This window comes from Microchirus variegatus (assembly GCF_963457635.1).
Source record: "Microchirus variegatus genome assembly, chromosome: 1".
NCBI classification, from domain to species: Eukaryota; Metazoa; Chordata; class Actinopteri; order Pleuronectiformes; family Soleidae; genus Microchirus; species Microchirus variegatus.
This window is the reverse complement of record NC_139802.1, coordinates 1,210,002-1,354,180: the sequence shown is the minus strand read 5'-3', so window position 1 is coordinate 1,354,180 and position 144,179 is coordinate 1,210,002. Positions and strand designations below refer to the sequence as shown.

Sequence of the window (144,179 nt, the reverse complement as noted above, 5' to 3'; positions counted from 1 at the left end):
TCTTCATCCTGCGGATGTTACTCTAATGGAATCCCCGTGGCAAAAGATAAAGTGAAAATGTTCCATTCCTGAAAGCTAAAATGTCTACCACGCTTTTGTGTTTTCGACTGAAGCTCAGACAAAACAAGGACAGTTTGAATTACATTTCTGATGCAGATCGGTTGATTGAGAAAGTAGAGAATTTAAAGGTGCATTATGTAATAAATCATAAAATCCTCCTAATATGTCACAGAGACTCAGGAATAATGTTCATATAACAAACTGAACTCACCAACAACAACAGTACAGACAAAATATTTGCATTAAAAAATATATTTTGCAGACTGCAAATCATGTTTATGTTTTGAAATCATGTTTTGGCATGTGGCGCCACCTACCGCCGTCTACCAATCATTGCAGTCAGTAGAGTCTCAGCTGCCGAGCGACCAGGGGTTGCCAGTTATGTCAGGAAAGGAAACCTAAAAGACCTCTGTGTTTTGAATTTGAATGTAGTAACTGTTTTTGGCCACATTCTTACATATGGCACCTTTAAATGTGAAAATAAACCGTATAAATAACTATTTATATTGTATGGTTTTCCCTGCAGCGAACATGCAATGTGGTATTATAAACGGATAAAAACACTAGATTTATAGTTTATTGTGTGTGTATAACTCAACTCAACTTTATTTATAGAGCGCTTTAGGCAGCCATAGCTGGGACAAAGTGCTGAACAATACAATAAATAAATAAAACATGGCACATAAAACATAGGAGACAAAATAAAAATAAAAATATATATATATTAAAGGTGCCATGTGTAAGAATGTGGCGATAAACGGTTACTACATTCAAATTCAAAATACCGAGGTCTATAAGGTTTCCTTTTCTGACGTGACTGGCAACCCGTGGAGACTCTACTGACTGCAATGATTGGTAGACGGCGGTAGGTGGCGCCACATGCCAAAGCATGATTTCAAAACATAAACATGATTTGCAGTCTGCAAAATATTTTTTTTAATGCAAATATTTTGTCTGTACTGTTGTTGTTGGTGAGTTCAGTTTGTTATATGAACATTATTCCTGAGTCTCTGTGACATATTAGGAGGATTTTATCATTTATTACATAATGCACCTTTAAAACAATAAAACTATAAAAATATTTAAACAATAAAAAACTATAAAACTATAAAACAATAGAACTGTTTAAACAATGAAAACAATAAAACACTCAAACGAGCAGCGTCTCATGCCGAGTTGAACGCAGAAGAATAAAAATGGGTTTTAAGATGAGTTTTAAAAATGGACAGTGAGGGGGGGCTGTCTAATATGGAGGGGGGGGGGGGGGGGCGTTCCAAAGTTTGGGACCGGCAATGGAGAAAGCTCTTTACCCTCTGAGCTTCCGCTGGTCAGCTGACCTGAGGCACCGAGCAGGAGCGTAGGGATGGAGAAGCTCAGAGAGATAAGGCGGGGCGAGACCATTTAAAGGTGAAGTAAGTAGTTTATAGTGCCATCTGGAGCGGAGGCTGAAATTTACAACAAAGAACTGCTCCTCTGCTCACCCCCTCCCTTCCCTGAGCGCTACGGTGTCCTCAGCAGGTCAAATGTCGTCCTCGTCGTCTTTCTCCGTGTCAGCAGATGAGGTTCGTGAGGCGAGGGAGAGGGCGGAGCTACCGCGGCCGTAGCAGACGAAGCGGAGAGAGAGGAGGCGGGACTTCAGCTACAAGTAAAGAGACGCTTGATTTGTTCTCTCGCGTTTGTCCTTACAGGCTCCGGTAGAAACATGGCGTCTCTCTGCTAACAGTGGCTATGCAACCGCGGCCCGCGACCATGTTATTTTACATGACTTTTTGAAACACTACGAAAATGAAACAAAAACTATTATACAGCGACTAGACAATGCAGGAGCACATAATATGTATAAAAAAGTGGATTTTGGGTTATATAAACCCATAAATACTACACAGTGTCCCTTTAAAGATTTAAAAACAAATAAAAGAATCTTAAAATGGACTCTAAAATGCACAGATGGCCAGTGAAGGGAGGCCAGAATGTGAGTAATATGCTCCCTCTTACATTAAGAGGCGAGCAGCAGCGTTCTGGACCAACTGGAGACGTGTGAGGGAGGACATTTCCACTTAAAATGGCAGATAAACTACTACTAAAATGGGTTTGAATTGCAGGAATTGTGAGTTTTCAGAGAATGCGTCAGTGCGTGTCATCCCGTACCTCGGACTATGAGCGAGATGCTCCTGATCTCCTTGGGCTTCTCTGGATTCTTCACCGTGTACACGCCCTCGTCTTCCTCGCCCACGGCGTCTATGATGAGGTGACTGCGGTGGATGTTGAGCTTGGTGCGACTGTGGACCACGGCGCCGCCCCGCATCAGGACCACCTCGGCCGCCCGCGGAGTGGACCTGTTCTTAAACGTGACCTCGGCCCTGAGGGACGGCAGCATGATGTGAAAGTCCTCGCCGTGGAACAAGGTCATGAAATCCTCACTGACTGGACGACACGGCGAACACACAGAAGGACAAACACATGAGACACAAGACTAGAAAAGAGAATTAGCACAATGTTTGAGTGAAGACACTTCTTACCATTCACAGGAGCAGAAAGAACTGTGGACAAAGATAAAAGAATCAATTAAACTCAAATTCTAATTTCTTCTCCTACAAAATTAAATGTGTTGATATTTATTTTTGACCCGGTCTGACTGGATTAGAAATAAATGGTCAAAGACAGAGACAAATATATAGAGTCAGTGTTCCAGCACCATTAAACTAACCTTAAAGGTCTAGTGAGTGAGAATTACTGACATCTAATGGTGAGACTGCAGATTGCAGCACCCTTGGTTTTTCTTCCTCATCATGTAAATAAGCTTCCACTAAATGTGCGTTAGAGTTGATGCATAAGATGTCAGCCTTCGTAAAGCAAGACAATCGCCTTGTACTTTTATTATTATTATAAGATTATAAGATTATTTTAAGGCTCAAAAACCAGATGATCGTTAATTGAAAGGGATCTTACAATATACTTATGGGTAAGTATAATAATAATAATAATATAATTAAAAAAAAAACTAGATACAAGTGTTGTATTTCTGCTCCTGGTCTCTGTCTTCTGTCTATAGATCAGTGTTTCCCAACCCTGATCCTCAGGGATCACTGCCCTGCCATGTTTTACATGTTACCCTGCTGCAAAAACACCTGATTCAAATAAAAGGTCATCGAGCTCTGCAGAAGACTGATAACAAACATTCGTCTATTTCTTTTCTAATAATTGAATGTTTAAACTTTTGTTAAAAAAAAAAAAAAAAATCCATGTTTCAACTTTTGTTTAAACAAAAAAATAAAAAATGTAATGTTTCAACTATTGTCAATTAAAAAAAATGTTATTTCAACTTTTCTCAAATTATTAAAAAAAAAATTATGTTTCAACTCTTGTTAAAACATTAAAAGATGTAATGTTTCAACTTTTGTCAAAAAAAATAAAAACACATTATGTTTCAACTTTTGTCATTTTTTTCTAATAATTTCATGTTTCATTGTTTCAAATCAAAAAATGTAATGTTTACACTTTTGTGGAAAAAATAATCAAAAATGTAATGTTTCAACTTCTGTCAATTAAAAAAAAAATTTTATTTCAACTTTTGTCAAATTATTTTGATAAAATGTAATGTTTCAACTCTTGTTAAAACATTTTTTAATGTAATGTTTCAACTTCTGTTAGTTTTTATTCATTTATTTATTTAATTTTAAGTTTCAACTTTTGTCCATATTTTTTTTTTCTTTCCAAAAATGTAATGTTTCATCTTCGATCAGGTGTGTTGGTGCAGGGGGCAACATCTAAAACATGGCAGGGCAAGGTGTTCCCTGAGGACCAGGGTTGGGAAACAATGCCCCATTTTTCCTTTCACCCCAACCGGTCGAGGCAGATGGCCGCACATCTGTGAGTGTGGTTCTGTCAGAGATTTCTTCCTGTTAAAAACCGATGCCTTGTGCGTGAATTGTTGCGTTTCCCTGCTCTCTATATTAATATTATAGACCCAACAAATCTTTACATTATTATTGTAATATTATTGTAAAGGTTTCCTGCCTCACTGTGCACAGAGCCTTGAGATAATGCATGATTTGCCGCTATACAAATACAATTGAATTAATGCCCATAAACTCTCCTAAATGTACCACGCTGGACCTTTAAACTATAGTTAATAATAATAAAAAGAAGATTTGAATGAATAAATAATACAGGTGTAACATGACCAGATGATACAAGACGCAATTTCAATAATTCCAGATCAATACTCGATGATTTTTCTCTGCATACCTGCAGTGACCAGGAGGCTGAATGTGATCACACTGACAGTCACCATCCTGGCAGATTCTTTTCAGTCTAGAAAGAAAAAAAACGTGTGTTAGAGATTAGCAGAAAATAAAAAATAAAAATAAAATAAATGTTGCTTTTATATTTGTACACATTGAAAAAAAAGGATGCAACCGTTAAAACCATTACTATTATTCCCCCAAAACTACATCAACTGTTCCAGATGTCAAAAACCTGAGAGTATAGTATGCCCCACTGCATGTGCACATAGATATGATCTTATCAGAGGTCAAATATATATATATATATATAATGACTTCCACTGGCCAGAAAAATCACTGATGCTTCTGGAAACTTCCAGAATGAGAAAAGGAACCGGACGAACAAACGTCATCAACAACATTTCCAGTTTTCTGAGAAGGATGTTGATGAATTGCAGCTCTGGGTAAACATTGATGATGTGAACAGCTTTTCTTCTTTGCTGAGACATCAGAGGAGGAGGAAGCAAAGGAAACTTTACTTTCCTGTGGAGTTCGTTTTAAAAAGCCCAGGAGGGGACGATCACCTGCAGCGCTCGTTGTCAGGTGGAGTCGCGTCCAAGTAGCTCACGGTCGAGGTTATACAGCAAAATCACACGGATGCTAAAAATCAAAGTATGCATGTCAAGTTTGTGAGACTTAGAGACTTTGTGAGAGTGTGTTCACTACCTGTGTGGATTATATGTCATGTTTGCCACTGTGGTCTGTCTCTCAAAGCAATAACAAAAACACTTAGACCGGACCTAGACCGGAAGTTCCAATTAACGCTGTTTTTCAGTGTGTATCTGCGTCATTACCTTGTTTACGAAGCCCTGAAGGTTCTAAACAAACAGTTCAGTCACTGCTGAGAACACTGTGTTTTATTGTAATCTCAGGCTCAGAGAGATCTCTGAAAAAACCTGGTCCGGTTACGTAAACAGCATTTCTCCTGAACAGCAGATCCTCCTGCTCCGGGCACTAGTCCGGGCACATCCGGTTGCGTACATTGAACCGCAGAAGAAGAATAACGTCCGTTGTGGAGGTGTTTCACGAGCGACAGTGTCTTCTGACTCTGGGTCTGACTCTGGGTCAAAGGTCGTCAAAGGGACTGAGGCGGGGAGTCGTGAAGAAGCTATTTTTAAACACTGTTAAAACAATGTTTTGATAATGAGTAGCAGTGCATCCACCGTTCCAGAGGGGGGAGCTGTGCTTCTGAGAGCAGGTGTGCTGAATATGTCACTTCCGGGTATTGGCCAATCACAAGACAGTTGGGAAGGCTCTACGCTGGCTGGCCAATCACAACACACTCTGTCTTCTGGGTGTGAGATTTATGTCTGAAATATCGCGGCTGAGGAGAGCGTCAGTAAGGAGAGATTTCTATCGGCTCGTTTACAGCAACTAGGAGGTTTTTGACCATAAAAACAAGTTAATGTATGTAAGTAGACCTCCATAACTAACATATATGTGCAACAGGACCACTCTATGTGAGCTTTAAGTGACTGATCCTCTCAGTCTTCTTGCATCCAAGCTTTTTTACATTGATCACAATGATGACAACCGGCCGACTGCTGCTCGCCCCCTCACTCGCTCTCTGTTTGCCCCTGAAAAGCATGATTCACCTCACTACAGCTGTAGAATCAGCAGTCAATTGGCGTGTTTCCACTGGGCCGGTTAAGTTGCGTTTCCACTAGCATAGTACCTGGTACCAGGTACTTTTTTAGTACCTGCTCTGGTGAGGTTCCAAGCACGCTGAGTAGGTACTATGCACAGAGGTGCAGTTTGTGAAGAAGCAAGGCAGGCAACTGCTTGGGGCCCCGAGCTGATAGGGGGCCCCCCCGACACTCTGAGCCTGAGGGCTGTTTTTACTGAAATGTGCAGTGAGCAGCCGCCTCCCCGTCCCCCTTAAACAACAATGACATCTCAGTAGTAAACCTCCCTAAAGGGGCCCCACCTCACTTTAACCTGTGTGAAGTTATCGTTCTGCAAGTTGGAAAATGAAGAGGATTTTTTAACAGTGTAATGCATATCTTTATTACTCAGTTTATATATGTTTTTTTCAGTTATTTACAGTATTTTATTGTTCTATAATGTGGGTTCTTTACAGTGTAATGCATTTTTATTTTACTAAGTTTATATAGTTTTTTTAAAAGCTATTTACAGTATTTTATTGTTCTTTACATTTATATTTTCACATACTTTTTAATTACAAGGTGGTTCCATGTTATTTCATTCATTTCGAAAAAGAAAAAAAATATTTTGAACTCATACATTTTTCGTTGGTGTCAGATTATTTATAACATAATGGTGATGAACACTGGTTGGAGGGAAGGGCCCCCTGGGAATTTTTGCTTAGGGCCCCTACAGACTCTAGAATCGCCTCTGACTATGCGTGACGTCACCAGACTGCCGGCCACAGGAAGAGACGACAGTTACCAGGGAAATGTCTAAAATCTCAGTATTTAACAGGAGAGTCTGGTGTATTTCGCGACATCACTGCTGATCGCGAGCAGCATCACTAACCCTGACAGTCCAGTGTTTCAGTCCAGTGTCTGCGTCAGACAGTCTGTGCTCCGGTCGTGGAGGAAGTACTGGACAAAGAGTTTTAATTAACTGATCCTAATGATTCAGTTACACTGAAAACAAGTGTTTTACAAGTCATTCGTCACACATTCGTGTGTCGCTCGTTAAACGAAGTCACGGCAGTTTCAAGCAGCCGAGCAGTGAAGACTAAACCGCGCTTTGCCGTGGGGAGGTGAGCTGGGACCATAGTGGAAAAGGGCCAAATGACATTTTCTGTCAAACAAAATACAGTACATACTGTACCCTTTTCAATGGAAAAGCACTTTTGTCCTCATTTCCAATCAGGGTGGGGGGGGGGGGGGGGGAGTTTATTGTGAAATATTTGCAAGAGCAGCAGATGTGTGGCTTCATACTGAAGAGTCCCTGCATTTTATCGAGTACAGATGAGAATTTAAACGTTTATTTATAAGTCGAAGTAAAACAGCAGCAGCAGCAGCAGCAGCAGCTCCAAAAGCACATGACGTCACTAAGAGGCGACTGAGTCCGATTCCTTCAGTATAAATAAGGATTAGTATGGATTTAAAGAGTACACTGTCTATCACCCTATGTCAGCTGAGATAGGCACAGCATCCATGTGATGGATGGATGTATTTAAAGGGAGTTGGAAACATTTTGGAGCATGCAAGCACCATAAAACTAAAAAACACTACATTAATCTTGTCATTTTTAAATAGTGTAATGCAGAAATGTTGCCCATCTGAGCTCACTTTACAATCAGACCAGAGTTACAGATCATTCTTAAGCCCAATTTATACTCCTGCGTAAAGTGCTCTGCGTAGGTTACGCAGAGTCCTCTGCGTCGACGCAGAACCTGTCGTAGAGTCTCTGCGTCGTCTCCGGCTGCACGGCATATTTTTTAAGTGTCCGTCACTCCGTCAAGGGACAACGGAGACGGCAAGATCTGCGATTGGTCCTCAGGACAGGCCGAGCGAAGCTGCTCTGTGCCGGCTCACAGTGAGCACCGAGCGTCCACAGACGCGGAGCTGATCCCCCGCCGACTTCGTCGCTGTCGAACTATAAATACGTCATATCTTAACACACACAGCACATGTTTAGACTCTAAATGGACAATTTCTCGCCTCAAATTATCTTAAAACTGCGTTCCGTGACACAGAAAAGTGACAAACGGCCACTGTTTCAACAAAAACAGTCTTTCTCTCTCGGACGCCATTGCTCACTGTAGCCAAAAGCACAACAACCTTGCGCAGCGACCCCTACTGATCGGGCGGGAAATTGCAGCGCGTATCCGTCACCACGACACAGAAGTATAAAGGCTCGAGTGGTCTACGTGGTGACGCAGACGGATAACGCATTACGCAGTCGGAGAAGTATAATGTGGCCTTAAGTCCCAAATATCAGTACTAAAAGATCAAAAAGTTGATTTTTCACAAAAGGGGACCTTTAAAGGGCGTTGGAAACATTTTGGAGCATGCAAGCACCATAAAACTAAAAAACACTACATTAATCTTGTCATTTTCAAATAGTGTAATGCAGAAATGTTGCCCATCTGAGCTCACTTTACAATCAGACCAGAGTTACAGATCAATCTTAGTGTTTAAAATGTCATTCCCGTCTTTGTCAGGTCCTTCCCCTTTAACTGTGTGTGCGTGTGCTTGTTTTCCAGGGCCACCAGCATCTGAATGAGGACCGGGGATATAGGATTGTCTATTGATTATATGCCCGGGTTTAAAAACACAGAATAATTCATGTCTCACGACCCAACGTAAATAGCGGTGATGTGAGCAATGACCTGGCCGAGCATCATCCACTAAACGTCCTGCAGCGAGTGCATCTTTAACTGCTTTTTGTGAGAGGCCTCACATGATTAATGTTAACTCTGAGGGGGACGGACGACGTTCTGATCATCTGAATGGTTTCTGCAACACCGAGGTTACACACATATAGAGTTTGTGCAAAAAAGAGCCTCGCTGCAGTTTTCATTTACAGAACCAAGGAGGGGGACGGGGGGGACGGGGGAGGGAACACCTGCAGTGTCTCGCAGTCGCACACTTTGCAGCAAACTAATAAAGACACAGTGGAGATTAAAGCGTCTTATTGTAACAACAGCAGTTAGTTCACGTTCCTGCTGGAGATGATGCAGCATTGAGGCTTTTCTGTGAGTCTGTGTTACACAATTTCACATCATCACTTCATAGTTATCATCATCATCATCATCCGTCGTCTGCCACATCTGGGCAGGAAGCCTAAAAGCCCACTGATTTTATTTCATCTGAAACTAAATATGGAACAAAACTGCATCACACGGAACAGCATCGCTTGGCAGTGAACGCGCTTTCAGTGACCTTTGCAGCAGTCGTCTGTATAACTCGCGTTACACTGTAATTTTATTATTCTGCTTTGTTTCGGGAATTCTGTTAAAGGCCACTGCATCCACACACACACACACACACACAAAAGAGTGATGACCCATGTAAGTGTCATTTAATTAACAGCAGTCCAAGATGAAGGACTGGGTTCCATCCGTTTGTTCCATGCAGCACATGCACCTCACTCTACAGTTTCTGTACACGACGACACGACACAGAAAAACTACTTTCTTCTCTTGTACTATCTTGTGTGTAATTGATGCCGAGGCGAACACCGTAACAGCAGCTCCACCGAGCACAAACGAGCAAACGCACGCGATAAGCGATATTCTGAGCATATTCAGACACTGTGCTTTGGGCCGTAAACAATGTGCCCAGACATAAACGCCATCTGTTCTCCTGCTCTCTCAGTCCTCACATGACTCTCATGCGCTCCGTCACTGCTGCCTTTCATTCGTTTACTCCCGATTTCTCACTTCTGTCACAGTTTTCACATCAAGTGTTACTTTCTGCCACTATCACAAGTCACTCCGTCTTCCTCTGCTTCCTCCTTACTTAAAACACACACACACACACACACACACACAAGCTGGTTTTTGTGTGGACACTCAGACATAATATATTCCCTAGCCCACATGTGTCAAACTCAAGGCCCGGGGGGCCAGATGTGGGCCGCCACATCATTTTATGTGGCCCGCGAGGTCTATGCTGCTTTAAAGCTCACATAGAGTGGTCCTGTTGCACATATATGTTAGTTATGGAGGTCTACTTACATACATTAACTTGTTTTTATGGTCAAAAACCTCCTAGTTGCTGTAAACGAGCCGATAGAAATCTCTCCTTACTGACGCTCTCCTCAGCAGCGATATTTCAGATATAAATCTCACACCCAGAAAACATACTGTGTTGTGATTGGCCAGCCAGCGCAGAGCCTTCCCAGCTGTCTTGTGATTGGCCAATACCCGGAAGTGACATAATCAGCACACCAGCTCTCAGAAGCGCAGCTCCCCCCTCTGGAACGGTGGATGCACTGCTCCTCATTATCAAAACATTGTTTTAACAGTGTTTAAAAATAGCTTCTTCACGACTCCCCGCCTCAGTCCCTTTGACGACCTTTGACCCAGAGTCAGACCCAGAGTCAGAAGACACTGTCGCTCGTGAAACACCTCCACAACGGACGTTATTCTTCTTCTGTGGTTCAATGTACGCAACCGGATGTGCCCGGACTAGTGCCCGGAGCAGGAGGATCTGCTGTTCAGGAGAACCGGTGTTTACGTAACCGGACCTGGTTTTTTCAGAAATCTCGCTGAGCCCGAGATTACAATAAAACACAGTGTTCTCAGCAGTGGCTGAACTGTTTGTTTCGAAACTTCTGGGCTTCGTAATGACGCAGATACACACTAAAAAACAGCGTTAATTGGAACTTCCTGTCTAGGTTCGCTTTAAGGCGTGTGTTGACCATAAACTACATTTCCCACAATACATGGCGATTGTGGTACCCGTGAAGTGACGGCATCCCGGCACTAGATTGCAGTGTATCGTTGTATATGCGTCACGCGACGAATGAAATTGAGATTGAAATATCCACAAATGATCCCAAAATATCCAGGAAGAGAAAGATTGATGCAGATGGAAGGCAGTTTCAAGAAAGGCAGGGAAGGCGAATACGTGTTTGTGCTTAAAGGAGAAAAACCGGTGCGTCTTTTGTGTTATGAGGCGGTGTCGGTCGTCAAAGAGTACGATCTACGTCGGCGTTTTGACACCAAACAAGGAGCCGAGTATGGCAAAGTTAGCCTTTATTGTGGCGGAAGAAATGACCAGTGCTTCAAAAGTCTTTCACTGAGGATGCGTTTACATTTAGTTACATTTATTCTGTCTTACAGTTACATCTGGCCCTTTGAGGGCAACTATTATGTTGATGTGGCCCTCAGTGAAAATGAGTTTGATACCCCTGGTCTAGCCAAATCCTCACCTAAACCTAACTCTAAAGCCCAATTTATACTCCTGCGTAAAGTGCTCTGCGTAGGCTACGCAGAGTCCTCTGCGTCGACGCAGAACCTGTCGTAGAGCCTCTGCGTCGTCTCCGACTGCACGGAATATTTTTTAAGTGTCCGTCACTCCGTCAAGGGACAACGGAGATGGCAAGAGCTGCGATTGGTCCTCAGGACAGGCCGAGCTAAGCTGCTCTGTGCCGGCTCACAGTGAGCACCGAGCGTCCACAGAGGCGGAGCTGATCACCGCCGACTTCGTCGCTGCCGAACTATAAATACGTCATATCTTAACACACACAGCACATGTTTAGACTCTAAATGGCCAATTTCTCGCCTCAAATTATCTTAAAACTGCGTTCCGTCACACAGAAAAGTGAGAAACGGCCACTGTTTCAACAACAACAGTCTTTCTCTCTCTCGGACGCCATTGCTCACTGTAGCCAAAAGCACAACAATCTTGCGCAGCGACCCCTACTGATCGGGCGGGAAATTGCAGCGCCTATCCGTCACCACGACGCAGAAGTATGAAGGCTCGAGTGGTCTACGTGGTGACGCAGACGGATAACACATTACACAGTCGGAGAAGTATAATGTGGCCTTAACCCTAAAACCAGTACTTTATCCTCAAAAAGCCCATTAAAGCCAAATGTCCTCACAAGGTCAACATGTCCTGACTAAGATCGGTGCTTATTTAATAAACACAAACACACACTCTTCTCCTCTCAACCCTGAACCTGCTCCATATCTCGGGGCATCTCTCTCTCTCTCTGCCATTTCCCCCTTTTCTTAGCATTTCTCTTTGGATTGACTCCGTCTCTCTCTCTCTCTTCTTTTTTTTCTTTCATCCTCTCCTCCTCCTCCTCGTCTTATATAATCCAAGCCTGTGCATCCCACTCTGAAATCAAAGCCCGTGCCTGTGTCAGTTCAAACTCCCAAACTCCGCGCTCATTGGAGGGACAGACAGGTCTTTGTCGAGTGGATTTAAAGAGGCGGAAATGCCTTCAATGACTGCAGATGTGGTGACCTGACAAAGATACCTCTGTGTCGCTCGCCATCATCATTTATTTCTCTTTCATCTTCACTGTGCACATGCAGCGAGGAGAAATAACACGACATGAGGTTAAAGTCAACACTGGATGATGAGGAGGATATAAAAGTCAGCTCAGACACACATTTATACACACACACACACACACACACACTCACAGCAGTTGACATCGATAAATCATGAGGCTTAAAATAGGGACAAGGGGAATCTCATGTGAAAAGCAGCCGAATGTTTACTTCACCATTTTTAAAAAATACAATATTTTTCCCTTTGATAATATTTTGGCGCATTTAAAGGTGCCATATGTAAGAATGTGGCCAAAAACAGTTACTACATTCAAATTCAAAATACCGAGGTCTTTTTGGTTTCGTTTTTTTGACGTAACTGGCAACCCGTGGTTGCGCGGCAGCTGAGACTCTACGGACCGCAATGATTGGTAGACGGCGGTAGGTGGCGCCACATGCCAAAACATGATTTCAAAACATAAACATGATTTGCAGTCTGCAAAATGTTTTTTTAAATGCAAATATTTTGTCTGTACTGTTGTTGTTGGTGAGTTCAGTTTGTTATATGAACATTATTCCTGAGTCTCTGTGACATATTAGGAGGATTTTATGATTTATTACATAATGCACCTTCAAAATTCAAAAAGGTCACATTTTCCTCTCCGACGATCCCAAGATCCCTAGAAATATAATCTACACATAAAAAAAATCAAAGTTTATCAGCCAGAAATATCCTGCAGCAGCAGGTTTTTCCTCAGTTCTCTTCATAGAATACACGTGTTACGACACAGACCGTATACAGTTAGGCCCATAAATATTTGGACATTGGCACAGTTCTCTTTATTTTGGCTCTATGCACCACTACAATGGATTTGAAGTTAAACGAACAAGATGTGCTTTAACTGCACCCATTCAGCTTTAATTTGAGGGGATTTACATCCAAATCAAGTGAACGGTGTAGGAATTACAACACTTTCTTTATGTGAATTGACTGCAAAGGATTTGTAACCAAGTATTAAACAATCAAAGTTTGATTTATGATCGTTTAGTTTGTCCAATTACTTTTGGTCCCCTAAAAAGTGGGAGGCACATATAGAAAGTGTTGTAATTCCTACACCGTTCACTTGATTTGGATGTAAATGCCCTCAAATTAAAGCTGAAAGTGTGCAGTTAAAGCACATCTTGTTCGTTTCATTTCAAATCCGTTGTAGTGGTGCATAGAGCCAAAATAAAGAGAACTGTGCCGATGTCCAAATATTTATGGGCCTAACTGTAGATGTACAATGTGAAGCATGAGCAAAGCAACACAGAACAGTTCATTAGGTGCAGTATTGCACTGAACTAACTGCTGACCACATTTTACAGTATCACATGAATATAAGGAGTTATTGTGTTATAGAAATATATGTTATGTTATCAATTATCTGTTTTTAGAAAACACTGACTGCTGCCTGTCAGATTCATTCAAATTAAAAAAAGCCCCATGAGGGGAAAAGAGTGGAGGAGAAAATAATGGAGCTAAAAACATGGCTTAGGTTAATAATGTACAGATGATTGATTTTTACTGTTTGGGGCCAGGACACACTGCAGGTAGAGGTGACACAGGCAGGAAGCCTTAAGGCTGAACAACACTCTCACATAATGGATGCTATTAAGGCTTTTAAGTCAAGACCACATACAGTCTGTCTATCAGGCAATGTCAGTTTCCTTAAAGCAGCCTATATATGGAAGATGAGATCAGACAAATACAGTGTACTGTCTGATGAAAACGCATAAATCGTAAAAGATTTCTTTCATGCACATTAGTAATAAAACATGCTTGATATTTTCTCACCACCAGAATAAGTGAAATCATAAAAATATCAAATGAAGGTGATTCATCTCCAGCAGCAAAACGTTATAAAATCACGTTTTATCCTCCGTGACAGTGGAATGACGTGTAGCAGGTGATGAATGAATGAATGAATGAATGAATGAATGAATGAATAGATAAATAAAAGCTCGCAGCTTTAATGAAGTGCCATCATCAGTCACCTCCGGGCCGGGACAGCCACAGAAGCGTATCCACCAAAAAACTGCAGAATTTAACCCGTCACGCACTGGTCCGCACTGGGTTTAACAAGCGCACATTGATGCAGCACATACATGTTTATGACGCTCAGCAGGTTTCTCTTACCTCTCAGTGCACACGCTGCTGCTGCTGCAGCTGCTGCTGCTGCTGCTGCTGCTGCGGAGATTCCTTCACTGCAGGTGCAGATGTGCGTGGATGCTGCGCGTTTTCTGCCTCGCCGTCTCCCTCCTCTCCAACCTCTCTCCCACCTGCCTGAAGAGCTGCACTTCACGACTCGGGCTCAACATTTGGAGGACGATCAAAAATATGTCGGGCTCTGCTGCTGCTCGCGCTTCGGAGGCACTCGACTACTGTCGGGAAACACCGGCCAACCCTCCGAAAGTCAACTCAGACAGTGAGGGAGTGAGGGAGGGAGGGAGGGAGTGAGGGAGTGGGTCCACGGAGGAGAAGAAGGATGCTGCAACACACACACACATTCTTGTACTTGCTGCATACTGAGGACCAGCATTTCCACTTTATAAATCACCACAATTACAAATATCTACTTCATGAATGACATCTACAAAGAACTACTGGTTGCAGTACCATAAAATGTCTGCAGGTGGAGCCCCAGAGCAAAAAGGGCTGGAAAACTTTTTTGGTTTTTGATATTTTTTTTAATTTTGGGTCCAAAATTTTACAAAAACGTCATACTGTCTTCCAAAATTCGAAAAAATAAATTGACCCAAAAATGTTCGTACAAAATTTTACAAAAACGTCATACTACACTATGTCGTCCAAAATAAAAAAATAAAACATTTGACCCAAAATTTTTGGTCCAAAATTACCAAAAAATTGAGTATAGCATGTTATAGCAACCTAGGGGAAGTGATTTGAATGAATACAAAGTGAGGACCGGCCAAAATGTCCTCACTCCGTAAAAATGACCTCACTTTGTTGGTTAAAAAATCCTCACTGGTCCTCAGTATGGCGCAAGTACAAGAACACACACACACACACACACACACACACACACACATTCTTGTACTTACTGCATACTGAGGACCAGGCAAAAGTGCTGACGAAGTAAGGACCAGCATTTCCATTTTATAAATCAACACAATTACAAATATCTACTTCATGAATGACATCGATAAAGAACTACTGGGTGCAGTACCATACAATGTCTGCAGGTGGAGCCCAAAAGCAAAAAAGTGTGTGAAACACCGGGACTGGAATAACGTTTTTTTGTACCAAATTGAGGACCTTTGTTAAAATAAGAGTATAGCATGTTTACAACTTCAGGAAGTGATTTCAATGAAAACAAAGTGAGGACCGGCCTAAATGTCCTCACTTTGTAAAAATGACCCCATTTTATAGGTTAAAAACCCTCACTGGTCCTCAGTATGCCATAAATACAAGAACACACACACACTCACACACACCTGAATCAAAGCTCAGACATTAGATCATGTTGTGCTATAAACATTTCCTCTTAACTAAATCTGTATTATTGGTAGTTTAGCTTGAGGTAAATATATTGGGTTTTGTCAATAAGGTAAAAAAAATACCCTCCAATCCCACTTAACAATCTTTGTGTTTCTTGAATGACACTTTTCTGAACAATATGAATAGTTATTTTTCATTTTATACCACAATACAAGTTGTAGCTGTAAATCACACCATCACACACACCCCAAAACATCATTTGATAATATAAACAACGACAACCAGAGTCAAATTTCAGCCATGTCTCATATAAGGTTACACAGATATTATGTATAATAAGGATAAACAAGAAGCACGGTGACATAAATGTGGATTACTAGACTTTATATGATTAATCTGTTTGAATGGAACACAGATGTGACACTAGATCTAACTCTCCCTCTCTCTCTGGCAGCTTTTAAGAGTTTATTGTCCTTGATCCAGTGCAATAAAATGGTCTGTTTAAAAGTCCGTCTACAGTCTTCAGACTGGACCTTAAACATGGACCTAAAAGCTGGGTTGCAAAAAAGAAAGAGAGCAAAACAACGCAGGAGGAATGGCTTAAAGTAAAACCCAAACAAAGTGGACTGAAACACACAAACCTGCAAAGACACCAGTGAGGCAGGAATCATCAGACGCAGGTGAAAGGTGTTAGAGCGGTGGCAGGCAATCACAAGAGAAGACCAGGACAGGAAGTACAACTTTGACGAGAAAAAAAATACAAAATAAAACAGGACATCAGAGAAAACCAGACACAAATTAAAAACTAAAAATGTAACAGAAAGAACAACAAAGAGTCCAAACAGAAGAGACCAATGAAAATCACCAGGAGAATCACACTGTATTGTTGCAATGTACATGGATGGGTACTTTAAATTATTTAGTTTACTGTGTTTATTTAAATCCTTTCATGAATGATCTTGTTACATAGTAATGTTTGGTGACATTCAGCCGACTCATTAGCATGTGCCCTGGATTTATTTTGCCTGCAGTGTAATATAAATATATAAAATAATATAAAGCATATTGCTGTTCTTTAACAAAGCAACTAAAGTGACAGAAAACTTTTATCAGGACACATTAGTGTGCTTTAAGGTTATGGGACACATTATTAAAGGTGCATTATGTAATAAATCATAAAATCCTCCTAATATGTCACAGAGACTCAGGAATAATGTTCATATAACAAACTGAACTCACCAACAACAACAGTACAGACAAAATATTTGCATTAAAAACAATATTTTGCAGACTGCAAATCATGTTTATGTTTTGAAATCATGTTTTGGCATGTGGCGCCACCTACCGCCGTCTACCAATCATTGCAGTCGGTAGAGTCTCAGCTGCAGAGCAACCACGGGTTGCCAGTTACAGTACGTCTAAGCTACAATGGCGGAAGAAAACGAAGCCTAACGGACCTCGGTATTTTGAATTTGAGTGTAGTAACCGTTTTTGGCCACATTCTTACATATGGTGCCTTTAATGTTTTCACAAATAACACAGAGATTTCAGATTGTGGTGCAAATACAAATGTAAGATATTAGCTTATATACATTACAAGCTAATAAATGTTTTAAATTTGAACACCAATCATACAGCCATCTTGAATTTTTTTGTAGTTTCATTTTCTTATTCGATGTTATATGGCTCGATGAAGTCAAAAATTAGCAGTTTGGTCCCAATATTAGAACCTGGTGGCCGATCAGTGTGTGTTGAAGACAATGAGCTAAGGAGTAAAGAGACAGCAGATAAATGCATGGCGAAAGCAAACATCATAAGATATTGATGTAGAAGCAGCATCAGCATTCAGGTATGTATATTGTGTCTCATCCCTGGAGGAAATATGATTGAATGAAGCCTTAATGGAGTAGGTGGTGATGGTTAATGGAGACACAGGAACAGCAGATGTACTAGTAGGTCCATGAGTTCCATCCACGGTATAAAAAGGCACTCACTTCTCCTTATCAGGAAACATGCATCTTACTTTTTCAGTCTACTGGCTTACCCCGAGCCGATGGATCTCTGAACACATCACAATGCCAAGTCTCCAGCATCCAAACATGATTTACACACAACTGTCTTCAACATGGCTGGTCACCTGCCAGAGAGGCTGAGTGACTTTAAGCACTTAGCACATGGCAGCAGCAATTTAGCAGCGACCATTCTTGTTTTTGTTACTGTAAACAGGAAGAGCGAGGGGTGACGAATACAGAGGATTAGGAGAGTGACGAAGTCATGTCATGTTGACATGTTTAACATAAAAAGCACAGGTGATACTGACCACATTAACAACAGCTGTGTTTAGTTCATGTGATTAATAATGACAGTGAACGATCACGCACGCCGAAACTGCGGAGGAAGGTAAACAGAACTCATTCGTTTGACGGTTTATCCCTGTGATTTCCCTACTGTGACCTGTCAACATGGCTGCCATGCACACGGCCCATTAGAGACATCTTTCCCTTTGGTTTTCTTAATGTTCTTTCATTTGTTCTCTGACAAAACAGAAAACACGTACAAATAATGCAAGTATAATGACACGTGTTCGCAGTACTGACAATGTATGTACAAAAAACTGCCGACTCACTAGTGCTTCTATCGGCCTCTGGTTTGAAAAGGTATCTACAAATACACACTGGCACAGAGCTGGCTGCTCCAGTTTGTAGGTGAATGTCTACTTGTGTCTTCTACGTCTTCTTCCTGCCTCTCCCTCTCCCTCTGCCTCCTGTCGGTTGTACGGGAGCTAAGGAGAGAGTGTGAGACTCAAAGTCAACTCTCTGCTGAAGGATTCCTGTGAGGATGAACTCAGCAGTGACGACTGGAAGAGAAGCAGCGACAGCCGGGCAGCACAGCGCCCAGTCCTCCTCGCAGGAGACCACGACCGTGTGAGGCTACAAGAGAAAGATTTAGATTCAGACGCTGCGAACACTGTTTAATATCGACTGAAAGGGATGGTTCAGAATTTTGGACATAAGACCCCTTTTTTCCAACTCAGCCGGTGTGATGGAGACGTCTGGAGATGGTGGTTTTCAAGAAATTTCGTCGATAGTATGTAAGGCAGACTATCGACGTACATATCTGTGTTGGTAGAATGTTTGAAATAAAACCAACCTTGCAATTTGAAGGATTTATGCCTCAGCAGCAGCAGCGTGTCATACTTCCGGCAGTGGCGGACTGATTCCGCTGCTGCTGAGAAAGTAGTCCCTCAAAAATTCATGCGATGCGACGTTAGTTTTGTTTCAAATATTATTCTATCAGCACAGATATGTACATCGATAGTCTGCCGTTACAATCGATTTGCCTCGGGTGCACTGTGGAGTCGGTATGAGTGTTTCTAATGCCGTGCTAACTTGTACCATTGACTTGCGCTAGCCACAGCACCAGCGAACTCTGCAACTAGAAGAACTGAATGAAATTTCTTGAAAACGTCTCCAGACGTCTCCATCACACCGGCTGAGTTGGAAAATAGGTCTTATGTCCAAAATTCCGAACTATCCCTTTAATTAATGTGACACACCAGAAGGCCTGGTACCTTATGAGAAGAAGGCATCTTGGGTAGAAAGGTAGCTCCACTGCAGGAGATGATGTCTTTCATGTGAACTGGCTCCGGCTTCACTGATTTTGTAACGTGGATCTCGTATCCCTGAGAGATGAATTACACACAGTCATTAAACAAATATAGTTTTTATTTAATCTTTACAGGAAAGCCTTGGGAAATCAATACAAGAACCCTGTCTCTGGATTTTGGTTTTTACATGCGTTTACCGTTCCCTAATAAATACTATCAGCATAGGCTGTATCTAACTATCTCTTACTGGCTTTGTTGAAAGTGCAGTGAAAGAAGTCTGTCAGAGAAACGGAAATATTACCGTCTGCTTCATTATGCGAAGTGCCCATAAAACATAACCTGTATTTAAAAGTAAATGACAAATTACTTCCTACAAGCTCACAATATTAGAGTCTTACTTATATTTAGAGTGTGATTTGTTTACCATGTTGTATTTTATTTTTTACCCTATTTTTACTCTTATATTTACGTTGTCTTTCTTCTTAATTATTATGCCCTTGCACATTTCTGCACCTCTTGTTGCCTTAATTGAGCTGTTGTAAATGTGTGTTTCCCCCCCGGGGGAGGAATAAAGTCATTCAATTCAATTCAATTCAAAAAAAATATAATGGGAAACCCTTGACACTTGACTGCTCCACTCTGACCGACTCTCACAATAACACTTCTGGGTTCCCATCATGGCTCACTATTGCTCAGTATTATCCGTCTTCTCTATTGCAGAGGGAAGTACATCACAGTACTACACCGACACACTGTCAACACACACTCACGATCAAAACACAGAAATAATGAGGATGATTGAGTGAGAGAACCTGTAAGAGAGGCCGATTCCTCGCCGTCCTCAGAGACTCGTGCAGGCAGAAGCTGAACTTCTTCTCCTGCTCCGCGTCCTTCACGAGGAAAGCATCGGTCGACAGGAAGCTGCCGGCTTTACCACTCTGAAACAACAGGGCAGGAGAACAGAGCGTCTGTTTACGGCTTGACTTTGCATGAGTGTGTCAACATTTATCCATCGAACTCTGTTGTTATTATAATAGTCATTGAAAACAAGGGTCTTCAGATCAAAATCTGTATCCAGGTGAGCGCTGTAGCTCCATTTCAGTAATATGAATCAACACAATATTCACAAAAATGTCTATCACCATCCAGGTACACAGGGCGTCTTTGTGTACATGTTTGTGTGTCAGAGAACAAATGAAACAACATTAAGAACAACAACATTAAGAAAACCAAAGGGAAAGGTGTTTCTAAATTGTGTGTATATTATCTGCACTACTTTTACATACATATACACTTATTTATATATTTTTCTTGAAGTAATTGTTTACAGTACCTCACTACCTCACATTTTAATGTGTTTGTTGTCTTTCTGGTTGCCAAGCAACGGCATTTCATTCTAGTTGCACTTTAATATTTCAATGTTTGTTTTGTAAATGCTGCATTTCCTGCTTCTTATTTAACTTTTGATGTGTGCTGCTGCCTTTCTTGGCCAGGTCACCCTTTGCGAATGAGATCTTGATCTCAATAAGGTCTTTTATCTGGTTAAATAAAGGTTAAATAAAAATTAAATAAACTGCCAGTTTTCACTGTTGTGTTTTCTGTGCAATGACAATAAAAGGATGTCTAAGTCTAAGTCCATGTCTAAGAATTTGCAGAATTTACAACATATATGAAGTAAGGAAGTAAGAACAAGAATTTATTTTATTAAAACAATAGTTAGGTGAAGTGTTTTAATGTCACTTTTGTTTCAAAGCTAAATCATGCAGAATGAATGCAGGTAAATTCATCATAATTAAAATAAGTTTTTGCCAGTCTATAGCCTGCCCCCCCCCCACCGATCGTGTACAATAGGTGTGGGGAAAAATATCGATTCACATATGAATCGCGATTCATATCATCACAAATTTATTTTAGAATTTTTTTTTTTTTTTTTAAAGTTTCTATTTTGAAAGAAACACACCATTTTGTGTTATTTGTGTACAGTTTATTTTTTTTAACTTCTGGGAGAAAAAGGCAGCTAGCCTAAGCTTTTATTTATGAAGTTATTTTTTGTACAGTAAGTAAGTTTTTATTTGTTTTGAATGAATAAATGTTAACTTTTTATCTTAAGCCTTTGTGTGATCACATTATCACATTATCTTATACAAGCTGTATTGTTTTGATGCCATAATTTGCCTTAAAACACTATGCATTGTATACATTTTTGAATGTGTTGTGTTGTGACTCTAAAAATCAAATCGAATCCACAGATTCACATCCCTAATGTACAATCACTGCAGTTCAAACCAGCCTAAAATTGGAAGGCACCCACTATTGTCAGAAGGGCCATATCAGGACCAAAATCTGGACAATTCTCCTCTGGTGTAGGACAGACTTCTACGACAATGCAGCCCTGGAGTTTTCAAACGAAAACAGAGCCTGCAGCATTCATTGGAGATAAATTACTGAGTAGTGTAGACGACAGGCAAATCCAGGGCAGAATTTACGCGTTTTTAAAATAAAAGCGGAGGAGTCTGGATGTAAGTTGAACGTGTGAATGTACACAATGCTGAATCCTGAAAGTATCTTCAGATCATTCAGATGTGGTTTGAGGACACATTCTTTAGCATAATAGTAAACACAAATCAAATATCACCTTTTAACAGAGAGAGAAAGTATTTTCTCACTTCTCAGTGCACAGACCGTGATTTATGTGCAGCCAACACCACAATAATGAACACTGAAGGGCATTTAACTGCTTTTTTCTAATGTTATCATTTCATGGTTGAGCAGCACGCATAATAGTGCACTGACTCACTTAGCCCATATTGACTTTTCTTTCTCTCTCTTTCCATCAGTCGTGCAGACAACACTCTCTAAAAAGACACGCAAATACACTCATACCAGACTCATTTGTACATTCAGACTGGGTTAAACATCATTTGGTCTCCGTGGACAGAAAGAGCATACATGTGGTGGGAGAGAGATCCACAATCACAAGAAGAGTCACAGTTTTTAGAACATAAATGAACTTAGCACCATCTACTTGTGATCAAATGTTAATACCGGTTCAGAATCCAATATGATAACTAACCTTTTCCAGCCACTGTGTATTGACAATCGGGATTCCTTTGGCCATTGCACAAAGGAACTTGACGGTCCTACGCACTTTATCAGTCACCAGGCAGTTCATGTCCGCCACACCTTTAGCCATGCTGCCTCCAAACCGAGCCAGAACTCTCTCCCCAGATTCATCCACTACACCTGTGAACAGCACCTGAGGGGAAAGACAAGACACGCACTGTGGGAAAACTGAGAGCGGCTTCCAGAAGTCAGCCATTTTGGAAAAAACGAAACTAACTAGTCTTTGCGTTGGAAGGAACTCGTCCTAGCACGTTTGAGCTAGCCCCACCTAACTTAACGCAAGTTAATGTTTAAAGGTGCCATATGTAAGAATGTGGCCAAAAACGGTTACTACATTCAAATTCAAAATACCGAGGTCTTTTAGGTTTTGTTTTCTGACGTAACTGGCAACCCGTGGTTGCTCGGCAGCTGAGACTCTACTGACTGCAATGATTGGTAGACGGCGGTAGGTGGCGCCACATGCTAAAACGTGATTTCAAAACATAAACATGATTTGCAGTCTGCAAAATATTTTGTCTGTACTGTTGTTGTTGGTGAGTTCAGTTTGTTATATGAACATTATTCCTGAGTCTCTGTGACATATTAGGAGGATTTTATGGCCAGTTGCTTTAGATTTATTACATAATGCACCTTTAAAAGTTGTTCAAAACAATGTGTAATGTGTATCTGTTCTCACAGTGCTCGCTCTCCCTTACTCTGCTTTTAGCAGTTGTGAAGGAGATGTTTTTTGTGCTTAGAGACCAGAGCTTTGACGAGAGGGTGCAACTGTTGCCCTAAACCTTTTCCAGACTCTATATAGTGATGGCTTTCCCAACATAACGGAGACTTTAACAAATAACATAAAAAAGTGTGTATATGGACTCAAGCTTTAAACTCTGCAGACATAAATTAAACCACTCTAAACATCTCTGTTGTGAACGTGATACTCTAGCGCCACACTGGGATGACTTTGATCTCAGGCCTTATCCACAGAGGCGCAGCTTGTGAACAGGCAAGGCAGGCAACTGCTTGGGGCCCCGAGCCGATAAGGGCCCCCCCGACACTTGTTTATATTATTTGCATTACATATGTGTAATGCATATCTTTTTTACTCAGTTTATGTTTTTTTTCCGTTATTTACAGTATTTTATTGTTCTATATATTTATATTGTTTTATAATGGGGGTTATTTACAGTGTAATGTATTTTTGTACTAAGTTTATATAGTTTTTTAAAAAGCTATTTACAGTATTTTATTGTTCTTTACATTTATATTTTCACATACTTTACACACTACAAAAAAATATTTTGAACTCATACATTTTTCATTGGTGTCAGATTATTTATAACATCATGGTGATGAACACTGGTGGAAGGAAGGGCCCCCTGGGAATTTTTGCTTAGGGCCCCTACAGACTCTAGGATCGCCTCTGCTTATCCACATGGAAACAGAAATGTTCCTATATGATTAATGTTTTCAGAAAGTTGCATATTGGTTGTGTGAGAAAGCTGATATGATAGAAAACTTGGGGATTCTCCTAAACTTGTGTGTACGCACCCTCAATCTTGAATATCATTTTCAAAATTTCATTCCCCTTGTATTATTTATAATGACAATCAAATGACTACCTTTTGCACAACTTGGATGAGAACGGCTTTTTGTCAGCCATCAAGTTATGCAAAGCATGTCATGCCAAGACGCACAAACACAAATAATCACACTGACTTTGTACGCCTGGCTCGCAGCTTTACTTCGTCCACCAGGGGCAGGGGAAGAAGCAGAGGAGCGAGGAGTCTTTGCCACAGGAGAGGAGCTCGCAGGAGCCTGACGTTTCCGGGACGCACTGCTGGTCGGAGTCCGTGTCTGTGAAATGAGAGAGGGATGTTTGTGAGGAGGAGGAGGAGGAGGTGGCAATAGAGCAAGAAAGAAGACGGACAAGAGCAAATTACAAAACAATCATAAGCGTAGGAAGAGTAAAAGAAAGCAGAGGGCATGAAATACAACAGTGGGAAGTAACTGTGTGACCACTAAGTCCCTTAATTCATTATTGCATTAATGGTGATGTGGAGCAGGTCAGACCACTCTTGTTGCCAAGACAGTGGGGAGAGACTAGACAGTCCCTGTTGTTGATGCAGTACATCTGGAAAGGCTGACTCAGAGAGAAATGCACTGGGGCCTTCAGCCAAGGTAAAAGCCTTGATTCTCAAGGACAGAAGTTCCTGGACACTCATTGTACACAACTCAGCTCCACTTTTCCAATCTTAATTTAATTGTTGAGGTTTTGTGTGGCTGTGGCAAGTGAGTCAAAGCCAATTTTGCACACCTGTGGGAACAGCCACAGTAACATCCCACTGAGAATATTGCTGCCATAGGGACGCAGGTAAAAAAAAAAAAAAAAGGTCCACCTAATACATCTATGCCTGTTCAAGTCTCTGATAGCTGAATAATCTGTTTTTATGTCACTGTTGGGACAACCTTTTCTGACTGGAAAATATACATTTTGAAATCACTCGACCCTTCTGGACCAAACTCTACAAGAAAATCAGTGTTTTTGGCTCACAGGGACACAGGAGGAATTGCATTTGCATGTTCTCCCTGTATGTACACGAGTTTTCTTCGGTTTTCTTCAGTTTCCTCCCACAGTCCAGAAACATGCAGATTTGGGGATTAGGCAAATCGGACACTCTAAATTGTTTGTCTCTATGTGGCCCTGTGAGGCACTGGCGAACTGTCCAGGGTGTACTCCTAATCAAAACAACACCCTCCTAAGACCTTATGGTTTTAAAATGGATTAATCAAGTTACCTCTGATGACTGCCCTTCTGTATCCTGTTCCAGGGAACTTTCACTTTCTTCCTGCTGATTTTTCCTGTTTTTCTGGATGGCAGAAGGCCGACATCTGCCTCTCTTCTCAACAATCTCCTCTATTTTCTCTTCTTTCACCTCCACTTCATGAGGAGATTCTTTAGTATTCTTCTTGGTCTGAGCACTGGATGCTCTACCTCTCCTCTTGGGTTGGACGGGCATCTCATTTTTCACTTCTTCCTCTGTTGCCTCTGGTGTTTGAGCTTTGGAAACTTTGGAGCTAGAGCAGGAATCCTCGTCTGTGTTTGCCTCCAGCTCCCTCTTTCTGCCTTTTCTTTCGTGTTCGGTCTCATCTCCGTCAGAAGCAGCCGCTGGTGTCACCGCAGCTTCACTCCTGACTGATTGTTGGGCTCTGCCCCTGACATTCCTCTTAGGATGATGCGATTCCTCACTGGCATGACCTTCGTCTTGATTGGACTTGTTATCCTCATCTGCAGCATTAGCTACAGAAGGATTCCTGGTGGCTCGACGCTGTCCCCTTGTGGAACGAGCGTCTACCTTCTCCTCGTCTTCCTCTTTGAAAACATTTGCAGATCCCTCTGTTTTCCTGCTATTCCTGCCTCTGGCTGTGGGTTCGGGAAGTGAATTGTCATCCTCTGTCCTCCGTCTTCCACGCCGCTGGCTTCCTCTTCCTCTTCCTCTGTTCAGAGAGCTCACGCTGCAGCTTGAAATGTCCGAGTTGAGGGAAGCGGTGGAGTTGGATCTCGAAATTGGAAAAACATCATCAACGTCCTGCTCTGTTGCTGCTGCTGCAGCCACCGTCCTCCTCCTGTTGCTGCTCCTAACATTCACCGTCTGAGGAACCTCAGTCGTTCTTTTCGCTCCTCTGCCTCGACCTCTCCCTCTGCTCGGCTGGGCGCCGACGCTCGAGGCAGATCTCTCCGAACTGATCGAGTTGGAAGAGTTGGAGCGAGACCTGGTTCTCCTCGCTGGGACATCATCGTCTTGCTCTGTTGTACTTTGATCGACATTCGATCTCTGAGCCGTTCTGCGACCTCTTGCTGGCGCTTTGGCCTTGTTCGGTTCATCCTTGTTTGTTTCTTTTTCTTTAGCCCGTCTTTCTCCTTCTTCCTTTTCTTCCCTCAGCGATCTTACTCTGTCTTCCTCCTTCCTCTCCCGAGCAAGTCTCTCTTCTAGTTCCCTCTTTTCTGTCTCCAACCTTTCTATTTCTTCTCGTTCCTTTTCTATCATTTCTCTCTCCAATTTCTCCCTTTTTTCTCGTTCTGCATTTTCACGCTCTAATCTCTCTTTTTCTTCATTCTGCTGTCTTTCTTTTTCAAACTGTGCCTCTCTTTCTCTCTGTATCCGATCAACTCTTTCTTTTTCTTCTTGCTCCTTTCTCTCTTTCTCTGCCCTTTCCTGTTCAAATCTTATCCTCTCAGCGTTTTCAGCCTGTATCCTTTCTGCTTCCATGTTTTTTTGTTCCCTTTCTATGTTTTCTTGTTCTTCTTTACTGTTCTGCTGGTCTATCTCTCCTTGTCCCTGCTCTTCTTTACCAACCTTCCCCTTTTCGCTCGCATGTCTGAGGTTTGCAGCTTCTCTCTCTTCTCCACATTCTCCTCCTTGTTTTTCCTTTATTAGCCTGCTCTTCTCAGCATCCTCAAGTTGTTCAGTTTCACACTTTTCTTCCTCTTTATTATGTCTCTGCTGTCTCTTGCTTTTCTTCTCTCTAACCGTCATTGCTTGTTCTTCCTCACTCTCATCGCCATCAGGCCTGGATCTTCCCTTTCTTCCTCTGGTCGACGCCAAAGCTTTATTCTGCCCTCTTGTGCGTCTCTTTGGAAGTTCTTCGTCTTCTTCATCCTCTCTTAATCTTCCCCTTGTCACTCTTTTATTTCTAGCACTCACTCCACCGGTTTCAGCTTCAGCTCGTGTCCTCCTTTGTCTCACAGGTTGTACACCACTTTCAATGGCAGAGACCTCAGCGACTGCGAGTGGCTTCTCCTCTTTAGGCCGCAGTGCCTTTGCCTTTCTTTTCCATGGACCAGTGTCCTCATCGTCAGTCTCGTCTTCACCCCTAACTACAGGTTGGGTGTTAACAATAAGACGCTGCGTCTCCTCCTCTTCAAGTTGCAATGCCTTTGCCTTTCTTCTTTGTGGGCGCAAAATTGGAATGGAGTCTTCTTCCTGACTTTCAGTTCCTTCAACAGGATCCGGTGGCTGAGTTTCAAATGCGGAGAGCTCAGAGTTTGCGGCTGTTTCCGTCTCCTCTTCTTCAAGATGGAGCTGTTTTGATTTTCTTTTTCGCGGACCTGGAATTGAGTTGTCGCCATCGCATGCGCGATCGGTCGCAGCAGAGACTTCAGAATCAGAGAGGGATTGTGCAACTTCAATTTGCAGTGCTTTTGCTCTTCTTCCACGTAAAATTGGAATGGAGTCTTCTTCCTGACTTTCAGTTTCTTCAACAGGATACACTGGTCGAGCTTCAAATGCAGTGAGCTCAGAGTTTGGGGGTGTTTCTGTCTCCTCTTCTTCAAGATGTAGTTGTTTCCCTTTCCTTTCCTTGTCTTCGTCACTTTGCTCTCCTTCACTTGCACTAATGGGCTGAGTTCCCGCAACAGGGACTTCAGAATTTGAGAAGGGTTGTGTCTCTGCCTCAAGTAACAGAGCTTTTGCGCTTCTTTTTCTTGGGCCTGGCATTAAGTATTCATCATCATCATCATCATCATCATCATCACTGTCTTCAATTTCACTCCTAGCTATAGGCTGAGTTTCAGCAACAGAGAAATCTGAACTAATGAAAGGCTGCGTCTGCTCCTCTTCAAGTCGTTGTGGCTTTGCTCTTCTTTTCTGTGGAACTGGAAATAAATCTTCATCATCGCAAACACTCATTGGCTGAGTTTCAGCCATAGAAAAAACATCACCAGTTGGTCCCTGCTGAGGTTGAGCCGTCTCCCCTTGTTGCTCACTCTTTTCTGTGTCATTCTGTGTTATGGGCTCGACTTGTTGTGCAGAGGTAAAAGCCTTGTATGTTGCCAAATTCTCCTCTTCCTCAAAGGCAGTTATTAGTTGGGTTTCAGCCATGGCAAGAGTACATGAGGTGAGACAGTCTAGAGGTTGTGTCTCAGCCGTAGGGATTGTATTCTTCCTCTCATCTTCATCCGTTTCATCGTCTGAATCACTGTAGGCTTTTGAAATGTATGCCTGCGTTGCTTCGAAAGCCAAATCTTTCTGACCTGCTTTTTCAGACGTCCCTGAACATCTGGCAGGCTCCTCAGCCTCTTTATGGTCCTGTGTAGCCTCCGGATTTGGACCAATATCTGCAGCGTTTATGTCTGCAGTTAAAGCATATGCTTGGGTATCTTCCAGATTCACATTCTTTTCCACAGATACAAAGGCCTGGGTGCTCTCCATGGCCAGAGCTTGGGCCTGACACTGCAGGTGGCTGCTGTCAGACAATCCCAGCTGAAAAGAGCCTTCCTGAGTGGACTGTTCATCATTTTCATCACTAGACATTTCAAGGTCAAAAGCTTGTGTGGGGTCCATGACGTGGTCCTCTGGAGGGTTGCTTTGGCAGTCTCGGTTCTGTAGAATGAAAGACTGAGTCTCCGCCACGACAAAGTCTTCATCCTCCTGGCTGCCTGAGCAGGTTGACAATCCTTCAGCTCCTATAGCAGGCGCTACCTCTCCTAGAAAACGGAGAAGACATAAACCATTTGAGTGAAATTTTAGAATAAAGTTATCAGCAATCTAAATGCATTCAAAATATTTTACTCACGTCTGAATGGCATTGAAGGACTAAGGAAAGCCTGAGTGTCCATGTTTTCCAGTTCTCCTTCTAAAATGATGAGTGAAAATTTGATTTATTAACAATTTTAAATGTTTTACATCATACATGTCTTCAAATTTCAATATAGATGTCCATTAAGTGCACAGTATGTCATCTGTAGAACAAGGGTTCTCCCAGTCGAGACAACAAAAGACCCTGTGTGTTTCCCCTGTGTATTTGTGTATTTTAGAATGAGATCTTCAGCAGCAGAACATACAGCAAACAGCAATGAGAAGTTGTCGTTCATTTGTGACAAATACACACAATACAGTTGAAAATCAAAAGACAACACACTGACTAATTACTGCGACCAAATATTTTTCTCCTCTGATATTTGTCCCAGGAGTTTCCCTTCAGTTTTTATAGAATTCATTGATCCACTGATTACTTAAGTTATCTCTAAACAGCCATTTTGACCTATTCCTATTTTCAGTACAATGAGAACAATACACATGTTTATTCTAATATACTGTTAAAAGTAGCCAGTATTTGAATCTGACGTAACGTAATTAATAGGTATGTGAGTCTTTGGGTGGCTCACGTTTCGATTCGATTCCGATTCTTAGGGTCACGATTCCATTCAAAATCGATTTTCGATTCACACGATTCTCAATTCAAAAGTTGATACAATGCATAGTGTGTTAAGGCAAATTATGGCATCAAAACAATACAGCTTGTATAAGATAATGTGATAATGTGATCACACAAAGGTTTAACTTAAGACAAAAGTTAACATTTATTCATTCAAAACAAATAAAAACTTACGTACTGTACAAAAAATAACTTGCATAAATAAAAGCTTAGGCCGGCTGCCTTTTTCTCCCACAAATTACAAAAATAAACTGTACACAAATAACACAAACTGGTGTTTTGTGTGGTTTTTCAAAATAGAAACTTTTTTTTTTTTAAAAATCGATTTTTGAAGTTTATGAATCGATTCAGAATCGTGAATGATTAGAATTGCGATTCCTGTGTGAATCGATTTTTTTCCCCCACCCCTAGTAATTAATCAATTCTATTATGTGTAATATGAGAAAATCTATTGGCTAATTACCTGTCAATTGCACAGGAGTAGAGCTCTTCTGAAGATGAGGAACCAGCCACCTGGGTGTACTTTCTCTGCATAAGCTGGGGATGTGCTCGTCTCCTGCCTCTCCCACATCTGCCTCCTTATCTTCCACGTCTGTATCACTATCACTGTCCACTCTGTGGTCAGGTGGGTTGACCCCGTCCTCAGCAGGGGGCTTGCTGGATTCACCCACATCTGTGTCATCTGACCGAAGAGCTTCTGACATCACACCAGCAGACATTGACGAGGCAGCGACGGCCACGGGAGTGACCCGAGGAGAAGAGTCTTCCACATCTGTGTCACTGTCGGACAGAACATCAGGCCCTACGTCTGTAACGGTGCATGACTCCACGTCGACAGCAGGAACCTCAGCAAGGTTTGGAGTTGGCATCTCTTCATCGTCTGTGTCGCTGTCAAGTTGTAGGCTATGAATGGCAGGGGCAGATTCAGCCCCATTTGGCTTGATAATGTCCAATCTAGTGGGGGTTTCATCTACTTTACAGTGGGGTTTGTTTGTTTCACATCCACTCTCTTCTTCCTCATCTGTGTCACTGTCTAAGTGGAAATCCTTCACCTGTGTTGAAGGAGCAGCGTCAGCTGTGGGTTCACTGAGAGACGACACAGGTTTTGCTTTGGTGGCAAAATCGTCCTCCTCCACATCAGTGTCACTGTCCACAGCGATACCCTCAGGCTGAATAACTGCATTTACATGAGGGGGTTTGGTATTGTCATCAGAGGACGCCACCATTTTAGATTTGTCCAAGGTAACGTCATCCTCATCGACGTCTGTATCGCTGTCCATGTGATACTCAGCTGTGTTTGGCAGCTGACAGAGTGGGTTTGTGTTAGAGGTCACAGGAGGTGAAGACACCATCCCTTCCTCCTCTCCCTCCACATCAGTGTCACTGTCCATGCTAAATGCAGAGATCACATCTATGGAGGGTGTTGTTGTTGTTGTACACACAGGCAATTCATCCTCTCCTGAAAGACCGATATTTCTTTCCTCTGTCATCGGCACATGTTGTCCACTTGTCTGAGACTTTGTCCCTTCTAGTGCAGCTCTTTCTTCCTCGCTGCCGTCCTCCTCTTCACTGTCGTCCACAATTGCAAATGCCTTTTTTTCCTCAAGCGGCTGTCCAAACACATCTACTTCTGTCTCCTCTTTGCTGAAGCTGACGTGTCTGTAAGGTCTATTTTTAGATGAGGACGGCGTGATGGGACTTTCATCCTCACTGTAAAACAGAGGAAATCAAGGATTAAGAAATGAGATACAAAAAAATAAAATAAAATAGGTGTCGCTAAAATAGGTGTTGCTAAGATACCTTTCTGGGACGATTTTGTTTGTGGGACTCAAAAATGTAGAACAAGTGGGACTGGATTTATGGGAGTCAGACTCAGACACTGTAAGAGACAACAAGATAATGTCGTAAAACAAAAACTGATACAAAAAAGCACTTAATTCCTGTGTGATTTACATACCAAAAGCCTTAACTCTGCCATTATCTTCATCACAGTCTGAATCAGACTCTGGGACCAGTGTCCCCTGTGGATGAGTCGGAGTTTGCTCAAATGACAAGCAATCCATTCTGACGGGAGTCTTTGTTAAAGAGGCCGTAGCTTTTGTGCCTCCGTTGACACATTTCTTACTGTTTGTGCTTTTGTCCCCACCATTCTCTCCTGAGGCACCAGGCAACCCAGCCTTCACTCCCAAATTCCTTCTCACAGGAGTCTGTGTGTCCTCTTGCGTAGAGACTGTGTCTACAGGGACATACTGACATGGGATGTCTGCCAATACCAAGCTGTCACTATCATTGAGGGCATAGCGCACATCAGGAGTCAGCTTTAAGCGGCCCTTGCGGGTACCATTCATGCTCCCAAGATCCCACACCAAAGCCTCTGTATGCATATCACCACGAGCACCTCTCCTCCGATAGACAGAGATGGAGATGACGGCGTGCTTTTTAGATATTGAGGATGCGGCCAGAGACAGGGAGCAGATGTTGGGGTCACGGCCCAGCACATTGTCTCCCACAAAGAGCGGAAACTCTGGGAGACAAGAGAACATTGATTGTGAGAAATAAACAAACAAACAAATCATGAAACCAAACGTGTCATAAAAGCAGCAGTACGTCACTCACCAGTCTCAGGAATGTGTTCATTTTTTAAGACACGCAGTTTAGCCAATGGTCGACCCCGTCGGTTTTCATTCTCCTCTTCACTTTCTGCTTCATCCGACTCAAAGTTTGAGTCATTGATCATCTGAGTGGAATCCATTTCTCATGCGTGGCGTCTGCTGTGTGCGCACACACAGATTCATTTCAATGCTAAAGTGCAATTTCACTATCGACGATAGTTAACTGACACTCCCAATTTAACACAGTTAACAGCTAACTGATTATCTGTAATGCAGCTGTTTCATTCACATAGAGTCTAAGCACTTATGAGATACTTTCTTGTTGAACTATCGCTAACACAGCGTGCATAAGTTGATATTCACTGGATATTTGCTTTCGAAAGACATTTTCTAATTGCTGACGTGGTCTCAATCTGATTGCTGTAGTAGTTGCCAATGGTGGACAGCTACTTACTACAGGTGAAGTTTTGTTGACATCTGTCATTATTGTGAAACCGTATGAAATTAAATATTTAAAATATTTACCAAAAATCAACAAAAATACATTTTCCCATTCTAATTGCTGTAGTAGTTGCCAATTGTGGACAGCTACTTACTACAGGTAAAGTTTTGTTGATATCTGTCATTATTGTGAAACCGTATGAAATTAAATATTTAAAATATTCACCAAAAATCAACAAAAAGACATTTTCCCATTCGGATTGCTCTAGTAGTTGCCAATGGTAGGTAGCTACTTACTACAGGTAAAGTTTTGTTGATATTTGGCATAATGTTGAAACAGTATCTTCTAAAATACTCAGAATAATTCCCAACCTGTTTCAACGAAAGTCACCATTGACTACATGCCGGCTACGGCAAACAGACGATGGAAATGTAATTTCGTTTAATAGCTGCCTACCATTGGCAACTACTACAGCAATCAGAATGAAAAAATGTCTTCTTGTTGATTTTTGGAGATTTTTTTAAATATTTAATTTCATACTATTTCACAATAATGGCAGATATCAACAAAACTTTACCTGTAGTAAGTAGCTACCTACCATTGGCAAATACTACAGCAATCAGAATGGGAAAACGTCTATTTGTTGATTGAGAAAATATCTTTCGAAACGAATATCCAGCGAGTATCAAACCTCCTGCTAACTTATGCACGCTTGCTAACATCCAGTTTGAAACAATGACATAAACACTAACCATCAACGGTCAATATGAAAACAAATCGACAGAAAAAAAACAACCAAATGTTTATATCATGTAAGTACTCCATACATGATTTTACAAGTTCATTTTTACATATATATACACAGACTTTAAACATTATCCGCCTGCAACTCCTGAAAGTTGCATTCGTATCTAACTACCATGAAGACTATAGAGGAAGTTTACGAGACGATTTGTCCGTAATTCACCTAGCTTCGTTGCAAAGTTGTCAAAATGAACTCATGCGTTCATTTGCAACGTGGATATGTGGACGTGACACGTTATTATTATTATTATTATTGTTCTTGTTCTTGTTATGTTGTTTGAAAAGTTCAAATACCAACCTTCACCGTGCTTGCGTTGCTCAGTGGACATAAACACCAAGCACTTCCTGGAAATAATTTACAACGCCCCCTTGAGGTGATTTAAGAAAACGCAATTGGATGACACAACTGTCATTCAAAGTAGAAACTGTTCCTATTGGACGTTCAGCCCTCACTCGCTGTTTAACTGGTTCTGATTGGCCGAGCAGTGACTTCCCCACCCCTTTATCTTCGCGCTAACATCACGTCTTAAAGTGACCGCACAACGAATGCTGAACGATAGTCCAGTCTGGTTTGAGCTGCTTTAATATAAATATAGTCGTATTTAGGTGTAAGAATAAATAGGAAAAATAAACAAAGTGATGTTAAGGAACATTGAGTTAAGTAACATCGTATCAAGATACCACCGTCGTACCCACCATGTTTCTACAGGAGCCCAAATGGGAAAACTTGTCAGAATGTGCCTTTTGCATTTTTTGCTCAGAAGTTTATTACCCAGATGACGTCATCATCTATGGACTACAAAGGCCACCGTAGTTTCCTGGGACAAATCTTATTTTTGCATTTGGTAAATTTAACATTCATAAAGCACGATTCTTTAAATCCTTCAACTTGTACATAGATACTTTAACCCATATGTCAAACAAAAAAAGCGAACGCACGTTGCTTTATTTTGATGAACTATTTTCCGTAGCCCTAGTTAAGACATTATACCTATTTTAGATTTATTTATGTATTTATTTATTTTTTTGGTGTTGTTAGTTTGTTTCTTTAAATTCTTTCTTTATTTTCATATATTTTATTCAGCATGTATGTGATCTGTTTTTCTGTCATATATATCTGATATGCACATTGTTTTATATGTATTTTGGCTGTATGTATGTCATTTCAAATAAAGTTTGTTCAAAAAAAAAAACAGTTTCCTCCACAGAGTCCTCCATGTGTTATGTTATCTGCAGTCTCACCATTAGATGTCACTAATTCATCATTTTCCTGCTGCTCCAGAGAATATATCTTTGATACAATGGAAGTTTGTCATTCAGGCAAAGTGGAAACTGGTCCCTCTGAACCCCAGGGAAGCCTGAAAGCACTGCAGCAGGGTTGGATTTATCTAACTTATCTACTGTTTTGTTTCTTGAAAATCACTTTTTTTTATTGACGAATTGACGATACGGGATAATTCCTTTTTTTTAATTGCCCAATCAAATAATAAATAATGATAACTTTGTACTGGTGTGTATATGTTTATATATTAATAAATCCATGAATTAATACATTTTTATGGATTTTTTTTTTTTGGTTTTACAATCGATATCGATTAGAATTAACAAAAGTTGCTCTTATGTTTCAGTTCATTAAAAAAATATACATCCTCCTCAGGTCCATTGTCCTTGGGCCCCCCTAAATGCCCCCTAAATCCCCCACAGCTTATGACTAATGCTGTGGCAATTCTGCTGGTGAATAATGAAATAGATACTTCTGCCGGCCGACAGGTTTTTATTTCCTTGCAAAGAAAGCTCTTTCGGCTGGGAAAAGTCTCTCTTTTATTATGTTTGGTGTCGCTCTTTACACACAATAGTGGGATCTATATATGGGAGGTATAAGGGCCCTGGGAGCCTATTGTACCTGTATGTGCAACAGAGGAGCTATTGTGCCACTTATTTACTTACTAGTATAAAGGAGAATCTAATCCGTACTCCTATCTGTACTAGTGAACTACTGTATTTTGTGAAGTTGCGTATATATATCCATGTGTCACATAGGTATATGCCACTGGGTCTCAAAGTGCGGCCCGGGGGCCAATGGCGGCCCGCAGAAACATTTCTGGCGGCCCCACAATGAATTACAGTTGACAGCTTTAATCCAGGAGCGACTAAGCTTGTTAAATGTTTATTGGACATTACTGGATACAGACCAATAAGTGTAAACAAAAATACTGGGTATTTACCTGGTTTCTATATGGTGAATTTTAGTGTATTATTGTGTTATAAGCTGGTAATAAGCAGGTAGCTACAGCCCCCAATTACTAGCTATTTACCCAGTAAATATATGGTAACAGAAATGTGTTACTTGGTATTAACTTGTAATTAGAAGGTAAGAACAATGGCCAAAATACTGGGTAATTACCCAGTAAATTATAAAGCGTTGTTATATTAACGCTTATATTACTTAACGCTAAGCTGTAGAACTGCAATCTGGTCATTAAAATGATTACAAATGGGATTTATTTCTGGTTTTTTTTCCTTTGGCGGCCCTCAGTCCAATGTTGGGTTCCTAAATTGGCCCTCAGGTATCAAAACTTTGAGAACCCCTGGTATATGCAATAAAGACAACGTTTTTAAATACATTACATACAATCCATTACATATTAAGGTGCTTAATGATGATATCATGGGTCAAAATAAGAAAGGTCTTATAATATTTCTTCAACAGAGCATACATTTTAATGCAAAACCAGATGTTTGTGTAAGACCAGTATTGTTGGTCAATGGTATTTTGGTCAAACTACTAATAACCTGCAGAAAAAAAACATTTTTGTCTGACTTGAGCTTAATAACTATAAACTAGTGCAGAATACATGCCTCGCAAAATTGCACCTCACATAATATTCCAGTATGTCGTTAATATTTAATAATGCACATAACATGTATATGCACATACTAACACAAGAGAAACACGTTTTCATTTTAAAACTTTATTTCGCAGGGAATGACAGAGATTTCTAATGCAAACTGAAGCTGAATTCTAGCAATACTCTTAACACTAGATTGGTTCCTTGGTTACTGTTATGGTTGTTCCTTTTTTTAAATTTACATTTTGGCGTTGATGTGTTGACCTCCAGGTCTCTCATCTTCAAGCATCCTCCTCGGCCTCCTCCTCGAACTCACCCTCTTCCTCGGCCGTGGCGTCCTGGTACTGCTGGTACTCCGACACCAGGTCATTCATGTTGCTCTCTGCCTCTGTGAACTCCATTTCATCCATGCCTTCACCCGTGTACCAGTGCAAGAAGGCCTTGCGACGGAACATCGCCGTGAACTGCTCGGAGATGCGCTTGAACAGCTCCTGGATGGCGGTGCTGTTGCCGATGAAGGTGACGGCCATCTTGAGGCCGCGAGGAGGAATGTCACAGACCGCCGTCTTGACGTTGTTGGGGATCCATTCGACGAAGTAGCTGCTGTTCTTGTTCTGCACGTTGAGCATCTGCTCGTCAACCTCCTTCATGGACATGCGGCCGCGGAACACGGCGGCGACGGTCAGGTAGCGGCCGTGGCGCGGGTCGCACGCCGCCATCATGTTCTTGGCGTCGAATACCTGCTGCGTGAGCTCAGGAACCGTGAGGGCGCGGTACTGTTGGCTGCCTCTGCTGGTCAGGGGGGCGAAGCCGGGCATGAAGAAGTGCAAGCGAGGGAAAGGCACCATGTTGACCGCCAGTTTGCGGAGATCGGCGTTGAGCTGGCCGGGGAAGCGCAGGCAAGTGGTGACGCCGCTCATGGTGGCAGAAACCAGGTGGTTAAGGTCTCCGTATGTGGGTGTGGTCAGTTTGAGAGTGCGGAAGCAGATGTCGTATAGAGCCTCGTTATCGATGCAGTACGTTTCGTCTGTGTTCTCTACAAGCTGGTGAACTGATAGTGTGGCATTGTAAGGCTCAACCACTGTGTCTGACACCTGAGGACAGAGGACACACACACACACACACACACACACAGGTGAAGTGTATGAACAAAGACGAACACATCAACACAGCTAATCTTTGGTTCTGAAGTGAGACAACAGGAACTTCCTCGTGAGAGGGTTAAGTCTGCACCCAGACGCATCACCTAAAACCTGGATGCAACAGAATCCTGTCTGTCAGTCCTGAACAATGCATAAGGTCAAAGAAGTACAGATGTTTCCTGTTTGCACCAAATAACACCAATGTCAAAACTAATATAATACGTGTACGTTTGTGAGAGGATCGATTCTGAGACAATCGTGAGAATGTATAGATTTGGCCGACACAACTTGTTTCGCAGGAAAGCCGCCCTCATAAAAGTAGGAGACAGGGGGCGACCGCCGAATGTGGGGTTCAAGATAAGGAAGTTGGGTTTGGGAGATTCGGCATGTACACACTCTCTCTCTGGTGTATCTGCAGCACTCGATCTGACGCTCGACTTCCCTTTGATACGAGTCTTGTGTCAGAGGAGTTTCTTACTACATCATCATCTCATCGCCTGGTGTTCTGAAGAAGAAGGAAGCCCGACTAAAACGACACAGGTTTTCCTCAGTCTCGTGATTTTTAGAGAAGAAACCCAAGACCAGAGATACTTAAAGTAAAAACGGATCACTCATGATCTTTCACAAGGACCGTGTTACCTTGGGGGAAGGCACAACACTGAAAGTGTTCATGATACGGTCGGGGTACTCCTCGCGGATCTTGCTGATGAGCAGGGTTCCCATACCAGACCCGGTTCCACCACCGAGAGAGTGGGTGAGCTGGAAGCCCTGCAGACAGTCACAGCTTTCTGACTCTTTGCGGACCACGTCCAGGACCGAGTCCACCAGCTCAGCTCCTTCTGTGTAGTGACCCTTGGCCCAGTTGTTTCCAGCGCCACTCTGACCTAAAGGGGAACAAGCAAGACATTGGTGAACTAATCTTTTTTCTCCACTTTCTTAAAGCTCATAGAGTGGTCCTGTTGCACATATATGTTAGTTATGGAGGTCTACTTACATACATTAACTTGTTTTTATGGTCAAAAACCTCCTAGTTGCTGTAAACGAGCCGATAGAAATCCTCTTTTTTGACGCTGTTTCCCAGCCGCGATATTTCAGACTCTAGGCCACTCTAACACCCAGAAGACAGACTGTGTTGTGATTGGCCAGCCAGCGTAGAGCCTTCCCAACTGTCTTGTGATTGGCCAATACCCGAAAGTGACACATTCAGCACATCCGCTCTCATAAGCGCAGCTCCCCCCTCTGGAACGGTGGATGCACTGCTACTCATTATCAAAACATTGTTTTAACAGTGATTAAAAATAGCTTCTTCACGACTCCCCGCCTCAGTCCCTTTGACGACCTTTGACCCAGAGTCAGACCCAGAGTCAGAAGACACTGTCGCTCGTGAAACACCTCCACAACGGACGTTATTCTTCTTCTGCGGTTCAATGTACGAAACCGGATGTGCCCGGACTAGTGGCCGGAGCAGGAGGATCTGCTGTTCAGGAGAACCGCTGTTTACGTAACCGGACCGGGTTTTTTCAGAGATCTCGCTGAGCCTGAGATTACAATAAAACACAGTGTTCTCAGCAGTGGCTGAACTGTTTGTTTCGAACCTTCAGGGCTTCGTAAACAAGGTAATGACACAGATACACACTAAAAAACAGCGCTAATTGGAACTTCCGGTCTAGGTCCGCTTTAAAGTCTATAGTCATTCAATAAGTAATGTCTTTGTTCCACCCACCAAAAACAAAGTTGTCTGGTCTGAAGATCTGTCCAAAGGGCCCAGACCTCACAGAGTCCATGGTGCCAGGCTCCAGGTCCACCAGAATGGCTCGAGGCACGTATTTACCTCCTTCACAACAGAGTGAAATAAAGAAGAAGGAGAGAAAGACAGAACAATAAGAGCAGAACACAGAACAGAGAGAACACGCGGCAGCTTAATATGCAGGTAACTGCAGTCTTTGGACGTTACTCTGGATATTTCATGTATGACACAAGAGTTTATCTACAGTTCATCTAAAATGGCAAAGCTGCACAGAACACAGGAATGCATGAATTACTTTATAGGAGCACAACTAACCTGAGGCCTCGTTGTAATAAACGCTGATCCTGTCAAGCTGCAGGTCACTGTCTCCGTGGTAAGTTCCTGTGGGATCGATGCCATGTTCATCGCTGATCACTTCCCAGAACTGCAAACAGAAAAAGGCATCACGTGGCAGTGAGTTGCAAAAAAAAAACATTGGATGCATCTATGATTAGAGATCTGGTTTGTGGGAGTGGGGACGACTTTGAATGAGAAAAACAGCAGAGGGTTTGCATTTTTGGACGCTGATGTAAATGACAGGATTTTTCCCCTTTCCACTAGTTCAGCCATATCTGAACTCATTTCATACATCACAGCTGGTAATATTCCATCGTCAGCGACTGACAACGAAGCAGAATGCAGTTCTTTTTGCAGAGTTTATGTGACAGCACAAAGGGGCCACACATAACTTCACCAGCAAAAACAGAACATCAACTCATTTTGCAGGCAGTTTGCGGTTCACTGAAGACACCGATTGTTATCAGATCTGTATTCGTGTCTTGTTTGCGCCTTAAAGACCACACGCAGGTCTTTAAATATGTGCATGCATTAAATCTTGTAAACTAGTATCACTGTTGCACACACACAGGCATCCATTTCCATGCACATATTTTTACTACATCATCAGGCTCAGACATTTTTACGGTCTGATTTTCTGCTAACAGCAGCAACAGAGGGATTTAGAGTAACGTGGATAAGCAGCTCAGTGCTCAAGACATTGGGAGCCATGGAAAACAGTATGATGACATTTAAATAAGACTATGTACAGAGGTGGAAAGTAACAAAATACATTTACTCAAGTTACTGTATTGAATACTTTTTTTTAGTGTATATTGTATTTTTTAAGTGTAGGATTTTGTATTTTACTTGAGTACGTATTGACTCAAGTATTGTACTTAGTTACTTTATAAATCCTATCCGTTACTGAGTAAAAATAAAAATTCAGCACAATGAAGACCTACAGGGGGAAAATATACACCAGAACCAGACGAATGGTGATGTGATTATCACCAGCACTGACGCGTGAACGTAGAGGGCGCTACGCCAAAAGTGACGTAATATCCTGTGTCCAGAGGTGGAAAAAGTACTAAAATATTGTACTCAAGTAAAAGTACAAATACTTTGATGAAATATTACTCAAGTAGTTGTAAAAGTAGTCATCTGAAAATGTACTCAAGTAGAAGTAAAAAGTAGTTCATTTGAAATGTACTTTAAGTAAAAGTTACTTAGTTACTTTGCGTGGGGTGTGAGGGTAGTAGAAATATGACAAGGGTCAGAAATCCAAAACTATTTTGGAGCTCACACAGGATATTACGTCACTTTTGTCGCACGCCCTCTATGTTCACGCTCCAGTGCTGGTGATAATCACATCATCATTCGTCTGGTTCTGGTGTATATTTTCCCCCTGTAGGTCTTCATTGTGTTGAATTTTTATTTTTACTCAGTAACGTATAGGATTTATAAAGTAACTAAGTACAATATTGAGTCAATACGTACTCAAGTAAAATACAAAATCCTGATTTTAAATTGTACTTAAAAAATACAAAATACACAAAAAAAAGTATTCAATACAGTAACTTGAGTAAATGTATTACGTTACTTTCAACCTCTGCCTGTGTTTTTCTATTTCTACTACCCTCACACCCCACGCAAAGTAACTAAGTAACTTGCTGACTTAAAGTACATTTCAAATGAACTACTTTTACTTCTACTCGAGTAATATTTCATCAAAGTATTGGTGTTTTTACTTGAGTACAATATTTTAGTACTTTTTCCACCTCGGACTATGTAAAACAGAAATGACCTCAATACGACGGAGATCACTGAACCGAACAAAAACATAATAAAGAGGACTCTGAAAAAAAGTGATAAACACTTGTCAGTGATGCCACCAGTCGAGACTAAAAATAAAGAAAGAGAAAGAATGAGGACAATAAGCAGGAGAGCGATGCCACACCCTGACCTAAATCACCACAATGTAGTCCTTCAGCAGTCCTGTCAATCATACCCACTGGACACATGAATCAATGAGTCCTTGGGGAGCGGAAACAAAACGGATCCTCTCTGTCCGACCATGAGTAAAACCACAATATACAAACATAAAAAAAAAACAACAACTGTGCAGCATTTATGTCCAAAGTCCTTTCTCTCAAGTTATTAAGTCAGTTGATAACGCAATGACTTCATCCACTGTGCATCAGCTGTTTCCTTCATTCCTCACCCCCCCCCCCCCACCCTAACCCCTACTTTGGTTGGGAGAGGAAAGACTGTATTGATTACAAAGACAGACCCTGCTTTAAATCACCACCATGACAAAATGTGTAAAACGTGGACCATCGTAAACGTTTGAAAACCAGGGTCAGAGTGGACCTTCTTAAGCACGGGCTGCCTGCAACAAATGATCCGTTGTAAAAACAAAAAAAGAGATAATGAGACAAGGATAATAACAGGCCACAAGTTTGTACTGTAGCAGACTGTAATTATTACTGTGCAACCGGGTGGATGAGGCGTGACAGGGGAACGGATGAACAGGAGAGAGTGGAGGGTTATTGGGTAAAATAAACAGTTAAGATGATGTGGGAAAAGTGTGATTATCTTGACCAGAATAAGAGCAAATCACACTATTAAAGAGAAAGTGTTTTAATATAAATTGGTGGAACCTTCTGCTCATAATCTACCGTCAAAAACACTGACAAAAAAGGTTAAAAAATGTAATTTTAGTAACACGTTAATAAGGATACACACGTTTTAGTGAACATTTTAAAGAGAAAATAAACACAAATTTTGAATGTGATCATTATAAATTAGGTCCTGGAATGAAAACTGCAGACCTGTGACCTAGTTAAATGTCACTCATATGGTAAATTAATGTTTTTCCACATTCATGATTATCAAGTTGATAGAAATTCACCACAATCGACATTATTTTTGAATAATTATTTTCAATATGTGATCATATTATATATTGTCCTACTGTTAAATGCTTTAAATGCTTATATGATGAGTGAATTTAATTCATTTCATCAAAAGCACTGATGATGTTTCCTGTTTTTTGGGGGTTTCTTTTTAAAGGGGGGGGGGAGAATGTCTCTTGTCCATGCCACACCCTTCACACAGCTCCACTGCTGTCTCACCAGCTGAGACAACAGCTGCATCCACAACCAGAACTAGTCGAATCTAATCAATATGTGCTGCTGCTGATCCATTAGCCATGAGGGGAGGGGGTGGTTCTGGTGTGTGTGTGTGTGGGGGGGGGGGGGGGTGTAATAAGTTTACCTCATACTCCAGCACAATAGCAGTCATATCTGCCTGTGCAAGACAAAGAAAGCAGTGGAGTGTGTGTGTGTTTGTGTGTGTGTGTGGACTGCTGTGATTGACAGCCACAGATATAGACATATAGACTGACTTTTCTCGCCTCTTTTTGTCTCTTTTTTCCTACAGACATTGTTTTAAAGGTCGACTCCTCACTCCACAGTGTGGACTGTGCAGACACGCCCGGTGTGGTGAGGAGGACAAAACCCCTCTCACCAGACACCAGAGCCCCCCCGTGAAATAGACGAGCACCGTGGGCTGATCCACACCCACCAAGTGACTGCAGTGCACGAGCATTCACACACACACACACACACACACACACACAGAAACCATTCATTGCTACAATTGGTTTTCACACCATTCAGATTCTACAGCATGCATATGGTACATTTAAATAAATAAATTAATAACATGAAATAAAAGAATATTATATATAAGTTATGCTCTTTCCCTGTTAAGATTAACTAAATCTGTCACAATAAGACTTAAGATACTAAAGTGTAATGAACTTGTCCTGCATTATTATTATTATTCAGGGAGGGGTGTGACTGCAACAAATTAAATATTAGCACAGTTTTGCATTTTCTTACCTTGGCACCAATCTGGTTACCGCACTGGCCGGCCTGGATATGCACGATTTCCCTCATAATGAATGCGAAAGTTTTAAAATGACGAGCAGGAGAAGCGTTACTGGGACAATGAGCAGCGCAGCGCAGACTGGGCTGCAAGTGCGAGACAATGCATTTATAAGGTTGGAGGGGCTCCAGAGCGACGATGGGGCGTGGCCTGGGCGAGTGGGCGTGGCCAGACGCAGCTGCTGTCTGCTGTGATTGGCTGAGAGGAGAAGGGGTTGGTGAAGAGGGGAGGAGGGGGGGGGGGGGGTGAGCAGTGACTGCTGCAGACCAGGGAGTGGAAATGACTCAGAAAGACTGATCAGAATCTGAGCAGCTGGTGTCAGTAACACTCACTCAGAGGTTTCTATGTTTTTAAACTTGTGAGGAGACACTACTACTAATGATTAAAGGTGCATTATGTAATAAATCATAAAATCCTCCTAATATGTCACAGAGACTCAGGAATAATGTTCATATAACAAACTGAACTCACCAACAACAACAGTACAGACAAAATATTTGCATTAAAAAATAAATTTTGCAGACTGCAAATCATGTTTATGTTTTGAAATCATGTTTTGGCATGTGGCGCCACCTACTGCCGTCTACCAATCATTGTAGCCAGTAGAGTCTCGGCTGCCGAGCTAGTAACCGTTTTTGGCCACATTCTTACATATGACACCTTTAGGTTGGGTTATTGCCAGAGGCAAGGCAATTCATAGTGCTTTACAGGCAGGAAATACATTTGAAATTAAAACACAATCATTTAAAAAAATCAATTATAGAAATTAAAACCATTTAAAACATCAAACAATTTAAAATCAAGCAGAAATTAATGCAATTTAAAAGCATTTGAAATGAAAACACAATACATTCAAGAATCAATTATGAAATCAAAACAATTTAAAACATTTAACAATTTAAAGTCCAGGTCCAAAGTACTACAGTCAGATGTCTACTTAAGTATGAGTACTGAAGTACTTGTTTTTAAAAGTATTTGAGTATCATGACTGCATTCCCTAAATATTGCATTTCTACTGCCACAGTTCTTACATTTACGTATAGAAACGTTCTACATGGAATTATGAATAATGTTCATGTTAATACCCTGAAGAATGTAAAAGGAATTGAAAGTAAAATTAAGTCATTTTCATATTATTACCTTTTATGTTGCTTTTTTTTAACATTTCTCACTTGCCCACAAGGCAATAGCACAATGGCAACGCTCTGACAAACCTCTGTTTTAGAGTTTTCATGGATATTGTGCATAATACACCTGACTGTGTTAAACACACAGCATAGTCAAGAACATAAACACAAATGCTCAGCTTACATAAATGTATAATATCAGAAAAGAAAATTCAGCTAACAATTGTATGTATGTGTGACAACTGTGTGTTTTTGGGGGTTTTTTTGTATAGAAGAAGTAACGTGTACTCACGGTTATGGATAGAAATGTAGTACAATATTTGCCTCTCAAATGTTCTTGAGTAAAGTTATGAGTACTCCAAAAATGATACTCGAGTAAAGTACAGATCCCTCAATATTGTACTCAAGTACTGTACTCAAGTAAATGTACTCCACTACTGTCCAGCTCTGGTTATTGCACATTAATCAAAGAGCATTGATTATTATTGACCAGGATATGTCATATGATTCACATATAAAACTAATTTCCAGAACAGCCTTCAAGTTATTCCACCTACAGAACATTATGAAAATGACAAAGATTCCATCCTTAAAGGACGCTGAAGAACTAGTTCATGCTTTTGTTATATCTAGATTAGATTACTGTAACTTGCTACCATCAGGATGTTCCAAAAAGTCTGTTGGAACCAGTTAATTCGAAAAACTACAGCACGAGTTCTGACATGAACGACAAAGAGAGACCATATCACTCCACTGTCAGCTTCTTTACTCTGGCACAGTTTAGAATTACATTTAAAATCCTCCTCCTCCTCACGAACAAAGCACTTAATGATCAGGTCCCTTCAGTTACCAGGCTCCTCTCCTGTGGAACCAGCTCCCAGTGATAGTTTGGGAGGCGGACACTCTCTCTGTATAGACTTGAAAACCTTCCTTTTTGATAAAGCATATAGTCAGAGATGTCTCGGGGAAACCTGAACCATCTCTGACTAATGCTGCTACAGACCTGGTCTGCTGGGGGAATTCCTGTGGTGCACTCACACTATCTCTCACTCTCACTCTGTCCTCCTCTTGCAGGCTGCAGGATCCAGATCCAGTTTCGAGGATATTATTATCATTCATATCGTATTATCACCACTATTATTATGCTCTGATTAAAACTGATATCAGCAATCTCTGCTGCTGCTTGAATAAATTACATTGTAGTTCTAGAAACATGTCATAACTGACCCAGAACAGTCTACCTCCCTCTTGTTCTTTAGTAGTGAGGTGTAGCAACACAAACTTGGAAAAAGGAATCATTCATAAGTTTCAACGGGATCAAAAATGTAAATGTAAGTGGTTCTAAAGGTCTTCTTGTATTGCACGTAACATCTCTTAGGTGATGCTAAGTGCCTTATAAGAGTAACGTATTTTATTGCAAGTAAACATCTCTTAGGTTGTGTTCACGCTCATGTGGCCCAAATCTGATTTGTTTTTTGGTTCATATGTGACTTATCTTGTTTCTTTGTGATTATGACAGTGTGAACAGCACAAGCCATATGGAATATCTTCAATTGTAATTTAGGCCACTTTCGTATGTGGTCAAAAATCAGACTTGAAAAAGGTCACATTCCATGAGACTTTCAGCTATGTTCACATTAACTGTTTTGCATCTGACTTCCATGTGAACACAACAGCACACACGTGCAAACTGATGCCTTTTAACATACTTGCTATTTTAGCTTCTTGGGTGAGATTTAGCGCTAAACTCTCATCCATTGTTGGTTGGTTTTGCCACTTTGCTGGTGCAGATTTATTACAACAATCACACTCATGTATATCTGATCTAAGAGCATAAACTGAAGTGACACAAATCTGATTTGAAAATCTTGTTTCCAAACAGTCCTGAAATAAAATCTATATCACGTCAAACAAAAAATAACTTTTGGCTGATGATCTAAGCATAGCCTTTGTGGTTAACACTGACCACATATGAAAATAATAATAATAAATCACATCTTATTTGCATAACACCAATTCACATCATCTTAGGGCACTGTTATAGAGAGACAGCTCACACAGTGAGTAAGCACTTGGCGTCAGTGGAGAGAAAAATAAATCCTTTTAAAACAGGAAGTAATCTTTGGCAGACGATGTGCAGCATCTGCATCGGCAGATGGGGTGAAAGGGAAAATGGGGGAAAGAGGAGAGGTGGAGGACAGGAAGGGGGAGTGGTGAGCAGAGCAGACTTATAACAGGTGTTTTAAGTTCTGTCAGGATGGTTCAAAATCACTCATGGTATCTTTACAGTTTTATAATAGTGACACATAACAGACAGTGATGACAGTAACACTACTACTGTTAAAGGTGCATTATGTAATAAATCTAAATCAACTGGCCATAAAATCCTCCTAATATGTCACAGAGACTCAGGAATAATGTTCATATAACAAACTGAACTCAGCAATAACAACTGTACAGACAAAATATTTGCATTAAAAAATATATTTTCAGACTGCAAATCATGTTTTGGCATGTGGCGCCACCTACCGCCATCTACCAATCATTGCAGTCAGTAGATTCTCAGCCGCGGGGCAACCACGGGTTATATCTGAGCTACAATAACGGAGAAAACGAAACCTAAAAAGACCTCTGTATTTTGGCCACATTCTTACATATGGCGCCTTTAATAATACTAAGTGGATCGAGATCCTGCAGCCCAGGAGTCACAGGTAGTGAGAGAGAGAGGATGGAAAGGAAATGCACAAAATAGGGGAGAGAAACAACAATGTTTGTGTCCTGTCATAACTTCACATTCAGGGAGTGAGTGCTCAGTGCACCACATGAGTTCAACCAGCAGTCTTGGTCTAATCCTAACCCTATAACTGCATAACTAAGTTATAGGAATAGTTCATGATGATGTTTGGGGCTGAGTATAATGACCTCAGTTTTGTTAATAATTTAAAAGTAGGAACTTACAGGTCATTAAGGACTTAATGTCTCTGAGACATTCCTGGAGTTTAACAACCTAATTTTGTTTAATCTGGCTTGTTGTGTGGGGACTTAACTGTGGCTGCTTCTACAAAAAATGACGAAATAATGACAAATAACGCAACAGATAAACACAGTGAATAACAAGGTGACCCTTGACTTGAGATGATTTTTTCCTTTTATGATCAAACATTTCTAGTTGAATGTCTTTAATCTCACAGATCACATGTGTCAAACTCAAGGCCCGGTATTAAAAATCTGTGTTAAAATAGGTCTATGCTGCTTTAAGGCGTGCGTTGACCATAAACTACATTTCCCACAATGCACGGCGATTGCGTTACCCGCAAAGTGAAGGCACCGTCACTAAATCGCAGTGTATCATTGTATATGCATCATGCGACGAGTGAAATTGAATAAGTAATAAATACAGAAAGTTATTTAGCAGCATGTTACGGAGTAGTTACTTTTATTTTACATTATATTTGGTTACATTTAGTTACATTTATTCTGTATGACAGTTACATCTGACCCTTTGACTGTAACTGGTGCAGTCTTACTGTCACAGCCCCTGCAGAGAGAAGACAGATGGCATGAATGTTAGTTTCAAAATGGACGACAGTCAACTAATGTCATGACCCATGGGCTGTGTTGAATAATGTAAGGTTTAATTAAATAGGGACATATGTTGTGATATCAGTGAGCTCACATCAAAGTTGTAAAGAACAACATTGAGGTGAAATTTTTTTTTTTTTACATTGTTTTTAATTCCATAGTCTTGATTCAGACATTTAGGGGCTGGAGTCTGAAGGACAAAAACGAGGAAATTCAGTCTTTTGAACGACAACAATTGTATCCTTTTTTCCAACAGTTAATGGCTAAAGCCCTTTTTCCTCAGGGCAGCTGTTGTCACCACATTGTCCATTTAGCAGGTTTTCTTGAGTAGGTCTGGAGCAGCTTGAATTGCCCCGGGGCAACTATTTGTCCCAGTGACCCCCATCTCTTCATAGCAGTGTCTTTAATCTTTCATTTAAATCGTGCAAAGTAATAATTTACCAGCTCCGTCATCTCTGATGTACATATTTGTGAAAGCGTAAACTCTAATATCTTCATTTTTCATTGGTGTAATATACTGTATATATTTTTTTCATAATGTAATTTTTTTTAAGTGCAATATATTGTCATTTTTCATACTGTCAAGTTTTTTATACTGTAGTTTGCTCATCAGTGCAATATCCATATCCTTATTTAATATCCTTATTTAATAGCTCAACCTTGTTTCCTTACACTATAAATACCATGTGCATACTGTGTATGTATAACTATTCCTATAACTTAGAGAAAATGGAACTCCAGAGCAGGTTATAGACTGTGAAATAACTGCTGCTAGTGGAGGACGTTTGTCATCAATGACATTGTTTTCTCTGATTTCTTCTTGTTCTTCTTGTTCATTAACGATTAACTTCAACCAACTCTGCATTTGACAGTTAACCTCATCGTATAAACGATGACCTTCAATCGGAAATCATGTATTCATCTATATATTGTTGTTAATGCATTCATATTTAACATTATAAATTAATGTGGCCAGGGCTGGACTGGGACCAAAAAATGGCCCTGGCATCTTTGGCCATGACGGCCCACTATGATTATTTATACGATATGAGGAAGGCACATGACATAAAAGAGGATATATGTGCACATTGTGTTGTTTCGCAAATTAAAATAAAGTGCAGTAGCCTACATGGAAGAGAGTTAATCCATGTTTAAAAAAAAAATGTAAATCAAAGAAACATTGCTAGAGATGTCTTTTTAGTGTTTAATGAAATATACTGTTTAGTTTTAGATTCTGTAAATTATTTTCTCGATTAATGGAATGTTGTTTTTTTGTCCATAAAATATAGTTAAAATGTTGATCAGAGTTTAACAAACCAGGAACCTAGTTTTAATTTTTTTTTTTTGTCAAATAGAGCAAAGAAACCAGTATTCCAATATTCACATTCACAAAAAAAAATAAAAAAATTTGATTAATTCTCAGCCGTACTGGTTACCTAAATGTTTCACGAATATTATATGATAACAAAAAAAAATCATTAAAAACGATTCATAATATATAGTGCTGGGCACTATACAGCGTTAACGCGTTTCCATGGCAACTGACCGGAAAAGGCCGCATGTGACGTCATTTACGTCAACTATCTGTCACTATTACGTCGTTTAATTGCATTGTTTAATGATTTATTTTGAGTATACTTCACATAGTAATCTATAACCTCTGGTATTATGAACAGCTTTGTTCTATTCTAGCCAAAGAGGAAACACATTAGTTCAGACTGTTTACATGGCTGCCATGATTTGTATGCCCCCATATCTTTGGCTAGAAGAGAAGAAAGCTGTTCATAATCCCAGAGGTTATAGAGTAGTATATGAAGTATACATAAAATAAATAATTTGATGATCAGGTTTCAGCTGTCCATTCTGAGGGGAGGGGGGTAAAAATTATGGCAGACAGGTAAACAGTCTGAATAATGTGTTTCCCCCCATATCTTTGGCTAGAATAGACATAGCTGTTCATAATACCTAAGGTTAGAGTACTATGTGAAGTATACTCAAAATAAATCATTAAACAATGTATGTGTTGTTAGTTTTATTATAGCAAGCGCACCACTGTTTCTCCGCCTCCGCGGCCATGACCAGGGGAAACACTTTCTGTCGGGGATACTTACATTGACACGACACCTGTTGTCAGTTGTCATGGAAACTCGGCGTGCGTAACAACGCCAAATAACGTGCCCAGTACTAATAATATACTTTTTAATGGAATTATGACAGCCCCGGAACCGGCCCTCAAGGCCCTCAACAATACCACAGTACATGCAGTTATAGCTATTAACCACTAGAGGATGCTAAATCCCCATCATTGGTAGGGATGGGCGTGGTCAGCCGACACTTCCCCTCACAAACAGACATTTTTCCCATTCCACTCGAAAGCTTTCCGTCACCGTGAAAACAGAAGCCTCTCTGGATTTATTTCTAAAACACACCGTGTATATTCACGAATAACGGTACGTTGCAAGTTTGACTAATGATGCGTTAGAGCTGCGTAAGTGTGCTTGTGTGTAGATAATAGCCGCGTTGTCACGGGACAGGCTTTTTCCTTCCACAGGCGTATGTATGAACGCGATCGACCCAGATTCAACTGCCTTTTTAAAAGCTAAGCGAGCTAGCAAAAAATGTTAGCATGCGCGTTAGCTTAATTTTCGACGGGCATCGTGTGGTTGTAAGGTGTAATAAACGGGTTCTTACGTAGCACCGACGTGTTGCTTTGAACCCCCAAGTATTACTACAACTATTACTACTATCGCTATAACGTGTGCTAGTGTTCGTGCTGTGGTCGCTCCGTCCTTCGCTAGCGTTGAGGCTGCGGCGGACATTCAGCCTTATAGAGAATGTATGCGCTTCCAAAGGCTTTGGCTTAATTGAGTGACACAGACAAACGTCGGGCGGAGGCTACGAGTTAATACACAGACGTTTGGTTGTATCCACAGCCAAACAATCCCAAGATAAAACTACACATTCTTCAGAATATGATAATTAAATGTGGAAATGTAAATGTTACCTGATATAATAATTAAAATTTTTTGTTATATATATATATATATATATATATATATATATATATATATATATATATATATATATATATATGTATATAACCCTATTTTATATTAACATATATATTTTGAAATGTAACTTGCATGGAGGTAAATGATGGGCGTTGTATTGAATGAAATGATGCAACACTTTCCCGTTAACTAGCCATTCCCTTTTCTTTGCTAATTAGGTAAACTGTGCTTATGATAATGATAACTTAAGGTTTGTTTTTGTTCCCCCTTTAAAACCAGTGATCAAGATGTTCTATACATGTGGACCCAATGAAGCCATGGTGGTGTCTGGTAAGATATGTTTTTGTTGACTGAAAGATTTATATTGTTCTTTTAATGTAGATTTATAGACGTCACATTTTCAAGATTTATCCTGTACTTGAATATTTTATCTTTAAATGAAGCCTGGACATGAACACGTTAAATGCTATTTAACCAAAGAAAACGACAAAAAAATAAAATGCATTGCCTAACTATCAACAACCGACGCATATCCCATTTACTCCGACTTAAATTCTTCTGTATTTAGTTTTTCAACTGTCAGTTTGCACTTGCACTTGTCTTATTACATTGTTATTGCTCACAGTGATACAGGATGTTCAGAAACCACAATTTTCCCTATTGTAATAACAACGGTTATGTTGTTACAAACCACACCGCAGTCACTGTTCTGCATTTTGTATCATAACCATGTTGCCAAACATTTGTGTGTGTCTGTGTGTGTGTCATGTGATTGATTTAATCATCACCTTTGATAAAGATGAGCTAGAGCAACACTACTTTCAGCTTGAAGCAAGCCTGGAATTTTCCAGCCTCCTGTCATGTGTGTAGGGTTAAAACAATGTGAATGAATTTAGCATTACTCACATTGTTGTTAAACAGGGTTCCAAGTTGAACTATGCCCGTAACATCACTACTCTACACAGGCTGTGTTTCTGATTGGACATGTAATGTTTATGTTATGTATTCTCTCCTCCTCCCCTCTTCCCTCAGGCTGTGGCCGATCGCCTCCTTTAATGATTGCTGGAGGACGTGTCTTTGTCCTCCCATGTATTCAGCAGATCCAGAGGTGATTTTTTTTTTTTTTTTCACAAAATCAAAGAGCTTGAACTTAAAACAGGATATTTGAACTGCAGCAGTATATCTGACCTCAGATGAATGACCCTAAATAAAGTTGGATGACACATCTACACTTTTTTCCACTTTATCAAACAGTAAGCCTCAAATTCCTGTATGCAGGTGCACCAACACTTTGATCTGTAGTGGCTTGGGGTGGTGAGAGTTAATTCAACTGTCATGACTCATGTATCAAATAATTAAAAGTGAAATATAAACACTTAATCATTCTTTAGAGAGAACCAGGTTCTGGAAAAGCATGTCTTTCAATTTCCCTGGTATACCCTTCTAATAACATGGAGGTGGCTGGGTCTATCTTCAATAATACAGCCACCCACCAGATAGCAGCTGATTTAGCCTCACTTTTTTAGGGATCCATCACGTCATCCATCTTCTTTTTTTTTCAAAGGCAAACATTTTGTTGCTCGATTACTGGCTATTTGAACAAGAGATCAGGGTTCACAGAATATAATTGAATTTGTAATTCTAAAAATGGAAGACAAGCAAAGAAAATAATGCAGCTGCTTTTACTCGTTAGCATTGGCGTCGCCACGTAAGGCACGCAGATTCTTCTGACTTCATGACATTGCAGTGGCTGCAGTGAAAATGTGAGCAGTGTAAACACACCATTGTTTTGATATCTCAGCATTTCCATTCTTTGGCCCCGATTACACCTGGAATTAAAATGCCTGTTCTTATGTACAGGTATAAATACACCCACGGATGGATTGTTATAGACGCTCTGTGACCTAATTGAACAGAAGTGTAAATGCACAAGTCTCAGATGTGTCTCGGCTCCACCCACAACTACGTGAGCAGAAATATGTTGGTGACTCCAAGCACAGCTAACGTGAAAGTGACCATTAGTCTCAGTCTCCTGTGCTTTTGTCAGTTTTCAGCTTGTCGAAGTCTGGTCGAAAAGCTAAGTGTTCATGCGACAGTGGGACTTGTTGATATGGCAGTGCACAGAAGGGGAGGTAACATATGGGGTGATGACTATGATAGGATATCAATCCAATCTTGATGTGACACTGCAGACGTGCTAATACCAGGTGTAAATGCACGTGGGGAAGCAATATCCGATCACAAAAAAACAGTAAAGGGGGCGTTTGTTTACGTCTATGCAATTTCTTCTCAGAATCACACTGAACACCCTGACTCTTAATGTGAAGAGTGACAAGGTCTACACCCGCCATGGTGTCCCCATCTCTGTCACTGGCATTGCTCAGGTATGTCATGAGAGGCTAAAACAAAAGAGGTTGTATTTCCACAAAAAAACAGTTTGTTCAAAACCTTCTTCTGCTGTATACAGGTGAAGATCCAGGGTCAGAACAAGGAGATGTTGGCCACTGCCTGCCAGATGTTTATGGGGAAGTCTGAGGCAGAAATCTCCCAGATTGCACTAGAAACATTGGAGGGACACCAGAGGGCTATAATTGCTCATTTGACTGTGGAGGTTTGTGTGCTGATGTTTGCAAATTCATTTCTAAATGTTTTTTATCTCTAACAAAGTGAAGTTCTTCAATGTACACAACTGCACTGTATGTAATGTCTGTGATGTCTCTCTGTGAGCAGGAGATCTTCCAGGATCGTAAGAAGTTCTCCGAGCATGTCTTCAAGGTGGCCTCCTCTGACTTGGTGAACATGGGAATCGGTGTTGTCAGCTACACGCTCAAAGATGTCCATGATGATCAGGTATTTCATGCCTGTTTGGGTTCATGTGTCTGTTGTGGAGACTAGATTTAGGCAAAACCCACACTGATGTTTCACCTCTGTCAATCTCTACACCCTTGCACTATGGTTGCTGTTTTAACATTTTCAAACAGTCTAAAATATTACAGGCAGAATGAGTCTGTGACAGTTAACTTCTTTTCATTGTCTCAGTAGAGCTGTAGCTTCCTATAATTATTTAACTTCTAAAATAAAGGCAAAGCAGATGTCACAGTGAACAACAGTTAACACCAGCCTCCCCACCTTTCCTCTTCTTTATGCTGCCACAGCTATGGATGTTATGTTATTTATCTCATAACATTTAATAGTGAAAATATGAATTAAAACAGTTTAGCGCATAGTAGGGCGGTCATCTTTTCTAGTAATCGTGCTCAAACTAATTTTATGTGACAGTGAACTTGCTGCAAGGAAGGAGGGGAGTAATGATTGTATTGTTTGTTTATTTGTTTTGTGTGTTTTACAGTACAAATATCACAGAATCAACCAATTGGACATCACTCAAAGACTAATGACAAAAGTCTAATTAATAAAACATCAACCACTAATTACAATAGCAGTAGGAATCTGTAGTGTCACTGTAAACCATATTTTGAATGTATTAGCTTTTAGTCTGCGATGATTTCCTCTGTTACAGTAAAGCACTTAGATGATTAGTATTGACTCGCTGTCTCTGACTCATCTGATCTTCTGTGCATTAGTGATGAATTAGACCTCAGTCTTAAGAGCTTCAGGGTTGCCTCACCATCTCTTTTATGTGTTAAAGCCATCTAACATTCCTCTTATTGGTCAAACTGTGCCATCTTATCGTTGAGTGTCACTGTCTCTCCATCTTTGTCTGTCTCTTACAGGACTACCTCAATTCTCTGGGTAAAGCCAGAACAGCCCAGGTGCAGAAGGATGCCAGGATCGGAGAGGCTCAGTACAAACGGGATGCTGTCATCAGGGTAAAATGCATATTTTTGTTTAATTAATTCTGTTTGCTTACATAGGTCGTCAGTAGGGCTGTAACGATATGCGTATCAAAATCAAAATCGCGAACCTGTCTCGCGATCTGAGAAAACAGAATCGCAAAACGCCTTTTCTAACTCCCAGTTATTTTTCCAGTCAGCCACATGATATGAGCTGTTAGTGCTACCAAACTTATTATTATTAGGGTGTCAAATTATCGCGTTAATTGTGATTCATTAATTACAGTCATCATTAACGCGTTATGTTGTTTAATCGTTAATCTCTTCTTTACTGACGTCCCCGCTACCGGTGGCAGCGTCAGACGCAGCGACAAAAGCGTCATAAAACCATGTCTAACTTTAACAAACACAGACATGCTGCATACACACAGAAAGGTCAGAAATTCAGCTAAAAGCTCATATAAATCATTCTTATGTTCACCAAACACAGTTAAAACACAGATGGATCAAACCCGCAGGAGCTGAAAAAAACGCGCACACATTGAAAAGCGACACCGAAGCGTCAGCGTGATTATGTAAACAGCGTAGAATTCACAGATTCTAACGGTACCATTTTTATCACTCTACGAACAAGATTCACGGATCCAGCCCCAAAATAAGAGCAAAACAACTGACTTTCAAGAAATACAAGCAGAAATGCTGTCTTACTTTTGCTGTTTATCAAAACAAGTTATTTCCATTGGAACAAAACTGCTTCTCATGAAGAACTACACTTCCCAGCATGCTTTGGGGACAAATCCCAGTCTGACTGATCATTTACTTTGTACTTTTCCACAGTATTATTTTGTTACAGAAATCTTTGGTTATTTATTTATTTATGTTCAAATCTGTTCACAGTGTTCCAAAATATTTGTTATTAAATGTTACATTAAGTTGTTATATAAGTAAATATTGTTTAAATAAAATGTTTGTTTTTTTTAATTTAAAATCGTGGAATGTATCGAATCGTGGGTCAAAAATAGTGATACAAATCGAATCGTGAGTTTGTGTATCGTTACAGCCCTAGTCGTCCGAATACTCAAATCTCATCAATCATTTCATTTGTCGATTTATAGGAGGCCCATGCCATGCAGGAGAAGGTGTCTGCTCAGTACATGAATGAAATCGAGATGGCAAAATCCCAGCGCGACTACGAACTCAAGAAGGCAGCATATGATGTTGAGGTCAACACCAAGAAGGCGGAGTCAGAAATGGCCTATCAGCTTCAGGTACAGTCATCCGTTATTGACCTCATCTTTAAGCGTTTGAGTATTTCTTTTGAATCGTTTGCTATGTGTTATTAGCTCTTAGCTCTTGTCAGACTGTGTCAGCTTGTACTTGTGTAGACGACGGCATCACAGGTTTTGTGTTGCGTTTGAAGTAGCGAGGGCCAGATCACAGGCAGTCTCTATTTGATATCTGACTGACAGAGCATGTAATAAAGCCTCCAATCAGGACTCATGTGGAGCCCCAAAACAAATGATGTTAAAGTTAAAGGTCCCCTATTGTGCGACAGGTTCTGCGACAGGTTCTGCGTCGACGCAGAGGACTCTGCGTAGCCTACGCAGAGCACTTTACGCAGGAGTATAAATTGGGCTTTATTGAACTGCTATTGTGCTTCATCCTTATGATATTTTGACTAAAGCATGACACAGACATGTTCATTAGGGCACCAGGACCTAGTTTAACTTGGGTTAATAGGGTATAATATGGGACCTTTAAAATGTTACAAAAAAGTGGAAACGAATGTTTAATTAGAAACTAGAAGAAGCGAACAACTCACAAAAGTACATCTTTCCAGGTGTATGACAACAGAAAGGCAATGCCACTTATAGTCACTTAGCATTATAGTCAGGTGGACAAAGGAACACAACTTAAAAAAAAACGTTCTTCATGCCTGTCAGTTAATATGGGTAATTCATTATAAATAAATACAAATAAAAATACACTTGGTATAATCCACAGGTTTTTTTCCACAAGGCTGCCAATGGATGTTTGTACTAAGAGGACTAGCCCATATGGCAGATAATGTGTGATCATGTTTTTTGTTTTTTTTCCTGCTGTCCTCATCAGGTGGCCAAGACAAAGCAGCGCATTGAGGAGGAGACGATGCAGGTCAAGGTGGTGGAGCGCACGCAGCAGATTACTCTGCAAGACCAGGAGATCATCCGCAAGGAGAAGGAGCTGGAGGCAAGAGTTAAGAAGCCTGCTGAAGCAGAAAAGTACCGTCTGGAGAAGCTGGCTGAGGCCCAGCGGTGAGTAACAGACCAGAACACTGATGATATCTTGGTAATAATCATCCGCTGTCACTGAAGAGTCACTGAGTGTCTCTTCTGTCCTGCAGCTTGCAGCTCATCATGGAGGCTGAGGCCGAGGCAGAGTCCATCAAAGTGAGTCCTGCCATATTTCTATTTGTCTCCTTTCTGTCACATGTGTTTATTATCATAATGAATTGTTTTGTGTGGTCATATTAATCCTCGTTTTTTTTTCTTTGCCAAACATGACCATGGTTAGGACTGGTAGTTTTCTGCTCTTCTTTTGTGAGTTTATCAGTAACGTGTGTGTCTGTGTCTGTGTCTGTGTTCGGTAGATGAAGGGAGACGCAGAGGCTTTCGCCATTGAGGCCAAGGGTCGTGCTGAGGCAGAGCAGATGGCCAAGAAGGCTGAGGCCTTTAAGCAGTACAAGGATGGAGCCATGGTGGACATGCTGCTGGAGAAACTGCCACTGGTCAGTCAAGACGGTCATGAGTGGATGAAGAGATATAGGATGCCAGAGATACATCAAATATACATTTTATTTTAGAAAGTCTGGTAATGCTAATGCTGAAGTTTATGTATTGCAGCCCAGTTGGGCAGATGTAGGGTTTCTGGACTTTGGGCTCTGTTGTGAGTCATATTGTACTACAATCATGGCCACATCTGGGATGCTTCATGACCTCCTGACAGGTCATGAAGTCATTGTTTGTTAGCGCTCTTCTGTCTGGGTGTTGTCTCGCTCGGCCCAAACCCCAGCCCCTTTTCTCTCACCGCCACATGGTTGTGATAATTCTTTGGCATGGTTACCACCATGTCCTCAAACACATTTGTTTTTTTTGTTCTTCAGATCGCAGAGGAGATCAGCAAGCCTCTGTCAGAGGCTAAGAAGATCACCATGGTGTCCAGCGGTGGCTCAGAGGTTGGAGCAGCCAAACTGGCAGGAGAGGTGCTGGACATCATGAGCAAGCTGCCGCTCACCATAGAGAAACTGACTGGAGTCGACATTTCTCTGGTACGCTCTACTATTTGAGTGAGTTACGGAAAGTATGAGCTGGCTCGTCCATTCCATCTGTGGACGATTAAAGCTGAAATTTGCATTGTACACAAACATCCGTTTTATATGTAGGAATGGTAATGCGCTTTAAAGCGGACCTAGAGTGGTCCTGTTGCACATATTTGTTAGTTATGGAGGTCTACTTACATACATTAACTTGTTTTTATGGTAAAAAACCTCTTAGTTGCTGTAAACGAGCCGATTGAAATCCTCTTTTCTGACGCTGTTCCTGAGTCTCGATATTTCAGAGTGAACTCTCACCCCCAGAAGACAGAGTCTTGTGATTGGCCAATACTATTCAGCACATCCGCTCTCAGAAGCTCAGCTCCCCCCTCTGGAACAGTGGATGCACTGCTCCTCATTATCAAAACATTGTTTTAACAGTGTTTAAAAAATAGCTTCTTCACGACTCCCCGCCGCAGTCCCTTTTATGACTTTGACCCCGGAGTCAGAAGACACTGTCGCTCGTGAAACACCTCCACAACGGACGTTATTCTTCTGCGGTTCAATGTACGCAACCGGATGTGCCCGGACTAGTGCCCGGAGCAGGACGATCTGCTGTTCAGGAGAACCGGTGTTTACGTAACCGGACCAGGTTTTTTCAGAGATCTCGCTGAGCCCGAGATTACAATAAATCACAGCGTTCTCAGCAGTGGCTGAACTGTTTGTTTAGAAACTTCAGGGCTTCGTAAACAAGGTAGTGACGCAGATACACACTAAAAAACAGCGTTAATTTAAACTTCCGGTCTAGGTCTGCTTTAAGTAACACACTCTGATATAAATATTACCTTTTTTTCCCTTCCTTTTATTTATTTTAATACATTTTTTGCAAGCCAGGCTCCTGTTTGTAAAAATGCTTAACTTGGTGTTGTACACCTTGAAATGTAGACAACACAATTAAAATACCCGTGTTTTCTCACTGATTCTTTGATTGTTCTTCACAGGCTTCAGGTCAGACGACTCGTGTGCGTTGAGAAGAAGAGGAGAAGTACCGAGGAGCAGTGTCACTAATATTCAGATCAGGAGCTCCAAGCCTCCTTGTGCCGATTCCCACTGGAACGACTCCACCACCACTTTAGTCCTGTCTGATTGTTTGTATACGTGCATGTGTTTCACCTGTGTGTGTTTTCATGTCACTGATCTGAGGTGTTGTTGTGAGTTCTGCTGTTGGTGACGGCAAAAGCAGCTGTGAGGGATTCAGTTATTAATGAAGCTACTTAGTTTGACTGGAGGAGACAAAACGCCTCGACCCTCTTTAGTCAGTGATAGTTCAAAGTGTGAAGTCTTTTTCTTTTCATTCTTACCATTCAGTATGCATGGTTTTACTCTCATCAAAATCAAACTCATCATATTTATCCACAGGAGGGGACAATAAACACTTACTCTTTTTTTTTTAGCTCTTAAATATGGTTTATTTTTTCTTACAATTCACTTGATGCTGTTGAAACTCTTTATCTCAGCAGAACCTCGTACTATTATTGATGTGAATTGTTAGTGTCATTGTTTTATAGTACATACTTAATCTTAAAAAAAAAGATGGTTCTAGATTACTCGGCATGTATAGTTGTAACTACTACATTACTTTGCCCACAATCATATCAGTTGTACTAAAAGTGGAAAAATTGTTTTGCTTTGCTGTATGATGAAGAAATAGGAAGTGGTTGGTGGAAACAAGATCTTGAGGTTTCCCGTGAAAGGCAGCGAAAAGTATGTTACAGTGAGGGGAAAAACGTTTTGACGATCGTCTTTGCTGCAGTGTCTTCAGGAGAGTTGAATGTCACATGACGAGTGAAGAAGGATTGCTAACTAACCAACTAACCAGCATGCTGCTTTGATGTGCACACTGCCTGAAGTTTGAAGCGACAAACGGAAGACTTTGAGATTTACTTGTCGTCATAGTGAATTTCTATTACATTGTTATGCTGTGTTGTAGATTTTGTTTTAAGGGTTTTAGATTTTAAGTCTTCATCTGTGCGGGGGGTTTTGAGTGACAGCTCAGTACCTCTGATTGGGAACTTGGGGGTGATTTTATATTTCCCACTGTTGCCTTTTCTACCTATCCAAATGTTTTCCAGCTGCAAAGCCTTATGCATTTTTCTTTTAACCCTCAAGTGCCTGGTGAAAACTCCTCAACAGCCAAGTCAGGTTGGCTCCTCTACTTTGTCAAGAAATGCCTATTATGCTTCTGTCAGGGATAAACGGTGTGTATCTGTTAAACAATCGTAAGCCATTGGCCATCACTATCGACGGCTGTAGACGAAAGCCAAATAGTTGATACTGCTTTGTAGGTCCTTCTTGTCACTAATCTTTTTTACTTTCCTTAACAATTTGTTGTTGCATGTTCGTCTTTGAAAACTGAAATAAGTTGTATGTTAGTGTCCAATATGAAAAACTTTATATGTAGTGAAATGTCCCAAATAATGTAAACAATAAAGTATCGATTAATCACTAAAATATATTGCTGTTATGTTTCGAAATTATTACTTTATTTCGTATTATTTATGATGTTGACCCTTGTGTTCATGTGTTATAGACTAAATCACAGTTTCTAAAACATTAGTATAATGAAACCCAGAATTGTGCATAATAGTGTTCCTGTTATTTTATTACACCTCATATTATTTTTAAACAATTAATCCCCATATTTCCAAGAGATAAATATTTTTTTTTAAACACAAACAAATAAAACATCATTTACATGTAAATCTGAAAGACGGGAAAACAATTCTGTACAACTATTTGGTGACTAAAACTGTGTGCTTTGTTTGGTTTAGGTTTATTTATTTATTTATTTAACGCATCACCAAGGTTGGTATCTTTTATATTTACAAAACATTCACACAAGTGAGTGTGCAAATGGAAAAATGCAATAATTAAAAGAATATAAAGTGTGCTTTTACTGAATACATAGTAGTAGCTCAATTTAACCTGACGATACAGAATATTAATAACACAGATTTCATGACACATATGAGATTATGCTTATCCATAGTAATATGTATCATCAACACTACACATAATCATGAATACGTGAGATCAGAATGTCAGGGATTTACATAGGTTTCTTTTGAACAACAAAGGTGGGCTCCTCTTTAAGAGAAGCCTGCTAGACAAATATCTAAAGAGCTAACAAATCCTCAAACTTCAACCGGCTCCGCGGGCGTTACTAGTTGTTCGCGCACATACTGTCTTGTCATGGTGTAAAACTTGTGACGACAAAACATTTTAAAACATTTACAACAGCAACCGTAACAATAAGGTCAACAATAACATTTATATCTACAGAAAAAGTAGTGTTTAATATCTTTGTAATTCGACTTATTTGTCATTTTCTTTTCCACTCGTACGAGGGTTATGCAAAACAGGGATAGTATCCTCCAATCAGAAGGGCCCGTACTCAAGGAGACAGCGCCAAGAGGGCGGGGCTTATGTCGTCTCACCCAATCAAACGTGGCGTCAGTTGTGGGTCCGATGCATTCAGTAAGTCATCGACAAAACCACACAAAAACACTGATAAATGTGATAGAATCGTGTAGTTGATACAACTAAAAACTACATGAACAAGTGTTTGACAGTTTATGTTTAAATGAGTACATAACAGAAAGAGTTACATTTTAGTTCTGCAATTAAAAGAAATCTTCAGCCACTTCTCCAAGATTGTTTTAATAACCTACCTGACATACATTGTAAAATCCCTATGAAAGTATTTCTGTAGTTCAATTAACTGTTATTTATTATTTTGAACATTTGCAGTGTGCAGTAAATGAGGTTGTACGCTCTAAAGGTCAAGCAAATCATGTTATAACGGCTGCTATCAGTTATATATTAGATAAATACTTTTATGGGACTAGTGGAGGAAAACAGACTGTCATTGTTTATTAAAAAATACAAACTATGGTGGAGATCCACTGTACTTATTGTATGTATTTTATCTCCCTTCTCCTTATAAGCAGCTAAGCAAAAATAGCCAGATACCAAGTCTAAATTATGAGATAGAAATTGTGAGATAAAAAGTCGAAATCATGAGATAAGAAGTTGAAATTATGAGATAAAAAGTAAAAATTATGAGATACTATCTATGATACTATATATGAGTTTCTATCTCATAATTTCGACTTTTTATCTCATAATTATAACTTTATATCTCATAATTTCGACTTTGGCTATTTATGGCCTGTGTAGCCTCTGTGTGGCCAGAAGGTGGAGATATTGAGTCATTTTCATTAGGATGTGAAAAGCACCAAACGCTGCCACATTGGAACATAAAATATTAGTAAAGTGTTGAAAAAGAAGTTATTACACAGAATAATTACATTTTTGACAGTAAGTTTGTTACTTTTACTCCTTAGTTGCTAAACAGTGTGACCATTTTTTGTTTTGCCTGCAAGGTTCTTCTACAGTGGAAGTATTGGTAAGATATTCCTGAGCCTGTCGGCCATCTTGGTTGAGAAGATCATGCACTGGGATCCTATAGGGGTGTCAAACTCATTGTTCTTCAGGGGCCACATACAGCACAACTTGATCTCAAGTGGGTCGGGCCAGTAAAATGATAGCATATTAATCTATGAACAACAAGAACTTTGAAATTTAATGAAGTATCTTTTTTACAAAACATGAAATATATGGAGAAAAATACGTGCAATTTCAACAATATTATGCATAAATGTACCATTTGCACATCACACTGGATCTATATAGGCACAAACATTTAGTCACAGGTATCTGAAAGTGAAAAATATTGTATTTGACATTGGCCGTTTCTCAATACCCAAGTATGCCAGTATGTACTTGCTTACTTGGAAAGTACATACTTGAGAAGTACGACTGAAGTACGTACTTGCCAAGTACGGGAGTACACGAGCACGATTCTTCAATTGGAACAGCAGTGTACTTCCTTGTTCTACTGTTTGAATGGCGGGTGGCGCAAAGCACTTAAGCCTCATTACCGCCACCTACAGTGTTGATGAATGAACATATAAAATACTTTTAATAAATACATATATTGTTGTTATTTTCACATTTTAAATATTTTATAGACTATAAAATGTGTCCATTATATGTAAATACATATAAAATGACAGTGCGACTTTAATATAAATCTAAAATTCAAAGTTACAATAAATGAAACATCAATATTATACAAACGTTCACACTGTCAGGTCAAAACCTTTGCATTAAAAACAAAACAACATGTCAACAACAATCTATGGATCACACCAAGTATGTAAAGACGGAGCCGTCTGAACCAGCGGATCATTTCATCAGGACAGGCCGAGGTAACTGTGGGCACTGTGAGCACTGTCATACTATAAATACGTCATATCTTATGACACAAACCACATGTTTGGATTCTAAATGACTAATTTCTCGCCTAAAATGATTTCAAAACTTCGTTCCGGGACACAGAAAAATATTTATTTTAAGTTTATATTTGTATTTTATCCTGCTGTGTTCCGCCGAAATGCATTCTGGGATATATGGCTTTCCCAAGTACGCTCAAGTCACCACCCGATGCATACTTGGTAAAATGGGCGGAGCGAGAACACTTCCGGGTATGAGAACCGTACTCGCTGCTCACGTTCTTGAGAAATGGAACAGAACTTGGACTGAGGCTGATGACGTTTTCAGAAGTAGGGGAGTACGCAAGTACACACAAGTACGCACAAGTATGGATATTGAGAAACGGCCATTGTCATTTTAACAAAATCGTCCTGTGGGCCAGATTGGACCCTCTGGCGGGCCAGTTTTGGCCCCCGGGCCGTACGTTTGACACCCCTGCGTCACGCGCGCGTCATCTTCTCTCTACTGCGCCTGTCGGTTGCAGAGAGCAACACAACAACATGTCTTATTGTGCTGTCGGTTGCATTCATCGTTTTAACAAACAAGACAAAAGCCTGAAGTTTTAACCGGAAACAGAGTTGTTGCAGCCCTTTCAAAGCTAACCGGAAACGTCTTTTGTTGTAGCTTAGAAGCTAATGTACTCCAGTTGTTTTGCTAGTTGTGTAGAACTTCTCCAGCAGGTATGGAGCGTGTATATTTTCCTGTTTTTTCATCTGTAACTGATCATTAGAAGCTGTATACTTTATCGGTTTACAACCTATTAAGTTGTGTGTAGAATAAAACTTCTTAAAAACACTCACGTTGTCCGCCGTACGTACTTGTTCTGCTCGCCCTTCGCAGGGTAGTTAGCGGCGGCCACTTCGTCTCGTCACTCACCGGCTGTAGCCCGTTAGCTTAGGTGAGTTTCCAAGCATAACTTTATCACTAGGCGACAAACTGGCGTAGTACGAGGTAAACAACTCCTTTTTTCTTCGCCGTCTGAATTCGTACACGAGAGCCGACTAACTTCACGACAACACTGCTACTTAACCGCTGGGTGGTGCCCTTCTGCACCCGCGCTGCACGCGCATCCGCAATGTTTGTAAACAACCAAGAGCTGTTTGTGTGTTTAGTTAGTTTTACAAATAAACTTATAACAATAATCACCGTTCAAACTACAAAACAGAACAAAAATAGAAACCTTTATTGTAAAATTATGACATGACGATTTTTTAAATTTTTTATTTAAGATTTGGTTTAGTTAGTTTTACAAATAAACGTATAACAATAATCACCGTTCAAACTAGAGAATAGAACAAAAATAGAAACCTTTATTGTAAAATTATGACATGACGATTTTTTATTATTATTTAAGATTTAGTTTAGTTAGTTTTACAAATAAACTTACAGCAATAAGTGAGTAGTAGTAGAGGGAAGAAACCTTGATATCCGACAGAGTTTGATGAGTTAATTGTGTGAAAAATGTGTAAAAAGGTGAAAAAAGTATAAGTGTGTGTGTGTGTGTGTGTGTGTGTGTGTGTGTGTGTGTGTGTGTGTGTGTGTGTGTGTGTGTGTGTGTGTGTGTGTGTGTGTGTGTGTGTGTGTGTGTCTGTGGTGCTTTTTGTATCCGCTCTGGGGCTCCAGGGAGGCGGGTAGGTGGTGGTCGTTGTCCCTGCTGTGGAGCTCCAGGGTGTGGGGCACGGAAATTTGTGAAAATGACGAAAATAGGAAAGTGAAACTAATGTAAAACAGTTTATATTAATCTAAATAGTACATTTGATGTGTAAAAAGTTAAAAACAAAACAAAAAAAAACGTGGATCTCCGTGGGGAGATGATTGTGGTATTTATTAGCACATGAACTTACTTTTATATTCTTCCTTCGTTCTTCTTGTCGTTTTTTAAAAAGATAAAAATCACTTCCGTCAAACCACTTCCGTCGTTTTGTGTGTAAATAAAGTTTTTAGACACCACTTTACCACTTTACACTGAGGGGTTAAAAGTTAGTTAATACGGTTTTTTTTAAACAGATGAAAGTAATCATTAGTTGCTGCCCTTGAACACACCTCGATTTATTTGAAAAGGTTAACTTTATTAAAACATCTACAAAAATAGACGACACAGTCAATTACAATGGCATCAAGGTAGCAAGCGTTCTACAGAGATACAGAAGACCCCAAATGTAACAAAGAGCTTTCTATATATTAGTAAAAGAAAATTAACATTTCTGTCCTCAATATGTACATACTATAAAGTTCAACTTCAAAGAAACAGAAGGATGAATGAAGTTAGACATCAATGAGTGTCTAAGTACAGTATATAAAAACAATGTAGGTTTGGTTGAACAGTGTATGAAAAATGACTTGAACGACGTCAATCGGTCAACATGTCGTTCTTGATAATGTGGATCATGTCAGGAGTAACTCACAGTGCCATACAGTCAGTAAGGTAGGCAATGATTCTCCTGTGGTCAGCTTTAACATACTATAAACATGAGATCATGTTGACATTAAAATCAGTACTGCCCGTATCAGCATTCCCTGTTTCAGCAACTGTCTTTGTAAAATACAGTAATGCGCTTGAATGAGTATCGACAGATAATGAGTAAACATGACTCAACAACACCCTTTAAAGTTTCAATCAAAACAAAAGGTTTCCATACATTTATAAAGAGATGAAGTGATGGTGCCATTCCATGATATTTTAAAAAATAATAATATTTTACATCTAATGGTTTGGCGATGCCTTACTGGAGAGGATTTATAAAGGCAAAGAGATCATGTCCTGTGATGCATTCTGCTCTCCTGTTAAATCCCGGCAGGTAAACTGCACCAGAATCAACACGGACAGGAATCATATCAGTCCCCTCACAGAGAAGAGGTTCACCATGGCTGGGGACGGAGGGGACGGAGGGGGTTAGACATAATATACGAGTTAAAGTGCAGCTGATTGTGGAATTTTTTACAACTATCTTTTGTTTCTGGTTCCAATCCAGATCCAAAGAAAACGAAATCACCAAAACACCTGAAGATGTCCCGTCCACTGCCCCGGCTGGAAACACTGTCCCTCTGTTTGGAAAAAGCTGTTCTAGTTTAGTGTCACATCACAACTGCAGCAGCAGCAGCAGCAGCAGCAGCAGCAGCAGCAGGCTCACCTTTCTGTGCCTTTGTCCTCAGATTTAGTCTGTTTGGCATCATGGTCGTCAAGTCTTTTTTCTGCGACTTTCTCTGACGTTTTTGACTGCACAAACTTGATCATCTGGCAGAACGTGGGGGCAGCTGGTGTCTGGTGGTGTGTGGTCAGTTTACAACCCTGGGTCTACGTGGGATTCCTCCAGGTACCCAAGCTTTTTTTTTTTTTTTACACAGTCAAATGTGTAGATTAGATTAGGGTTAGGGGAATTAGTGACTCTAAATTGACTGGGACTGGCAGCTCCTCCACGACTCTCAGACGACGAGCAGTGTGGATATACTGCCGTGGACAGATGTACAGAAAACATGGCTTTGGGTCTTTAGATATGGTTTCGAGGCTACAACAGAGAATTGGTGCATGGTCAAGTTCACTTATCCATATCATCCATGTTTAGCATCACTTCAGTCTGAATGTTAAAGGTGCATTATGTAATAAATCATAAAATCCTCCTAATATGTCACAGAGACTCAGGAATAATGTTCATATAACAAACTGAACTCACCAACAACAACAGTACAGACAAAATATTTGCATTAAAAAAAATATTTTGCAGACTGAAAATCATGTTTATGTTTTGAAATCATGTTTTGGCATGTGGCGCCACCTACCGCCGTCTACCAATCATTGCAGTCAGTAGAGTCTCAGCTCCCGAGCAACTACGGGTTGCCAGTTACGTCAGAAAACCAAACCTAAAAGACCTCGGTATTTTGAATTTGAATGTAGTAACCGTTTTTGGACACATTCTTACATATGGCACCTTTAACATCTAAGATTTTCACAGACTTTTGTTTAAAAGAATTTAATCTGACTGATAAAACATGTTATGTATGCTGTGTATACTGCCTGTGTGTGCAGTTCCATCTCTGACCCATAGGTGGGCTGTTGTATGTAGAATGTAGTGTATATCCAGTCCTCAGTGTACGTTACTCAGCACCCTGCATCTGAAATGTTTAATAAAGTAAAGTCATGAAGCTTAATACCTGTTTATTTCCTAGCTTGCTATGGTTTTAGTAACGAGTATTTCCTGCAGTTATGCTTCTATCGCCACCTGTATTTTAAACTCTACAGCAATTAATCACCATTCACGCTCACCCTCATTTAAACTGAAAGAATCAGAGAAAAGAGAAAGTTCCTATGCACACTGCACCCGCCACCAAACCCTGACACTTGGACCATTACCTACTGTAAAAAGCTGGGGTTAGTTTTGCCTTTGGAATCTGAGGAGGAAGTTAACCGAACCAGCGGTCTCTCAGCCCCGTTTTTTCCACCCAAAATCATACAAAATATAAAAGCGAGCGACCCACGCTCCCCCTGTCGTCTGCCGCTGCTGTGCAGCACCTCCACCACACCGACTCAGACAGCCTGACGCTGTAGCACGGGACGTCTCCCCTCTGATGTCGCCCAGTCTTCCAGTGTTCCCCCCAAATCACCCTTTTAAACCATATTCATGGCGTCCTCAGTGAGGAAGGAGTGGATGTTGGCAAAGGATGGGCGGAGCTTGCAGTCTCTGTTCCAGCAGCTCAACATGAGCTCGTAGAGACCCTGAGGACAAATGGCCGGTCTGGTCAGATACACCTGCAGGAGAGAGACATGGACAAAGATGTATGAAGAGCTGGACAATGAAACAACAACTGCAATAATCACAATACAGTTTTCTTAACCACTTCTTCCCTGACCCTCTTTTTGGAGTCCCTGCTCTAAAATGACATGCCCAAACTAAATAGAGTAAATCTCTGCAGTTACAAGCTCTATGTGGATTATCTTGGTATCAAAATGAAGATAACACTTGTGAGATTCCACCAGAGGTGTAAGTTTCACTGTAGATGCCACTGTGTCAGAGTAAATGTACATGGAACACAGCATAACTGAAGGATTTTTTTTCTCTCGCCTAAAAAATATTGCATTTTAAAGCAAATATCACCTTTAAAATATGCAGTAGGAGCTTAAAAACACACGGAGGTCATGTAACAACATTACAGAGGTTTTAGTAAAGAGATGTCTAGGCGTTGCACAGCTTGGCATCATCTGTGCCATTTGAGATTTCTTAGGTACCAAATTATTAAAAAAACAATTTAATTTTATTTATATGTCACTACAGATCTAAGAAGAACTTGTTTTGAAAAAAAAAAAAAAAAAGTATGATAACTCGCTGTAAATGGATGCTCCCTGTGCGTAATAATAACTCTGTGACTCTGCAGCGTCTTCAGTTACGCAGCGCCATAGCTCTGGTTTACCTTGGTCAATTGACCGCCTCGTTTTAAACCTCTAAACCGGTAGAATCAGACCCCGGTCTCCAAATGCATATGACGCATTTGTGCGGACATTCGTCCCCTGCTCTAATCAGAACAATCTAATGTCGCTCTGTAATGATCAATCGAATCGTGAAGAAGAGGTTAAATACCAATGAAACCCAGGTTTAATATATATATATATCAGTTTAATGCTTATACATTGACACTTTAATGTATAAAACCCATGAACACTCTTTACAGTGTACAATACAGCATTTTATTGTTTTCAGTCCATATACTGTAGAACTCAATTAACTGTAATCTAATTAGTGCATCAGTTGAAAAAAGCAGCCACTAGAGGGCATAAATCAACAGTGTTGGGAGCTCAGGCTCTGGTTGCAGCTTTCAGATTAGGATCTTGTTAGTCTATGAAAACCACAAAGGACATTATCTGAATGAACAAATGTAAAAGTGATACTGAGCAAATATAGTTCAGTAGAATTTGAAACACAACAAATCAATTAAAAACCTAAGCTTTCAGCCTTGTTGTGCATTTATTTATTTATTTATTTATTTGTGGTGCCTTTGCGTGTGTGTGTTACACAGTGACGTACCTGTCGGCCCTGGTCTCTGAAGAACTCCCCAGCATTGTCGATGACTTGTTCATCTGTGAGGTTGGAGTACGGCTGCTCCTGACAAACACTCAGCATCTCCCACAGAGTGACCCCGAACGCCCACACGTCACTGGCCGTGGTGAACTTACCCTGGAACAGAAAACAACACCCACCAACTCATCATCATATATATCAGCTTCAAAGCTATAGTAAGCACACACATTCTAGATAAGTTACAATGAAAGCAAGTTTGGATTATTATTATTATTTTTTTTTAAATCAGATGTTTGATTTTGGGGCCCTCTGTTACTGCTAATAATAATGATCATTGATCATTCACACACCTACTATACTAAAGCTATTCTACTTATTCTACTCTGTCATGAATACGCTGGTCAAACTAAATGTGTGATCTTTTTGTTTGACACCAGATTTGCAAATTTACAGAAAAATATTTCAATTTGTATTTGGCAAAATCAGCAACTCCCCCTACTGACGACACAGAGAATCAAAACATAAAACCAAACGGTTTATAAATAAAATATTAAGATATCAATGTCTGAAAATCTAAAAATGTGCACAATCTTTGGGGGGGGGGGGGGATTCAAAATACACTCATGTAATACAAAGATTTGACTTTTATATGTAAAAAAAACACAGCATTAAATAAAATAATCAAATAAATATCAAACAAATACTTAAATAATAATGTAAATCAACAGAGGCACCTGGAACAAGGTGATAAAAATGGTTTGTAAATAAAATATAAAGTTAAATAATCACTGTGCAAAAACTGTGAAAAAGCTTTGGTAAAAATGGGGAGAACTATTCTAAATAAACTACAGCAATCCAAACTTTTATACTTTTTTTGAGTTAATTGCTCTTGGGGGCCCTCTAGTGGTCACAGGGTCCTAAGCAGCGGCTTCGTTCGCTTATGCCTTGGGCCGGCCATGGAACTATGGTGGCCTTCGCATACCAGAAAGAGTAACAAGTGTCCACTTTGAAACGTGAAACTCTGTTCAGGCTGCTGTGAAGACAGTGTGGCAAAAAAAAATATCTGTCCCTGTAAAGAAAGGCCCCCGGTCCACAGTATATACCAGAGCTTATGCTAAGGCAACAAAAACCTAAGTATTTAAATTTTACAGTGATTATACACTTATACAACGTACCAATTAGCAGTATATTTAATTTCTGCCAATAAACCCTCCTAAAATGTTACCATCAACCATCCAGACACACAAATACAAACACAAATACTGTCCTGTCCTCTCACCATGAGTATACACTCCCAGGCCATCCAGCGTATCGGCAGCACAGCTCTGCCCTGGATCCTGTAGTAGTCTCCTGCGTACAGATTCCTGCTCATGCCAAAGTCGGCGATCTTGATGTGACGCTCGCCTCCCGGATCTTCCCCGCTCTCACCCCTCTCACCCCCGACCAGACAGTTCCGGGTGGCCAGATCCCGGTGCACAAAGTTGAGCGAGGCGAGGAACTTCATTCCTGACGCAATCTGGCTGGCCATGGAGATGAGAGCAGGGTAACTGTGGGGAAAACAAGACACATTTAGCTTTAATACGTCTGTGTGTGTGCATTAACCACTTCTTTTTGGAGTCCCTGCTCGAAAATGACATGCCCAAACGAAATAGAGTAAATCTCTGCAGTTACACGCTCTATGTGAATTATCTTGGTATCAAACTACAGATAACACTTGTGAGATTCCACCAGAGGTGTAAGTTTCACTGTAGATGCCACTGTGTCAGAGTAAATGTACATGGAACACAGCATAACTGAAGGATTTTTTTTCTCTCGCCTAATTTTTTTTTTTGCATTTTAAAGAAAATATCACCTTTTTAAATATGCAGTAGGAGCTTAAACACATGGAGGTCATGTAACAACATGTGGGCATGAGCTGTGCAAAGTCTGATGCTGCTGAAGTGAAGCAGAGTGAAATTACAGAGGTTTTAGTAAAGAGATGTCTGGGCGTTCTCTCTTTTGGCACAGCTTGGCACCATCTGTGCCATTTGAGATTTCTTAGGTACCAAATTATTAAAATCCCATTTAATTTTATTTATATGTCACTACAGGTCTAAAAAGAACTTGTTTTTTTTTTTTTTTTAAAAAGAAAAAAGTATGTTTAACTCGCTGTAAATCGATGCTCCCTGTGCGGTGCGTAATAAAACTCTGTGACTCTGCAGCGTCTTCAATTACGCAGTGTCATAGCTCTGGTCTACCTTGGTCAATTAGGGTGATTGACAGCTCGCTTTAAACCTCTAAACCGGTAGAATCAGACCTCGGTCTCCAAATGCGTGAGAATCACTTCATTAGCGAGTCAAAAGGACATAAATTCATATGACGCATTTGGGCGGACATTCGCCTTTCTCTAATCAGAACGATCTAATGTCGCTCTGTAATGATCAATCAGACCTAAAGCATGCTGGGAAGTGTAGTTCTTCATTAGAAGCAGTTTTGTTCTAGTGGAAATAACTTGTTTTTTTTCACTCCTGCTGGTTTGATCCGTCGGTGTTTTAACTGTGTTTGGTGAACATAAGAATGGTTTATATGAGCTTTTAGCTGAGTTTCTGACCTTTCTGTGGGTATGCAGCATGTCTGTGTTTGTTAAAGTTAGACATGGTTTTATGACGCTTTTGTCCCGGTCCCCGGGGGGGCAACCGTGAAGAAGAGGTTAATATCTGTGTAAATGTGTGCAAGAGGTGTTTGTTTTAGTGCTACCTGATGGTGGGAGTGTTGTGTGAAGGCCCCGTCTTATCCAGCAGCACTCGGTGGGACAGATACTGGTTCAAGTCTCCACATTCCATGTACTCAGTGACCATACACAGCGGGTCACTGCTCACACACACACCGAGCAGCCGGATGATGTTTGGGTCCTTCAGACGAGAGAGAATCTTCACCTCCTTCAGGAAGTCGTTCCTATCGAGGTGCAGAGGGAAAAGTCATCGGGAAGAAAGAATTAACAGCGTTGTCACACAAAGAATTCACGTCAATGCTTTTTGTACATAAATCTGTGATATTTCTATGATATTTACTTAGTTTGACTGGCTGTATTAAACCATATATTCTCCATTTATCCTGTAGCAGTCTTAATTGTGTATTGATCAATGGGATGTGAGATTTAGACATATCTATTCCCACAGTGCTGATGATATATCTGTTTCTAGGTCCTCACTCCATGCATTTAGTTTGTGATCGCAGTTCTCAATTTCGGATTGTAACATGCTATGTTCCTGTGATACAGCGCCTTTATTTGGGCTGTAATCGTTTTTCAATAAGATTTAAAAAGAAGAATAAAGAGTGAATGGTGCAGAATCTGCACAACGGTAAAAGTGAGGAGGTACCAGACTGCCTTCAGAGTTCAGACCTACTGCTCTGCAGCTCTATGTGCTGATTTGTTTTGCTGGTCAGTATGTTTATGTTACTGCAACTCTCACTAAGCTTTCTTACAAAATCTGTGGACGATTCCTTCTATTACATAAACTCACACAAGCTGATTTTAGCGAGCCGAGCACAGAGTGGCTGAATCAAGTCCCCATAAGGTTAGTAATTAGTAAATATTAAGGCGAAGACAGGGTTTGAGGTTAGGCTGAGCTCAGGGTTGGGTTAGGGTCAAGGTCAGGCTCAGGACTGTACTACTTATGGTTAAAGATTGACTGAGTCTCCAGGAAATGAATATACTGTAAGTCAATGCAATGTTTTCTGAAGTCATGGAAACCAGTGTGTGTGTGTGTGTGTGTGTGTGTGTGTGTGTGTGTCTGGTGAGCAACATTTGATTCACAATTGGCTCTTACAAAATTAGACCTAACAGTATAAACAACATTAAGGTGCAATGGCCACAACAGGCTATTTTTGCAGAAATATAAGTAACATTACCAATAATATTCAGGTACAATTGCTACAGTTGGCTCATAGTGCAAAATATTCTGGTACATACATAGACTTCCTACAATTACAGCTGTATTAGTATTTGCCAAAATGTGTTCAAAAAGTGCCAGAAATAGGCAAAGCTATGGTTTTATTGGCTTTTTTAAATAATATATCCATTATTAATGGGTCACGGGCCGGTCCAAATTGCTTGAAGGGCCGGATTAAGTTGTAGTGTATATGAAGGGGAATTTCTGTTGGTTTTAGAGTTTCCTTCTGCACTAAAGGCCACAAACAGAGATTCAGCAGAAGATAGTGTGTTGAAATATTGATCATTCACACTTTTGGTGTTTGAATAATAGTGCACCATTGGTGAAGCAGAACCCAAGGTGATAATGTGATATTTTTTTAATCAATGATATAGTTTAGCTCCAATAATTGTTAGTATTGTGATCCATGTGATAAATCTGCAGTTCAGTGTTAACACATGAGATGGTGTGACAGCAGAGATGAGTCGTTTAGAATTATAAGCATGTGAACCACGCTGAGTGCAGCCTCAGCTGTGTGTGTGATGTCACAGACCTGGCATTCTTGGAGGCATCTGGTCGTAGTATCTTCACCGCTACCAGAAGAGGGCGACCTTTTCTCACATTGAAGGGAAACTCCAAGTTGGGAAGGTCCTGAGGATTCTCGATTTCACACAGGTGCACCTTAAAGTTGCAAAAATACAGACGTTGTTGAAGCACAATCATCTGCAAATCCTCACACTCACACACACACACACACACACACACACACACACACACACACATTCTTGTACTTGCTGCATACTGAGGACTGGGTTGCTGACAAAGTGAGGACCAGCATTTCCACTTCATAAATCAACACAATTACAAATATCTACTTCATGAATGACATCTACGAAGAACTACTGGTTGCAGTACCATAAAGTGTCTGCAGGTGGAGCCCCAGAGCAAAAAGGGCTGGAAAACTTTTTCGATTTTTTTTTTAAATTTATTTTTGGTCCAAAATTTTACAAAAATGCCATACTATACTATGTCGACCAAAATGTAAAAAAAAAATGTGGCCCAAAATTTTTGATCCAAAAATTGACAAAAACGTTATAATGTGTCATCCAAAATTTGAAAAAAAAATTGACACAAAATTTTGGGTCCAAAATTTTACAGAAAGTCATATTATACTATGTCGTCCACATTAAAAAAAAAATTGACCAAAAATTTTTGGTCCAAAAATTGACAAAAACGTCATATTATACTGTCATCCAATATTTGAAATAAAATTTGACACAACATTTTGGGTCCAAAATTTTACAGAAAGTCATACTATACTATGCCGTCCAAATTTTGAATTTTTTTATTTTTTTCGACAAATTGAGTATAGCATGTTATAGCAACCTAAAGAAGTGATTTCAATGAAAACAAAGTGAGGACCGGCCAAAATGTCCTCACTCCGTAAAAATGACCTCACTTTGTTGGTTAAAAACCCTCACTGGTCCTCAGTATGCCGCAAGTACAAGAACACACACACACACACAGAACATTTATTCAGGTCATTTTCTCACCTCCCCAAACTGTCCCTCGCCCAGTTTCTCCTTAAAGACGAGACACTGGCGCGACAGCTCCGGCAGCGGGGCGGCGTCGGCCCCCGGGCTCGAAGAGGCCAAAGCGGGCACCGCGTAGGTGTTGTTACCACTGACGCCCTGCAGGCTCACGATGTCTGCCTCGGCGTAGTGGGGGACGCTGGGAGGCAGCGGCGGGGACACAGGGGGAGAGAGGGAAGGGTAAGGAGGGGAGCCCGGGTACGGAGGAGGCTCCTCCTGAGTCGGGGGGAAACCCTTCTCCATGTCCAGATCCAAACCACAGGCTGCGAGGAGGAGGAGCGAGAGACAGACAGGGCGGATGAAACGCAGAGATTACTTTGAGGAAAGAAGAACTGTGTGATTGGAAACAGACTGAGAGGATCTGTGAGGGAAAGAATCAGATATATTACATATGCAGATAACGTGCTACGAAGGGATAGTTTGGATTTGGGAAATTTAACTGAATTTCAAGAGAATCTTGAGGCAGGCGATTAATGCCGATGTTTGGAAATCACGGCACTGAAATGTCACTCCAGGCTCCAACTGTGGACAAGATTGAAGAGTGTTGGGACTGATGAGGAAACCACAACATTCCTCCACTTAATAAACGGGAATCGGAAAGAAAACGGACTAAGCATCAACAGCTGCGCTTCATTCACGTCAAAGTTACGTCATCTTATGACTTCTTCTGTATCGGTGAACTACAGGGGGCGCAGTTTGTGAACAGGCAAGGCATGCGACTGCTTGGGGCCCCGAGCCGATAGGGGGCTCCGAGTGACCGTCCACCTCCCCGTCCCCCTTAAACAACATATTTTATTGTTCTATATATTTATATTGTTTTATAATGTGGGTTCTTTACTAAGTTTATATAGTTTTTTACAGTATTTTATTGTTCTTTACATTTATATTTTCACATACTTTATTTAATTACAAGGTTTTTCCATGTTATTTCATTCATTTTTAAAAAAAATACATTTTAAACTCATACATTTTTCGTTGGTGTCAGATAATTTATGAAATAATGGTGATGAACATTTATGCTTAGGGACCCTACAGACTCTAGAATCGCCTCTGATGAACTAACTAACATTGTCTTTACTGTGATAAGATCACACACTGGATTTTCCAAAATCTACTTCAAATTTGCTCTACATTTTAAAAGAAAACAGGTTCCAGGATAAAGAGAAAGAAGACAACAATGTACATGATCACATTCTGAAAATGATCGCTTTCAAAACACAAGATACAGATTATTATATTGAGCTCCTCTGACCTACTACTACTTGGTTTAGTGTAGCATCTCAGGACGTCTAGGTCTTATGACTGTACACACTCTGAAGTTGTTTGAGATTTGACAGAAATATTTATGAATGTCTTCATCAAACAGTCAGACTGTACTCGACAGGATATTCAACCTTGAGCTTATCTTAAATTGATTTCTGGACGTCGACGGCAGGAAGAAGTCGCTCCAATGATGGATGACTACAGCCTTTTAAATAAATCAGATCCTCTGGGCCATTGTTTTTATTTTTTAAAACCATGTTACAGTCTACCATTGTACTGTGTTTGTAGTGTTATTGTAAACACAGTTGCACGACTAACAAACCGCTCTCATGACCTCTGATAAATATGTCACAGACCTGTAACTAAGCTGCTTTATTGATAAAATAATCATAGGATTTTCTTCTATAATTATGATTATTTATTCTTCACAAATTGCACACACAAACCACAGATTTGTGTCATGCTAACAGGACTGTGAGGCTAAAATTAGCTCAATGCTACTGTTAGACCAGGGGTGTCAAACTCATTTTCACTGAGGGCCACATCAGCATCATGGTTACCCTCAAAGGGTCAGATGTAACTGTCATAGAGAATAAATGTAACTAAATGTAACCAAATATAATGTAAAATAAAAGTAACTATCCCATAACATATTGATAAATAACTTTCTGTATTTATTACTTATTTAATTACACTCGTCGCATGATGCATATACAATGATACAGTGCGATCTAGTGGCGGTGCCGTCACTTTGCGGGTAACGCAATCGCCGTGCATTGTGGGAAATGTAGTTTATGGTCAACGCACGCCTTAAAGCAGCATAGACCTATTTTAACACTGATTTTTAAGACGCAGGCCACATAAAATGGCCACATCTGGCCCCCGGGCCTTGAGTTTGACACGTGTGTGTTAGTGTGTTACAATGTTGACAACAACAAGATAAGGTTTCCATGCTTTTGTTCAGCAGGTGAAACAGGAACACGTAACTTACACCTGCGTTACTTTGTTTATCTCCATTGTACACACGTTAACACACTTAACCTGAGCCGCTAACAACTGACGAAGACGAGCTTCTCATTCCATTTTTCATGTATTTGGTCACAAAGTATTCCAAAAAATTAAAATGATGGAAGGTAAAAAGAAACAATTTGATGCTAATCGATGCTGAAATGTTTCACGTTGGCCTGATGGTGGTGCTAGATTTTAAGAAATCGGTAGGATTCCTCCTCTGGGCCCCAACATGTCTGCACAAAATCAGTGTGTTGAGATATTTCAGTCTACAGTAAAGTGGTTTACCGAGCAACACACACTGCAATCAACAGTCCCACAAAAACAAGCATGTCTGACCAGAGGCCAGGGCCGGGCCAAGGCATAAGCAAACTAAGCCGCTGTTAGGGCCCCGTGACCACAAGAGGGCCCCAAAGAGCAATTAACTAAAAAAATTAAAAAAATAAAAGTTTGGAATGCTAGAATTTTTCTCCCCATTTTTACCAAAGCGTTTTCACAGTTTTTACATAGTTGTCAGATGTGATTATTTAACTTTATATTTTACCATTTTTATGATCTTGATGTTGATGATCTGTTGATTTACATTATTATTTAAGTATTTCTTTGATATTTATTTGTTTATTTTATCTAATTCTGTGTTTTTTTACATATAAAAGTCACATCTTTGTATTACAGGAGTGTATTTTGAATCACCCCCCCCCCCCCAAAGATTGTGCACATTTGTAGATTTTCAGACCTTAATATCTTAATATTTTATTTATACACCGTTTGGTTTTATGTATTGATTCTCTGTGTCGCCAGTAGGGGGAGTTGCCGACATTTCCAAATATTATTTCAAAGGTTTTTCTGTAAGTTTGCAAATCTGGTGTCAAACAAAAAGTTCTCACATTTAGTTTTACAAGAGTATTCATGACAGAGTAGAATAAGTAGAATACCTTTAGTATAGTAGGTGTGTGAATGATAATAATCATCATTATTTGCAGTAACAGAGGGCCCCAAAATCTAATTTTGCTTAGGGCCCCATGGAAGCTTGGGCCGGCCCTGCCATAGGTGCCTGTGAGTTGTTAATTCATCTGGTTTTTATGTTTGAAAATTGCCCGAAACACAAAACTATCCCTTCATACAAAGCATGAGTCATTGTAAGCGGTGAGTAAATGAGTGACTAGTTATGTGAGTAACAGAAGGAATGGTGAGGGTCACATGCAAAAAATAGTGGTTTGTTTCTAGAGTTTCTACAGAGACTACAAGGATAATTAAGATGCTCCTGCTCTGGATAGATTAAGTAGGTGGGTGGTGAGGAAGGTTCCCCCCCCCCCCTCTCTCAGATTGAGCTAGTCCTAATCCAAGGTGTCTTACCCTGGGGCACATTGAGGCTCTTTTCCTGAGCCTGAGTGCTGCTGGGGACGACTAGAGGTCTTGGGCCTTTTCTGTGATCTGACAGGAGCAGGTGATAGGCTGGGTTGTTTAACAGCAAGGCTGGGAGGGCACACACACACACACATTAACACACACACACACACACACACATGACAAGGTCGGGGTGCACACGGGTACGGTGATATGGATCGTACGCAATGGCACAAAACATAAGAAACGCAACAACAACAGTGTTAGCATGTCCATTATAAGACAGGGAGAGGGGCTGGGGATGCACGGACACATGGACACAGGCAGAGTTAACGTCACTCAAGCTGCAACCAAAACACAACATGAAATAATGTTTGTGTTACTCGTGTTATTTCAAACTCAAACAGGCGCCCAATAAAGACACATGCAGACCTCCTGCGGTTAGAATACATGTGAAAGAATGTCTTTTCTCTCGTTAACTCCTCCTCCTCCTCCTCCTCCTCTCTTTTTCTTCCCCTCTCTCAGAACAATAGCTCTTTTGTGCCCCCTCTGAGCCGAGCATCCCCTTCTTCGCAGGGTGGTTTCATTTACTTTTGTGTGATGAAGTACCAATGTTTTCCTGATTATGAATGCCACGTCTTTTCTTTTTTCCCCCCCATCCCCGCCGGCTTTCTGTTTCCTCTTTTCAGACGAGATTGCTTATTATTGATAGGATCAACAGACGCCGCAAAAGGCACAGATATGACGCAATCTGCACAAACCGCAAATAAATACATTTGTCAAACTTTGAATTCCTTACATATGGCTTGTGTCATATTTTCATCGACTTCAGCCATTGTGGTGTTTCATTCCGTGTCAGCATGGCGACACGTATTCATATTTAAACATTACATGTGGTTTCTTTGGCCACAAACACTGAACTGCAATAGAACAATGGACTAGGATTGAAAAAATGTGGGTAAAATATCCATTAAAGCTCACATAGAGTGGTCCTGTTGCACATATATGTTAGTTATGGAGGTCTACTTACATACATTCACTTGTTTTTATGGTCAAAAACCTCCTAGTTGCTGTAAACGAGCCGATAGAAATCTCTCTTTTCTGACGCTCTCCTCAGTCGCTATATTTTAGACATAAATCTCACACCCAGAAGACAGACTGTGTTGTGATTGGCCAGCCAGCGTAAAGCCTTCCCAACTGTCTTGTGATTGGCCAATACCCGGAAGTGACATATTCAGCACACCTGCTCTCAGAAGCTCAGCTCCCCCCTCTGGAACGGTGGATGCACTGCTCCTCATTATCAAAACATTGTTTTAACAGTGTTTAAAAATAGCTTCTTCACGACTCCCCGCCTCAGTCCCTTTGACGACCTTTGACCCAGAGTCAGACCCAGAGTCAGAAGACACTGTCGCTCGTGAAACACCTCCACAACGGACGTTATTCTTCTTCTGCGGTTCAATGTACGCAACCGGATGTGCCCGGACTAGTGCCCGGAGCAGGAGGATATGCTGTTCAGGAGAAATGCTGTTTACGTAACCGGACCGGGTTTTTTCAGAGATCTCGCTGAGCCCGAGATTACAATAAAACACAGTGTTCTCAGCAGTGACTGAACTGTTTGTTTAGAAACTTCAGGGCTTCGTAAACAAGGTAATGATGCAGATACACACTAAAAAACAGCGTTAATTGGAACTTCTGGTCTAGGTCCGCTTTAAAACACAATTAAATATTAAATATGTTCTATTCTACCACAATTAATTGGACATTGGACAAAGGGACCCTGTTGGTATCAAACATGTGATGTGCTGTCACCTGTATGTTAATAACGTACCTGTGCTGTCTCTGTGATCCCGTGGCCGCAGCAGTGCGCTGGGTTCCTGGTACTCTCCTTCTCCCTCTCTCTCATGGTCTCGGTCCTCGGGAAAAGTGTGAATCCTCTGGTAGCGACTGGAGTAGCTGTGCGTGTTGTTAATGACCACGTTGTCCGATGGGACCGACAGGTGGACGCGCAGCTCGTCGCTGGACAGACTCCCCTGTGCCTGGGTTGGCAGAGGACTCGTGTCAGTGCAGGGAAAACATAAAGGCAACTTTTAAACCATTTAAACCTCTAAAGCAGATGGTGATCAAACAGGAAAAACAGAGTCTAATCCTCGACGAGGTAGAAGTGAACGTGAAATGATTACTGCTACACACCCAGATGGAGATAGAGTGGAAAGCTGCCAAAAGTCTGGCAGCAATTAGCTCACTATCAATCATTTTAACTGGGTTAAAGGAACAGTTCGACCCTAACCACAGCAGGAAACACTTTCACAATTGAAACGATTTATTCTGTTGAAAGAAGTGAACGAATATTTTTTTTACACTTTGTTTGTCACATGGCGCAATAGTGGTTAGTGCTGTGGCAGCAACGAGACCTGGGTTCACAACCCGGTTGAAAGAAGGGTTGGGTTAATTGCACACTCACAATTACTCGTAGGTTTGAGTGTGAATGATTGTTTGACTCTATGAGTCTCTCTATGGCCAGAGGTGCAGCTTGTGAACAGGCAGGGCAGGCAACAGCTTGGGGCCCCGAGCCGATACGGGGCCCCCTGACACTCGGAGTCTGAAGGCTGTTTTTACTGAAATGTGCAGTGAGCAGCCGCCTCCCCGTCCCCCTTAAACAACAATGACATGTCAGTAGTAAACCTCCCTAAAGGGGCCCCACCTCACTTTAACCTGTGTGAAGTTATCGTTCTGCAAGTTGGAAAATGAAGAGGATTATTTACAGTGTAATGCATATCTTTTTTACTCAGTTTATATATGTTTTTTTTACAGTATTTTATTGTTCTATATATCTATATTGTTTTATAATGTGGGTTCTTTACAGTGTAATGTATTTTTTTACTAAGTTTATATAGTTTTTTTAAAAAGCTATTTACAGTATTTTATTGTTCTTTACATTTATATTTTCACCTACTTTTTAATTACAAGCTTTTTCATGTTATTTCATTCATTTTTCGCTGGTGTCAGATTATTTATAACATAATGGTGATGAACACTGGTTGGAAGGAAGGGCCCCCTGGGAAGTTTTGCTCAGGGCCCCTACAGACCCTAGAACCGCCTCTGTCTATGGCCCTACGACGGACCGCCTTTCACTCCATGTCAGCTGGGATTAGCACCAGAGGCGGATAAAGTGGTAGACGATGGATTCAATCAATTGTATTCCGAATTTGGCTGATAAAATCAATACTTATTACTTATTTAGAGTGAAATGACCTTTTAAGGCCACATCTGCCACTAAGGTCCAGTTTAAGCTTCATTACCAACTAGGCATATGAGAATAATCATCATTTCATAATCATAATGACATCATATTCAGCTTTCCCATTCACGATGATCCTGATCAGGTTCATTCACCACAATCAACTTATTGTGAGCGTCTTTTTGTGCTGCTGCTGCTGCTGCCTGATAAAATCACGTATCCTCCCATTCCTTTCACCAGTCTGCATCTGCACGGCTCACCTTGCCCAGGATCTTTTTCCAGTACTGCCTCCACAGAATGACAGCGATCACAGCCAGCAGCAGCAGGATGATGCCCACCAAGCAGCCGATCAGAATGGCCGTATTACTGCTGTCGTCTTTGGCGACCGGAAGACCCGGCCTGGGAGTCACCGCTGCGAATTCAGACCCTGCAGGAGGGAAAATAGAGGATGAAATGTTTCTATGTGCTCGATTCCAAGAAATCTGCAGGTATTTATCGGTCTGATGTCATGTGCATGAAACATTGTGCAACACCGTCTCTGCATGTGGGTATGAGTTCACCCATTCACCGCAGTCACACAAACACCAGCGTAATTCCATCAGCTTTAATAAACATCTGATGGGGATTGTGTCCGTGTGAGTATTCATCCAGTACGACCGCTCATGTTCTCAGAGGCGACGGCATGAGAACCAAATGTGATCACTGTTTTGCTTCTCAGCACTCGAGTCAACTTTTTTATTATCCAGATCATCTTGCTATGGTTTTTTTTTTTCATGGTTCAAGTTGGACAAACGAGAGATGACAGAGTCAAGACCAAGGGTGAATTCCAATTCCTCGCTTAACCCTCAATCTTAACCCTCGATCTAAAAAATGTTCTCCCTCTAGTGCAAGTGCTGTCCCCATTCTCAGAAAAATTAAGTTGAGGGTCAAGTTTAAGGGCTGTATCGCCCTCAATATTGAGATTTTCCAGGACCACCCTTGGGAGCAAGGGCTACCCAGAATGCATTGCGTGTTTTGACATAACAAAGATGGCGCCGAAAGCAGCGAAACGAGTACGCTACAAATGAAGTATTTTCTTTGTTAATAGAGATATAAAAATGATGAAAACCATTGTATTATCTTAGTTTAGGCCCATATTATGGATTACTGACATCATTGATGCGTAACATTAGAGCTGAAACGATTAATCGATTAATCGATTATTAATCGATTACTAAATTAATCGTCAACTATTTTGATAATCGATAATCGGTTTGAAGCTTTTTTCATGATTAAAACAAGATTTCTGATTGTTTTAGCTTCTTAAGTGTGAATATTTTCTTTGTTTCTTTGCTCCACATCACAAAGACATCATTAAAACTGTATCAACATCGTCATTTCCAGGTTTGACAAACATGGATCAACGTTTTTTAACATTTTCTGAACTAAACGATTCCTCGATTAATCGAGAAAATAATCAACAGATTTACCGTTAACCAAAATAATGGTTAGTTGCAGCTCTACGTAACATTTATTTTTATTTTACCATCTTTTGTCAATAGTCGGCCGGTGCGGACAAGCGAAGTGAATATTTGTACGAGTATCATCTTATAACTAACTGACAACCTAATAACTTGACTGACAAACGGATCGTAATAAATAATCCTGACGTAAATGTGTTCTTCTTCTTCCTCTTTTTTGGAGTTGACAGACTGGACGCAGCTTTCGCGTTATTCTGCCCCCTACAGTCTGAAGACGTATCTGCATTTAAGGGGTGTCCCATTTCTAAGTGACAAAATAACCCTCAACACTTGGTTTTGAGGGCCAGTTAAGATAGGAATTGGAATTGGCCCCAATATAACAGAATAATAAGTGGGAGAAACAAAAACCAGACACAAACATGTATACATGGTGCTCTTATGTCCATGTATACATGTACACACTCACACACTGGAGACAGAAGAACGACCCATCCCCCACCTCTGCTCCTCTGTCAGTTTAACACCATGCTGATGCAGGTAATAAATACACCCAAACAAAGTCGCTCAACCACAGTCAGCACCAAAGGCAAAGCAGCATACGCGCCTACGGACAAAAAAAAACATCTCCAGCTTTTTAAAAAGCCTCTTATCATTCAGCTGTGGAGAAGACAGAGGAAATTTCCCTGGGAAAAAAAAAGACAAACATGCTGTTTGTGAGACCACAGGAAACCAAACTGTTATTGTACATGAACATAATGTGATGTAGCCGTGTTAACATTTTTTTTCCTATAGCAGGACTATATATCTCCACACCCATGGGACAGAGCCCGGTGCCAAAGCCCTGCCCCTGTAATCCCTCCTCCGTTATACTTCATACTCCACTGAGCAGTGGGACAGTTTTAAGATGCTGGAGGAAGGCCAGAGCGGACGCAGCCACTTCCCCTCCCTCAAGTTTATCTCATCCGCTTTGGTTTTGTTTTCCCAACTCTCTCTCTCTCTCTCTCTCTCTCTCTCACCTGACAGCGTCCAGTTACCGGTAGTGTCCGTCGTGAAGGTGGTGATGGTGGGGGGTTCTGGAGGAGCGAGGGATGGACAAAGGAGGAATGCATGAGAAGCGGTAGAAGATTCAGAAGAGAGAGTGAGGTGGAGAGGAAATCAGGGATAGAAGAATCCGGGCTTTGTTCTTTTTTTTTTTGAAAAAGCCAAAATATAATTGAAAAAAAAGTAAGAAGTGTGAAAAATATATTAAAAAAAATATGGAATATGTGCGTATGTAAACATCTGGCATTGGCTTAAGGCCACATTATACTTCTCCGACTGCGTATGCGTTATCCATCTGCGTCACCACGGAGACGCCTCGAGCCTTTATACTTCTGCGTCGTGGTGACGGACACGCGCTGCAATTTCCCGCCCGATCAGTAGGGGTCTCTGTGCAAGGTTGTTCTGCTTCTGACTACAGTGAGCAATGGCGTCCGAGAAAGAAAGAGAGAGAAAGACTGTTGTTGTTGAAACAGTGGCCGTTTCTCACTTTTCTGTGTGACGGAACGCAGTTTTAAGATAATTTGAGGCGACAAATTGGCCATTTAGAGTCTAAACATGTGCTGTGTGTGTTAAGATATGACGTATTTATAGTTTGGCAGCGACGTTGTCGGCGGCGATCAGCTCCGCGTCTGTGGACGCTCGGTGCTCACTGTGAGCCGGCACAGAGCAGCTTCGCTCGGCCTGTCCTGAGGACCAATCGCAGCTCTTGCCGTCTCCGTTGTCCCTTGACGGAGTGACGGACACTTAAAAAATATTCCGTGCAGACGGAGACGATGCAGAGGCTCTTCGACAGGTTCTGCGTCGACGCAGAGTCTCTGCGTAACCTACGCAGAGCACTTTACGCAGGAGTATAAATTGGGCTTGAGATTTAGCACATTTTGGCTTGAAGCCACAGGATTTGAGAGCTTGTGATGACGAGGGAGGCCAGTCAGACATGGGCCTCCTTTGGCACTGCCTGCCTTTGGCTCTGCTTTAGAAACATGGCTTGGACACACTGCCAACATGCTCAAAGTCATCACACACTGGGAAGGGAAGGAGATAGAAGAGCACAGTGACAAGATAGACAGAGTTAGAGAGAGAGAGAGAGAGAGAGAGAGATGAGGGACTTGAGAGGCAGAAGAGACCCATATGGAGGGTTAGATGAAACAGCAACAGCCAGGCGGGCGATGAATGAGAATAACTGAGAAATAACGCTCACTGGATGGATATAGAAATGATAAGAGAAAGACCACGAGCTATGGATGTAGAGCAGCAGGAGGAAAACTCACCAGAAGGGTCAGCAGTGGTGTTTGAGGAGGTGAAGTTCAATGTGGGCGAGAGGGAGGTGTGGTTAACGGGAGGAGGAGAGGAACCCATGGTAGGAATCTTGGGAGGATCAGGAGGAAATGAATCAGGCTCTTTCCCGTCCTCCTCAAACGGCTCTGGATAAGGATAAAGAAGAGAAAGAATGTCAATAAAAATGAACTTTTTTTTACATGCTGTTTCTTTACAGGGCAACGCACATGGCACAACACATCATCTAAGCCGTACCACAGCTGTTGGGAAACACCAATTGTGGTCACAGCTGGTCGCTTCAAAACCCTATTCATTTCAGGAAGCTCCATTACGTTTTTTTTTTTATTTGACAGCTTATAAAGTGGAGTAGCTGTTGCTGCATTTTACTTCTTGCAGACATATCAACAATGTTTTGGTTATTTCAAAAATGAGTTTGTGTCGCTCTGCTCAAAGGACGCTCTGGGAATTTAAACAGTTTGACAAAGAGTTAGAGCTCGGATCGGGCCCCAAAAATCAAGCCCGACCTGACCTGAGCCCGTTGTGTCCGAGCCCGACCCGGCCCGACACATTACAGGTGCCATATGTAAGAATGTGGCCAAAAAAAACTCCATTCAAATTTGTATGTACTTTGTACGTGACAGGGGAACATGGGACCCTTTTTTTGAAAAAGGGTAGGGTTAGGGTTAGAGAAAGGGTCCTATGTTCCCCAGTCACATACAAAGCGGGGAACATAGGACCCGGGGAACATAGATACGGTCCCAATGGAAGAACCAGGTCTACGGGGTCTAGAGGTTGGGCATAAACTGAACATGTTGTAGTTCTTAAATGTCATAAATGAAAGAGACTATTACTATTGTATATAGTTTGTCTGTATAAAAACCTTTATATGTGTTATTATATTCATCTTGTGGGTTTTTTTGCGGCTCCAAATTAATTTTTGGGTGGAGAGACGACAAAAATGGCTCTATTCATCCTAATGGTTGCAGACCCCTGGACTAGACAATGCAGGAGCACATAATATGTATAAAAAAGTGGATTTTGGGTTATATAAACCCATAAATACTACACAGTGTCCCTTTAAAATAAATAAACAAGCAACGCTAAGCCTGGCGGCCCTTATAGTACTCTGGGGGAAACCCTGTATACCCGGCTCGAGGATAATGGCGGGAAATATCGGCCCGACCCGGGCTCGACCTCGGGCAGAGAATCTAAACTCTAACAAAGAGTCACTGTGGCAACATTCATATATGACTAACTGAGTATATTAGTATTAGTATTAAGACCAGGACCACAAGCCTTACAAGTGCACAGACACAATTGTTATCACATGTCTCGGATAACTCCAGTAAATGGACCACAGCTGGGTCAACTCATTGCACTCACCTGACTGTGTGTGATTACTGTGCACTTTGTGGATTGTTATCTCGCCACAACTGACAGTATATTTGAGTCCAGAGGACAGTTTAATTAGACAGCAGTCTCAGCTGGCGAGCAACACAGAGTTTATCTACTCGACTTCCAATCAGATAGACATAATCTTTTGCGGGAGATATCACAACCCAATTACTATTTGCTGCAGTGATGTGTTTCAGCCTTTAAACATGAATCTATACAGTCATCGCAGCAAATGGAGGGAAAAACAAGCATTTTTCCAGGAAACAAAATGTGTCAAAAGACTCTTTTGAAAGTAAAACACCTCCATTACAACTGTTTTGAATCCTGACAGTGATAAAGTTGTGCGGTATAAAAAAAAAAAAAAAACGCTGATAAATCAAATCAATTACAGTCTGGAATGGGTCACATTACATCTGAGGAAAAAGCTAGCTCATAGATTTTTAGAGTTTCACTTCACTTGACTTTAACTTCAAGCATTTAAAGAATGCTGATTTGTCTTAAACCTACGCTATAAAAATCAAAGCATCTGTGCTAGAGAACACTGCCTGCTGGAGCTATGGAAACACATTTTTAACATTATGGTGGATGGGGGTGGGGGGGGGGGGGGGGACATGAATGCAATGTTTCCTACCAGAGAGGAAGGATATCTCACTGATGAGCAGCCAACTGTCAGCAAAGTAGAATTTGCAGCGGAGAATCTGAGCTGGGCGGCCGCCGAGTGGAAGAGTGATGGGTCGTGAGGACGGGTCCTTCAGATCCTCCAGGGGCACAGGCAGCATGAGGGAGGGGGAGGCCCAGGGCTGCAGGAGGCCGGGCTTAAACAGACACTCCACCTTACTGAAGACTCGGACGCCCTGGGTGTGGCGGTTGTTACTGTGCACCTGAAGGAGGAAGATGAAGAGGCCAGATGTGTAATCAATTAGATTAAATAGCTCAACCTGTGCAAACATCGGGAAAACTAGAGGAAAATCATTCATTATTCATGGGAGAAGAAGAAGAAGAGATTCAATGGACGCAAAAAATTCAAAGAAAAACACAGTCCCATTGTCTTCAGACTGTTATTGCTTTGGCACAACCCTGAGCAGAGCGGGAGCACAAATGAACACATTTAGAACACCAGAGGGAAGAGAAAAGAAAGTGTATGACAGAAGACCGATGGAGGTAGTAGAAGATGTATATCTCTCCTGTTTTTTAAAAGCAGGCAAAGGCCAAAGTGAGGGGAATCCATAAAAGCTGATTTAATATACGAGGCATCATTGTTGCTGTAGGGAGGAAGAGGGGCATGAGGAGAGGAGACGGAGGAAGATGGAAGGTGTTCAAAAGAGCGAGTGATGGGTCTAAATTATAGATCGAAGGAATAGTTAATTAAGTAGGAGATGGAGATAGCTTTTTTTTTTTGGTGCGAGGGCTTCTCTGACAGGTTCGCTATTAACCTAATATTCATTATAATCTTATCCACCCCTAGAAAAGCCAGAAAAGGTCCTGAAGAGATAATAAAAAAAATACACACACACTTCCCTCGCCCTTTATTTGCATTATAACTAAATGTACAAAAACGTCATTCTATACTATGTCGTCCAAAATTTGAAAAAAAAAATTTGACCCAAAATTTTTCGTCCAAAATTTTACCAAAACGTCATACTATACTATGTCATCCAAAATTAAAAAAAAAAAATTGACCAAAAATTTTTCATCCAAAATTTGACAAAAACGTCATACAATATCATCCAAAATTTACCCAACATTTTACAAAAACGTCATACTATACTATGTCGTCCAAAATTTGAAAAAATCTTTGACAAAAATTTTTTGGTCCAAAATTTGACAAAAATGTCAAACTATACTATGTCATCCAAAATTTAAAAAAAAAAATTGACCCAAAATTTTTGGTCCAAAATTTGACAAAAACGTCATATTATACTGTCGTCCAAAATTTGAAAAAATCTTTGACAAAAAAAATTTTTGGTCCAAAATTTGACAAAAACGTCATACAATATCATCCAAAATTTAAAAAAAAAAATGTACCCAAAATTTTTTAGTCCAAAATTTTACAAAAACGTCATACTATACTATGTCGTCCAAAATTTGAAAAAATCTTTGACAAAAAATTTTTGGTCCAAAATTTTACATAAACGTCAAACTATACTATGTCATCCAAAATTTTTAAAAAAAATTGACCCAAAATTTTTCGTCCAAAATTTGACAAAAACGTCATATTATACTATGTCGTCCAAATTTTTTTTAAAATCTTTGACAAAACATTTTTGGTCCAAAATTTAACAAAAACGTCATACTATGTCATCCAAAATTTAAAAAAAAAATTTACCCAAAATTTCTGGTCCAAAATTTTACAAAAACGTCTTTCTTTACTATGTCATCCAAAATTTTAAAATATATTTGACAAAAAAAATTTTTGGTCCAACATTTTAATTTTTTGGACAAATTGAGTATAGCATGTTATAGCAACCTAAGGCAGAAATTTCAATGAATACAAAGTGAGGACCGGCCAAAATATCCTCACTCTGTAAAAATGACCTCACTTTGTTGGTTAAAATCCCTCACTGGTCCTCAGTATGCCACACACACACACACACACACACACGAGTCAGCAAGAGCAGCTGCACCTGATGCTGCGTTAGAGTGTAACGGATTCTTTCTGGAAAGGGTGAAAATGGACCGTGTTATTGTTGGTGTTGGGGACTAATAAGACAACAGAAGCAAGGTAATACACTCCTCCTTCAGGGAATACAGCTCCAATGACCTGCACAAAGTTTATCTTGGGAGCACAACACTGCATTCATTATATTTCACTTGCTCCAACATGGATCCAAGCTAAATTTTTTGGATTCCCTCTGATCTTTTCATTTCTTTGCTTCGTCTTAAACACATTTCTGCATAAGCTACAGAAAAAGGGACAGATGTGGATCTTCACATCTGCAGATCACAGTGTGACCCAAGTCTGTACTTTAACCTTTAAAGTGCAGGTTATGGCTGACAAAAGGTCAAAGAGCACATTTCCCTTTGGGGAAAGCCATTAGATGCAGGTTAAGAAACTCCTGGCCTGCAGAGACAAGTCGAGCCAGAACGGGGTTCAGGTTCCCACTCTTTATTTATTTGACCTGTGTGTGTGTGTGTGACATATCCGCTCTGCCGAGCACGGTGCGAGTCAGCTGAGGTTAGTGTGGGGAAAGCCACTGGGGAAAAGGCAGGAAAAACAGGATAAGCCTTGGAAAAACACTTGGAATACCGCAGGGAAAGATGTTTTAAAGGTAAATGAGAAACACCGGAACAATAACGAATAGGTGAAGAAAAATAAACACTCAGAAAGACCATAGAGAAATGTTGGCTGTCAGTCAAAATTAGATTACTTGTCGTTTTGTAACACTAACTGGTGATTGGTGCTGCTAAGTACGCACATGTAAAGAGTCAATCCCACCCAAAAACCGAAATTCCAACCCATGTCAGACGAGACAACACAGTTATAACTCAAACTGGGTTGCTTCATATTATTATCTCCCCCGTCACTACATAAACTAACCCCAAAAGCCACAAAGAGGCACAAACAGACTGATGCAACTCAGAGAGCTGAATACAGACGCATTGTCTCATCATCAACAACAACAATGGCACATTAAGACTAATTAAATGACTGCAAAGCTATTCAAAGTTGGTCTGGTTTTAAACTCGGCTGCGGTTCGAGATTTTCTGAGGGTGCAAAATATGAATGATATTAAAATACTTAAATCAAGTCAAGAGTTCAAAACACCAAGGAATAACAAATAAATAATATCATTAATTTGGCGCAATACCATCAGTGTCAGTATGGAACATCATGATGTTCAAAAAACTGTTCTGTAGTATGAAACAAGAAGACACTTTTTGACTGTTCAGATACAGAACAGGAAAACATGGCGAGGCTCACATTCCTGCACAGCGACACACAAAAGGCCCTGGGGTTGATCATGAGGTCTGATGTGAGATGAAACAAAGTGAATGTGGAGTAAACTCGTACTCTCTGTAGATTTAGCAGAACCTCCTGCCTTAAACCAACATTTTAGAAAAGAGGTTTTCCCTAAAAACACAGAGAGGGAACCAGAGAACGACGATGACATCTTTGATTCACAGGCAGCCAATGCTGACCGAGGCTGCATTAAACACCAGCCCTTCAAAATCCAATCCTAGTTTGTTTGCTCGGAAAGTCCAGTTTGTTTGGAGAGTGCGCAACCGAACTCTGATCTGCACCAAAGAAGCGAACTCTGGTCCGCCTAAAAACGTAGTTCTCGGTTCGCTTCAGGTGAACCAAATGCAGGAAGAGGAGTCCATTGTTGCAGTGTGTGTGTGTGTCGTATGTTCACAAAAAAACGATAGGATTTGATGCAGCTCCATGTTTTGAAACAGAAGTTGTCCTGCATTAACCAACAGACGAGAGAGTTTTCTTGTTCATTGTTGTGTTGTCTTCTCCTTCAGTAATTCTTGATGCAGCGCCGCCTCAGGCGAGTAGGGGAATACGCTATTAAAAGGTTCGGTTCATTTCACTAAAGTGCGAAACTCGGACCGGCTGAGTGTTGCAACCCCCAATTGAACTGAGTCCCCAATCATACCGAGACTAGCGGAGACTATTAAAGGGACACTGTGTAGTATTTATGGGTTTATATAACCCAAAATCCACTTTTTTATACATATTATGTGCTCCTGCATTGTCTAGTCGCTGTATAATAGTTTTTGTTTCATTTTCGTAGTGTTTCAAAAAGTCATGTAAAATAACATGGTCGCGGGCCGCGGTTGCATAGACACTGTTAGCAGAGAGACGCCATGTTTCTACGGGAGCCTGTAAGGACAAACGCGAGAGAACAAATCAAGCGTCTCTTTACTTGTAGCGGAAGTCCCGCCTCCTCTCTCTCCGCTTCGTCTGCTACGGCCGCGGTAGCTCCGCCCTCTCCCTCGTCAGCTTCTGACAGCTCTAACCCGGCCACGAAGAGCTGTCCCTCGTCCTCTCCCTCTGGTTGTCTGAATAAATACTAGAACCTCATCTGCTGACACGGAGAAAGACGACGAGGACGACATTTGACCGGCTGAGGACACCGTAGCGCTCAGGGAAGGGAGGGGGTGAGCAGAGGAGCAGTTCGTTGTTGTAAATTTTAGCCTCTCCTATAGATGTTACTATAAACTTTAAGCCTTGTTCTTATTTGCCCGTAGTGTAGCTCTGAATTTTTGTAACCTTTGCTGGCTGCGGCGAGCGTCAACTCTTCATTTTCAATGGAAGGCTGGTTCGCTTGTACACACATTTGCATGACTCTTCTGTCCCGAGAGCACTCACATGACCTTATATTCATGGAAGGAGATTTTTACCAAGTTACAAAAAGATGATGGTTTTTGCCGTAGGAAGTAAAAAAAAAAAAAAAATCGCTTTGTGAAGGGCAAAATACAGGGGGAAAATCACAAAATCACCTCCTGGTGATTCTGGTGGATTAAGGGATGTTTGTCCCAATATGTGAGATAGATGGACAGTCATTTTGAGACCATTGTAAGCGATATGCGGAAAGTTGTTGTTTACTACTGTTGCTAGGCAGCGGACGTTTATCCAGCAGCACGAGTTGAATATTTTGGTCATACGCCCTCTGTTGATACTGCAAAGAACAACATGGTGAGTGTGAACGCCTCCGTGCGTCTGCGGAGCCCCCCGCGCCGCATCACACACGCGAGTATGAACGCGTGAAAACGACCTGAGATTCTAGTGGGACAACAGTGACCTGCATCGCATTCAGCGCCACCTACCTGCATGGTGTGGAAGACGCGTGGTTTCTCAAAGTGGAACTCGATGTCCACGCTGCCTTGCCCGAGAGCTTCCCTGCTCCAGCCCAGGTAGTCGTAACCGGGCCACACTCTCAGCTCCTTGGTTTGTATGAAGTCATCTCCTCCCAGGACGCCGTCGCACAGCTGACCCAGGCCTCCAAACTGCACCCTGCGCACACACACACACACACACACACACACATGACCACACACATCATGCTGATGTAATGCTGCACGCTAAGGACATTCATTAAGCAGCAGGCAAAGAGGAAAAATAAGCATTACACTTCCTCTTCTTCTCTTTCACACACTAACACAAACCTCCCCGCACACAAAGCAACACAACAGGATTAGCTAATAGGTCCCTTCACTCGTGGCCCTCTGAGTCTCTCTATCACACACACATCTGCTACACACACATCTGGATTACATCTAAAGTCTTAGCTCACCTGCTAGCAAAACATTTCAGCCCCATTAACTGCACAACGCGCCTCGCACCATTCCCCACAGTTCCTAGTTCACTCTCCTTCGCGCGCTGCCAAAACATTACAGGCAGGAAACTCGCCTCAAATCCCAGAGCAACTCAAGAAAACAATGTCATTCCCGTTCGATTAGGCGGACACCAGAAGAAAAAAAAAAAGTGTGATGCAAAGAATTTTTGACCGAAACACATTGTTGCACTGCTTGTTAATCTTAATTATGATCATATTTGCCAAAGCTTTGTTTCAGTGAACAGCACATGGCTGCAGTATCTGTACATTTGCAAGAAAAAACGTGGAGCAGTTTATGCACATTTTGTGGGAAGCGAGATGCATGACAAACATGTATTAAAGTGTTAATCAGGCCCAGAGCGTCTGTATATCTTACCCTTGCTCGGTGCTCCCGTCATAGGTGGAGTCATTTAGGAAAACAGGGATGCCAGGCAGGTGCATGACGTGACCCAGTGGTGCTGTGTAATCCTTCAACCCATCTGAGTGACAGAAACAGTAGGAAACATTCAGCATTAGTCAAGTCACCGTTGACACAAAACACGCTTTTTGTAGTTTTCTGTTTGAGAAAACACACGAACAAGCAGAATCTGAAACACCTTTAATTTGCGATGCTTCTCGTTTTATTTATGAGCAGCTCGGGTCAGACTGAGCCAACATTCAAAAGTGATCACTGCTGCGGGGGGCGGGGGGGGGGGGAAACGGCTACAGCTGCCTTTTAAGCAGTAAAACAAACGTAGACGTCTGTCGATCAGGCCTGAGCAGCCAGAGACACCATTAGGTAGTGAAACTTAAGCCTCTACACTCCAATACACACCTAATCAGCCCAGTCTCTCAGAGCAGAGGTGACGTCAGAAATACAGATTACAGTCCACCATTCTCCTTCCCATAATAAACAATTCGTCACATAGGATTAGCAGTGTGTGCGCGCCGTAAGCTCTCGTTGCACGCGAACGAGTGCCTCTGAATGCGGTCATCCACTCAGATGTGCACCCTCATACAGGTACACGAGAGTCGGGCTGGGCCATATCAAATGCAAAACAATAAACACAGGAAAGACATCGCGCCGCAATAGGATCTAATGCGAGAGGCTGAGACGAGCGCTTACAACTCGACATGCTGTAGATTCCACGTAATCTCTGGCATGTGGATAAACTGAGGTGCACTGCCTTACTTTCCCCCAGAATCCACACGAGAGCATATTTTAGAGACGGTCTTCCCTAAAGACACAAACCACAAACTGGGGCTTTTAGCCTCGGTGACAGCTCTGATTTACAGGCAGCCCGATGCTGTCTGAGGGAGCAGAGGAGGTGAGCAAGTCATAAATACACAGTTAGTCAGAGTTGTGCTCCGGGAAACAGGGAGACCAACCCCATTTATCACCGTGTGGCTTCTTTTATCCAGGCAAACTCCACTGAGACTATAAATTTGATGCAATTCCTCAAACTGATGCAAGGGATGTATGGCAAAAAAAAACGCATCACTGTAATCATTACCATAGAACAAACCTCTCCTTTTCCAGTGTGATATGGGAGTAAATCCGCCGCGATCGCAAACTTCACCGAGTGAAATGTGATCTGATCTATGCAGATCTGGACGGCATGCCTTACTGTATGCAGACTATGAATACCTAAGTAACCACAGAGGAACAGAAGCCTACTTACCATCCCAAACACAACCATAGAGCTCCACTCGAAGGCAAACACTCATAACCCGGTCAGCCAGCGGGTAGAAGCGCACCATGCGGGCCACAATAGGAGGGCCAAGGTCTTTCAGCACAATTTCATAGGTGTTCTCATTGCCTGACACCACCTAGGGCAGAGAAGTAGAAATATTTAATCATACACTCCATCATTGTTCTCCCCTGTTGTTTATTATAACAGAATTTGAAGACTAAGACAAAAATAAGGGTGAATTCCAATTCCTCGCTTAACCCTCAATCTCAAGTGCTGTCCAGATTCTCAGAAAAATTAAGTTGAGGGGCAAGTTTAAGGGCTGTATCGCCCTCAATATTGAGATTTTCCAAGACCACCCTTGGGAGCAAGGGCTACCCAGAATGCATTGCGTGTTTTGACATAACAAAGATGGCGCCGAAAGCAGCGAAACGAGTACGATACAAATTTAGTATTTTTGTTAATAGAGATATAAAAATGATGAAAACCATTGTATTATCTTAGTTTAGGTCCATATTATGGATTACTGACGTCATTGTTGCGTAACATTTATTTTTATTTTACGATCTTTTGCGATGGTTTGCTATGGTTTACTTTTCAATAAGTCGTGGTGTGTGGTAACTGTCAGCTGAATATTTGTATGAGTATCATCTTATAACTAACTGACAACCTAATAACTTGACTGACAAACGGATCAGAATAAATAATCCTGACGTAAATGTGTTCTGCTTCTTTTTTGGAGTTGACAGACTGGACGCAGCTTTCCCGTTATTCTTCCCCCTACAGTCTGAAGACTTACCTGCATTTAAGGGGTGTCCCATTTCTAAGTGACAAAATAACCCTCAACACTTGGTTTTGAGGACCAGTTAAGATTAAGGGTTGAGCTTGAGGGTTAAGATAGGAATTGGAATTGGCCCTAAATCTTAAATCAATTAACTGACTGGACCTTTAAGGACTAAATAAGGACTGAAGATGGAGTGAGAGCAGCCTTTATTCAAATTAAATGTCTGAATATTTACAACGTGCTCAAAAAATAACTCCCTCTCCCTCTCGAGGGATTGAGGGTTCCAATCCCAGGCGACGGTGTAGTGATACAGTGCAGAGCTGAAACACAACAGGAAGAAGTGTCTCTATCTGCACAAGGTTGAGGCTTTTATTACATAAAAAGAAATGCTGCTTAACAATGTTTAACTGGAACAATTCCAAACCTTTCTAAATAAATAATAACAATAACAATAACAACTCATTCAGATGAATAATGTAATCATTTGCAATTAATGTTATGTTTTTTTACCCAAGAGCCACAGTCTCTAAAACTGTTTCCTATCGGTAATAGAGACTGTATTTTTTGTTATGTATAATTATTTAACAATGTTTCGAAGCATCACTTTTTATTTACACAGGGGGAGCAACTTGGCTTAGACTCTGTAGTAAATTATTTAAAAAGAAAAAAAAAAAAACGTACTTCATGGCTCCAGCGGTCCTTCCAGGTGATCCACTTCACTCCATCTCTGGAGTAGCGGAGTCGATAACTGCGAGCAAACTCCTGGCCGTGCCCGTCGGCATGACGACCCTGAGTACCAACCAGAGCCAGGAAGTGGAGTTTGTGCAGATCGACCTACAGGAAACAGATAATACTTCATAAGAACACACACTGTTGACAGTTGCTCTGTCAAAAGGTCTGGATTAAACAAGCTGCAACACATCATTATAAATAAGTGACATATTATATCAATCACAGCAAATATCTGTGGCTGTATGCACATAATTATCAAGCTTTACTAGAGCTGCTGTCAGTAAAATCGGTGTTAAATATCTCTATATTCTGACAGCTACTGTATCTCTGATATGAAGTGTTGGCGCCGTCTCAACAGTCAGCAACTAAATCATGGAAAAACTTTATAATTGCTATATTGGTCAGTGAATAAATGATCCTTTCAAAAAAACCAGAACATGAGCTGATGCAGGGATGAGGAAAGTGATGCCAACTGGAATGAACAGGAAGTTACCGAGTACATCAGAGAACTATGATGGACTTTTGTCTTTGCTCTGGTTGCATATTAAAGGGATAGTTCGGAATTTTGGACATAAGACCTATTTTCCAACTCAGACGGTGTGATGGAGACGTTTTCAAGAAATTTCATTCAGTTCTTCTAGTTGCCGAGTTCGCTGATGCTATGGCTAGCGCAAGTCAATGGTACAAGTTAGCATGGCATTAAAAACACTCATATCGACTCCACAGTGCACCTGAGGCAAATCGATTGTAACGGCAGACTATCGATGTACATATCTGTGTTGATAGAATGTTTGAAATAAAACCAACCTTGCAATTTGAAGGATTTATGTCTCAGCAGCAGCAGCAGCAGCATGTCATACTTCCTGTTAGGATATGGCAGCGGCGGACTGATATCACCTAGCACTTATAAGTTACCGGATCTATAATAGTTTGTTTACCTGCTGTCATTGCTACACACAGAGTAGCCTGCAGTGCGAGCTTCTTCAATCTAACAAAAACTGCCACTTTTGGAGAATTCTTACTTTTGAAGACTCTGATGAGGATTTTTCCCCCACCCAAACCCAACCGTCCCTGTACAAGCCTGAATATACAGAGGAAGAATTGCACGAGAGGGATGTAAAATTCCGCCGCTGCTGAGAAAGTAGTCCCTCAAAAATGGATGATTCATGCGATGCGAGGTTAGTTTTGTTTCAAATATTCTATCAACACAGATGTGTACATCAATAGTCCAGTGTTTTAATTGATTAACCTCGGGTGCACTGTGGAGTCGGTATGAGTGTTTCTAACGCCATGCTAGCGTGTACCATTGACTTGCGCTAGCCATAGCACCAGAGAACTCGGCAACTAGAAGAACTGAATGAAATTTCTTGAAAACGTCTCCAGACGTCTCCATCACACCGGCTAAAGGCCACATTATACTTCTCCGACTGCGTATGCGTTATCCGTCTGCGTCACCACGGAGACACCTCGAGCATTTATACTTCTGCGTCGTGGTGACAGACACTCGCTGCAATTTCCCGCCCGATCAGTAGGGGTCGCTGCGCAAGGTTGTTGTGCTTCTGGCTACAGTGAGCAATGGCGTCCGAGAAAGAAAGAGAAATACTGTTGTTGTTGAAACAGTGGCCGTTTCTCACTTTTCTGTGTGACTGAATGCAGTTTTAAGATAATTTGAGGCGAGAAATTGGCCATTTAGGGTCTAAACATGTGCTGTGTGTGTTAAGATATGATGTATTTATAGTTCGGCAGCGGCGTTATCGGCGGGGATCAGCTCCGCCTCTGTCAGGACGCCCGGAGCGCACTGAGAGCCGGCACAGAGCAGCTTAGCTCGGCCTGTCCTGAGGACCAATCGCAGCTCTTGCCGTCTCCGTTGTCCCTTGACGGAGTGACGGACACTTAAAAAATATTCCGTGCACCCGGAGACGACGCAGAGGCTCTTCGACAGTCTCTGCGTCGACGCAGAGTCTCTACGTAGCCTACGCAGAGCACTTTACGCAGAAGTATAAATTGGGCTTAAGATGGAAAATAGGTCTTATGTCCAAAATTCCAAACTATCCCTTTAAGTTTCTGTGTCAGAGAGTAGCGGTGAGTGGCTAAGAGGCTCATCTGCTGGGCTGCAGTTCAATAATAATAAATCATAACATATGGGAATAAAGTGAACGTCGGACCTGAAGGTATTCTGATCCACTGGGGTAAACGGATCCAGCAGGACACCACGCTCCATCTCCTTCCGCTTTACTCAACCTGGGAGAAACAGAAAGAGAGTAGCTTCAAATGGAACAGTAAAATGAGAAAAATAACATAAAAAAAAAAAGAAATAAGAAATACGACTGAGTTCACTAAATCCTATTTCCATACCTGAATATTCCATCACAAAAATACAAATGCAGCCACAAAAGACTGAGGGCAGGAAACCCCACAGTGCATCATGCAAAGGTAAAAATTAGAAGTCAATACAGACAGTCTGACTCCCCTCTATCATTATGTATATTACATTTCACAGATATTAACATATAAATGGGGCTGAATGAGGAAAAATGCACTTGGCTGCAGTTAAAGACACAGTAGGTAATAGAGAGAGTGATCCTTTCGATGGAAAACACAGAGAACACATTAAGCTTGTGAATAAAGCAAAAAAAAAAAAAGAAAAGAAAGAAGTAGAGAAAAAAATAGCAAGCTCTTCCAAACTAGAGCCGGTGAAGGACGTCAGGATGTGTACGTACTCACAGCTCCACCGGGCGGCCACGACCACACACGTGCACCACTAAAACACGTTCACTCGCCGTGACCTTTTTCAATCCAGCCTGAGAAGAAAAGTACATACTACCACCACACAGTGGCCACATGAAGACCACAGGCTTGGCTGTGTGTGCGTGTGATGTTGGATCGGCCCATTCAAGGAGCTTTGGAAACAGATGCCAGGCCGCAACCATGCCCTGACCACTGCGGGGCTTCTCTGAAAAGCGAAAGCTGCCGCTCTGACCGCCAAAACAAATCACCGCATCAACTCGGAGCCGCCGACAGTGGCCCTGGTATTTCAATAAATTCTGTTCATCGCCCGACGGGTGAGATCACCCTGCCGGAAACTGCCGCAACCACGGGATGATATTATCAACACATCAGCGCTAACTGTGACGGAGGGCGGTGGCAGGGAAAGAAGAAGAAGACGAGGGAGAGAAGAGGAATGTGGCCGACTTCAGTCCAATGTGCACCAGGCAGCAGGATTAACATTACAGCTCTGCTGCTCTGCCAAGCACCTCATTCTCTCCCATTTCTCTGTCTGTGCTTTGCTTCACCACTAAATACCAGCCAACAATTCATTCCTCTGCGCTTGTTCTCAGTTTTCTCGTTCCCTCCATCTTTTACCCCCCACTCCTTCGCACCACCACCACCACCACCACCACCACGCTGCCAACAAGGCTGAGATTTCACTGTCCCGGAGCAGCAGCAACTACAGTGAAAACCAAAACGACCTGCTCTTTATTCAACTCCTGACTTTTACACAGCAGCACCTTCCCTCAAACACCGTGTCCAGAATTATTTTTTCTCCAACTGTCAATGCACTACAGCAGGGATCCACCTCTCAGTTATTTTTTTTTTTTTTTTTTTTTTAATGTCCACTGTTTTCTCTCTTTCCGTCCCAGAGTCTCCCTGATGCATCTTTAAAAGAGCGAGGGGGAAAATAATCACTTCCACATGGACAGAAACTGAGCCAAGAGAGTGACCCAGCCAAACAGACCAGTGGAGGAAAATGAATACACACACACACACACACACACACTGACACACACTCCTGTGATTGTAACCTTGCTGCCAGTCAGAAGCTCACATAGAGTGGTCCTGTTGCACATATATGTTAGTTATGGAGGTCTACTTACAAACATTAACTTGTTTTCAAAAACCCCTTAGTTGCTGTAAATGAGCCGATAGAAATCTCTCCTTACTGACGCTCTCCTCAGCCGCGGTGTTTCAGACATAAATCTCACACCCAGAAGACAGACTGTGTTGTGATTGGCCAGCCAGTGTAGAGCCTTCCCAACTGTCTTGTGATTGGCCAATACCCGGAAGTGACATAATCAGCACACCAGCTCTCAGAAGCACAGCTCCCCCGTCTGGAACGGTGGATGCACTGCTACTCATTATCAAAACATTGTTTTAACAGTGTTTAAAAATAGCTTCTTCACGACTCCCCGCCTCAGTCCCTTTGACGACCTTTGACCCAGAGTCAGACCCAGAGTCAGAAGACACTGTCGCTCGTGAAACACCTCCACAACGGACGTTATTCTTCTTCTGCGGTTCAATGTACGCAACCGGATGTGCCCGGACTAGTGCCCGGAGCAGGACGATCTGCTGTTCAGGAGAAATGCTGTTTACGTAACCTGACCGTTTTTTTTTAGAGATCTCACTGAGCCTGAGATTACAATAAAACACAGCGTTCTCACTGTTCTCACCAAAAACTGTCTGTTTTGAAACTTCAGGGCTTCGTAAACAAGGTAATGACGCAAATACACACTAAAAAACAGCGTTAATTGGAACTTCCGGTCTAGGTCCACTTTAAAAGGATGCCAACATGATTTAAAAAAAAAAAAAAAGGCTGGTTGACAAACGCATCAGTCCACACTGTGACGTATGTGAAACACTTTCTACTGGTCCAGGTGTTGTTTGGCTCTCTTTCATTTCTCTATAAAGAGAAAACCAATTATGTCTGCATTCATTTATGTCAGTCATGTTGTTATTGCACGGTATCATGCGTTTGTGTGTGTGTGTGTGTGTGTGTGTGTGCAGTCTGCACGGCACAATATCTCAACAATCCAATGACTGCCACAATAAAAAAAAGTAAAATAAATATGGGCATCTATTACTTTATGGTCTGGCCAGGTTGGTTTGGACTAATATTTTGAAACTGTGACCTGGATCAACTGTTAGCTGGGTCAGCCTGACCACATCTGTTGGACATATATATATAAATATTTATTTTGCATGCGCTCTTGTACCCTGCCTCTTTGTGCATGTTGATGGTTATTTATATTGCACATCGTCTGGATACGGAGAAACCGAGCAGTAGCCATGGTAACAGTGGCATGTCACGGACAGGGTTACACAAAAAAAAACCCACATTATACATTAAGAACATTAGGGTCCGGGTTCAGACAGAAAAAAAAAGCAGAACGCCGGTTGGATTCAGGTCGGGCTCTGTAAGTAAGTACTCCATGAACCAGGAAATGGCCCTATCAGGTTTCTTATGCAGACGTGCACTTTAGGATGTGTGAGCACACTGTGACATCACAAGTAGCTATGGTTACTGATTGTACAGTGTAACAGTGAATCACTGTTCTCTTTTGTTAAGTTGCACACACACTCGACAAAAATATAAACGCACAAACGAAATGAAATGGTGAACCAAAATAGAACGTAGGCCTGTCGCGATATTCAATAAATCAATTAATCGCACGATAATTAAAATTATTGCGATCATTTTTCTGGCCGCGATAAATGCCATTTGCATGCTTTTTTGTTTTCCCCGTATCTCTCTCTCTCTCTCTCTCTGGTCCTTAAGTGTGTGAAATCTGATGTAGTATGCATGCCAGGTGGCTAGGTGGCGCTGTGAAGCACTGCCATACAACAACACCAGGAGCGCGCGCATGCGCTGAAACTTCCTTCTACTTCTCTCTAGTAACGCTGAGTCGCTAATGATCTCAGAACAACAATATTATCGATTATCGCGATAATTTCTGAGACAATTTATCGTCCAGCAAAATGTGTTATCGTGACAGGCCTAATAGAACGTCATGACATTTGTTCATGGAAGGATTTGTTTTGCTCAAACCCAGTAGTCCAGTGTCACTCGGCCACTCCTATTGACTACAATCTCAGATTGAGTATTTCATCTCAGGAGAGTCATGGAGCATGACAGACGGACGTGAACCACCTGCTGGATGTGAATCTCCGAGCACGTCGACCACACCGGGGTCTCCACCTCACAGGAGACCAGCAGAAATTGATCCTAACGCTCGCAAATTAAAGCCACTTTAGTGATAAAGTTGTACTGTTATTTTTGGATAGTTACTCTGTTTTGTCACATAACAATAACTACTTTGTTTTTCTTTGTGCGTTTATATTTTTGTTGAGTGTACAATACAGTTTTTACACTCCAAGTACAAGTTTGAAGATTGAAATTTACGACGATAATCGATGTCATTTTGTCGTTATCGATATATTCGATAATTCAAGGAAACAAAAGTTGTTTTTGGCTGTGTGTGTAGGTAGACTTTCTACCGGTATGTTAATGTCCCTTTAAGACACTCGGACGTGTACAGTGTGTGTAGTCACGTGACTCCACGCCCTCTGTAACACGGGAAAGAGGCGCTAAATCTGCCGACTTTTCGACTTTTCGACTCCTCCTCGTGACTGTCAAAAGCGACTCGTGACAAATCTCCCGACTCTTTCTGGTGTTATTGGAGACTTTTGAGTGCACATGCTTATATCAGGCAAATTGGTCAGATATGCAAATTAGGCGACGACGTCATTTAGCAACTTCAAACTTATCGTTCATTTATCGCTAACGAGGTGAGCTGTTCAATATATCGTGGTATTGATTTGAGGCCATATTGCCCAGCCCTAGTCAGGGATGTATATATCAACAACAATAATACAATTTACTCATGGAGACTGCCACAAGATTCAATTGGTTGCGATATGCACAAACCGTTAACTGCTCTGATTAGGGTGTATGATAAAGCTCCATCACATTTTTGAATACATGGCACAGTAAATACTGAGCTAAAACCTGGTGAACTCAATCAAATGACTTTTCATACACATGCATGACCAACCTTCCATGTTTGGCCTCAGTGGAGTCTGACCAGGCACTAGAAGCAGTGATGTCAGAGTCTGGGATGGTGCCATCCTCCATCCCCAGGGCGTAACGACACTGAGCTGCAGGGGGAAAAGAGAGAGAGAGACCGGATTCAGACGTGAGCAACTTTCTCATTGATATAAAGTACATGTCAGAATGAAACATCTCCATTATGACGTCAGCAGTCGTCCCTGGCCATGTCATCTTTGTGAAACCTTCCAGACGTCATGCTTCATAACCCGCACAGACACAAAGAGGAGGGAGACAAAAAAAAAAATACTTAACTGTTCATTAAATTCTCCCCTTTTCAACAGAATCTCTCAGGGATCATTTGCACTAAAAGGTTCGTGTTAAACGAAATGGCAGTGTGTTTTGCATCACTTATTCCAGTATATCGTCTTTGTGCCATCAGAGATTACATCAAACGGTCGTTAAAACCCATATGCATCTCAAAGTGCATGCTCACATTTTATATGGAAACCCTGCCAGACGCTACGCTCCGTCTCCTCTGAGGTTACACCTTTCTTTCCAATGAGCTTCCTGCGTCACACGTAAGCAACTTCCTGAGGACTCCGATAATCCTTCATTGCCCCCGTTCTGGTTACCACGGCCCCGGGATTAGCGGGGAGGGGAACAAAAGAGCGAAAGAAATGAAGGGCAAATTCAACATGTTTCAGATGTAATCTGCACTGACTCTGCTCCAGCAGCAGCAGCAGCAGCAGCAGCAGCAGCAGCAGCAGCGCTATCAAGTGATCCAGATAACATGGTCCCAGGCAGGAATTACCCAATGACCCAGGTATCTGCTCTCTCAGGGAGAGCGAGGCGGTGGAGGAAGGGATGGGAGGCGACAGGCTGAGGGAGGGTTTGGGGAGTGATAAAGTGGAAAGGGGTTCTGACAGTGATATGGACGCGAGGGCTGAGGGTGTGAGAAAGAGGCGGGGGGGGGGGGGGGGGTGAGCGGGGGTCTAACTCACTTTCTGTCATTGAGTCAGCACACAGGAATGTGGGGCTGCATGACAAACCCTGAAAACCCAAACGGGTGCAGCAGACAAACACATACGCACAATTCACACATAGATACAGTTAATCCTCGGCCCTGTGGACAGGTGCTCGTTTCATTACATCACTATTATCGTCGTCATCATCACCATCATCACACATCACCAGTCAACACCATGTCATCTGCAATCCTTTTCCCTCCCTCCCTCCCTCCCACTGTCCTCTGCGTTCACCTTCTCCTGCTGTCATTTTTCATAAAACTTTATCCCACACACTAAACCTTTTCCGCACTCGATGTCAAACTTGATTCAGTTCTTTCAAGAAGACAAAAGGTGTGGATCGTAAATCTCCAACTGTGCGACATCGATCTAGTGTAACAGAAAGTCCATAAAGCGGCGGGTCGGTCAACAGACAATTAGTCCACAACATTTTTGAATTGTGCTACAGCCAAACATGATTGATTATCTTTCTTTTTCTGACTGATAAACCACTTGATCACTTTAAATATCTCAAACTGTTTCTCACAATTACAAATTCCTTGTGACCTCTTCAAATCACATTAATCATTCAACGATTTGACGCTTTGGTTTAAACAGGAGTCTGCAGCTGTGCTACTGACGTGATGTAACACAGCAGGAGAAATGCTAACCAGCCTGCTAACAAGCTAACAACAACATTGACCATCCAAACCAGTTGACAAAAACAGTCGACAAAAACAAGACATTTGAGGACATCATTATTTCACACTGATTTTTATGGACCACGTGTTAAAGGTGCCATATGTAAGAATGTGGCCAAAAACGGTTACTACATTCAAATTCAAAATACAGAGGTCTTTTAGGTTTCGTTTTCTGACGTTACAGCTGAGACTCTACTGACTGCAATGATTGGTAGACGGCGGTAGGTGGCGCCACATGCCAAAACATGATTTCAAAACATAAGATTTTTTTTTTTTATGCAAATATTTTGACTGTACTGTTGTTGTTGGTGAGTTCAGTTTGTTATATGAACATTATTCCTGAGTCTCTGTGACATATTAGGAGGATTTTATGGCCAGTTGCTTTAGATTTATTACATAATGCACCTTTAAACAACAGATTAATCGAATATCAAAATAATCGTAAGTTGCAGCTCTAGTTCTAGAACTTGTTACATAAGAATTGATCACTATCTATCCTGACTAACTAAGATTTGACAGCAAGAATAAATTTAGTATCAAACTATTTAATAGTCAACTAATCCATACATTTATCAGCTGTCGATTCACTGGTTCCAGTTTCTCTTTTTTCCGTGCCTTTGCCCTGATCTTCAAAACATAAATTGAATATATTTGACTTTTGTTTTGACCAAAACAAGACATTTTCACTGCCTCTCAAACCTGATTTACAGACCGCACAATCAGCAAATATAATCAAAACAGCAGGCAAACGTTTTCTCTCGTTTACAGTCTCACTGCTGCAGTGAGAAGGCTGATGTCTGCTTACACCTACTCGGCTCACATTCACTGAACCCATGCGCTCCCTTCGCCTGACATTTTGACGGACACTTTCATGAGCTGCCTGTGCATTAGCGGTCTTGACGAGCCAGAGAGGGAGGGACCTCATTCTCCTATTACACATGACTGGCTGGCAGACGGGGGGGACAGGACACAGGATAGCCTGTTGATAGCGGATGGAGAATGAGCCTTACCGATCTGAGAATGCGAGGAGAATGTCGAAGAGTGGAACAGATAGTTGCTGTGCCCACGGACAGGAAGACAAGAGCAGGGGAAAGATGTATAATGCAGCCAAGTTTGAGTAGGTGGGAATAAAAAAAATAACAACCTTGAAATGTGCCAAGCTGTTTCAAAGTTTTTCGGGGGCTAGGAAAACAAACAGTGTTTCCATCACAGTGTAGTTTTTGTTGCATGCTTGTATTTATTTGGAATCCTACCTGGGTTAAAATGCCACTCATGTTCCTCTGAAGATGACACCAGCACGACCAGGACTGTGACCACAGTGACGGGAAAGAGCCGCAGGGAAGGCGAGGCCATGACGGCAGCAACACACCTGGTTACCTGTCCGGAGACACACTGATAGCCACAGGCATACCTGTTTGCAGAAAGAAAGATGTGTGATTTAGGATTATTGTCTGTCTGCTGAAACTGCATAAGAAACTAAACTAATATACTGTAATATGCAATAAACAGTTTGGGCTGAGGTGTTGAGCTCACAAAAAAAAACACAATTTCCATCAGCGCCTCTTCCCATAGCATGTCTTACACTCATTTGTTTTCTCATCCTTTTTTATGCTGAGCTCAGGACTGAGTCAGACTCCAGGGGAACAAGCACAAAGTTGTGTTACAAAGGCCACTTTTACACCCCAATTTGTTTTTCTCTCTGGCAGCAGAACGCTGTGACACAATATTTTACTGCCTCCACAGACGGTACCAGCAGTTTGGTAACTGAAGACAGTGGAATTCATCACAGTGATGTTAACATCATTTCCCCTTATCTGTGCATAACAATGTGTCACATTATATTAGGGATGTGAATCTTTGGGCGGCTCACGATTCGATTCAATTCCGATTCTCGATTCAACCGATTCAATTCATACGATTCTCAATTCAATGGCATATGTAAGAATGTGGCCAACAACGGTTACTACACTCAAATTCAAAACAGAGGTATTTTAGGTTTGGTTTTCTGACGTAACTGGCAACCCGTGGTTGCTCGGCAGCTGAGACTCTACTGACTGCAATGATTGGTAAACGGCGGTAGGTGGCGCCACATGCCAAAAACATGAATTCAAAACATAAACATGATTTGCAGTCTGCAAAATATATTTTTTAATGCAAATATTTTGTCTGTACTGTTGTTGTTGGTGAGTTCAGTTTGTTATATGAACATTATTCCTGAGTCTCTGTGACATATTAGGAGGATTTTATGGCCAGTTGATTTAGAAACAAATAAAAACTTACTTACTGTACAAGAAAATCACTTGCATAAATAAAAGCTTAGGCTAGCCGCCTTTTTCTCCCAGAAGTTACAAAAATAAACTGTACACAAGTAACACAAACTGGTGTTTTTTCAAAATAGAAGCTTAAAATTTTTTTTTTTTTAAATACATTTTTAAAAATCGATTTATGAAGTTTATGAATCAATTCAGAATCGTGGATGAATAAAATTGCGAATTTCTATTGTGAAATTTGTGAATTTCTATGTTCTATTTCTATTCAATTGTTTCTCCAGAATATTGACTTCAAACCATTGATAGGACAGCGTATATTCGGAGCACCCACGTGAAGATGCTAACTTGGAATAAATAAAAAGAGAAAAAAACAGCTGGATTTGGGCAAATGAAACCCAGTGGGTTTAAGAGAATGTTTTGATTTAACGGAGACTCAAACACAATATGCCAGTGCAGCACAAATGCAAATACTTCCTTGTAGAGCCATTAGTGTTCAGTTTTTGTTACCAATCTTTTAATGAAGTGTTGATTAAGCTTAATTATCATTCATGCAAGTTGTAAGTAGAGTCCATCGACTGAAAAGGAACCCAGTCACAAGCAGTGATGAGGCCCGAGGAGGAGGAGGAGGAGAATGATGATGATGGCGCTGACACCACTTTTCTTCATCCCTGAGAAAACAACTCACTTTTAATCAAACTATAGCTGTCAATCTGAGGAAGATTCATGAGCTTGTAGCAGGTCTACATTTATGATAAAGATAAAGGAAATAAGGTTGTATGTCTCTGTCAAACAGTGAAGTTATATACAGGAAATATGGTCACGTTTTCCTTTTCTGTCCATGCTCATTTTCAGATATAACACGTCCACACCTTGTTATTTCATCCTTCAAAACATTTGTTTTAAATGGTGTCACAATGTCATGTGGTTTGCAGAAGAAAGACACGAGAAACTTGATATGTGAGCCAGGTCACGCTGGTCTTGACCTTGAGTCCAGGTGGATTTGTGCACCATATGTACTGAAACTTTCCTCAGATATTGCCAAGTACATTTATAAAAATGGAATTGAGCACAATGACATTTTGTGCCAAATATGAAGAGTTCCTTGATATTGTGTTCATAAGAATAGTTTTGACAGGTGTCTGGACGGACGGAAAATGGAAATATCATAACTCTGGCACAGATGTCATCACCAACACAGCAGCATAAAAATAAGCACATTTTTCACTTCCATCATTTGTGCATGCTTTACTTTGTAACCCGATTGGGGGCAGACTGCCAATGCTGGAGCAAGAGAAAGGAAAGAAACCTCATGAAAAGTGGAAGTCTGAAGTGGGAGTGACAGCTGGGAAAGACAGTGGGGCCAGGCCAGGCTTCCCAGTAGACCCTCTGTGTTTGGGCTTCATCTCTGACTAGACTGGGACAGGCCGACAGCTGACACACAGCTGTAGTGACAGAAGATCGGGGGGGGGGGGGGGGGGGAGAATGTAAGGAAACAAGAGTGAATATTGGAGTTGAGTTAGCTCAGGGACACCAAGGGCGGAGATGGTGGAACAAGAGCGGTGATGACACGGGTACATGTGTGTGTATTTGGGAGGAGGGAGGTGGTGCAGACAGTAAATTATGGCCTCACTGTGTTGGTGTGTGTGTGTGTGTGTGTGTGTGTGTGTGTGTGTGTGTGTGTGTGTGTGTGTGTGTGTGTGTGTGTGTGTGTGTGTGTGTGTGTGAAGTGTGGGCACAGAGGAGGTCTCAGGGATTGCCAGCCAGTGCAGCTGTCTTGAATGAGAGACACAACGCAACCGATCCACGGTGCATGTGTTCCAAGAGGAGGAGAGAAACGGAAAGCAAAAGAGAAGCTGACATCTTTTTTTTTTTTTTTTTTTTGCCAAAAAATACCCAAGTCTTCCAAATGAGTTCCAAGTGCACATGTGCCAGATGACAGAACAGTGAAATATGGAGCCTACTGGACTAAACTGTGTGAGCGTAATAACGGCCGAGAATTAGGTAATTCATAATTGGGCCATAAACACAAGGCGATCGCCATAACAACCACCACAATGTCAAGAAAAAACATCATCCTCAACAGCAATTCATCGCTCGTTTTGTCAATGAGAGGAACAAACTTCTATCTAAGGGTGAATTCCAATTCCTCACTTAATCCTCACCCTTAACCCTCAATCTCAAAAATGCTCTCCCTCTAGTGCAAGTGCTGTCCTGATTCTCAAAAAAATTAAGTAGTGGGACAAGTTTAAGGGCTGTATCGCCCTCAATATTGAGATTTTCCAAGACCACACTTGGGAGCAAGGGCTACCCAGAATGCATTGCGTGTTTTGACATAACAAAGATGGCGTCGAAAGCAGCGAAACGAGTACGCTACAAATGTTTTATTTGTTAATAGAGATATAAAAATGATGAAAACCATTGTATTATCTTAGTTTAGGCCCATATTATGGATTACTGACGTCATTGTTGGGTAACATTTATTTTTATTTTACGATCTTTTGTCAATAGTCGGCCGGTGCGGACAAGCGATCGTTTGCTGTGGTTTACTTTTCAATAAGTCGTGGTGTGTGGTAACTGTCAGCTGAATATTTGTATGAGTATCATCTTATAACTAACTGACAACCTAATAACTTGACTGACAAACGGATCAGAATAAATAATCCTGACGTAAATGTCTTCTTCTTCTTCTTCTTTTTTGGAGTTGACAGACTGGACGCAGCTTTCGCGCTATTCTGCCCCCTACAGTCTGAAGACGTATCTGCATTTAAGGGGTGTCCCATTTCTAAGTGACAAAATAACCCTCAACACTTGGTTTTGAGGGCCAGTTAAGATTAAGGGTTGAGCTCGATGGTTAAGATAGGAATTGGAATTGGCCCCAAGTGCACATGTGCCAGATGACAGAACAGTGAAATATGGGGCCTACAGGACTAAACTGTGTGTGCATAATAACAGCCGAGAATCAAGTAATTCATAATTGGGCCATAAACACAAGGCAATCGCCATAACAACCACCAAAATGTCAAGAACATCCTCAACAGCAATTCATGGCTCATTTTGTCAATGAGAGGAACAAACTTCTATCTAACATTCACAGACATCATAACCACGGGAAGAAACCCAGACAAATGTTTCAGCGAGGGTTAACAAAAGTGGCCACAGACATGCCAGAACATTGTTGCTGGAAAAGTCAAGTGTTGTCAAACAGCTGTGGTTAGAGCTCAGTGGCCTGCTGCACTGTGGAGGAGACCAATCTGCACCCTCCTGTTTTGTCTCGGCTAATCCAAGAACAGGACTAATGAAGGTTTCCGAGGAGCCGCGGCATCAGTCCCGCAGATCGAAAAACACCAGACAAGACGGACGGAGTCGAGAGCACAGGAGAACTTTTTTAGTTAGCAGCCCTTGCATCATTAAAGATAGCTTGCCAGAGTCTCTATAATTAGAGAGCCTGAGTGAAGAAGTAGCAGGACTGCTTTGGCAGTGGTTCACTTCATTCTCCTCTAGGAATCAAAAGCTAGAATTCCTTATTCTTTCCAGTTATTAGAGCTGCAACTAACGATTATTTTGGTACTCGATTAATCTGTTGATTATTTTCTCGATGAATTGTTTAGTTCAGAAAATGTTAAAAAAACGTTGATCAGTGTTTGTCAAACCTGGAAATGACGATGTTCTTGAACGTCTCGTCTTGTCCACAAACCAAAATGATTCAGTTTTAATGATTTCTTTGTTTATGTGGAGCAAAGAAACCAAGAAAATATTCACATTTAAGAAGCTAAAACAATCAGAAATCTTGTTTTAATCATGAAAAAAGCCTTTTATCGATTATCAAAATAGTTGACGATTAATCATCGATTCATCGATTAATCATTTCAGCTCTCGCAGTTATAAAGTCCAAAATGGCAGTAGTGACCTAAAGATCAGGTGTTTCTGCATCAAAAAAAAAAAATTATTGCTTATTAAAGGTGCATTATGTAATAAATCATAAAATCCTCCTAATATGTCACAGAGACTCAGGAATAATGTTCATATAACAAACTGAACTCACCAACAACAACAGTACAGACAAAATATTTACATTAAAAAATATATTTTGCAGACTGCAAATCATGTTTATGTTTTGAAATCATGTTTTGGCATGTGGCGCCACCTACCGCTGTCTACCAATCATTGGATTCAGTAGAGTCTCTGCTGCCGAGCAACCACGGGTTGCCAGTTACGTCAGAAAACGAAACCTAAAAGACCTCGGTATTTTGAATTTGAATGTTGTAACTGTTTTTGGCCACATTCTTACATATGGCACCTTTAAATACAAACTGTGTATGACTACATCGCTGCCATCATTTTCCAAAGCATATACAATGTCATTGTGTCAGCTCAACATAAAATTAGCTTGCAGATGGTGGAAATTTTGAAATCATCAATCATGATTAACATTTTCACAGTCACATTATCATGATTGCACACTCAACGGTGATGTAAAACAGGGACCTAAATGTAATCATACATTTCTCCCAGTAAAGTATTATTCCTTTATGAGTTGTGGTTTTACAAATCATTTAAATGTCACAATTCTCAGTAGCCAAGCTGTTGAATGAGTTGTTAAAGGACTGTTTTCTAAAGTCCAGCCTGGTCCCTTAATTGTGTTCCGTCACTGATATCTTCCATCATGTTCACTGTGACCGATGACTGTTATTACTGCACAATTAATCTAATTGCAATCACAAAGTGAGCCTGTGCAATTATATAACTGCAAAAAGCTGCACTTTAATTCAATTAAAAAAAAAAATGTGGGTGGCGTCCAGCCTTGTGTTGTTTATCTCTCATTAAAAGCTTACTCACCAAACTGGGTCCTCAGAGCTCATTATGCAGATACGACACAGCTCTGTACTTAGAGCTCACCATCACAAACAGACACTGTGTACAAACGCAAACATGTTTCACTCTTCGCTCTTTCATCGTCTGTGTGACAAACATAGATTTGTTTGGTTGAACCATTGTTAAATGAGCTCACACAACGCTGAATGAGCCGATCGGCTCCGCATGACTCTGTGTGTTTCTCAGTACGGCAGTGTGTCGGACAGCTACTAGAGATGGGTATCATTAAGATTTTAACGAGCTACTTTTTTTGATAATGCTTATTAATCCGGGGATTTAATGGTACAGCTAATGGTTCTTTTTAGGGGAAAGAATTCAACAAAAGAAGTTTTTTTATATATATTTTTCATTAGTAACATTAAGGAGAACTGGAACAGTGATATTATAAAGCAGTTAATTTGAAGTTTTTAAAAAATGTTTTAATTTTTTATTCAGAACTTTTTAATATGTTACAAATATGTTGTCTGCTGAAAACGTCTCCACAAGTCATTCCCTGACTGCTCTGCTGGCTGCAAAAAGTGGAATGGATTTCCTGAGCGGAGGCGTGTCTCAGTGAGACGCGAAGTAATGATGCACACCTCAGTACAGGAAATCCATTCCACAGATTACAGCCAGCTAGCAGGCCAGCATTATTGACCAGGAGTTAACCAGGAAAATCAGCTCCGCTGCAGCCGACGTAATCCCAGCCATCACCGTTTGACCGTTTGCTCGAAAATCACACTGCTCCAAACCAGGGTTTAAGTTAGCCGGTGTATGCCAGCTTTTGGCCGTTGTCACATGAATTTGGCTGGAAAAAAAAATTGTCACCAGAAATGCCAAATTATTAAATCCATCGGTATCGACAGATCCAAATTCAGGTATCGGCTCGGATAGGAAGTGAAAAAAAAGTGCATCGGTGCATCCCTAGTAGTCATCCCCGCCTCCTGCACAAACAGGAAGCAGATCATGTAAATAGCGAAAAATCCGCCAAAGACAAACCTAAGTAAAAACACCGTTCCATCCATTATCAACCGCTTTTTCCTCCACCAGAGGGTCGCGGGGGGTGCTGTGCCTATCTCAGCAGACATTGGGCGATAGGCGGGGTCACACCCTGGACAGTTCGCCAGTCCATCACAGGGCCACGTATAGAGACAAACAACCATTCACTCACACACTCACACCTACGGTCAATTTAGAGTCACCAATTCACCTAATCCCCATATTGCATGTTTTTGGACTGTGGGAGGAAGCTGGAGAACCTGGAGAAAACCAACGCACACACGGGGAGAACATGCAAACTCCTTGCAGAAAGACCCTTGTTCCGAAGTTGTTCCAAACGGGGCTTGAACCCAGGAACCCGGGTCTTCTTGCTGCAAAGGCAAGAGTGCTAACTACTACACCAACCGTGGGCCCTAAGAAGAACACAGTTAGCAGTGCTTATTGATATTAAGGTACTTAAAATTTTGCCCCGGGGGCCCATTAAGTACTGGGTTTCAGTACTCATCCCTAACAGCTACATCTCTGTGCTGCACATAGGAAGTGATCTGTATTATGACAAGTCAGATGGAGGCAACAGCAGCATTGAGCTAGTAAAGCTCCACAAACACTTAAAAAAAAGCTATTCAGCAGTGAAAGAATAAACTGTTGTTTACCGTGTGATGCTGCTGTATAGTACACACAATCACTCCATGTTATCATACCAACATAGTTAGCATGGTAACATTTACTAATTCAGACTGAACACAAAGCTTTACATGGTGCTAGTGGTGATGTGACCATTGATAAAGTAAAATATTGGCTTATTTACCAAGAATTGACAACATATTTTGGTAATCCACCATGTAACTGTTGACACGTTTCTCAGCAGAACCACATTTGTTAACATCGTGATGTTGTGAAAGCCAAAGTTTGAAGATGATTAATCATCCGAGGACAATTGTTTTTTTCTTACTTACTGTAAGATTGAACGGCATGTCAGCAAGATCTCAGTGTGGGCCTTGACACGCGCCGTGTGAGTAAACAACAACAACACACACAACAGCGATACACATACAAACACCTTAAATACAAGCACTTCATAAAACCGACAACAACGTCGGAGCCTCGACTCTTTACTTCAGCAGCTTTCTTCTACCCAACTCGGATCACGTGTTAAGTCTCCAATCATGGCGAGATATAGAGTAAGACGCTGTGCACTCAGTTAGACGTGACTAACGGTCACAGGGGAGACACCAGGAGCCAACACTTGTTTTGGATTTCCATCCGAGTGTAAGGAAGGTGAGTAGGTCACGCGCACCACTACCCTCAGTGTCCTGGATGGAAGGGAGTGCCAATTATTCTTCAATCCTCCGAGCACTTTGAATTGTGACGAACAAGGTTCTTTTCATTGATTTTGTACAAACAGACTTGTTTCTGTGTGACTGTGTTTTCAGGTTTTTACTGAAGACACACTCTGTGTTAGTAAGCTGTTGGGCTGAACAAATTAGTTTTTTCTTATTTTGAAATAACTGTAGTCGACTTACTTTGGTTCTTTTAAGATGTTCTTCAGTGTGATTTTTTTCCAACCAAGCCAGGACACAGTGTAACCTCTTCCCCTCAGCTAGTGAGGTTGTAACCTAAGAGATTTAGACCCTGTCCCAATACCTCCCCTAACCCTACATTTTTCCCCTAAAGCCCAATTTATACTTCTCCGACTGCGTATGCGTTATCCGTCTGCGTAACCACGGAGACGCCTCGAGCCTTCATACTTCTGCGTCGTGGTGACGGACACGCACTGCAATTTCCCGCCCGATCAGTAGGGGTCGCTGCGCCAGGTTGTTCTGCTTCAGGCTACAGTGAGCAATGGTGTCCGAGAAAGAAAGAGAGAGAAAGACTGTTGTTGTTGAAACAGTGGCCGTTTCTCACTTTTCTGTGTCACTGAACGCAGTTTTAAGATAATTTGAGGCGAGAAATTGGCCATTTAGAGTCTAAACATGTGCTGTGTGTGTTAAGATATGATGTATTTATAGTTCGGCAGCGGCGTTATCGGCGGGGATCAGCTCCGCCTCTGTAGACGCTCGGTGCGACTGTGAGCCGGCACAGAGCAGCTTAGCTCGGCCTGTCCTGAGGACCAATCGCAGCTCTTGCCGTCTCCGTTGTCCCTTGACGGAGTGACGGACACTTAAAAAATATTTCGTGCAGTCGTAGAGACGACGCAGAGACTCTACGACAGGCTCTGCGTAGGTTACGCAGAGTCTCTGCGTAACCTACGCAGAGCACTTTACGCAGTAGTATAAATTGGGCTTTACTTTACATTTTGTGCGTTCACGTGTAGGGGGGGAGCAAGGGGAAAAGAAAATGTCGCCCTTATAATCAACCCTCAAAATGTAGTGAGCTCCGATTGCGGGCTTAAAAAGAAGTAGAAGATGAAATTACCCATGATGCTTCGCAAATTCAGCGAGCCGGCTGATATTTTTCAACAAAGATGGCGGCCACGTCTGCCGAGGAACATTTTCGTTGTGATATATTTTCGCAAATAAGCACGTTACAATGTCAAATTGTTTTGGAATATGTTGGTTTAAAATACATCCAAAGGACCGTTGAGCTTTGAAGAAAATAGGTGACCATTTATGAAAGCAGCTAGCCAACTAGCTAGCAAGCTGCTACCCGCCGAGCGCCCCGCTGTTTGCCGGGTGCTAGCTAGCTTGCTTTGCTACATCTGGTTAGTTTTGTCAGTGTTTGGATGTGTGTACCGGCGTTCACTTGAACACGAATACCCTGGACTTGTCAGATTTCAATCACATTTGTGATATAGCGTTTACGAGGACGGAGAAAAAACGGCGTTGGAGGAAAACCAAACACAGCCAACGCAACAGGCAACACAACAGCTGGATCCGCTGGTATTTTTCCTTAATGAAAATAGTAGCACGCTCCACTGGTAGAATTGTCAACATGTGACGTAGGTTAGCATGTTCGTTGCGTTCACTATGCTAATTTGCATATAGTGGTGTCCCAATACAACTTCCCTCAACGAGGGGTTGAGAGCACTCAAAAACCAAGGGGAAATTTCAAGGGAGGTATTGGGACGGAGCCTTACTCTTAGAACTAAAAATACAGACACGTCTAATAATTACCCACCGTTAAAGCGGGTAAAGTTTTCTATTGTGCCCTTTGCTTAGTCATGGTGTTGATCATACACTGGTCATCACATTGCATAGTTGTGTGTCACAGTATTTATCCACAAAAGGAAGTGCCAAATCTGTGCTCCGCTTTAACTACAGGTCCAGGAAGCAGGCGGGAAGGACGGATGAGTCAGTTATTAACATGGTAACGACATCGAGGGATGATGAAGATATTGGACGAGTAACAGGAGCAACAGGAAACGGAGAAAGTGCAGCATCAGACGTCAGGACGACTTCAAGAGGCAGTGATTCATAATGAAGAACTAGTGGACTGCAAAAATGACCATGTTTCCAGGAGAACATTGCTCATGCTCAACATCAAATGACTCATTCAAAAACTCACTTAAAAAATAAAAGGTGAAAAGGTGAATAAAACAAAGCTGGATGAATTAAAATGCAGCTACTATAACAGTGCTTTATACATGGAGGCGGATCCACTTGGCCCCTCAGTCCACAGCAAACGCAGCCTTGCCGAGTGTGTCCACATGGCCCACGGAGACAAATGGTGACTGATTACCACAGGTTGATCTGGCAAGTGAAGAATGCTTTCATCAACAACAGCCACATAGGCCTGTTCACAAAGAATGACACCAAGCCACTGTTTTGACTGTGTATTGAAGTGGCAGGACGATGTTTTGAAGAGGTTTATTCTTGGGGTGGAAGTTTCAGTGCGTTTCAGACGATTCACAAACGCAGGAGAAGAAAGGGCTTTCCAGGGGATGAGACATTTGATGGTGTTTGAAGCTGTAGTGCGTAACTTTTAAACATAAACAAATGTCCATTAAAATCAAACCATTTTCAAACGAGTTCACGCAATGCAGATTAAAGCCTCTGAGCTACACACGACTCTCTTTTGTTTTCCTGTCTGTGGTGACATTCCTGCCTCGAACAGTTGCATTTTGTGTCACAACTGACAGAGTGAAGGCAGGAGCAGAAAGCGAATGTCTGGAATATGGACCAGAAAGTTCTGCAGGGCCCACCTGATAAGTGTGGGGAAAGTCAGATGCCACTGCCTGGCGGAAACACCACTAAAGCCCAATTTATACTCCTGCGTAAAGTGCTCTACGTAGGTTACGCAGAGCCCTCTGCGTCGTCTCCGGCTGCACAAAATATTTTTTAAGCGTCTGTCACTCTGCCAAGGGACAACGGAGACGGCAAGAGCTGCGATTGGTCCTCAGGACAGGCCGAGCTCACGCTGCTCTGTGCCGGCAAAAGTGCGCACCGAGCGTCCACAGAGGCGGAGCTGATCACCGCCGACAACGTCGCTGCCAAACTATAAATACGTCATATCTTAATACACAAACCACATGTTTAGACTCTAAATGGCCTAAATTTCTTGCCTCAAATGATCTTAAAACTGCATTTCGTGACACAGAAAAGTGAGAAACGGCCACTGTGGCAAAACGCCATTGCTCACTGTAGCCAAAAGCACAACAACCTTGCGTAGCGACCCCTACTGATCGTATCCGTCACCACAACGGAGAACTACGAAGGCTCGAGGGGTCGCCGTGGTCACGCAGCCGGATAACGCATTAAGTATAATGTGGCCTTAAGCACCCATGCATAGTTTGCTTCCAACTCTTAACTTGACTATGCAACGCAAAGCTGGCAGTGTTATGGCAACAGAAGTTACACACTGGAGCTTTAAACAGAGCAAATCAAGTGTCAAAGGTGGAGCCACAGTTGTGGCTAGTGAAGAACCATAATGAGGAGTAATTTTACAATGAAAATCAAAGTCAAAGTTCAAAGTTCAAAATGCTTTCGATGCTCCATTATGCACAAAAACTAGAGAAGCTCTGCATCAGAACTGCCTCTGATACTGCAGAAAATGCCGCATCGGACATCGGACATTGTGTGAATGTCGGCAACAAATCAATACCACATCATCTAAAGGTCCAGAGCAGGGGTGTGACGGAACCTTCAGGGAGACTAGACAAGACTGGGCTTAAATTCATTCAATTAAGTCATTCACAAACGATGATGATGTCTGTATTAGTAAGACATGAACAATACGGAAGCACTGATGACAACTACAGCAGTGATGGACACATTATTTTCCAGAGGATCATACAATAAAAGGTTTAAAATAATAATAATAATAATTGACCCCATATGTATGTGCATGTATAGCATTTACATTTTAAATATAACAATGCTGGTATTAAATATAATCATTTGAAAGCTGTGAAAGGTTTAGTTGTAACGTCACTGACACAGTAATTCAATTACCTTGGAAGGAAGGAAAGTAATTCTTTTGTGAAGGAGCAAATGTGTCATGTGTCTCAGCCCTCATGCCTTTGAACTGACTCTTCACATTGAAGCTTGGATAAAGCGGTTTGTGGCCTGTATCCAAAATGCTGCCACTAAAATGACTCTTAAGTGTTGGGGAACCTTTGATTGGAACTTAGGGTTCACAACGTCTTCTTCTTCTGTGGGTTGTCAATTTCATCGGCTGCTATAAAAAAAACAGTTTGTAGTGGAGGATCACTAGCCATGATCAATAGATAAGGCAGAAATAATAATTTAAAGACCTGGATGAGTTTTGGAGTGAGTCATTGCATTTTCTTGCAGAAAACTGGTCATAAAAATGAAGAAGAACCACCAACCGTCTTTTCTACATATGTGCAGTCCAACATATTTCCCTGACATGTACGGTAAATTACGGAGGATTGCTCTATTTGCTGTAACATGTCACTAATTCTTACACAGTGGACCTTTAAAGGTGCATTATGTAATAAATCATAAAATCCTCCTAATATGTCACAGAGACTCAGGAATAATGTTCATATAACAAACTGAACTCACCAACAACAACAGTACAGACAAAATATTTGCATTAAAAAAAATATTTTGCAGACTGCAAATCATGTTTTGAAATCATGTTTTGGCATGTGGCGCCACCTACCACCGTCTATCAATCATTGCAGTCAGTAGAGTCTCAGCTGCTGAACAACAACTGGTTGACAGTTATGTCAGAAAACCAAACCTAAAAGACCTCGGTATTTTGAATTTGAATGTAGTAACTGTTTTTGGCCACATTCTTACATATGGCACCTTTAAAGAATAGTATTTCCTTGAGGGTAAGTACCATACAGCCGTTACAAAGAATAACTTAGGTAGTAAGGTAGTAACAAACTACCTCAACCTAGGGTAGTTTGTTTTTGAAATGCAATGGTATTGGATTATGTAGCATAGGGCGATATTATACTGGAACATCACTAACAACAACTAAGGATTTACTAAAACATAACAAAATAAAAAGTTCAGTGAAAGGTGAAATACTGTATATAAAAAACCAGAGGGCACAAACCATGGCAATTGTGATTTACATGAGAAGTTGCTTATTTGCTGCACCACGTGAACTGCAATCCTCTGTCTGTGCACGATGTGGAGGCTGTTTTCATTCGTCTCGGGAAACTGGTTTTTGACTGACAGTAAACGGAGCGCAGTTTCGGCTCTTAGGGCTTGAACCCTCGTACGTGTCGGCACATGTAGTTAGACTGTCCTCAGCTCTTCTTTCCTCTGTACGACTCAACTGCCAGAGAGGAGTGTAATTTCACTGTCTAGTGAAAGTAAGCATTGAAAGACCTTTCTATAAGTGAACCGAGCAGTCGGTTTAAGTGCCGCAGTGTGAGATTAGTTCTGAGTTTGACCTTTTGTTAAAGCATGGGTGTGAAGATCTTAATGAGAATCTTGTAGGTATGTGGTGGTGACATTCGCATGTTAATATGAAAGCCTGGCAGCAGAGTGCACTCTCTGTGGATCTCTGGTTCTAGTTTGACACCAGTGCATTTTTTTTAGGTTTGCAGGGTGATGGCAAACTGTAGCCCAATTCCCTGAAATCAATTTGCACCACCTGTCAGAGACCAGGATGGAGGCGAGAGAAGAGAGAGGATGACGTGAAAGGAGAAAGGAGAGGCATGTGACAGCGTGGTGCGACTCTCACAACGGCCAGAGAGAAGTTGGAGTAGAATTCTCGCCAGTATTTTAACTGAGAGACTATGGGTGAATTCCAATTCCTTGCTTAAAGGGACAATGTGTAGTATTTATGGGTTTATATAACCCAAAATCCACTTTTTTATACATATTATGTGCTCCTGCATTGTCTAGTCGCTGTATAATAGTGTTTCATGTTCGTAGTGTTTCAAAAAGTCATGTAAAATAACATGGTCGCGGGCCGTGGTTGCATAGCCACTGTTAGCAGAGAGACGCCATGTTTCTACGGGAGCATGTAATGACAAACGCGAGAGAACAAATCAAGCGTCGCTTTACTTGTAGCGGAAGTCCCGCCTCCACTTTCTGAGCAGAGGAGCAGTTCGTTGTTGTAAATTTCAGCCTCTCCTCTAGATGTCACTATAAACTACTTACTTCACCTTTAACCCTCAATCTCAAAAATGCGAGCTCCCTCTAGTGCAAGTGCTGTCCAGATTCTCAGAAAAATTAAGTTGAGGGGCAAGTTTAAGGGCTGTATCGCCCTCAATATGGATATTTTCAGAGACCACCCTTGGGAGCAAGGGCTACCCAGAATGCATTGCATGTTTTCTCATAACAAAGTTGGCGTCAAAAGCAGCGAAACGAGTACGCTACAAATTAAGTATTTTCTTTGTTAATAGAGATATAAAAATGATGAAAACCATTGTATTATCTTAGTTTAGGCCCATATTATGGATTACTGACGTCATTGTTGCGTAACATTTATTTTTATTTTACCATCTTTTGTCAATAACCGGCCGGTGCGGACAAGTGATGGTTTGCTATGGTTTACTTTTCAATAAGTCGTGGTGTGTGGTAACTGTCAGCTGAATATTTGTATGAGTATCATCTTATAACTAACTGACAACCTAATAACTTGACTGACAAACGGATCGTAATAAATAATCCTGATGTAAATGTGTTCTTCTTCTTCTTCTTTTTTGGAGTTGACAGACTGGACGCAGCTTTCGCGTTGTTCTGCCCCCTACAGTCTGAAGACGTATCTGCATTTAAGGGGTGTCCCATTTCTAAGTGACAAAATAACCCTCAACACTTGGTTTTGAGGGACAGTTAAGATTAAGGGTTGAGCTTGAGGGTTAAGATAGGAATTGGAATTAGCCCAAAGAAAAGTGAAAGCGGGATGGAAGTAAGGCGTTATAGCCTGCAGAGAAACGGAGCACAGCAGAAAGAAAAAGCGGAGATCAGGTCAAACAGGAATGAGCACAGTGAGACTCAGCATTTTGAGTTTAAGTGAGAAAAAAAAAAGTCAGGCCTAACACAACCCTCGAACAGATGTCTTCGTCTCATTTCTAATGAAAGACAGCTGAGCTGAGCTGAAGTGAAAAAAAAGATGACTCTGACTTGTGCGATGTTCAGCTACTGCAGCAGGCGAACAAAAACACACACACACACACACACACAAAAGCAGGTTATGATCCAAAGTGTGCGACATGATTAACATAAAAAAATCTAGGGTTTTACTAAATCTAAATGTTAAAACCCTGGGGCACAGGCTGACACCTCTATCACGTTTCCACCCGTCCGCCTCCTCCTCCCCCTTCTTCCCTGCAGAGAAAAAGGCTAAATTACACATCACACAACTCCTTCCCGATGCTAATGTGCTCCACTAAAAACAGACAGGTTCAACCCACACAAACGTGGATGCTGTTAAAAGTCAAATTTATCGCGTGAAGAGAGGAGATATCAAATAAAAAAGGTAACCTCTGATGAACACTATTTTCTTCCATGACACAACAAAAGCACTTACTTTGCCAGAGGCCATTAGTAGTTATTGGTGATATACTGAGCCACGAGAGGCACAGTGTGTACTGGGAAGTGGTAACACAAAAAACAAGAGAAAGAGGGAGAGAACAGAGCGCATTATGGCTTTCAAGATTTCATCTTTCATTAGGTTCTCACTTTTCCAGAAACAATAACTTTTGTTTGCAAGTTGTGGGCAGAATGTGGAAAGGAGCATTACACATTTAAGTCTTAAGTACAAGTGCTAAGGAGTGTTGGAGCTAAGGAGAGCTGCACAAAGGCAGAGAAATTGCCTCAAGTGTTGTCATTAGAGGCAATGTTGACTAAAGACAAGTCAAATAAATCTAGAGTTAGTAAGAAGATGACCAGAACTCCTCATATTTGCTTCAAGCAAACAAGCTCTCGGCTGCTTCAACCACTATGTCCTGCACAATCTCAGGCAATTTGCATTGTGGGTAATGCACAAGTGGAAAAACACCACAGATGGCGTCTCTGGGTCCTGCTTAAACTCTCTTAATCAGAGTCTGACAGTGTTCTAAAAACAACGAGTAGCTCTTTTAATGAACATTTAAATATGTCACAGATACTGCAGTTGAGATTAGTGAGATTTTACCTGTCAACTTCTACATGTTGTGATCTTGCAGATAGTTAATTATGTGATACAGTATACACATATGAGCATCTCAAAACCATAGATCGTACATAAAAAATTGACCTAGTCTTTCTCCTGTTTCCTCCTGAAGCCAACCAGGAAGTAAAAAAAATGTTTTTTGTCCATCAGGGGTAACACTGGTTGAAAAAAAGAAGTTAGTCACTTAGTTACTTGTCAACTTTTTCCCGTAGAGTTAATGGTCTCAATCACTCGTTACAGATGTTCTCCAATAGAATATGATGTCAATTTTGTAAGTGATATAAAATAAAGTAAGGCACACATGAGTGGACACCAGTGTGATTGACAGCTGGTATCAGACGACGTGAACTTTCCTCTAAAAACTTGTAAAACTTTTTTTTATCTGACAAATCTGTTCCCAAATCCCCCTTTGTTACAATAAACAGACTGAGGGGGAAACAAGGAAGTGACAGTCAAGAGAGACTCATTCATCATTCATAAACATCAACAATTTAGCAATCTGCGAAGTCTACGTTCGCAGATTGCATGCGGCCCCCCCCCCCCCCCCCACTTAATATCATGTTATAATGAAAACATGGCCCACGACCTCATCGTCTTTTAAACACAGTGTGTAGCTGAGGCACAGCTGCCAGCGCGGTGATAGAATATAATAAATGTTTGCTAGCAATGTTTATTATAACAGTAATAATAAGACATTTGGTCATAATTATCCATTATTAAATGTATCATATACAACATTCAATTACATATATAAATACACTTGTTAGGGCCTGAGCCACGAATGGCAGCGGTTGAAACGGCTCCTCGTACGTTGTCCACACTATTATTTATGTAATTTAAAATAAATGTCTGTTTTTGATATTAATACGTTCATTTTGCATCATAAATAGTATTATTAAGTATACGTGTTATATCATGATGCAATATTGTGAACGGTTGTTTTTTTCCCCACTTTTTTTCTATAGGCCGGCCACATCTTGACCACAATAGACGCGCATTGGCCCCCAGGTCATTTGAGTTTGAGAGCCCTGATCTAAAGTGTGGGACTTAACTTTCAATAAGTAGTCTCTCTCCTCTCTGTCGCCCCATCTCTTTGCCAAACTTGTTCCCTTTAGTGTCAGAGACACAGTACCCTTGATAAGAGACTGTGGCTCTGAACCAACTTCAGCAGTTAAAGTATCACACCAGCGAACCTCCACTCACACAACAATATCGCTATCTGAACCGAGGCGACGGGAAAAGCAAACAGATAAATAAGGACATTCGCGGGGACGATAAAAAAAAAAAAAAAGGGAGGCAGAGGCTGAGATGGACGAGCAGAGGGAGGAGGGAGGAGCGAGGGATGCTGCTTCAAAGGGAAACGGTGAGAGATAGAAGATGAAGAAGAAGGAGAATAATGCGAGTTCCTTGTTGGATATTGAGAGAGACAGATTGCCAGAATGATCCATTAGGGGATCAAAGGTACGCTGGATGTCAGGGTGAGATAGTGGGACAGGACGATGAAGGCAGGCTGGGTGAGTGTGGAGGCTTGATCTGAAAAGATAGTGGGACTTTGGAGATTTTTTTTTTTTTTTTTAGAAAAGAAGTCAAATAGAGATATGGGATCTCACTGACAACTAAAGCCCAATTTATACTTCTGCGTAAAGTGCTCTGCGTAGGCTACGTAGAGACTTTGCCTCGACGCAGAGCCTGTCGAAGAGCCTCTGCGTCGTCTCCGTCTGCACAAAATATTTTTTAAGTGTCCGTCACTCCGTCAAGGGACAACGGAGACGGCAAGAGCTGCGATTGGTCCTCAGGACAGGCCGAGCGAAGCTGCTCTGTGCCGGCTCTCAGTGCGCTCCGGGCGTCCTGACAGAGGCGGAGCTGATCCCCGCCGATAACGCCGCTGCCGAACTATAAATACGTCATATCTATACACACACAGCACATGTTTAGACTCTAAATGGCCAATTTCTCGCCTCAAATTATCTTAAAACTGCGTTCAGTCACACAGAAAAGTGACAAACGGCCACTGTTTCAACAACAACAGTCTTTCTCTCTCTTTCTTTCTCGGACGCCATTGCTCACTGTAGCCAGAAGCACAACAACCTTGCGCAGCAACCCCTACTGATCGGGCGGGAAATTGCACCGCGTGTCCGTCACCACGACGCAGAAGTATAAATGCTCGAGGCGTCTCCGTGGTGACGCAGACGGATAACGCATACGCAGTCGGAGAAGTATAATGTGGCCTTAAAGCTCAACAGCACTCTGGAGCCTGTTCTGAAGTGTCACTGTGGATAACGTGAAGAATTTGTTTGTCTGTCAGTGTTGTCAGGCTCAAGCCGCATATGAATGACCACGCTAGGGCTGTAAGGATATGCGTATCGAAATCGAAAATTGCGATACTCAGAGCCACGAACCCGTCTCGTGGCGTGAGAAAACAGAATTGTGAAACGCCCTTTCTAACTCCCAGTAATTTTTCCAGTCAGCCAGAATTAATTACAGTCATCATTAACGCGTTATGTTGTTTAATCGTTAATCTCTTCTTTACTGACGTCCCCGCTACCGGGGGGCATCGTCAGACGCAGCGACAAAAGCGTCATAAAACCATGTCTGACTTTAACAAACACAGACATGCTGCATACCCACAGAAAGGTCAGAAACTCAGCTAAAAGCTCATATAAACCATTCTTATGTTCACCAAACACAGTTAAAACACAGACGGATCAAACCCGCAGGAGGTGAAAAAAAACGTTACAGCGCACATGTTTAAAAGCGGCACCGGAGCGTCAGCGTGATTATGTAAACAACGGAGAATTCACAGATTCTAACGGTACCATTTTTATCACTCTACGAACAAGATTCACGGATCCAGCCCCAAAATAAGAGCAAAACAACAACTGACTTTCAATAAATACAAGCAGAAATGTTGTCTTACCTTTGCTGTTTATCAATACAAGTTATTTCCACCGGAACAAAACTACTTCTCATGAAGAACTACACTTCCCAGCATGCTTTGGGGACAAATCCCAGTCTGATTGATCATTTACTTTGTATTTCTCAACAGTATTGTTTTGTCACAGAAAAGAGAGAAATCTTTGGTTATTTATTTATTTATGTTCAAATCTGTTCACAGTGTTCCAACATATTTGTTATTAAATGTTACATTAAGTTGTTATATAAGTAAATGTTGTTTAAATAAAATGTTTTTTAAATTTAAAAAAAATCGTGGAATGTATCGCATCGTGCGTCAAAAATCGCAATATAAATCGAATCGTGAGTTTGTGTATGGTCACAGCCCTAGACCTCATATGCAGCAAATCCAGTAGAAAAGTCCGACTGTCTAGACTTGGAGGAGAAATCGGTTCAGGAAAAAAAAGTCTGAACACCAGAGACAGTGGAGTCTTCAAATGGTTTCATTTTCTATTAGAAGAGCGTGAAGCGAGAGGAGGAAAATAGCCGTGTTGTGTCACTGGACTAAATTGAATTCTTCCACGAGGCATAAGGTTTCAGCTTAGTCTGTTGGAAGCCAATTACAATCAAACGCAGAGTTTAGTGGAGTTACTGCCTATTGCACGATTGTTTTTTGCGGGAAGTCTCGTAAAAGACTAATTTTGATTTAAATCACCAGTGTCATCATTGTGCTCTTTCATGTGGCGAACTCACGCACATTAGCCTCATGGCTATAAAGACCAGGCAACTGTGCAAACGCATGCAATCGAGTCATTGTGAAAGCTTTGCCTTTGGATTTCCAAATTCCTTTTCACCTGCTTTAAGTCTTTTCAGAAAAGTCAGCGGTCTGAGGCACACAAACAGTCCACACACTCCCACCACAACAATGAGCCAGAGAGACAACAACAAACTGAGGTCAATCATCAACCAGACTGGACAAACCAAGACTGGGAAAGCGTCCGTGTGTTTCCAGCGAAAAAAACACAAAACTTAAAGAGTTCTCTGAGACTTTAGCTCGTGATCCTTAATTTCACCAAAAGACCAAAAACAAAACCACATCACAGACAAACTCCTCCGCAATTCATATTATGCAATTAAGGTCATTTTCTTCCGCGCATGTGCATGACAGAGGAAACATCAATAAAAAACCAGTTACCCTGGTGTTTGCATTTTACAAAAACATACTCACGTAATTTGTCTTTCCAACAGCTTAATACGTTCTGTCTCCCCTCGGCTGGACTCTACAGCTGATAAAAAGCAGTTACGGACGGGCCAACGGCTCTCAGGAGATGCTGGGAGAATTAGCAGCCAGATGCCCATTAGACGGGGCTCCAGCAGACCAACGCTCGCCGAGGGGGAGCGTATACCAACAATCAGTGCTCCTTCTCACTTTATGCCTTCGTTACACAAGTTGGGAGGGAGGAGGGAAAAAAATGCTCTTTTATTGCCTCTTTATCTTTTGGATAATAGCACATGGAGCCACACCATCCCTCCTCCCAGCTCCTCCTCTCACTGTTCCTCTGCTCCATCCCCCCAGCCAGAAAACTACACAAATTAGCTGTGTTCATTTGATGGGGGAAAGTGACTGCAATGTGCTTTACTCTCTCACTTAAACCCATTGTTGGTTCCACCATCAGGCCGTCTGCAGGCCGGCTGAACAGTCTGGATATGATATGTTATCGATGCATAGTGCGATTTGATTCGAAAACATCACCTTTTTATGTCGGGCTTCAGTTCAATGTTAAGTAGATTTAAAACAAGACGGAGCGTTGCCACATGAGATATTGTCAAAAAAGATTGTATTAACTACTGTGCTTCAGACGTTATATTGATATGAATTATTGTATTTTTTAAAACCAGCATCAAACACAGAACAGTCGAAGGGTGAATTCCAATTCCTCGCTTAACCCTCAATCTCAGAAATGCTCTCCCTCTAGTGCAAGTGCTGTCCTGATTCTAAGAAAAATTAAGTTGAGGGACAAGTTTAAGGGCTGTATCGTCCTCAATATTGCGATATTTTTACGAGCCCACCCTTGGGAGCAAGGGTTACCCAGAATGCATTGCGTGTTTTCACATAACAAAGATGGCGCCAAAAGCAGCGAAACGAGTACGCTACAAATTAAGTATTTTCTTTGTTAATAGAGATATAAAAATGATGAAAACCATTGTATTATCTTAGTTTAGGCCCATATTATGGATTACTGACGTCATTGTTGCGTAACATTTATTTTTATTTTACCATCTTTTGTCAAAAGTCGGCCGGTGTGGTTTACTTTTCAATAAGTCGTGGTGTGTGGTAACTGTCAGCTGAATATTTGTATGAGTATCATCTTATAACTAACTGACAACCTAATAACTTGACTGACAAACGGATCGTAATAAATAATGTGTTCTTCTTCTTCTTCTTTTTTGGAGTTGACAGACTGGACGCAGCTTTTGTGTTATTCTGCCCCCTACAGTCTGAAGACGTATCTGCATTTAAGGGGTGTCCCATTTCTAAGTGACAAAATAACCCTCAACACTTGGTTTTGAGGCCAGTTAAGATTAAGGGTTGAGCTTGAGGGTTAAGATAGGAATTGGAATGGGCCCGGAAAAATAGAACCATTCATTTTCAACCTGATTTGCTGATTTGCGTTATTTCACGATGCAGGGTTAAATTTGAAAACAGTTAACTGTTCAGCCCTCATCACTCCATGTTGCAGGTGCACACACACAAACACACAGGAAGAAGCTGGCAACACAAACACATGCAGTCACGCCCAAACGTTCACCGCTCTGTTCACCCGTCTCCTTCTGCCTTACACACAATGAAATAGGTACTTTGAGCACATCTTTCCCTTGATTTCTGCACCAGCTCAGAAAAGTTCATTTATCATTTATTATCTCTCTTTCTTTTGGCTCATGAAAAAACACAAAAACGCGTATATCCTGTTCAAAGTCCAAACCTCGTAGCAGCTTTTCCACAGAGTCTGAACTGTTCTCTCCTCCGGTGCCAAGGCTGCCTTTTATCGTTTTTTAAGGAATGGCTCTAGTGATTGATTCCCTCCCTGAAGAACCATCCCCTAGTGTAAGGTCATAAGTGAATGAAACAGTCTTACTGGAAGTCACCTGTGGTTTCTGTGAGGTCGCGGGGTTAATGGTCGACGTGATGGCCGCCACCTGGATGTGTGGAGGTCATCCTAAACATTAGACTTTTTTTTTTACTGGGCCATACATCAAGGTTTTACAGCTCGCCACGCCACAAAGAATGACTTTTGTTTAGCTTGTGAGGCTTTTGTGAATGAGGTGCACAATGAGTGTAACAGGCTGTGAAGGAGAGGAGAACTGTGACTGTCTTCACCTCAGACATGTGACACGGACAGGTTTAATCTGGGTGAATATCAGGTACGTAGGTATGAAGGAAGGCCCAGAAGCTAAGTAATGGCAATATTCCTAGATTTTCCTCGATCGATTGCCGATGATTGAAACCCATCTAGTATGACGGATGTGTTTCTGTTTTGGGAGTTACCGTCGAGCGGGATTAAAATTGTGAAATTGTACGCACTATAAATAAAGCTGCATTCCAAAAAAAACAAGATTTAAAACGAGATGCAGCATTTTAACACATGAGATAACATCAAAATATGAACTACTAGATCTTAATCATCGAAATTCAAAAAGCTGTAACAACTGAAACAAACAGTTCCACATGGTGGAATCTGGGCTTTTGAGTCGTATTTGTTTTGTTGATCTGTTTTGGATATCTCATTGAAAGTGAGGCATAAAAAAGCCTATTGCACATAGAGACTATTGTAGTATCTACACCAGGACTATTCAACTAAAATTTCCAGAGAGCCAGCTTTTTTCCGGTCAACCCCTGTACTACTATTATTTTGTGTTGCAAAATAGTACAGTAGTTTGTGTTGTAACAAAACCGCCAACATTCAGGTACAATACAATTTGCTTACAGTGCAAAAAGGTCACAGTTACAGTAAAACCAACATTTGGGTATAACAGTCACAATTGGCTCTTACAAAATTAGAAGTAACAATATAAACAATATTAAGGTGCAATGGCCACAATAGGCTATTTTTGCAGTAACAATAATAACCAATAATATTCAGGTACAATTGCTACAGTTGGCTCATAGTGCAAAATATTCTGGTACATACACAGACTGCCTACAATTACAGCTGTACTAGTATTTGCCAAAAAGGGACGCAATGTGTCGCAAAGTGCCAGAAACAGGCGAAGATACGGTTTTATTGGCTTTTTTAATAATACATTCATTATTTGTGGCATTGGTTCTCAAAGTGCGGCCCGCAGAAACATTTCTGGCGGCCCCACAATGAATTACAGTTGATCATTTTAATCCAGGAGCTACTAAGCTTGTTAAATGTTTATTGGACATTACTGGATACAGAGCAATAAGTGTCAACTGTACAACTGCAATCTGGTCATTCAAATTATTAGTTTTTTTTCCTTTGGGGGCCCTCAGTCCAATGTTGGGTTCCTAAATTGGTCCTCAGGTATCAAAAGTTTGAGAACCCCTGGTTTATGGGATAATGGGCCGCAGGGCCGGTCCAAATTGCTTGAAGGACCGGTTCTGGCCCCCCCCCCCCCCCCCCCCCCCCCTGGGGGCCTTAAGTTGAATATCCTCGATCTACACTATGTGTTTTTCTGTCACTTGCAAATCACACAAATTGATAATATGCTGTGGTCTTTATGATGCGTCGCCCAAAAATATATTCATCTCACCATCATCATTAGTCATTGCGCAAACCAGGGGCTCGGAATAATGTTTACTCTGGTGCCAGGGTTTCAGGTTCGGGAGACGCTGGTGTGAGACGATGATGTTCACTGTCAGAACATTTCAGTTACGCGGGTGGAAGGGTCTCCTCGTGTCACACACACACTTATCTGCCCCGCTAACGTGTGCGCCAGGGACGCGGCGCGACGCGGCGCACGGCGGCGCAACGCGGCACCTCGTGCGCGCTCCACCACAGCCCGTGGCCGCGGTCCAGAACCGCCGCGTCCGTGTGTGACACCGCGAGACTGACAGACGCCAAACCACAAAGTGAGAGACAGACAGACGGAAATAGTCTGTATCCGCTGCTCTATTATTAAAGCCACTTATTTATGAGTAAAGTGCGCGGAGAGAGAGGAAGAGATTAGAAGCGCGGAGGATTTGAAGGAGTAGATTGTGTACTCACCTAAAAAGACACGGAGAAGTGCGCGTTGACAACAGTCCACAGTGTAGCGCGGAGTCTGAGTGGAAACAGTTCAAAGTGTCTCTTCTCGTCCCCGAACAAGCCGCGTCCTTTGAATCATCCAACCTGAGACAGTCGCGTCTCTATCCGTGAGCGACTTGTGTGTCAAACTCACACAACTACTACACAAAATAGTCCGTAGTTTACACACACGCACGCGCGCTTTAACGTGACAGTGTTGTTGTTGTGTGTGGGGGTTAAATAGTTTGTTTATCTCGATAACAAGACAACAAGACGGCGGCTCTCTGTGAGCCTGTGTCCCCGCTGGTGTTGCTCTCCTGCCTGGGTACAGTCAGCCTGAGCAGACCCCGGGCAGCCAGCAGGCGCCACCAGGTGCTCATTTACATAACTGCACTGGTGTTGACCAATCACAGCGCGGAGTAAGGTGTCTGATTGAATATCCCAGCAGGAGAACCGGCCAATCAGAGGCAGGTGTGGGCGGGACCTGGGAGAGAGAGCGAGAGAGAGAGCTGGGCTGAGATTTGGGGGATTATGACATAATGATCAGAGGTGGAAAAAGTACAAAAATATCGTGCTCAAGTAAAGGTACAAATACTTTGATGAAATATTACTCAAGTAGAAGTAAAAGTAGTTCATTTGAAATGTACTTTAAAGGCACCATATGTAAGAATGTGGCCAAAAACGGTTACTACATTCAAATTCAAAATACAGAGGTCTTTTAGGTTTCGTTTTTTTTTTAAGTAACTGGCAACCCGTGGTTGCTCGGCAGCTGAGACTCTACTGACTGCAGTGATTGGTAGACAGTGGTAGGTGGCGCCACATGACGCCAAAACTTGATTTCAAAACATAAACATGATTTGCAGTCTGCAAAATATTTTTTTTAATGCAAATATTTTGTCTGTACTGTTGTTGTTGGTGAGTTCAGTTTGTTATATGAACATTATTCCTGAGTCTCTGTGACATATTAGGAGGATTTTATGGCCAGTTCATTTAGATTTAATACATAATGCACCTTTAAGTAAAAGTTACTTAGTTACTTTGGGTGTGAGGGTAGTAGAAATATAGGATATTACGTCACTTTTGGCACCAGTGCTGGTGATAATCACATCATCATTCGTCTGGTTCTGGTGTATATTTTCCCCCTGTAGGTTTTCATTGTGCAATTTTTATTTTTACTCAGTAACGGATAGGATTTATAAAGTAACTAAGTACAATACTTGAGTCAATACGTACTCAAGTAAAATACAAAATCCTGATTTTAAATTGTACTTAAAAAATACACAAAAAATACATACATTCAATACAGTAACTTGAGTAAATGTATTTCATTACTTTCCACCTCTGCATATGATACAGCAGCGTGCTAGTTTCACCTTGTTGACCTCATGCATGTAAGAAAGCCTCGCCATGACGGATTGTTTTAATAAAATAAACTTGTAAAGTCGATGAATTATCCGTCCGACCTCTCAGCACCTGAGCTGCAGACCCGCAGCTCTCTGCCTGGGTATTTACCTCTAAAAGAAACTTTTATTACAGAGCAGTTGTGCTGTAACTGTATACCATTACTGGCCTTAAGGCTGTAATGACTCAGATTGCAGGGTTTGCAGTAAAACACAGCAACGGAGCTGGAACCAGGAGAGGCCGTTGATATGAGACCCTGAGGCGAGGCAGGAGCACGAGAGGAATTCATGTTTTCAAAGGGCCTCGTGTGCGTGTGTTTGAATCCAGAGGCGCTTCAAGGGAGTATGGGGACAAAGGGTAACGCTATCCAGTAACCCCAGAAAAATACAGCAAGTAAGCTAGTGTCCTGAGAGTTTGAATTCTAGCTACCATTAAAAAAAATGCGTCCTTCAGCATTTAAAGCGTGCACTGTGATCCAAATTCAAGATTTTTTTATTGACATTGCAGTGAACCAATGTATTCAGCTGTTCTTGGAGGTCTGTCGCCCCCCCCCCCCTCTCAGCTCGGGGGCCCCAGGCAATTGTCTGCTTTTCCTGCCCTGTTTGAATCCAATGTGGAACAAGTCAGGAAAAGAGTTGTAGTTACTGTGTGTGTGGGGGTGTCTGTGTGTGTGTGTGTGTGTGTGTGTGTGTGTGTGTGTGTGTGTGTGTGTGTGTGTGTGTGTGTGTGTGTGTGTGTGTGTGTGTGTGTGTGTGTGTGTGTGTCTGACATGAGAGGAGGGAAACTATAGCTGGTGTTCATTCAGCAGTGAGGTACAATGAAGGTCATATAACACACACTCTGACCACACCTTGGATAAACAGCCAACACCGACACGCTCTCTGCTGCTGAAAGTTCACTGTGTGTCTGCGAGTGTGAGTGTGAGTGTTTTCAAACACAAACAACAGACGCGGACAAACGCTTCCATTTATTCTTACATCCTAATCAAAGCCTTGTCCCTAAGCTTAACTAATAACCAGGTTAACGGTAACTTTGACCTAACAACAATTTTTTATCCGTAAAAGTGTCTCCTCAGAAATGCAGTTCTGCCTGAGGACACTGAGAAATACTGGTCCTGACAAGGTCAGTGTTAATGCCAGAACAGGTCCTAAAGAGGCAACACACACACTTTCTTGTACTTGCTGAATATTGAGGACCGGGTAAAAGTGCTGACAAAGTGAGGACCAGCATTTCCACTTTATAAATCAACACAATTACAAATATCTACTTCATGAAAGACATCAACAAAGAGCCAAACACGGTTACTACATTCAAATTCAAAATACCGAGGTCTTTTAGGTTTCGTTTTCTGACGTAACTGGCAACCCGTGGTTGCTCGGCAGCTGAGACTCTACTGACTGCAATGATTGGTAGACTGTGGTAGGTGGCGCCACATGACGCCAAAACATGATTTCAAAACATAAACATGATTTGCAGAGGACCGGGTAAAAGAGCTGACAAAGTGAGGACCAGCATTTCCACTTTATAAATCAACACAATTACAAATATCTACTTCATGAATGACATCAACAAATTACTACTACTGGGTGCAGTACCATAAAATGTCTGCAGGTGGAGCCCCAGAGCAGAAAGTGTGTGAAATACCGGGACTGGAAAAACGGGTTTTCGTACCAAATTGAGGACCTCTGTTATAGTTTAGTTAGAGTATAATATGTTTACAACCTAAGGAAGTGATTTCAATGAAAACAAAGTGAGGACCGGCCAAAATGTCCTCACTCTGTTGGTTAAAAACCCTCAGTCCTGGTCCTCAGTATGCTGCAAGTACAAGCAGCATTTACGCTTTATAAATCAACACAATTACAAATATCTCCTTCATGAATGACATCAACAAAGAACTACTGGGTGCAGTACCATACAATGTCTGCAGGAGGAGCCCCAGAGCAAAAAGTGTGTGAAACACCGTGACTGGAAAAACGGGTTTTCGTACCAAATTGAGGACCTCTGTTATAGTTTAGTTAGAGTATAGTATGTTTACAACCTAAGGAAGTGATTTCAATGAAAACAAAGTGAGGACCGGCCAAAATGTCCTCGCTTTGTAAAAATGACCTCACTGGTTAAAAACACTCAGTCCTGGTACTCAGCATGCTGCAAGTACAAGAACACACACACACACACACACACACACACACACACACACACACACACACACACTCTCTCTCTCTTCATGTTCATAAAGACTGTTTCTGGACTTTCATCTGGCTCGGCCTCGTTTGCGCTGCATATCATTAACATTCTCTCACCACTTTTCAATTCAGAGCTGAACCACACAAACAACACCCCCCCCTCTCCATCCCTCCCCCCCCATCCATCTCTGTTTAATGGATAAACTTCCCTCTGTCAGTTCTTTACATAAAACATAACCTTGCGTTGTGAGTTTTTCTCTCTCTGCGCAGCTACAATCTCTGCGGCTCTGGTGTCAAACATTGTTTTTCTTTTTTCCTCACAAAACTTTAACTTTCCACGCAGCCTCTTTAAAGTGACGAAGGTTAAGTTCAAGGTTAAAGGCTAGTGAAGAAATCACTGTGTTATCTTCTATGACATTAAACCAACACTGTTTTCCCAGAAGTGATCCCGAGCACCAGAGATTCTGAGTCGGTGTTCTCTCACACTGAGCCTTTCCCTTCTCTTTTCACTCCAGCTGGCTCTGCTTTGTTTGTCGTCTGGGTTACAGCAAATCCCTTGGCAAAAATCAGGACCCTTGTTCAGCATTATTTCCTTTCCTTCCCCCAAACCTTCTCTATTGTGTCTCACTTTCACTTCACTATTATTATTGTTTTTCAAAGATTTTTTCTCCCCCCCCATTTTTCTCTGAATATCATCTGTTCCTTCACAGTTTCGGTTTGTTGTCACTAATCACCCCCCCTCCCACCCCCCCACACCCTCTTCTTCCTCCTCCCTTTCCACCCATTCTCGCTTTGAGTGAAAAGCAGCGAAGCATAGAAAGCAGGTCTGATCCTGTGAGGAATTTTGTGTGTGAGAGAGAGACAGAAAACGGTGCAGAAAGAGAAAGCTGTATCACGTATGAGTCATCGAGGACAGGAAAGCACTTGGTGTGATATTTAAGGACGCGTATAGACGGGGAAGAAGAAGAAGAATGACTTTTCCTGACACATGACAAAGAGAGGGGGCTTTTTAAGCAAGGAAATAATGTGTTTAAAGTCGAAAGAAAAAAAAAGTTTTCAAAACGGTTATTGCATTCAGCAGAAAATTACCATTTCTGTTCAATGCGTCCATTCAGCAGGGATGACGGACGATCGATTGCCTGTCACTCCGAGAATACGGCATGAATTTATCACCTTTCTGACAACACTGTGGTCAAAAACACAAACATCTGAATTGGAAATCAAAAGCGTTTTTTAGGAACAACACACACACACGCACACACACACACACACACACACACACACACACACACGCACACATTCTTGTACTTGCGGCATACTGAGGACCAGGTTGCTGACAAAGTGAGGACCAGCATTTCAACTTTATAAATCAACACAATTACAAATATCTACTTCATGAATGACATCTACAAAGAACTACTGGTTGCAGTACCATAACATGTCTGCAGGAGGAGCCCCAGAGCAAAAAGGGCTGGAAAACTTTTTTTTTATTAGTATTATTATTATTTTTGGTCCAAAATTTGACAAAAACGTCATACTATACTATGTCGTCCAAAATTTGAAAACAAATTTGCCAAAAAAAATTTGGTCCAAAATTTGACAAAAAAAATGTTGGTCCAAAATTTGCCAAAAAAAATTTGGTCCAAAATTTGACCAAAAAAAATTTGGTCCAAAATTTGACAAAAAAAATTTGGTCCAAAATTTGACAAAAAAATTTGGTCCAAAATTTGGTCCAAAATTTGGTCCAAAATTTGAAAACAAATTTGACAAAAAAAATGTTGGTCCAAAATTTGACAAAAAAAATGTTGGTCCAAAATTTGACAAAAAAAATGTTGGTCCAAAATTTGACAAAAAAGATGTTGGTCCAAAATTTGACAAAAAAATTTGGTCCAACATTTGAAAACAAATTTAACAAAAAAAATGTTGGTCCAAAATTTGACAAAAAATAATTTGGTCCAAAATTTAACAAAAAAAATTTGGTCCAACATTTGACAAAAAAAATTGGTCCAAAATTTGACAAAAAAAATTTGGTCTAATATTTGACAAAAGAAAATTGGTCCAAAATTTGACAAAAAAAATTTGGTCCAACATTTGACAAAAAAGTCATACTATACTATGTCGTCCAAAATTTGATACAAAAAATGCACCCACAATTTTTGGTCCAAAATTTGACAAAAACGTCATACTATACTATGTCGTCCAAAATTTGAAAACAAATTTGACAAAAAAAATTTGGTCCCAAAATTTGACAAAAAAAATTTGGTCCAAAATTTGACAAAAAAAATTTGGTCCAAAATTTGACAAAAAAAATTTGGTCCAAAATTTGACAAAAAAAATTTGGTGCAACATTTGACAAAAAAAATTTGGTCCAACATTTGACAAAAAAAATTTGGTCCAATATTTGACAAAAAAGTCATACTATACTATGTCGTCCAAAATTTGATACAAAAAATGCACCCACAATTTTTGGTCCAAAATTTGACAAAAACGTCATACTATACTATGTCGTCCAAAATTTGATACAAAAAATGCACCCACAATTTTTGGTCCAAAATTTGACAAAAAAGTCATACTATACTATGTCGTCCAAAATTTGATACAAAAAATGCACCCACAATTTTTGGTCCAAAATTTGACAAAAACGTCATACTATACTATGTCGTCCAAAATTTGAAAACAAATTTGACAAAAAAAATGTTGGTCCAAAATTTGACAAAAAAAATTTGCTCCAAAATTTGACAAAAGAAAATTGGTCCAAAATTTGACAAAAAAAATTTGGTCAAAAATTTGAAAAACAAATAGACGAAACAATTTTGGTCCAAAATTTGACAAAAAAGTCATACTATACTAGGAAGTGATTTCAATGAAAACAAAGTGAGGACCGGCCAAAATGTCCTCACTCCTTAAAAATGACCTCACTTTGTTGGTTAAAAACCCTCACTGGTCCTCAGTATGCCACAAGTACAAAAACACACACGCACACACACAGCCTGTCCACCCCCTGTCGGACTCTGACAGCTGTGCAAGGCTGCACAGGATTCAGACAACACAGGATCATTTGCAGAATGCGAAGCTTGCAGTATGTTGGGAACCAGCGTAAAAGCACATACCGAGCATTCTACCCTCTCAAACATCTCCTCCAGTGTCTTTTTCACGGGGAATATCTAAAACCAATAAATGTCTCAGATTGGACAGTGAGTGGTCCGTGGAAAAAAAAAACCCACAGAGCTGCACGAGACACTCTCTTGCTTTGCAGGCGTGTGTCACATCAAGTCTATGTTTGGTTCAAACATACATGTGTGAACGTGTGAGTGTGCACATGTGTGTAAAATGTACAACTCATACACATATACACCCCCCCCCCCCGTGTGTATCAGCTCCTCAATGTAGTGTTTGCTGTGTCTGTGCTCTGTCAATATCAGTGTCACAGACTCGAGGCAGGTTGTATTTGATTAGCCCCTGGTGATGATCTGAGGTGTCACGGGGGGTCAGAGGGTCAGCATCTGCTCCAGGGGGAGTTTCCTGCTCGGGTGGGTGTGGGTGTGGGTGTGGGTGGCCCCGGCCGGGTGAGTGGGTCATGGTGGGTATCGTGAGCCTTGGAGTTCTCTTTTTAGGTGTTCACAGAGGAAGAGTGTTGTGTCAGACCCTCTCACTTTTCACGCTGATCTCTGAGCGTTTCCTATTGTCTTTCTATTTTTGTATTTGTTATGTTCTGTCGAGCCTGAAGCCAAACTATAGATAGATAGATAGATAGATAGATAGATAGATAGATAGATAGATAGATAGATAGATAGATAGATAGATAGATAGATAGATAGATAGATAGATAGATAGATAGATAGATAGATAGATAGATAGATAGATAGATAGACAGATAGATAGATAGATAGATAGATAGATAGATAGAACGATAGATAGATAGATAGATAGATAGATAGATAGATAGATAGATAGATAGATAGATAGAACGATAGATAGAATGATAGATAGATAGAACGATAGATAGAACGATAGAACGATAGAACGATAGAACGATAGATAGAACGATAGATAGATAGATAGATAGATAGATAGATAGATAGATAGATAGATAGATAGATAGATAGATAGATAGATAGATAGATAGATAGATAGACAGATAGAATGATAGAACGATAGAACGATAGATAGATAGATAGATAGATAGATAGATAGATAGATAGATAGATAGATAGATAGATAGATAGATAGATAGATAGATAGAACGATAGAACGATAGATAGATAGATAGATAGATAGATAGATAGATAGATAGATAGATAGATAGATAGATAGATAGATAGATAGATAGATAGATAGATAGATAGATAGATAGATAGATAGAACGATAGATAGAATGATAGATAGATAGAACGATAGAACGATAGAACGATAGATAGATAGATAGATAGATAGATAGATAGATAGATAGATAGATAGATAGATAGATAGATAGATAGATAGATAGAATGATAGATAGAACGATAGAACGATAGAACGATAGATAGATAGATAGATAGATAGATAGATAGATAGATAGATAGATAGATAGATAGATAGATAGATAGATAGATAGATAGATAGATAGATAGAACGATAGATAGATAGATAGATAGAACGATAGATAGAACGATAGAACGATAGAACGATAGAACGATAGATAGAACGATAGATAGATAGATAGATAGATAGATAGATAGATAGATAGATAGATAGATAGATAGATAGATAGATAGATAGATAGATAGATAGATAGATAGATAGATAGACAGATAGAATGATAGAACGATAGAACGATAGATAGATAGATAGATAGATAGATAGATAGATAGATAGATAGATAGATAGATAGATAGATAGATAGATAGATAGATAGAACGATAGAACGATAGATAGATAGATAGATAGATAGATAGATAGATAGATAGATAGATAGATAGATAGATAGATAGATAGATAGATAGATAGAACGATAGATAGAATGATAGATAGATAGAACGATAGAACGATAGAACGATAGATAGATAGATAGATAGATAGATAGATAGATAGATAGATAGATAGATAGATAGATAGATAGATAGATAGATAGATAGATAGAATGATAGATAGAACGATAGAACGATAGAACGATAGATAGATAGATAGATAGATAGATAGATAGATAGATAGATAGATAGATAGATAGATAGATAGATAGATAGAATGATAGATAGAACGATAGAACGATAGAACGATAGATAGATAGATAGATAGATAGATAGATAGATAGATAGATAGAATGATAGATAGAACGATAGAACGATAGATAGATAGATAGATAGATAGATAGATAGATAGATAGATAGATAGATAGATAGATAGATAGATAGATAGATAGATAGATAGATAGATAGAACGATAGATAGAATGATAGATAGATAGAACGATAGATAGAACGATAGAACGATAGAACGATAGAACGATAGATAGAACGATAGATAGATAGATAGATAGATAGATAGATAGATAGATAGATAGATAGATAGATAGATAGATAGATAGATAGATAGATAGATAGATAGATAGATAGATAGATAGATAGATAGATAGAATGATAGAACGATAGAACGATAGATAGATAGATAGATAGATAGATAGATAGATAGATAGATAGATAGATAGATAGATAGATAGAACGATAGATAGAATGATAGATAGATAGAACGATAGAACGATAGAACGATAGATAGATAGATAGATAGATAGATAGATAGATAGATAGATAGATAGATAGATAGATAGATAGATAGAATGATAGATAGAACGATAGAACGATAGATAGATAGATAGATAGATAGATAGATAGATAGATAGATAGATAGATAGATAGATAGATAGATAGAACGATAGATAGAATGATAGATAGATAGAACGATAGATAGAACGATAGAACGATAGAACGATAGAACGATAGATAGAACGATAGATAGATAGATAGATAGATAGATAGATAGATAGATAGATAGATAGATAGATAGATAGATAGATAGATAGATAGATAGATAGATAGATAGACAGATAGAATGATAGAACGATAGAACGATAGAACGATAGATAGATAGATAGATAGATAGATAGATAGATAGATAGATAGATAGATAGATAGATAGATAGATAGATAGATAGATAGAACGATAGAACGATAGATAGATAGATAGATAGATAGATAGATAGATAGATAGATAGATAGATAGATAGATAGATAGATAGATAGATAGATAGATAGATAGATAGATAGATAGATAGATAGATAGAACGATAGATAGAATGATAGATAGATAGAACGATAGAACGATAGAACGATAGATAGATAGATAGATAGATAGATAGATAGATAGATAGATAGATAGATAGATAGATAGATAGATAGATAGAATGATAGATAGAACGATAGAACGATAGAACGATAGATAGATAGATAGATAGATAGATAGATAGATAGATAGATAGATAGATAGATAGATAGATAGATAGATAGATAGATAGATAGATAGATAGATAGATAGATAGATAGATAGATAGAACGATAGATAGATGAAATATTAACAGATCTTAGCACACTGACATTTATCATTGTTATTATTATTATTATGGACTTTGTTCAGGACACAAAGGGAGGTCCATGGCACAGCATAAAAGAGACTGAAATAGTTTGGAATGGTGAATAAATAATAGTAGTATTAGTAGTAGTTTAGTAGTATTTCTTTAAAAAAATCAACTTAAGGTTCAGGGACAGGAAATTACATCAACAAACATGAGTGAGTCATCTTTTTTCACACTTTGGCGACTGGTAGGGCCTCGTCCAGAGTCCCAAATATAAGTATTACGATTATTAAAAATTTGATTTTGCATGATATGGGTCTTTAACTGTGTACAGGCAGGAGCGGCAGCGTTTCCACAGTTTTCTGAAGCTGTCATCCTGCACATACGATAAAACGATACATGAAATTTCTTATTACAGCATCACAGGTCGTTTCACATTCATTTAACAGGCACTACTCCATTTTGGCAATTCAAGAAGCCGTCTTATGCCATCGTAGTCTCTGCGTGTTACCTTTTCTATAAAAAGCACTGAATAAAGCGGATTTCACATGTAAAAACAACACAGCAACAAATCTGTCTGTCTTCACAACATGGTGGCCAAGATATTTAATCTCATCCAACACACCAAGAGCAGTGCCAGATAAACACTAGAGAAAACGCAGACATAAAAGGTGTCAAATGTAAGAATGTGGCCAAACACTGTCACTACATTCAAATTCAAAATAACAAGGTCTTTTTGGTTCCATTTTCTGACGTTACTCGCAACCCGTGGTTGCTCAGCAGCTGAGACTCTTACTGACCACATGCCAAAACATGATTTCAAAACATAAACATGATTTGCAGTCTCCAAAATATATTTTTTTAATGCAAATATTTTGTCTGTACTGTTGTTGTTGGTGAGTTCAGTTTGTTATATGAACATTATTCCTGAGTCTCTGTGACATATTAGGAGGATTTTATGATTTATTACATAATGCACCTTTAAAGTTAGCAATCGTTAAAAATGATGCCCCATTGATGGCACCAGAGAAAATGTCATCTAAAATCCCAACGTTTACCTTCAAGTGTGAGAGAATAGTCAGGAAATAGCAGGGAGTCACAGGAGTTACAAGGATATATAGTCTGGGCCTAATGAATGGCTTAGATGTTGACATGTTTCCAACGATAAAGAAAAACGTGTGACCTACTTGTGGCGCTAGAGGAAAGTCACGGGAACATGAGTCATAACGATTCATCATCCTGGGAACATGAATATCTGGAATGCATCCATTAGTGAGATACTTTAATCCAAAACTAGAAGAAGAAGAAAAAAAAAACCCATCACAGACTTGCTTTAAATTGACGACCAAGACTTTTATCATTAATGTCAGTCATTAATTATCATCTGTCCTTTTATACTTTGTGGCTTTAATTATCTCCTGTGAGATAATTGCACATTTATCAAACACCAGACGTTCTCACGTATACTCTCAAAGACATTCAAGTATGTGGCTGAATAAATCCTCTCCTTCCTCCACTGTCCTTTCATGTGACCCTGCAACTGAATGTGTGTGGAGCTCAGTGATGTTAGCAGAGGTGATTCTAGAGTCTGTAGGGGCCCTAAGCAAAAATTCCCAGGGGGCCCTTCCTTCCAACCAGTGTTCATCACCATTATGTTACAAATAATCTGACACCAACGAAAAATGTATGAGTTCAAAATATTTTTTTTTTTTTCAAAATGAATGAAATAACATGGAAACACCTTGTTATTAAAAAGTATGTGAAAATATAAATGTAAAGAACAATAAAATACTGTAAATAGCTTTAAAAAAACTATATAAACTTAGTAAAAAAATACATTAAACTGTAAAGAACCCACATTATAAAACAATATAAATATATAGAACAATAAAATACTGTAAATAACTGAAAAAAAACATATATAAACTGAGTAAAAAAGATATGCATTACACTGTAAATAATCCTCTTCAACTTGCAGAACGATAACTTCACACAGGTTAAAGTGAGGTGGGGCCCCTTTAGGGAGGTTTACTACTGACATGTCATTGTTGTTTAAGGGGGACGGGGAGGCGGCTGCTCACTGCACATTTCAGTAAAAACAGCCCTCAGGCTCCGAGTGTCGGGGGGGCCCCTATCAGCTCGGGGGCCCCAAGCAGTTGCCTGCCTTGCCTGTTCACAAACTGCGCCCCTGGTTGTCAGGGAAATGTGTGAGGGGTGAGAGAGAGAGACGGAGGGTGGGATTGTCCAGTGTTGGTGGGGTGAGTGTTCCAGATGACCCTGTACACACACACACACACACACACACACACACACACACACACACACACACACACACACACACACACACACACACACACACACACACACACACACACACACACACACACACACACAGTCAGGAGTCTCTGAAGAAACTCTCAGCTGTACGTATGCACTTGTGTCCTCTTACTCATGGCTGGAGGAGGAGGAGGAAGAGGAGAGGGGGGTTCAGACTCTTTTTGAGTGTCAGGTTCCCCCCCCCCCTCCATCAGAAATCCCCTGCTATTCATCTGTACACACACACACACACACACACACACACACACATCTAACAGTGTGTAGTGCTGCAGCCTCTGCTATGGCATGTGTGAGGCTCGTCTACAACTGTCGCCCCCTGTTCAAACTGTCACTCCAGTCGCCCCCAGGACTTTACTTCCCCTTTTACTCCTCCCCTCCTCCCCTCCTCTCCTTCACCTGTCTGAGCCATGGATGTATAATATGAACTGGACAGAGCTCCGCCCCCTCTGCCTTGAAGACAATTTTTACATTGTGGCCACTGTGGGTACTGCAACTGGAAACCACATAAAAGCACAAAAGCACCAAAAAGCAATTTTCCCATTGACCGCAATAGTAAA

The 144,179-nt window shown here is 41.1% G+C and overlaps 4 protein-coding genes across 9 annotated transcripts; 1 reads left to right on the top strand and 3 right to left on the bottom strand.

The window, feature by feature from the left end:
* Positions 1–18,498: 18,498 nt before the first annotated feature.
* Positions 18,499–32,457, bottom strand: mdc1 (mediator of DNA damage checkpoint 1; the record flags this gene model as incomplete). The annotated part of the gene is made up of 11 exons (XM_083894333.1): positions 18,499–18,702; positions 19,344–19,454; positions 20,192–20,317; positions 22,453–22,635; positions 24,207–24,344; positions 25,286–28,974; positions 29,064–29,123; positions 30,169–31,415; positions 31,506–31,584; positions 31,663–32,229; positions 32,322–32,457. The coding sequence occupies 11 exons, from the start codon at positions 32,455–32,457 to the stop codon at positions 18,499–18,501; spliced, it is 6,540 nt and encodes a 2,179-aa protein (XP_083750459.1).
* A 4,090-nt stretch (positions 32,458–36,547) lies between these two features.
* Positions 36,548–64,658, bottom strand: tubb5 (tubulin, beta 5). 2 transcript variants are annotated; one of them, XM_083888933.1, is made up of 5 exons: positions 64,574–64,658; positions 39,617–39,725; positions 39,278–39,388; positions 38,194–38,438; positions 36,548–37,506 (listed from the first exon to the last, which is right to left on the bottom strand). In XM_083888933.1, the coding sequence occupies exons 3-5, from the start codon at positions 39,336–39,338 to the stop codon at positions 36,694–36,696; spliced, it is 1,119 nt and encodes a 372-aa protein (XP_083745059.1). In that variant the 5' UTR covers positions 39,339–39,388; positions 39,617–39,725; positions 64,574–64,658; the 3' UTR covers positions 36,548–36,693. The 2 variants fall into 2 exon arrangements, with proteins under 2 accessions (XP_083745059.1, XP_083745058.1); XM_083888932.1 differs by lacking the exon at positions 64,574–64,658 and adding an exon at positions 43,525–43,637.
* On the top strand, positions 50,650–60,873 carry flot1b (flotillin 1b). Of its 2 annotated transcripts, none has more exons than XM_083894366.1 (13): positions 50,650–50,729; positions 51,570–51,620; positions 52,323–52,398; positions 53,584–53,674; positions 53,758–53,901; positions 54,021–54,140; positions 55,025–55,120; positions 56,200–56,352; positions 57,197–57,378; positions 57,468–57,513; positions 57,714–57,851; positions 58,227–58,391; positions 59,378–60,873. In XM_083894366.1, exons 2-13 carry the CDS (start codon positions 51,578–51,580, stop codon positions 59,405–59,407), a joined length of 1,284 nt encoding a protein of 427 aa, XP_083750492.1. In that variant the 5' UTR covers positions 50,650–50,729; positions 51,570–51,577; the 3' UTR covers positions 59,408–60,873. The 2 variants fall into 2 exon arrangements, with proteins under 2 accessions (XP_083750492.1, XP_083750493.1); XM_083894367.1 differs by having other exon boundaries at positions 58,227–58,409.
* A 2,687-nt stretch (positions 64,659–67,345) lies between the features above and the next one.
* On the bottom strand, positions 67,346–131,330 carry ddr1 (discoidin domain receptor tyrosine kinase 1). Of its 4 annotated transcripts, none has more exons than XM_083888898.1 (20): positions 131,081–131,330; positions 106,566–106,723; positions 103,612–103,714; positions 98,947–99,022; positions 96,731–96,883; positions 95,257–95,404; positions 93,972–94,074; positions 93,087–93,273; positions 87,943–88,192; positions 85,910–86,062; positions 84,617–84,673; positions 82,401–82,567; positions 80,731–80,938; positions 78,912–79,031; positions 75,246–75,547; positions 74,246–74,373; positions 72,518–72,715; positions 71,061–71,328; positions 69,788–69,937; positions 67,346–68,517 (listed from the first exon to the last, which is right to left on the bottom strand). In XM_083888898.1, exons 2-20 carry the CDS (start codon positions 106,663–106,665, stop codon positions 68,377–68,379), a joined length of 3,012 nt encoding a protein of 1,003 aa, XP_083745024.1. In that variant the 5' UTR covers positions 106,666–106,723; positions 131,081–131,330; the 3' UTR covers positions 67,346–68,376. The 4 variants fall into 4 exon arrangements, with proteins under 4 accessions (XP_083745024.1, XP_083745027.1, XP_083745025.1 ...); XM_083888901.1 differs by lacking the exon at positions 131,081–131,330 and adding an exon at positions 106,323–106,369 and having other exon boundaries at positions 106,566–106,640; XM_083888899.1 differs by lacking the exon at positions 84,617–84,673.
* Positions 131,331–144,179: the final 12,849 nt, after the last annotated feature.

Coding starts and splice junctions, on each gene's coding strand:
- tubb5 (XM_083888932.1), bottom strand. CDS start 43,581: ATGAGGGAAATCGTGCATATCCAGGCCGGCCAGTGCGGTAACCAGATT. Junction 39,726..43,524: donor GTAACCAGATTGGTGCCAAG/GTAAGAAAATGC, acceptor TTCTGTTTGCAG/TTCTGGGAAGTGATCAGCGA. Junction 38,439..39,277: donor ACCAGACAACTTTGTTTTTG/GTGGGTGGAACA, acceptor GTTCCCCTTTAG/GTCAGAGTGGCGCTGGAAAC.
- flot1b (XM_083894366.1), top strand. CDS start 51,578: ATGTTCTATACATGTGGACCCAATGAAGCCATGGTGGTGTCTG. Junction 55,121..56,199: donor AACGGGATGCTGTCATCAGG/GTAAAATGCATA, acceptor GTCGATTTATAG/GAGGCCCATGCCATGCAGGA. Junction 56,353..57,196: donor AAATGGCCTATCAGCTTCAG/GTACAGTCATCC, acceptor TGTCCTCATCAG/GTGGCCAAGACAAAGCAGCG.
- ddr1 (XM_083888898.1), bottom strand. CDS start 106,665: ATGGCCTCGCCTTCCCTGCGGCTCTTTCCCGTCACTGTGGTCACAGTC. Junction 99,023..103,611: donor ACTGAGGCCAAACATGGAAG/GTTGGTCATGCA, acceptor TGTTTCTCCCAG/GTTGAGTAAAGCGGAAGGAG. Junction 95,405..96,730: donor AGGACCGCTGGAGCCATGAA/GTACGTTTTTTT, acceptor TCTCTGCCCTAG/GTGGTGTCAGGCAATGAGAA.